This window comes from Larimichthys crocea, chromosome XXII (genome assembly GCF_000972845.2).
Source record: "Larimichthys crocea isolate SSNF chromosome XXII, L_crocea_2.0, whole genome shotgun sequence".
In the NCBI taxonomy this organism is placed as follows: domain Eukaryota; kingdom Metazoa; phylum Chordata; class Actinopteri; family Sciaenidae; genus Larimichthys; species Larimichthys crocea.
In genome coordinates, this window is record NC_040032.1 from 21,921,945 (window position 1) to 22,066,123 (window position 144,179).

A 144,179-nucleotide genomic window follows, 5' to 3' on the forward strand; every position below is an offset into this window, starting at 1 on the left:
TTAACGTACCTGGATGTATTTCAAGAAGTCGGGTTGGCCACATGACTCAAGCAGAATTCAATGTTTTATCTTATTTTTCACTCGAGCAGTTAATCAGCTTGAAACACGATGCCCTCCCTCCATGTCAGCCAGCAAGAATCACAGTTCTAGTGGAGGTTTTTTATTCTTTTATTCCTAATTGAAATAAACCAACGTCACGTGCGTCTCCATAAAGTGTGTAAACGTCCAACATGAATCTTAATGTGGATCCTAAAGTGGCATCACACCAAAACTTTATTATTGTTTTTCTTCTTGACTTCTTAAATTATAATTTTTCTTAATTGTTAACCTGTCAATTATCCAAGTCATCGATTTAATTGTTCGGTAAGATCAATACCGGTTGGCTTGTATTTTAAATTTCAGTAACATGAAGCCACGCGCCCGTCATTGGAAGTGACACATTTCTTATGGAGAATGCGGCACAAAGTTTATTTTCATTCTTAATGCACTGCTGAAACATCCAGGTTTGCTTTTCTTCTCAAAACTTTATTTTATTTTTTTCATTGTTACACATTTTGTAGTTTTTATCTGGATTTTGTGAAACTCTTCATCCTCCAGCACACATCATATTTAAGTTTGTCCACCACACTGAGTTTATCTACGTTTGACAGGGTTGTTTTTTTTTTGGTTTTTTTTTTTAGTGTCTTGCTCTATTTTCAGTTTTGCTTGTAGGTTCGTTAGTGTCATGTAGATATCACCCCACTTTATTAACATGTAGGCCAAGCCACATTAACCTATTGTTGTATTAGGAAAAAGAATATTTAAATACGGCTGCTTAATGCTCCTGATGATGATAATAATGATGATGACAATAATAATAATAAATGTATTGTACAGGCTGAAGCAACAGTCTCGTCTCTGTTTATTCACGTCGTTCAACATGTTTCAGCTGAATCATGTAACTCACGAAATCAAAGATGAAGAATCATTTTATTGTGAAAGAAAAACTTAGCCCCCTCATGCTCATCGCTATTGCAGTAACAAACATCAGCCACTAGGTGTCTCTGTAGCTCCTTGAGCGGCATTTTATAACACCTGGATTAATTTAAATCCTAAAAAATAACATCAGTGTCACACATTGCGTAGGAGAAAACATACATTTTTCAAGGAATATGTCTCTTATTATTTAAGTTATTTTAAGTTTAACAGACAAGCAGGACACTCAGCAGTGATGTCCTTTAACAAAGACTCACTTAAATTATCTTAAAGAATTCATTGATAGTATAAATGTTTCATGTGTAACTAATTGGCACAAGAGGATTAGATATGAAGTTATTGGAAATCATCATAAATTATTAGGTTTGATATGTATTAGGATAGAAGTTGTGTACAATTCCGTGACACCTGAGCCAGTTCTCTTAATAATCCGCTACCCAGGAGAGTTTGAACATTTGGAAAAATTACAGTCCTGACATCAATCTTCAGTTCAGTTATTTAATTCAATGTTAGAATTGTGGAAAGAAAGAAAGCAATCTAAATCAGATTAATAGTGAGGATGTAAAAAGATTGAACTCCTATTTAAATGAAACTATGTAGTTTTAACTGCACCCATGTCTATATATGTTTGTACTACGAGAGCAAAGTGTAACCGGAGTCAGATTCCTCGTGTGTGTTCACATGGCAGGTACTTGCCCCCACAAAGAGATCAAATAAATAAAAGTAAATAAAAAGAATCAAGATTGATTATGGGGGGAAATAATGTTTAATAAAGACATGAATTTCCTGTTTAAAGAGGGGACCAAAAAAAAAAACAAAAAAACACACACACATTCACTAAAGCTGAAGTGTCATAAAATAATTCATTTATTTACGGAACTATATATAACTTCACATTCACTGTACATTTCCATCCACATTATTTCGCAGCACAGTAATAAACCTTTTTTTGTTGTTTTTTTTGTGTGTTTTTTTTTTGTTTGTTTTGTTTGTTTTTAGTGTTTTTACATGTCGGAGTGAAAAGCTGTGCGTCAACTCAACATTCAGTCTTGTGACAGTGACGTTCATTTTGAGGTAGATTCAGTAAATTCAATAGTTTTCTACAAGAAACGTCAACAACAGCCGGTAGTGTAGTTTACAGTACAGTAATACTGAGATTATAATTTGGGAAATATTCGGACTGATGCCGAATTCAGCGGGATGAAAGAAAGAAGAGCTCCCCTTAAAAATGTGTTTTCTGTGTTTTTCAGTTTTTCTCTTATTTCTTTAATATGACTCGGCACTGCTCAAAAGTTAAAATCCAAATCCAGTGATCAGCCAATACATTAGTTTGTCCTTATTATCGTAGATTTTTTTTTTATTAACTGGATAATTTCTGCTTTAAAATCAAAATAGTGATTTAACATCATCACGTTATTTCAACGTTTTCCAGTTGAAAATAAACACATTTTCTTTTTTTAGAAACGATCAGATGAAATAAAAAAAAAAATATTTTCATATATTTGTGTCTTTATGATAATTTAATGTCCGAGCTCACAACACGATGCCAGCGCACAGCAACAAAACATAAAAAGTCAAACAAAATTATGCAAAAGATGTTTCTTAAAGTTTTAATTAAAGCTGTGATAAATTGGGCGTCATAACTGTTTTCTGATTGGACAAAAATCTACTAATAAACAACATATAACTCACACTGAAAATCAACAATTAAATATTCTGTAATTTGGGATAATTTACTAAAAAAAAAAAGATACAAATTCTGACTCACATGAGCTAAAACACAAATGAAAAAGTCCAAAATAATTTCTTTTTTTTTTGCACCTTTTCATTGAGTCCCTCTCAGATTAAACTAACTCCACTTTTGGAATTTGTTCTAATTAATTCATTTTCTGCTCCAGCGCCATCCAATTTAGGAAAAACAGCACCAACTCGACGCCAGATAAAACACATTTTTAAGGGAGGGGGGGCAGACAGATGTTTTTTGACACCGTGGCAACATCTGGTCTACAGTACTGCAGGGGTGGAAACAACAAGAAGAGGGGGAAAAAAGCAGAAGTACCACAAATAGGCCAATCAAACACCTACAGTCAGATTTAGAAAGCACACCAGGAGAAAAGAGGGTCAACACAGCGTCCATCGTGGTGTTTATCCTCCTTGTTGTCCTTTAATTCTCTCTTTTTTTGCGCATCATTGCACGTGCACAGCGGTGTGTTTAGGTTCAGCCAGTCAGTGGTTGTTTTAAAAAAAAAAAAAAAAATCTCATTTGAATCCAGAGTCTCTGAGGAGGGAGGAGGGTCACTGGTTGAGCTCCAGAGCCCAAACCTGCTGCGGCCAACCAGTCCGGCCCTTCACCTTCTTCTCCGCTCCTAATGACTCCTGCGGACCGTCAGTCTGTGACACCAAAAACACCAAATTATCATCATCAGCTCAAATACACAAACCTCAACCTCAGTTCAGTGAGAGTTTCTTGCCACATCTCACCGTAAAGTCCTACGAAAATATATGTTTTTGTTTTTTTCAGGGTTTGGTGACGCGTTCAGGGACACAACATCAAGTGAAAGTCAGTGAAACCTTTAGACTAAACATACCCCCAAATAAAAAAACAAAACATATATCACGTATAATATAATAGTGTGCATTTTAAAATAAGAAAACAACGCTAGTGTTATTATCATGCAGAATTATAGTTTCATGTGTTAGCTAAAACAGGACTGTTTATTATTTTACATTATTTAGGGAGCATTACAACATGATCAACCTGTATGTGAGCAGATGTTGTTTTAAAGTATTTATGGAGACAAAACTGATTGAAGTCATTATAGATGCACACAAATTAGATTCATTAATTACATTACTTTATTACAGTCGACATATGAGTGACTTCGATGTGTGTAAATATGTCAGCGTTTAAATCTACCAACAAGACAAGAACATGACCTTTTAACTAAAATGTATTACAGTATATACCAGAGCTGTAAGTTTCATGATAAAACACTCTGGTGTTGTCATAGTGGATCATAATCTACAAAAACATAAATGTGAGACTATAATTTGGATCTATTGGCTGAGAATGTAATGATATTTATTCTGGGAGATGGGAATAATGATCAGACTGAAAAAAAAAAGTCAAACTGAAAATTATATTTAGGATTTGTTTTACTTTATTTGAATACAGCTTTTAGTTATTTTAAAATGGACTCAAAACTTAAACTGAAGAGCGACTGATTATCTCGAAGTTGTTTTGATCAACATGAAACTTTCGTAACTTACCGGCTCTCGTTTCCTTTTCAGATCCCGGTTTTCAAATTTCTTAATTTCGGCCTTAAAGCCCTCCGTCTCCCCGGAGTCTTTGGCCAGGACGTCCATCAGGTAGGCGATGTAACTGGTCGCCAGACGTAAAGTTTTAATTTTAGACAGTTTCGTGTCCGCTGGGACGTTGGGGATACACTCCCTCAGCTCGGCGAAAGCTGTGTTGATGCTCTCCGTCCGCCGGCGCTCCTTCTTCGGCCCCGACGTTCTCCTCTTCCCCATCCCCGCTTGGAGCCCCTCTAGCCGGGCGTCGTGCGTCGTTCCAGGCGCTCCAAGCTCCGCGGCCGGATAAGGCGCCTGGATCTGAAAATCCGGAGGCACCTCGCCGTGGTTCACCACCCAGCTCTGGAAGTACGGAGCATCCTGGTGACACCTCTGAACGAACGGAAAGGGTTCGTGCATCAGGTGGTGATGATGCTGGTAGCCCCCGATGAGGTTCATTTTGAGCGGGGTAACAAACGTAGTGGTTGCCGTGTTTTCCGTAGCCCTCGGTCTCTCTCTGCTGCTGCTACCGCCCCAAAACGGTATCTTCTCGGGGATCTACAGCCAACAGAACTCATTCAAGACTCAAATATGTATTCCCCTGAACGCATCAACGGATCGAGCCAAACGTAACCACCAACCTTTACATGATCGTCATTCTGAAAGCGACTTCAGCCGAGGCGAAACAGGCCGTAAAAAAAGTTTTATAATTCCAAAGAGCAAATCTCGGCGGTGTTCTGGGCTTCACTTGTGTCTCTTTCCCGGAGAGGCTTCTCTGATTTGCCGAAGAAATTTGACCCCGATGAAGGTGTGAGGCCCTCAGGTTTATATGATTTGGATGTCAGCGTGGAAAGGAGGCAGCCAATAGAGAAAAGCGCCCAGGATGGGAGGAGTGTCTGGAGAGGTTTGCAATAACATGCGCCATGGTGCCATAATCTCACGGCAAAACACATGGAGCAAATATCTGTTTGTTGGAAGTTGGTAACTGGTTACAGAGACATGCACATATGATGGGAAAATTGGTTTAAATGTCACCAGTTTTGTAGAAACATATATATTTTTTGTTTTGGAGAGGTTTTACGCACAGAATTTACGCATGTATCTATGTTTTGGCTCAGGTTCTTTGTTGGGTGTGTAATTCAGTTTTTTGTGTGTGTGTGTGTGAAAATAATTGCTTGTGTTACTTCATTTGTCAACTCGTGCAGGAAATTAAACAAAGTGAACACGGCACGGATTTAAAATCAGGAATTCGGGTTGACTTTGAAGTTGCGCATGAAATTAAAGGACGAACAAAAACAGATAAAAGGATCTTCTGTTATATTTGACAACTCAAAGATATTTTAATCCACACACTTGATTAAAATAAAAGGCTCATATATTGAGAATGACTAAACTTTTACATAGATTATTTTGTCTGATTTGGCACAGCACGATCAAATCACGGAAATGTTTATATATCTGAAAAATGACAATTTATCTAATTAAATCTTCATCCTACTTGAATGCCATCAATATACTCTGAAAATATGACACCAGTTGTCTTTCCAGCTCCTTCAGCCGGGCGCTTGTTTAAAGATTTGCTACTTTTTTTTCATATTTTCTTAAATGCGTAATGCTCGTTCTTTTTTGCGCGCATATTATCGGACTCTCTCCTTTTCCAGCAATAACATAAGGTACGTGTCATGGCGCTCTGCGAAGTGTAAATGAACAGTTTGATGAATTATTTGCTACTTTTGGGACAGACACAGTCCCGCGGCCTCTTATCATACCTTAGCAGTATGAGGGTAAAAAAGGCCTGTAAGCGCCTTTATCTGCGCATTAATTCCCCACAGCTCCTCACACACTAAACATATCATCTTATCTCCATCGCCTAAAAAACATTATCCCATTACATTACATGACCTTGACGCTATTTAGAAACCATTTACGGTCTCGTCTTATCTAAATACAGCCATAAATCAGGAGGTGTCACCCTGCAGCGCGGTTACATGTATTCCATAAAAGCTCTCCTGGCCTGCTGACTGTTTACAGCACCGGCAGTTTGCAGCATATTTCACCGTCCACCCGTGTTATAATAAATAATCATCAGTCACGACTTTATGTCTTTTATTTTACACTCATGTACAGAGGTCTGCACGAAAAGAAATATGTACGTAATATTCTCAAATACGCATACAGCTCGTGGTACTTGATATTTATATATATTTATATAATATCTAGATTTTTTTTTTGTTTTTTGTTTTTTGCTTAATGATCTTATAGTTTGTTTTTGTTTGTTTTTTTAGTGTGCCATTTTTTCCAACCAATAAAATCCACACACTGCATATGATATGACAATATTATAAGTATAAAATACATATATATATATATATATATATATATACGGTATGTATAGTTTTGAGACAGTTTGCTCAACTTTACGGGTTTTTTTTCTTTTGCAGATTCAGATTCAGATTAAAAAACAAAAAAATGATTGACTCGTAGTTTTAATGACCCAAACAGGTTACACCACCTGGAGCAGCCCCAGCAGTGAAATGCTGCCTTCACTTTAATGCATCATTAATTTCACACTCTGAAGGGAGCCATTCCTAATAATAAGCACTTTTATTTTTAATACTGAGGTTCACTGCATGACTTTTGCTTCAGTAACATCTTGAAAAGCAGGACAGAGTACTTTTGTAATATATTATGATTGATATGTATGTATTATTTTTGCAAAGTAAAGTTGCTTCACAGAAGAAATGCAAAGAGAAACATTCAAGATGAGCAAATTAGTCCAGAGTTAAAAGAGAAATAAATTATTTTATAAAAGGAAGTTTTTAGTGGAGGCTTGTTGCAACTTTTCATTAAATTATTGAAAATTAAAATCGTAATAGATGATCTGGAAAACTCTGGGCTGCATAGAGGATTTTTACAATATCCATAAAGGGACAAACAGTGTGCCCTTTAATACATAAGTATTGAAATAAGTATACATTTGTGTGCTTTGGTGCCACTATAATATAATATAATGATGCTTGATACCTAAAACCTTAAGGCTTAATTAAAATGCATTTTTGGCATTTTTATATGCACAACTCAGATTAAAAAAAAATAAAATATCACACAAAACCTTCATCAAATGATATTTTGTGCAGGAAGTGAAGTCATATAAACAGTACTAGTGCCTATATACTGTAATTCATCCCCATGAATAGCTGCATAAAACAATAATATTACTGATATTATTCACATATTTTCAGTGCAAGCTGGTGGAGGCACATCCTCCTCTCCGTCCTGTTTGCCACTCACAGGTTACCTCCGCTGTCAGCATGAAAAATACCATGCAGCCTCCAGAAAGAAAACCTGACACTGTTGATTAAGACGTCCACTACACAGAGATGAAATACAATACTGGTCACATCCCCCTCTCACTCTTTCTCTCCTTCTCTTTCCCTGCGTGTCACCTTCTCCTTCACGTCTTCTTCAACTCCTCTCCTCTCCATTCTTTCCTCTCAATGCATCACTTTGCACCAAACCTTTAACCAGAACCTTTCCTCTTTTTGATCTAATTCTTTTTTTCTCTTTGCTTGCTATCGCTGGAGGTGCTGAAAGACCTGGGCAGTGGTAATAGTCTCTTCATATTTTGCTTTCAACCCCAATACACTCCAGTCATCTCTCCCACCCTCTCCTCCCCCCTCTTGCTGCTTTGCCAGGGGAAACATCCAAAATAGGTCATAGGGAGCCATCTTGGCCGTGTTATGAATTCTCCTCATAATTGTTTGTGTCATCATGTAGATTTTTCAATAGACACTGCTTCCCTCCTCTTCAGAGTGCTTACCCTCAACTCCACATTTCCAAACAAATATTCCCCCTGATTCAAAGCCTGAGCACGCTCAGCACGGAAAATGCTGCCGAGCACGCTCAGTTCCAAAGTGTTTATCATACAGGGGCTCTTACAGTATATATATCCATCTCTGGCGTGCATCGATGGTGACACGCAAAGCTAATTAAACCCATTGGGTACAATTAGACATGGCGGCTCCTCCTCATTCTGGGAAATGTGGCAAACTGGGTCATGCCATGGCGGTCCCAAGAGTCGCTCAGAGTCCAAGTGCCTGATGGGAGAACAAAACCTAGTTAGTGGCCTCTGTAGGTATACACAGGATGCATAAGTTGCCTTTTCTATTCAATTTTATACATAATTTTGCTCTATATAAGGTTGGACAGAGGTCAGAGGTCATCACAGGACATGTTTTTAGAGAGAACCGGAGCAGAAATTCTGAGAAAAAGCTTCAAATCTCAAACTTCAACCGGTTGTCAAGTTCAGTATGCCTTAGACGGATTAAAGACTTGGTTCAGTGTTATTTTCCTTTACTGGGAACCAATTATGCAAATTTAGTTTTTGGCTAGAAACCTTTTTAATCACGTTAAACATGAAATTACTTCTCCGCATTTAACCTATCCAGACTGGCATCTGCTGGAACACACACATGTACATGCACATAGTCACACTCAAATTGACAGATGCCAGATTTATTGGAGGGGTGGGCATCAACTCACGGCGACCGGGGAGCAGATGTTAGAGGGGGTACAGTGCCTTGCTCAATGGCACCTTGGCTGTGGCAATCTTTTTTTGAGCAGCGGGGATCAAACTGCCAAACTCGGGGTTGTTGGACGACCCACTCTACGACTGAGCCACAGTCGCCCAATCGGTTTTCCTCTTCCCCGATACAATGGAGGGGAATGGGATTTATCTTGTGGAGACTTTATTTGACCTCCCTCAAGGCACACTTGGCTGTCATTGAAAATGACTGACTCACTGACAGAACAAACAAATTACATTGTGCATTATTCACTTTAACAGCATAGATTTCTTAATAAGATACATTTTGTTTGCTTATTTATTTCACAATATCTTTGGAAATGAGTGTGACATTTGTTCTTTTGTGTGTAACTCCACTGAAACTTTGTACTTTGATTCCAGAGGACTCCTTTCTCACTGTTTATCAGCTGAATGTGAGCATTTGTTTTAAATGACACCTTTGTCCTTCATCTTTGTTTAGCTTGTATCATCTTTTTTTAGTTTTGACTGTATTTATTTCAAAATTTGTAATCGTCAGTTTCACGTGACACTACTGACCAATGATTTGAAATAGATGTTTCACATTCTAATTATCGGTTTAAATGACTGTATTGTGTTGTTGGCCCTATCGAACACACGTAATATGATGAGGCTGTGGGTTATCATGTTTAAAAAGCATCACTTCTTTTGGTCAATTTGTGTTTGAAATCATTTTGTTTAAGTTAAAGATGCAGCAATAGTTACATATATAGAATATATATAAATAAAAGACAACGTCCTGCAATGTTTCAGGCGCAGAATATCAGTTTTGATTTGCACAAATGTACAAATCAGGCTCAGAGTCTGAGCTACAAATCCTAGCCGTGAAGACAACAGACAGTTTATTGTTTTGGAGCTTTAACAGACCATTTACTTTTACTACAGCCACTTCACAACAGTTTTTCTTCTCAGTTATCTCTCACTTTCTAGTCTGTCTCATTATCTGGACACAGACAAGTCTCCAGCATGTCAGAAGCTGCTTTCTTCTTTTCTTATACATTTTATTGATAAGTGGTTGTCGTCTCCATGAACGTCTGCTCTCTGCTCATCTCCAGAAACTGTCCTCTATAACTGCTGTAATTTTGCCCGTCCTCAGCCAATAAAGATAAGAGCAGGACGGCAGGAATGTGGAGCGGAGAGGTGACAGTGATGGGATGAAGGGACGTAAACGGACATAAACTCCAACACTTCCTGTAACAACCAGTTAAACTTTTTTGTTTATCTGACAAGTTGTTTAACAGTTTATATAAATTAATGTCAGTTGTATCTCTCCAACACTACACGTTCACTGCTTTGTCACTTGCTCTTTTTATTTTTTTAACAGCAGCAGTTTGTTTGGAAAAAAAAAATCAGAAATCTAAATGTCATCAGCAGTAAGAGAAACATCATCACAGTGATTGAGTGACAGGTGTTTTCTTATTTGGAAGGATAGAGCACAGTGAAACAAAATTAAACATACAATCCATAAAATTAAGACAACACAATGTCTAGGAGCCAAAGGTAACATCTTCACATTGCTTGTTTTGTCCAAGAAGCAGTCAAAAACTCAGAGAGATATCGACTCTTCATTGATATAAAACAGAGAAAAAGATGCAAGTCCTCACATCTGAGACTGGATGTTTGACATTGCTGCCTGGAAAATTATGCAAATTATTAATTGGTTATAAAAATTGATGCCAATTATTTTTCTTACAATCTACTTGAGTTTGTTAAGATGAAGATCTCATTGATTCACAAAAAGCATTTTATGGAAACATTAACAGTGTAAAAACTCTGTGAAGCAGTTTGCCTGCTTTATTAGGCCAACCTCATCCATCAGTGCTTCAAATGGTGAAGCTGATCAAGACTTATTTTGACAGGAAGGTTCCAAACTGGATCAATGAATGGAAGTTAAAAAAATATGATATGTTGAGACAGAATAACCTAAATGTGTGTGATTTGGTTAAAAAGACCCTGTAGATACAGTCATTTTGGGGGAATTTTGGGGGACAGACCCTACATATATATATATATATATATATATATATAATAGATATATAGATATATATATTAGATATATAGATAAGATATATATAATATATCTAGATGTATATATTTATTTTATATATTGTATTCATCCATGCTTCATCTGAGAAGAAGCCCGTAGTCAATAATAATTTAAAATCCTTCCTTTTTTATTATTTTAAAAAAATAATAATAATATTCTTTGAGCTTGCGAACATGAAAAACTATCTTCTAAACCAGTTAATTGAAAACATAACTAATAAAATAGTCAATAATTAAATATTGTTGCAGGAGAAAATATAATTCAGCATCAAATATACAAGCTTCACTCAGCCATGCTGATACTCTCACTGGTCAAAAGCATAAAATCAAGCCTCCCCCTCCACAGAAACACACACACACACACACACACACACACACACACACACACAGTCAGGTCCTGGTCTCTGGACTCGTGGACCACCAGCAGGTTGGGCTCTAATGATTTCACAGCAGCAGTTTTAACAGAGGGTAGCTGCTCTGTGTCAGACGACCCCAGAGGATTTAAAAAAGCTGACAGTCAAAACATCGACATAAAGGTTTGACCCTGAGAAATCTAAAGGTGGAGACGGTTTAGGGACCGACTTTTCTAAAAGCATTTTAACACCAAAGAGGTTGAATATTTTAGAGTGGATAATAATAAGTTTTAGAACCTGGAAGGGAACAGCGTACTTTCATAAGTCTGCCCTATGACACAGCAGCTTTCATAAGCTCATATGAACATCTTTTCCTTCAAATTTCATTATCATACCTAATAGCATTCATGTATGTTTGTTAAATTTTACTTATTGAAGTTTCTCATCTTATTCAATGAACTGTTTTCCAAATAACGTCTAGTGTGTCAATATATAAATACGTTTTCATTAGTGTATAATCACCTGAAACTAAGAATCATTATGTTTCTGTTACCTTAAAATGATCCTTTTATATCTTTCAGCAGTCCACCATGTTTCTAACTGACAAACTAAACACTGGCTCCAGATACAGCCTTTTGTGTTTTTAGCCACCATTTCTCATTCAAGCTAAGAAGGAGAGGGTGAGGCAAGGGGGTTGCAATCAACAACTAACACGGGTCCTTTAACTTAATGTAACTTAACCTAATTCAAGGTAGTATTATTTATTTTTATACAGTTGCAGTTCAAGACATGTTTAGGAAGGTATTGTAAGGAATGTCTTGTGTTTTATTTATAAAATGAATCATATCTCAAAATCATATTTTTTTGCAAAACAACAATACTCTTGACAGGTTTAAATATTGTTTGAAATTACAAGTTATGGGTCACTGTGTTTTGTTCTCTTGCAAAAAGCTGTACTGTCAAATTGTTTCACATACACAGAATCCAGACTATATACAGTTACCATGTTTTCAACTGTAACGCTATAATGGCAGATCCACTTATACAAACTTTTGCTGTGCCACAAAACACTGTTGGAGAAAGCACTACTTTAAATTTGAGTGGAAAGCGTCCAAATATACCGCATGTTGTACCGTACCATACTGTTATGTTTGTGTGTGTGAAAAGTATTAATTAATTATAATTTCTTTCTTTAATGTTATTGTTTGTTTCTCTCATGTTCTACAGGTTTGAAATAAAGTGAATATAATATCAACATGTTAGCATCCTAGCATATATTCATTTAAGTGAATAGACATCTTACATTTTGGACAAATTATTTATCCTCTAATTATATAATATATTAAGAAATGCATTTGTGTGGAGGCTGTTGTGTATAGAAACACTGCAGTGGTGTTGAGGTCATTGTGCTTGGTAACATAATTGCCCCACAGGCTCTTAATGGCGGAGGCAGCTAGTTAAAAGTCCCTGCTTGTCCATTCATACTCAGCTCTCTCTCCACTTCATTCTCCTGCTCATTAAAACAGTGAATGGGCCACAGATGTGGAGTCGCCCATTAGTTTTACCTGGAAGGAGCTTTGGGAGAGGTGAAGTTAGGAAGCGAAGTTAAACACCAGGGTGAGGGGCTTCATTTCCCCACTGGGGCCACCCAGGCTAAAAAATGTTTTCACTCACAGTGCTGTGAGGAGACGTGTTTGTCCACCAACGGATGTTACCTGCTGCAGGTAGAGAAACAGCTCAGGATATCCTGAAAGACAAGCTTAAGGGTATTTTACAACACACAAATATGTCGGATATGTTTGTCCTGTTTCCAAGGTCCTGCATCAATCTTTGGCCGACAAACAGATCCTTTACACCTGGTTCTGCTTATAGGATCAATATGTAGAGCGTCATCTTGAGTCCTAATCTCCAGCAGAGGTTAGTCACGGTTTTAAAGGCCTAGTGTGTAAAATTTAGTGGGATGTATTCGTACAAGAGTGCAGAAATCGAATATAATATTCATAAGTGTACAATAAATAAATAGTAACAATAAAAAAATGTTGTATTTTGTGACCCTTTCGTTACCCTTTTGTATCCACAGAGGGAGCAAGTCCACTTCCATAGAGTCTGCCATGTTGAATTGCTATGAACAAACTGATGAACCAAACACTGTCTCTCGAGAGGGCCTTTTGCTTTTCTTTTTTTTTTTCTTCTTGTTTCGCAGTCACCATGGGTTCTCCAACAGGGAAGGGTGAGGAAAGGGGTATTCAGTTGGTTACAATCAGCAACCTCACCACTAGATGTCAGTAATTCCTGCACACTAGACCCTAAACCATTTGAAAAAGAACAACAACCCCTAAAGAGGGTACATTCACAAGGTTTCTACACTATAGAAGTAAATAGCCCTCCATCCTCCAGTGGCCTTGTTTGGTTTAAAATAAGTATGTTATGTAATATAACTTAAGTTGTGTGACATTTATAATGTTATGTGACTTAAATTCAAAGTTGACTTTTGGTTTCACACAGGACATGAACAGCAGCGAAAGTCCTCAATAATTAGAGGTCTTTTAACAAGAAACGTAACTATGGGTCACAATAAGCTGCCTTCTTAAATGACATTTTGTTTTGTTTTGTTTTCTGGTGGGGACAGGCTGAAAGAAACAGATGTAGAAAGAGGTGCTGAAATCATCCAGTGGAGTGTAATTGGATGTGGGTTTCCATCAATGTGAAGTTAATTATAGCAAAAATTATCTTTCTCAGTTTAAGTGCAGATAACATTTTTAACATGCAACGAAAAAGCATTTTCTAACACAATCTGGTCTTAAACCTAACAATCAAAAAGGGTTAAAGTCATGCATCCATTCTGAGTGTAGTAGCAGTTTGACTCAGCTGTGTTGAAACTCCCTCCTATCTGTAAAGACCCCAAAATAGCCTCGCGGCTCTGTGTCCCTTCCAGCAAATAGGCCTCATGATAGTGTCAGATCAGCTTCAGGAATGCAGCGACAAGCTCTCAGACTCAGATTGGATGCTTATCACAGCAACGTGAGCTCTGATTGGATGCTTATCATAACCATATCCTGTTGCTGGCTGATGGAATGACCTTTACACTATCAGCATGGGATGCCATCACAGGGCGAGGCGGCAGTGACTGGACTTTCCCTGATACTTTTTCACACCTATAGGATCCTTCTCTTGACCTGTGAGCCAAAACCAGTATTATTAGAGTTACAAGGCTTTGTAGCTGTATCATATTATGGCTGGGACTGTTACAATTATAGATTTGATGACTGACTGATGACATTCATGAACTGATGGTCGACTGTATATAAAGATAGACAATGAGTCTCCACTACCTCCCATTGTGCAAAAATGAAACCAAAATATCCGAAATATGGCTACTGCCATCTCAGACTGCTGGTTTGGAGCCAGAGTACAAGAAGAGATTGAGGTTGGAGCCACGTTATCAAGGTCGTGTCCATACATTCGTTGACTTAATTGCAATTAAGGCTTAGCTGTCAATCCTGACATGAAACTAAGTGTAAACCTGCCATGCCATTACCCATTGGTTTGAAGACAACTAATTTGAAGCCTCAGATTTGTCAGTATGGACGACCATCTTGTTTCTTTGAAACTAGGAATGACCATCTTTGGATTAGGGCATGGAACTGGCGGGTGACGTACTGCAAGATCAACTTGCTTGGTTCTGACTCAGTTTTCAAGCAGGAAAATGTCAGTCTGCCAAGTTATAAATGATCTCATATTACAGCTAAACAGTACACTAAAACATGACGATGAAAACATTTGAGGAGAGAAATAGGCAATGAATTAACAATTCTGATTCATATTTTATTAGTTTGACTGTTTAACCCGAGTTCTAAGTCTGGTCTGCTGGACGGACTCACTGAAAATGACTTCAGAATGACAATCACAGTCCTAAAATAACCTGCTTTATTGTCTATTTTACTCTAAATGGAACATCATGCTTTACTAAAGAAACCAGCAACTGATACCATAAACTCATATGGAAGATGTTAAGACAGTTGGACCTTATTGTTGCAGCCAACAGTGTTCTAGCACCAAAGTGAAACCAATTCATCAGCATGATAAGGACTACGCAAAATAACAGAAGCCACCAGGGGGGATCGACATGGTTTGGGTTCACTTTTAGGCAGCTGTCATATCTTCCATCTTATACAGTCAATGGTTTTACCCATCATTCGGTTTTCCGGTGGCCATTAGAGAAACTGCAGCACTAGCTCTAACATTCATGTAACATAAAATATGGAAATCTGCTTCTGCATGCACTAATCACCCATAAATGAATATGTGAATGTAGGTGTATGTAGCACCCTTTTCTATCACTGCTCCTGCCAACGACCTGTTTTTCATAAAATGCTATTGCTGCTGCCAGACATGTATAGGAGGATTTTTCCTACAACCTATCTAAAATGAATCTTTATAACTGATATCGATATCATTATCAATAATGATGACTAAGACTGAGATGACTAGAGAATTTCAGGATGAAATTCTGATGCCGGGGCATAAATCTGACCATGAGTGCTTTGTGGCTACCCAGGTCAGTCCTCCTGTGGGAAAAGGGAGATGAGAGGCTCGGGGTCAATCAAGGCTAAGCCCCGCTGGTGCCAGTGGACCCCCCCGGTCCCTCCGACAGACTCTGCGATGGTGCTGACATCAGACCAAGCTCAAATACACTCCAGGAGAAGGACTTAATGTTCGCTTCAGCCCACTGGGAGTAACACAAAGAGGTAATGACATCAGGTAAGCTGTCAAATCATGCAAACACTTGATTTGTCCGTGAGACAAACCAAACATGTGCAGAGCTCCACAGGGTGCTGAAGCGAAGAAATGTAAAGGCTGAGCATCTGTACCCCGGTGAAATTTTAACTGTGGACATCTTATATTACTCCTTGTTAAAATCTCAAGTTAAGACATCTCAAGTCTAAAACGTGAAATCTCTCTTCATCTTCATCACAGTCTTCACCAAGTTCTGCGTGGGGCTAAAAGAAAACAAATCCAACAAGGAAACAAACAAAAATGGCACAAAATAATTGGATTATTTATGCATTTATTCAGATTAGAGTTCTTGTCGATGTGTATTGACACAATCATGCTTAATTCACACACAAACAAGCATAACCTCCATCACCCAGATCAATATCAGACGTTTTATCATTTATTACAGTCTGATTGACTGAAAAGGAAACACAGTGACCTTTTTTTTATTATTAAAAAATAATAATAATGGTGACCATGGTGACATTGAGCATTATAGAGCTGTACCCAATAATAAATTAAAGGGTTTGGGTTATTTAAATAAAATTTAGTAGCCAAACTACCAAACATTCATCAGTGTCAGTGTCTGTGTTGTGAGAATTGCTTTCCATTTGTTTTATGTGATAGTAAACTGAATATTTTTCACTCTTTTCTAACACGGCTAATCAATAAGCTGAAAATTGTTGGGACAAATGATCCTTTGTAGCAGCTCTCTAACATTATGCACACCCACGGGAGCTGGAAATAGACCAGAATGCAATGCAGCCATGTGGTGACTCCAGCTTCATGCTAATTGGAAAATGTGTTTGTCTGGACTAATTTTACCGCTACTGTTGCAGCTACATGTTGGATTCCAGTGTGTGATTTCCTACATTTCCCAAAATGACTTTTAAATCCTGCTCCAGTAGACAAAGCAGCATGCGAGAAAAAAATGATAACTCACAATGTCTGTAGAGGTAGTTGAGTACACTTGATATCATCTGATCTAAATTCACTTTGTTTGAAATTATTTATGTGATTAGCTTCTTCCAGACCACAAACCACTTGACAGAGACTTAAGAGTTTGGGCCTTTCTCGTGAAATTTTGAAAAATCTGTTGCAAGACCAGATCTGACAGTCAACCTGAACACAACTAATAATAAATACAACCTAACCTAACAGAGCTGAGTTTAGTAAAACTGAGTGCAAGGTTTGGGAGCTCGGCTCAGGCGCGACGCAGTCGTTCTCTGCACCATTTTCCCATTCCCCGGCTTTTCCATGTCTACTTCGCTCTGCAGCCTCGTTCCTGAGAAAAAACAGATGCCTCCTCTGCTGCCGCCCTCCCCCTCCCCACTCCTTCTTCTCGGCTGCCCGCCCCCCCCCCCTCGCCTTGCCCCTTGGGCTTTTTTTTATGGCAGGGCTTCTAACACATGACCTCTGCCATGCATTAGCCTGCATGTACACATCCATACACAACAAATAAAACAAGAACAGTATGTGATAAAGCATGAGAATGTGTTTTTGAATGTGCACATTGTTCCTCAAATCTTTCTGTGAGGTAAGTTCAGCTCCCCAATTCCCTGTCCCTGCCAGTTTTCAGCAGCAATAACAGCATTTTGATTTATCCCCTTCAAAACACATTTGTACTGTAATCCAATCACACAGCAGCCTCGGAGAGTAAGAAATCATCTTTGCCTTGTGGAGATTTTCATTCGGCTTTTTTCTTATGTCCAATAAGAAGCCCTAACCCTAACCCGGTGCTGCCTTGTCTGGACAATCGCTTCTGTGAATCGTCCGGCTCGCCACTGCGTTATGCAGAATGACAAGCTGTAATTTGGTGTACACATTTACCTCATTTGCATGAGAAGCATTTGTGCTGCCTGCCACCAAGCCGAATGAATTACACCGGCGGTTATTCTCAATCTAAATAACGGAGGCTAAATTATGAGCGATGCTGGGAAGTGAGGGAGTTGCTCATTAGAACAGAGCAGCTTTTTGTTAAGTTATGGCCTCCAGTGTCTCTTTGTCCACATGAGTTGCAGGTGAGTGACGTCAGTGGTTTTTTTAAGCTGCCATTTTGAGTCCTAAACATCATCGTAACCACCGACCAAATGACAAGCAACTTTGAACGAGAGAAAGTTTCAGAGGAATGAGATTGAAGTCCTGACTGGAAGTGATGCTTCCCGTCCCGATTAATAAGTTTAAATAAATGCCAACACGTTTTATGTTGGTTCAAAGCTGAATTTGAAGTGCAGCAAACGTCTTTAATTGTGTTCAGTTACAAAATAAATGACACACAGTGCAAAGGACTTTTTTAAAGCTTTAAGATTACTGATGATGTGACGTCAGGCTAAAAGTGACTTGACTTGATACTTAATGAATAGGTTTACAGTCTGTGCAACATATGAGACTCTCAAACCTTGAATAGGACACAAAAGAGCTGCAGAACGCCTTAAGATAAACAGTGATGATAAAATTCAACTTAACTAAATGTACGAATGAAAGATTAGCAAAGGATCTACTAGATATGTTTCATGTGATTCCCAGTAGAGTGCAGATCTCCACTAGGCGTGTCTGGGGGCATGTGGGTCGGGAACAGGGAGTGCAGAGCCAATACATACATGCCACATACATTGTCCCATTTGGGAAAAAAGTTGTTGATCCACTGACTCGTAATCAGGTGAATGGTGTCATTTCCACTGTGTGCCCTGTACGCCTGTTCTTGCACCATGTAACTCTGTACTAGGGGTATGATCACCAGCACAAGGTCACACACCAACTGATTTTGGTGGATTGTATTTTATGGAGAAAATATTTTATAGTTTCCCTCTGTTGTCGCCCAGCTGCTCCGCATCAACACTGATTAAAATTTTTCTGATGCACAAAAACTGCAAAATGTAGCTGCTGTTAGCTAATGTTTGTTTGTTAGCCAGACTGCCCGGACTGTGAGCTCAGAGCACCGTGAGAGTGTTAGTGTTTGTACCACAGGTGTGAAAGAGGAAGAGGAGGTTTTCAGGGCCGGGTCACAGTGCAATGCTGACGGGGAAAGGGACCAGAGATGTTGTCATGCCAGTGTTGGAGCTGCGCAAGTGGGCAAGGTAGCCAGGTTCTGCAGCCTTTATGGACATATTGGCAGAGGTGAAGAGACTAAAGAGGCCGTTGATGGAGGAAGTTAAGAAAAGAAAAAGAGAGAGTCACTGAGCAAGAGGCTGTCAGACAAGAGTAAATCTGGGTTTGATATTTAGCATTCAGACAGGATCCGGCGCTGTGGTGAAAACAGGTTTTTCCATTCATTTGAGTGGTGATAGTTTGTTTTGGTTGCAGCAGTGTGGGCCATAGGCATGTCCATCAAGAGATTTATACAGTGAATGAGAGTGAGTGAGCAGGTGGTACCTTCATCACAAATCGCCACACCCCATAAACCGCATCGTAAAAATACCAACATCTATGAATGTGTTGCTTTAAATGAACATTCAGTCGATGACGGTTATAAAACGAATACATAGGAAATGCAGAAGATAAGCATGCTGTGTGTGTGTGTGTGTGTGAACAAGACCTTCCTGAAAAATTATGAAGAAATTTCCCCACAGACACACACACACACAAAAAAAGATCAAAAAACGGAAACAGCACTTCTGGTTGGCTTTAAGTTGCAAACAAACTCTGTGGGGCATAATTTTATTGTTTCGAATTAGAATAACGGCCCGCTGTATCTCCGGGCCATTTCTAACCAAATTTTGCACTTGAATTTCTCCAGACCTCCGTGAGCCTGACAAGACAGAGGACCGCACGCAAGATTATATCAAATCCTTCCTCCATCCTGACACAATGGTTACAGCCAACCACGCAACATGTAACAGGTAGTTTCTTTGGCACTCGTTTAGGAAAGTGTATTTTGAATGAAACAACAGCGGTGGGCACCTTCTGCCACTAATTGAACATTGAGTCAGCAGTTTATAGTGACAGGAAATGAATCATTTATCGTCGTAGCAACATAGTTTTTAATTGTAACGAGTGAAAACCAAGTTCCTCAGTGGGACCAAATGCACACCACACTTAAATAATTCAATACCAGTTCTATATTCTATTGTTTGGTTTTTAAAAATAAAAACATATAATGCACAGTTGATTTTGGGTAGATGCCCTTCATCAGTGTGTAAACCGTTGGACCTCCCATGTCAGTGTACATACTTGAGTATAGATCTTGGATAATATGGTATGCCAAGGGGCACACACGAACCGCAGCAATATGATAAATGTTCAAGCGTTGACATTTCTGGACCTCAAACATGCATGTGCCTGGTACACTTTAAAATCCAAACTCAACTTTGGCCCTGTCACTTTGTCTTAAAAATATAAATCACTCTATGGTTGAGTGAGTTTCACTTTATGAGTTTCAGTGACAAGAAGTGTATGTAAACAAAAAAAGAAAAGAAAGAAAGAAAGAAAGAAAGTCCATTAACTCACTTCCAGCTGTTAAAAAGAGACTACCATATAAATGCATAATTGCAAACCTAGATGTATTGATTGGTATAGTAATACAATAATAAAAAGAGAAAGACAAACTGTGCAGGCATACATGTGATGTCTACAGATTGAAGAAGCTTTTCATGTGTCAGGTGTTGCACTTTAGGTTTAGGAAAGGATCACGGTTCAGGTTTAAGTACTAGTGACGTCTCGTAACTTAAGTTGCATTACATCCGTGACACAAGTTAAATACGATAATGAAGCAAGATAAAATTACCAATCATCCACTGAGCCTCCTTCATAAGTGAACCTGACATTTTTTTCTCTATGACAATAGTGCATATCGTAACACGGCATCTCTGCAGAATATAAGTCAGTAGAAATGGCATGACACATGAAAAACCAAAAATATGTTGTGATAAGACGCAAAATAACATTGACAGTGACGTGCTATTCATATGCTTTTTGGTGAAACCAGGCTGTCCTGTCATGTAATATTTCTGGAAATTTAGGGAGCCAGGCTGTCCTGTCATGTAATATTTCTGGAAATTTAGGGAGTCAAAGCTAAATCTTAAAATAAATTAAAATTAGATTTGCTTTCCAGCAAAACAAAAACTAAATATATCTTTAGATATTACGAGAATTACAAACCAGGCAGTGTAGATAACTTTGAAACCATATTCAGACCATGAGCAGGGAGATAAACGTACAATCAAACATGCATCTTTATGTCTTGGTTAAAGTTAAATGGGGGCACATCTTACGGCAAATATTTGCTCATTTGAGTGAGAATAAATCTTTGTGTCATTGTTGTGGATCAGTTCAATTCTCCTGTGACCCTTTGACTTCTCCCACCTCTCAGTCTCCTACAAACAAATATTTCCACCATCCCAGTCATCTTTCATCTTTTTCAAAGACATGTTAGCAAAAGGCTTCTGTATCAGCACTGATGTTTAATCAGTTAACATGCTGGAGAAAATGATTAAAGTTTTTTTTACTCCTGAAATGTAGAGAAGTCCTGAAGAAGGAGCCCAGAGTTTGCATTGGGTTGTTTGGTTTAGGATTAAGGTTAAGTCACTGTTTCTTAAACATTTTTGTGTAGACATCACAACTCTGAGCCGTGTGCAACGTCTGCATGTGTATTTCTGCTTTCTCTGTCAGAACAATGTTCTATACCTTTTTTTTTTTTTACATCTCTACATTTTTTCTTCATATGATGCCAGTTTTATAATTTGCAGGCAGATTATTGGTGAAGTCCACTCCTATGCTGAGTTTGTCTCTTTCCTTCAGACCAATGATCAATCTATAAACTGTTCCACCTTTGGTTTCTCACGCTCTCATGTGCTTTTAAAACCAAAAGCAGTAAGCTACACTGCTACCTCACATCATGCTCTCGATATTTCTCCCATCTTTGACATATTTCACTCTGGATTATCGTCTGGTCTTTATAACAGGTAGTGTTTTTTTACCGGTTCAGATTAAGCATCTCATCTCTTGTCTCTTCTTTTGCACTTCGTGAGACATGTGCATGCGTGCATTTTCCCGCTTGCATGTGAAAGTGTCTCCTCCCTAAACCTCCTTGCGAGAGTCATATGTTATATATCGTTTATTTGTGGGGAGGATTACAGCATTTTGGAGCCTATAATCCATTCTCAGTTTTAAACACACTCCCCTCCTCTTTCCTCCTCAAATCTACGGCCTGTCGCCAGGGCTCGAACTCTGAACCTGATGGCTTCCCTTCGCTTGTGAGAACTAACCAACAACTCCCCACCACCACTACCTCCAAACCCCCGAAACGAGTCGACCGCCCCCACCCGGCTGCGGTGGAGATGGGGTGTGTTGTTTTACGGCGCGATCCGTCTTGTATGTCTCAGCCAAATCCTATTTTTACGGCTTGCTTATACATTCCTGCTGCAAATGGTTTACATACCGAGGCAAGGAGCCGTCCTAAATCAGCTGGCAGCTCCGTGCAGCTGGGACAAGGTGGAAACCTTGTCATCAGCCCGCTTCACCGGCGATTAATGAACCTCAAATTAAGATAATAACATCTCAGGCTGACCTGGACCAGCGGATTACATCACTTGCACGGAAATTCAATTTTAACTCTTGTCGCTCTCAGTCAAGCAGCTGGGTCCGGCACTATTTACCCACCTTGTTTTTTCCTCTCCGATTTATTTTGAGAGGGGGCCGGTGCCCATTCATGAAATCAGTGGCGTGTTTTCTCATTCTCGTAGGGTCCTTCAGTGCTGTTCAAACACTGCTGAGTGAAGCTGGAGAGGTTGTATAATGAGCAGAGGAGTTAGAGGGTGATGACTCTGCCATTCAGAGGCCGAGCACAATCTGCACTAGTGTTTCAGGCAAAGGGCCTCGAGTGCAGCCACACAAATCCTCTGTTACCCACTCTGTTTTAAAACCTTGTTTCATTCATGTTAGCAGCTCATAAATGGCCGCCCACCGCCTCAGCAAAAACAAGCTGAGGCCCTTCAGTTTCATAAGATGCGATCTGCTGCAGGGCCCTAATCACCCCTCTGAATTTTTTTTAATAGCGGAGGCCTTAGTTTGATAAGAGGTGATGCTGAGGGCAAAGATTTGTGGAGAAAACAGCTGGATGTTACTGTCACAGCAACACAGTTCAACAAAACTTTACTAGAGTGGCCACATGCCCGGAGGCCAGAGAGGGTCATGGTGCCCCACATCCAGTCTCTGTGTGAAGGCAGGGTACATTTCTGGTAAGAAAGTCCCCTCTAAAGAAATAAAAGGAGAGACAAAATTATTGATTTTGAACATGGCTCAAAGTGTTGCCTTCACAGCAAAACAATGTTTGCAACCACCATTGCTGAGAAATGAGGCCAAGAGTTGCAGTTCCTTTAACGGCCACTTGTGGCTGGCTGCTATTGTATCACCTCTCTGTATGCCTCCATGTTAAAATGCCCAGCTTCACAGCAGAAAAAAACATGTTTACAGCCTGTTTTTCTGGACCAGGCTCTTTTTTGTGCGTGCTCTGGAAAGCTAATTTCCTGTAGCGAGTTGATTTTTATATAAAGGCAGGTTCAAATTATATTAGAGCTCAAAAATGATGTAGGGTGCAGGGCTGCCAAGATGGTGACAACCAGAAACACCACACCGAACTTCACCAACGTATGAATGACGTCACAGAGATAAAACGTGTCTTATACAGATACATGCCATGTCATGTCCATGTTCCTTCTTGGATTACATTGAAGGCGCATTTTAGACTCTTATTTTATTTTTTTATTAAACAATAAGTCTAAAATCTTCAAATTTATATAGTTCTATCACTTTATTTCACAGGACACCAAAACATGATTTAAAATGCAACAGTCCTGCTACTCTCAAATTACTAGTGAGCTTGCTCCTTTGTCCTTTTTGCCTAAAATTTCTCAGATGGAACAAAGAAATTTGAATCTCATTATTCCTTTTGGAGGCATCAGAACATTGACATTTAGTAAGCAACACTGTTTTTTGACGTTAACAGCAAGGAGCAACACAAAAACACCTTTACTTGTATATTTCAGGAGACAAATTGTCTTTAGATAGATGCATAAGCTGGACCACAATGCAAGTCTTTAAGTTTGGTAAGTTAAAAAATGTAGACAAACAATGAATAGCTCATGAAGAGTTGTGAATTTAACATGTGCATCTATGGTCTCAAATTTAGCAATTTATAAATCTGTTTTTCTTTTGAATTTGCTTTTTGTCATGCCTTTAATTTAAACACACATTCTGCAAGTTGTCTAAAGGTGTGCAAGTGTAGTTTGTAATTTTCCCACAAACTGCAAAGATTAAAGCTGCAAATCATTCCATTCACATCTCAGAATATGACGTTGTAGATCATATTGCACTGTTTATGGTGCTGTTAAAGTATTACTGTTTTCTCATCCTCCCTCACACTCCCGAAACTCCCTTCTGCAGCAGCTGCCTCAATGACGTAAAAAGAAAAATAAGAATTTTATATTTTGCGTCTCAGCTTCTTTCCTCCTCCCCTTCTCTTTCCCTTCTGCATCCTCTCCGAGCTTTCAGAGGAATTGCTTTTTCTTGCATGTAGGAGGGAAAAAAAAGTTCTTAAAAGTCTTATGAGTGAAAAGGATGTTACCTCATTAAAGAAGCGGCCATAAATCTGTCTTCCTCTTCAGCAGCACCGCTCCACATCTGGACGTTCACTCCAGCCACTCATTGTTGCTCATTCTCGCTGAGCCCCGGATGGGATTTATGGTTCGTTCTGCTCGTGTCACATGTTGTTTAGTCCTGCTTCCCTATCAGCAATCTCATGCTGGTACCTTCCCGTCTGATGTTTGGGATTTTTGCCAAAGCGTAATGCTCTCTGCATCGAGATAGTCCAAGTCTGTCACTTGTGAAATGTGCTTACAGTGGCTCTGTAGTTGGAGGTGTTAACTGCTGCTGTCTTGGATGATTCTTCCCTAGAGATAACCAGGAAGCAATCTGGATGAATAACGCTCAAATGAAAAAATAAAATGTGACGTCTGGTGTTTTGTGCAGGGCTTGACTTTTATACACTTACTGTGAATAAGTTTTATTTCAGTCATAAGTGTGCATGAAGCAAAACTTAATTTATCAGGTGATAATACAACTCCATATTTAGATCGGTTATATATGCTGATATATCAACATGTATGGTATATTATTTCTGGTTTGTACACATGTACTGTATCTCCCACAAAAAGATGCCACTGTTTATCATAACAATACAAATACACACACATACACTGAAAGTGTGCGCTGTTATTTTACAACTCATTGTCTCAAGAATACGAAGACAAGAGATGCGAGACACAACAAGTTTTGTATAGAGATTAGGAGGGCATTTAGATTTAGCCAGTAGACGGGTATAAAGACTTTTGTCTTTAGAAGTTGTAGTGCCCCAAACTCCAAATTTCCTGGCAGTTCACTGCTAATGTTTTGCAGGTCCACACAAATTATATTTGAATTTCATAGCATGCATATTTTGGGTTATGTGGGCACCATCATTACATTTTCAAAATTATATCAGTCTTTACAAGAAACAGCACCAGTGTTATTTTAAGTGTTCCAAGATTACTTTGGTGACTTTAGGAATTAGGTCTCTTCATTCAACGCAATATCATGGGATGGCGTATATTGTCATGACAACGCCTTTCAAGCTTTTTGCATGTCATTTAACACTGTTATAGATGTCTGTTTATTATCTTGTTGGTTTTAGCTGTGTAGGAAAACACAGAGTCATGGTAACAACAATAAATGCGTGGTTAATTGTGAAATGGTTACAGTTTGGTTAGGTTTAAGCACCAAAACTACTTCATGTTGCATCCATTACGTGAGTTAAATACGTTCTGCAAGTCATGTACGTAATTTAAAAGTCACTGTTGACTTTTGGTTTCACACAGGACACAAACGGCTGTCTCCTGGGTAAGAGCTGAGTCCTTTGAATCATCCATCCACACCACTCTTTCTCCAGACGTGGACTTTCCCGCTGGACAATTTTTTCTTTGTGACATTTGGGCGTAGAATTGAATGTGCCAATCTCGCCGATGCACATGAAGAGTGAAAAAATGCATTGTGATAACATGTGAAACACATTGCCGTCTCGCCATGCTCCGTCAGGAGTGAAGTCCACAGAGGGAGACTGCCATTCATTTTCCATTTTCTTACCGATAGTCATTGTTGGTTTCTTTTAACTATGACCACCATTGTTCCTTAACCTCACTGAAGTAGTATTTTTAATCCAAACAGTGATATTTTCCTAACCGTAACCCAAGTTGTGTTTCCGCCTAAACCAAACCTAAACCATGGTTGGTTGTCACATCATGAAATTGGATTTATTTTCCAGTTCCAGCAATGATTTGTAATGGTTTTTTGGAAAGCACAGACAAATGATGTCATCCTGCCAGGATCAATTAGACATTGCTTCAGTTTAATGTATTTAGTTTTTTTAATTTGGATTTGCCGGGATGTACAATATTTTGCAAATATTATGATTTATTTTGATCTAAATAAGCTCAAATTTCCCTCTTTGCGATGCATCATCATCATGTAGTAAATTAGAACATTCAGATCAAACCTCTCGAGATTCTCCTTATAAACCGTTAAACATGTTCTGACTCACAAAAATAATAAAACTTATAAATGATATAAAAACCTAAGTGACACAAACCACAGTGAGTATTCCTCCTGGTTTTGTTGGCTCCTGAAACAGACCTTTTTTTTTTCTCTTCTCTCTCTGTTTTACTACTTCATAACCAAATGTGGATGATCCTTCTGGGCAGACAGGCATCCACTCCCTTCTCCCACGGTCTCTCACAGCCAATAGATCAGTGTAAAAGCAAACCTGTGACGTTGGGTCATGATATACTGTGACTTGACTTTAAGTGTGTGTACAGGTCGGAATCTCTCTGTACGTGTAGACAGAAGCACTGAGGTTGTACGCCGACACAAAATGCCAGACGCTTCCAATTACATCTCTGTATCTGTCAGGGGGCCTCCGAGCTTTAGCCTTTATGAAAACAACGAACGGCACAAGAGCACGCGAGGCCGCTGTGGTCTGGATCTGGACGACACAGATCCCCTCAGCCGCAGACCGGAGCAGCTTTCCTCGCTCATCTGAGGAGCTTCGTCGTCTGTCTTAAATTATGTACGGAGATATTATGAAGCAGTACAGGGAATCTTGAAATTTTTGATTTGTATTTGATTGTTTTCTCAGTGACAGGGTTGTCTGTTTAGTGTGAGTGCATTTGTGTGTTATCGAAAACCAGACTGACACGTAGCTTTGCTCAAATGATTAATTAATAAATCACACGTATTCTTCGTGCTATGTTGAAAAGATTTGTACTCAGGGCCACACCTGAGGACACAGAGGTCATGTCCTCGGTATTGTCTCTGGGAGGTGAATGACCTGACCTGAAATTCTCTCTGTTGACTGTTTTAGGTCAACATCTAAATTTAAAACAAAATTAAAATAAAGCGATTGTGTTTTTTGACTACATTCAATACAGAATATGTAGTTTAATAGTTAAATGTTTCTGGAACTCAAGGAAATTGTACATCTGTATTGTTGAAATCGAATCCTAGCTGGCCTGGTTGTACTTTCATTAGTATCATAAAAAGCAAAACATTTAGATAAATCATGGTGCATTGTAATGCTTTTGTAGTGCAGTGTGTATTGAGTATGCCCACTGGCTTTGGGGTATACCCACTTCTAAATCTGTGGTAGTAATCATTGTGTAGTGTTCTTAGTGTAGTGACTTTTCTTTTGTATAGAAAGACGTGAAATAGTTGTCCAATTTTCATGTGTGCGTGGAGTAAGAATGCATAATTCAGTAGGTGTCTTACCTGTACCTGGGTCAGTATTTATTGAAAAATCTGCACATCTTCTGTAGGTGATGTTGATTTCATAATTATCCTTACTCCCTGAAGTCAAGCAACAGATGTTAAATGTGTTAATAATACTCTTCCATTTTCAGGTGAGCTACTGTTTATAACACAGGGTGTTTATACTTGAAAGTCCACTCTAAAAAACAATTGCGGTTTAACCCTAAGAGTTATTATCTAACTTGTACTTTGGGTGTTTTAATCTATTTTTGCTGAGCAATTTCAGCTTTGGTATTTATGTCAAATATAACCCAATCCCTCAAAAATGAATTATTAAAAAACGACTGGCAACTGGTTTCGTTGGATGCATCAGGAACAAGTCAGTAAACATGCGGTGATGTGTTTGTTGTTTGAAATGATAGAAAACACTCCTGTCAAATGAAATCCAATTTTAAGAATCTTACAAAGTCTTCAGTCTTTGTCTGTATGAAGAGGAGAATGCTCGTGTTCTTGCACGTTTAATTACCATTTCACTACGATCCAATGTGTGTCAATTATCCTCCACAGTCAAACGCGGTGATCTAAATTTTTGATGACTCTTTACAGGCAGACATTGGTTTCCGTCATATGTAACACACAATATAAAACATTATGATCTGCTTTGGAAAATGTAATCCAATGTTTCTCTTTGTTTTTATTTTTTTGTTTTGTTCGATATGTTCAGAGCAGAGTAAAAATACATGGAAACATGAAATTAGACCTACATGTGTATATTACTACATTTGTTTCATAATTTCATTGTGGTGACAAAGTGCAGGACTGTAAACCTAGAATCCTGGGTTAACATCCAGACTCTGGTCTCTGGTTAGGTTTAGGCAACATAAGCACTTTAAGGTTTTCGGTTAAATGTTAATAAAAAACCTTACATCAAAAGTCATTTCTGACTATTTCACTATTAAAAAAGACCATCATGATTATGTTTATGCATCGACCGATGAATAAACATAATCATGATGAAGTTACTATGAGTGCAAAGTGTATGAAGAGATTGTCTGTTTTGGCAAAAAAAACAAATACATTGTCAGTGAGTATTTTTGCGACTTGCCAGATATACATTAATTACAATTATGTGTTATGCAAAACATAACTCGGTCACATTACATTTCCCTCAAAGCATAGTTACTGTTTGTAATTTCTAAGAAACCGGGCTATTAATTTATGATTCAGAGTGAAATATATTGATAAAGATTAGATACACTGATGTGAAATTTTGTACAGATCCAGTATTTATGGTCCTAAGAGGACATATTTTTTGTTGGGCTTGATGATTTTCCATTACCATGCCTTCATCAAGTGCCTGTTCAAAACTCGGCTGAACATTGTTATCATGCTAAATGACGGTTTCTGTGGAGTTTAAACAGTTCAAGTCTGTTTGGGCAGCATTCAATAAAGGCATGAAATTCACCCAGAATACAAATAAAACAGGTACATTTTACCACATGTTAAAATGTATTTCATTAGAGTGTAAAAAAGTACTACATGTTACATGGTAAATGGTGTCAACATATTATCATTAAAATGATAAAAGTTGAATCTACGATGTCCTAAAATAGTGACTTTTAAATCCAATTTTTTTTATTTTATTTTATTCCATATCCTAAAGTACTTGGTCCATCCAACATTGTCTGCTTTGGTTGCTAACGTGACTCTTGTTAGTAAATCAACATAACATGCATGAACTCTGGTTTGTCCGTTTGATCACCCGTAACAGAGCCTCCTGTACTTCACTATGTTAGATGTAGCTTTAATTACATCACACAGCGTGCAGCACCTCCAGTTCAAACAGCCCACACTCATCCTGTCAGCTGCGCCGCTCTGCGACATCAGCTGAGGCTCGACCACTGCAACGCGCCGTAGCTTCAAAGCTGCTGCTCGTCTGGCCCACGCCAAAACCAGTTACATTGGTGGAGAGCAGACCACCACCACACAAAGGAAGCTTTGCTTTAATGTTATCAGAGACTGATCCACGTCTGTACTGAGCTGTAATGATGCTGTATTTCCCTGCCTGTCTGACAATGGCCTTATGGCTTTTATAAGCGGGGCCTAATACAACTATACACCATTAGAGAGCCACTTTTATTACGTTTCCAGCCCTGCAGAAGCCCATTCATCTCCAACGAGATGGATTGCTCTTGTTTTTTGTGATCATCAAGATGAATGAGTTTATGTTTCCCTCTGGCGATGGAGTGGGGGTAGATGGTGCCTGGGATGAGAGTCAGGAGGGCATAAAACACAGAATATATTTATCGGTTTAAAAAAAATTATATAACTAAAAACCACTTTTACCCCATTTCAAAGAGAGTGCTTGATTTTTATCTGTTTTCCGAGGAGCTATATGAGTAAATATGGCCTCTGGTGCATGTTGCGTTACTTCAAGAGCTCTCATTATAAACCAATATAGATTTAACTTAGGACTTTCTTATTTGTACTTATTTTGGCATGTATGTTTATGCATATTGAGTAATATTATGTGCAAATTTGTCCGTCAATCTGTTATAATAAATAGATCATGTCAGTCGATACTGAGTCCCATTACCTTATTCCAGGTTCAAAGTTAGTTAAAAAAAAAAAAATTGTACAAAGTACAAACTATATAAATAGATCAAAATATCATTATTTACATATGCATTTTATATGCAGTATTACATCACATGGAAATGCATCATTCTGCATCGTTCTATAAAAGTTTGTAATTTCACTTTGACATATTTGGTATCCCTGGAAACTGAATTTGAGTATTGTGCTGCAGTATTTGTAACACGTTAGATCATTATTTTTAAAGTCGGCTTAAAATAGTAAAAATCTATAACTTTGATATCAGTGTTCAGTATTTTATTAAGCATCCACAAAAATCTGAGGGAAAATAAATGTTCATAACTATTAGACATCCTGATTCAAAAACAGCTCATTTTGCTGTTCAGATCATTTCAGATAATTAATAAGACTGTTAATTGACAGCATAGGAAGCTACTGCTGTGGACGAGGAGCAGCAAAATGTATTTGAGCTACCTGAAACAATCAATACCAGTTTAAGTGTACGGGAAACTGAAGCTCTCTCTTTAATGCACATAAGAATCTAAATTACAGATGTTGTGTTAAGATCATTCCTTACTTTCTGGGCAATGACTAATAAAGACAGCACATCCACATCTAAAGCCCGCTCTTCAAAAGTGAAAGTGTTTCCAGTCCTCGGACATCTGAGGACACCCTGACAGTTATGGCATTTAGCTCTTTATCCACAGCGGTAAGTTAACAGCTCCGTCTGCTCCATCCAACCATAAAGTCTTTATCAGGACCAGAGCAGCCGGTTTGGACATTCCTCTTCTCCATGTTGTTCGCTGTGTTTTGTTTATTTGAGACAGAGTTGTAAAAGATGTTCTAAACCTGGTCCTGGCACGGGGTCAGACTGCTGCCGAGGCTTTGATGAACAACTGTAACTGCAGAGCACCCCGCCACAACCACCACCCACCACCATCCCCATAACCATCCATACACCCCCTCAAAAACCACCCAAAACCCCAAATCTAAATGGGGGGCTTTGATGTGGCTGGATGGTGCCTGTTGTTATTGTTTGTATCAGTGCTTATCACTGGTGAACCCCCCTCTATTTTACCCCTGTCCTGCACCAAAACCCCCACGCACACCCCTCTCTGAACCATAAAGCTCTTTAAGGTTGTGGTTTGACATTTTTCTCTTCTGCCTGTTGTTTCATCTATTAAAAATAGACTTCTTTTCTTTTTCTTCTTCTGTTCTTTTTCTCTCTCTTTTTTTTCCCCTTCTTCTTCTTCTTCTCTCCTCAGTACAGCCAGGCTCTCCCTGATAAGGATGATGGATGGGGCAGAACTCTGGCTCCAGCCAAGCCCGGCAGCTTCCTGGGAGCTGAGAGATACAGAGGGGGAAGGTGGGGAGGTGTGTGTTGCGGAGGGGGCGGAGGAGCTGTATTGATGGAGGGGGTTGATTACTTACCCTGTGCTGCACACAGGACTGCCAAATAAAATTATACTATACAGGTTGAGCCCCTCGACTTGTTTCCGATCTTTGCTGTAGGTGAGGTGAAAGCGAGCAGTCATGATTTCAGTTTTTGAGTTTTATCCAAGAGGACTTATTATTTATAGTCCAGTGGGTGTATTCTTTTTAAGCCGCTACAAAAATCAGTGAAATGGGACAAAACATGTCTGCCAACACTTATTCATGCTGGTTAAAAAACAGAATATTCTAATTTTACAGTCAGTTTTAATAATCTATTAAAGATGTTGGGCAGTCACATATGAATCTAAAAACACAACTTGGAAAATCTTTGATTAAAAGCATGTGAATCAAAGTGAATCTGTAGATACTAGAGGAATGAAACTCTTTTTGTGTGTGATAGATTTAGTGTGACAAGACAAAAATGTGAAATTACAAGAATAAAGAGACATCGTAAAGTCCACTGATTCCACTTTTTTGGAATATAACTGAATATTATGACTTTATCTTTTGTAATAGAAAATATCTGCCTTACACTGACTTTAATACTTAATTTTTCCACACAAATCAACTTATTTTATCATTTTTCTCATTATCGTTGACATAAATGTTGTAAGATGAGTTTACTTCATAACCAAAGAAGCAAAATGGTGTGGGCTGACTGGTGTTGCTTCATGTCTTCATCTATCATAGAGCCTTCCAGACTGAAGGCACCTCCCTGGTGCAGACAGGATGCCCCCTCATCAAGTGTCTGTTTGAAAAAACTGATATCATTTATGTTGTTTTTCTTGTTAGAAGTTAAATCATAAACACACGAGGAATGAGCTTTAACATGAAGTTTCAAAAGGCCACTTTTATTCCCAAGACAAAAAGGCCAGAGGTGATGCTCCCCTCCCTTGTGTACATCACTGCACCTCATTAAAAACAACACTCTAATGCTTTACAAGCTGAATATTCATCTACATATTTCTTTAATCTCATCAAAACCTCCCCTGGGTCGGGCGCTGACATGCAAATAGATAAAAGATTCACAAATTGAACTTTCTCCTATGGTTTTTTCCGTGAATTTCTACGTAAAAAAAAAAACTGTATGATGCTCTGTTTACTGTGACCTACAGAAGCACCACCAGGTCACGTTTTGTTTGTGGAAACTTAGCCGACCAAAGAAAAAGGTCCGATCTCTGCAGCTCTATCTCCTGCTGTAACCTCCAGGCCACGCAGTGCCGTCCTGCTGGAAAACAGTGATTACATTAATGATTTGTTTGGGTTTCAGGAAGACAGAGAGGAGGGTTGGAAGCCCAGCAAATATACTGTGAAATAAAAAGCCTAATCCGTGTTTACATCCCAAGAAAGGACAGGCATTTGCTTTCATTATGAATCAGACGAGATAGTGTTTCCCACAGATGTAGAAAACTGCTTTTTAAAACCAATTTTCTGCAGCTTCATCTGTGTTTCTAGGATTAAGGGTGCAACGTCTGTGAGCTGAGAGACGCATCAACTGCTGTATCTCAGTGAAATCAGAGACATCGACAGGGACAGTGGCCGGGAGGCTGCCAACTGCAAAAATAACTGTGTGTCCTCATGTCCGGGACTTAAATTCCCTCCGTGCACACCTCAGCTCTGTCACACTTCTGATGCACCAGGAGATACAGTCAAGGGACAACTATTTTATTTCCCAGAATTCCTCCATTCCCCCATAAGGTGTGCGCTCACGGCTCACGATGATGATTTAGGGGTGTTTATCCCCGCTCGCTTAAACATTTACTTTTCAGCACAAGGTGAAGCTGGAAAGAAAAATGTCTCTCTGTGGGGTTCAACCTCTGGAGGATTTAACACCATCCCTCACCCTCCACACAGCTGACGTTTACAAGACACGCAACTCGTGATGGCACCCAAGGAATCATGGGATACATATTAGGGGTCGTCTGGCTGACTGTCCGATGGCGTGCGCGTGTATATTTTGTAAGGTCACCCGAGGAAGTACATCGCGTTTCGGTTTGATTTCTACATCGCGTCTGGGAGGCATCAACATTTTTCATAACAACACATTGTTTTGATCCAGTTCCTCTTTTTAATGACCCGTAATCCTTTACTGTAAAACGGCTGGAAGGAGATCCAAAGACCCCTGCTGAGTGACTTATTATCAGTTTATGCTTTAGGATGGAGAAAAAATAAATGAACATTTCTCTGCACGCCCTGAACCTTCACCTTTTTATGTTCTTCTCAGATTCTTTACTCCTTCTTGGACATTTTATTGCCTCTTTCGTCTCTCTTTTAAATTTTCTTGCTTCACTCCCCCTCACATGTCTTCACACCCCCAATCCCTCTTTTCTCTCTCTCTCTCTCTCTCTCTCTCTCTCTCTCTTTTTTGCCCCACTCCACCTCCTGTGTTAAGCCTTGATAATACGCAACACCTTGAGCTTTTTAAGAGGCTGCAATTTCAGATAAATTACTCCAGAGATGCTGCTGGATGTTAAGTGCAGAAGGGTACTTCTGGGTGAGGGGACAGCTAGGCTTTCTTCGACTCCATTTAGGATGAGGACACGGGGGTCATTGAAGGGGATGGGATCTTAAGTAGGGCCAAATCAGGGTCAAAATTGTAATTAAGTCTGAGCGATTGTTTTTAAGCACTTGGAATATCAGATAATTTGGTTTAATGGATGTAAAATGTAAGGTTTGATAGTGACAGAAGCCTAAAATAACTTTCAGGTTTTAATGTTTGTGTGTGTCTGGGGGGCGGGGGTCCTAGAAAAGGGGGCGTTTAACTGAGGCCCATTACGACATGTGGAAGAAAAAGGTCGACCATGATTAGTGACCGCCTTAATGGTATAATGCCGCCTCGCCTCTATGTCAGTTTCCTGGAGGGAAAGAGTGAGCATGCAATGCATCAACCACTAACTCTAACTAACTAAACTAATTTATTTGATGAAGTTAGTCTCTTTTTTGAGAGATGTTGGACAGTCACATATGACTTTTGTCATCCAAAGGTGAATAAAAGCAGTTGTAATGTTTCCATGCCTATAATGATCACGTTAACTTGCTGAGGTTTAGCAGGTAGGAGAATATTTAACACCATATCTAGTATTTATCATTTTAGCATATTTTGCTAATTAGTGCTATACCCAAAAATGCGTCTGGGCTGATGTCATTAGACCTCATGATAGTTTTAGAGGGAGCATTAGGGAGTCATCATTATCATGGTATAATAATTAATTATAATATAAAGTTATTATTATTAATCTGAGGGAAACAAGAGAAACAACTTTTATATTTTTGGATATTTACTACGATCGTGGATGGTGCCAGAGAAAAGCCCATGTTGACGGAACATTTATCATGTTTACATTTCGCTTGATACCATTCTAACATTTTGTATGTTAGGATGCAATAATACGAATAAAATAAGAATAACTTCATCAATCTGTCACCATGTGAGACACTCTCATGATTCAAGCTTAGTTTTTTAGACACACTACATTTATAAACAACTAACAGTAGGCAAATTATGTTTTTGAAGACATGTAAATGTTCACTGACATTGCATGGGTGTCTTTACTCTAAACATTTAAGTGAAATCATGAACCAGAGAGCTTTTGTTGCCTGAACCAGGCCACACATAGGATGTGGACCCTGCATCAATTTATTGATTATCCACCTAAAGCTCCCTACAAATTGTTGTACTACCTTGTTGCCATTGAACATTATGTTTTTCTGAACATGTTTTAGTTGAAGAAAATTATTAGTAGTCTATATAATTGTAATTTCTAGCAGATGAGGTTGCATGTAACTTTACTTTTATGTAAAAATATGTTGTTAAAGACAGAGCCCACATGTTGCTGACTCTACCTCCCAGTTGGACCAAATGGAGGAACAGTACGTTTACAGTTTGCGGCTAACATGTTTTAAAGTGTTTTGGACAATCAGTCCTTTCTAAAAGCATCTTGAGGGCATATTCAGCCATGTCGGTCAGATTTATCTGATTACACGGCAATCAAATGGACAATAATTGATGACCTGATATACTAGTCCAACCCTGTGTGTGTGTGTGTGTGTGTGCGTGTGTGTGTGTGTGTGAGAACAGTGACAGACGTGGCGTCCGCTGACAGCCCGGCTCGGTCTTATCTGCACTGCAGGAGTGACGTTAGAGAACCAGGAGGGGGGAGGGAGGGGCAGATAGAGAGGTAGAGGGGTGGATAGGTGGTTGTGTGTGTGTGTGTGTGTGTGTGAGTGTGTGTGTGTTTTTCTTTTCAACACACACTTGTCACAGTGTTCCTCACTTTTAATTCTCCTCTTCTGATACCCGGCCACTTTCTGACCTTGTGACCGCTGACACAAATCTTAATCATTGGTTCAATGTGACGCTGGTGGTCTCATGTTGCCATCTGCTTGCAAAACAACATCAACAATGTTAACTTCATACCTAAAATGGATATAAATAATTGTGGTAATATTTACCCTGCAAAATGAAGAAGACACAACAAGGAGCTCCACTGTACTGCTTTTTTTTTTTGTTTTGGTATTTCGTTGGTTGAGCTACGGTGAAGCAATTACACTTTTGCAATATGAACAGCCACCACAATTGACCACGCTGTGGTTAACTGATGAAGTGCAGATGTTCATTTGTGTAGTTGCCAATAAAGGGATCTCAAAAGTAAAGGATTGTTCCTGTGTGTTTGTGTCGCAATGAGGATGACGTCGCATCAGATTACGCTGAGCTAAAGAATCTGACTACATACTCATCCACCACCCCGAGCTCCAGACTTCTACATGTGTGCTGGCAATGGACATAGGTACTTGACCTAAATCGTATACATACGTACGTATTTATATAAAATATGAATATAATTTCCAGGCATACTGAGCTATATAAAAATGCTGAGACACCTTTTGCTCCCAGTTTTATTTATTTACATTTTTGTGGGGTTAGACTGAGGTTGAGTAGTTTTGGTTAAGGCCTTTTGTCAGAAAACATGAGGGGTTTTTTTAATATAAATTTTTTTAGTCTGATCCAGGTCGAACATGAAAAGCAGAGAAACCAATTCAACACACATGAAGGTGCGCATCTCCTGTTTCACTTGTTGCTTTCTCATCATTCATCGGTACCAAAATATTACTCATAAGAAAAAAGAAAGAAAGAAAGAAAGAAAGAAAGAAAGAAAGAAAGAAAGAATGTCTTCCTGGTTGTGGGAAAGATGAGGAGCCAGCAGAGATGGTGGAGAGGCTGAATAGGACAAGGGTTAGAGGAGGTGATTTGAGACGGAGAGATGACAAGGGCTAGAGAGAGGAGGAGGAGGAGGAGGAGGAGGGGGCACGGTGAGGAGAGAAGATGAGGTAAGAGAGTCGTGGGAAAGAGATGAGAGAGAAACTATACCAATCTGAACATCTGTGACCTCGGTGAGCCTCTACAGGTGACCAGGTGGAATTACAAGGTTTCGAGGGGTTAAGCAATGAAAAGACCTGAGGATAGCTCTCACCACATAGAGGGCACACTACTTCCTGTCTTGGCACTAAATTGTGGGACATAAATTCTGCATGAGGTGCAGGATGATAGCGTGGATTGCCCATGAGAGAGAGAGCAGTCCCTCCCTTGTCCACCATGTGTTGCAAAAGACTCGGATTGTCACCTCATAAATACGTGATAGACATTAAACTCACAGAAGCACCGAGTTCATTGTTCTTCACTGTGCCACTTGCTGCTTTGAATTTCCCCGCATTCTATCATTATCCTGGATTGGATTTATGATGACAGCATGTACTTGTTTGGAGGACGTGATTAGAAATAGAGGAGTGAGATGTCAGAAAATAAAGAGTTGTGAAATAAAAAGAAAAACAGCAAGTCAAGAAAAGAGATAAAGAACACTGCTGTCATGGCCATTTTCCAACAAAGCCATTGGTCAAATAGAAAATGAAAAGACACCAATGTTTTGTTTTTTTCTCTCTGTTCTTGGGATGCAGAAATGTGAATCACAACTTCTGATTTTACAGGACGTTAAAAATGTAGAGTGGGAAATAAACTCCAGATTATATCTCATCCATGAAACAGTAGCCAAATTAATCCGAGCTCATATTTTCATGCTAAGCCAAGCAGAGCTCATTAAAGCACGTAGAGGAAGTCTGTATTCACAGAAGGAGTTGAACCCGAGTGCAAACCGCAGAGAGCAGCAGCCGCCACTTGTTTCTGTTTATTTCACATTCATGCTGCTTGTCTGATGGGACGCACATCAAAGCAAAGACGGACGCATGAGACAGATTGTCTTTGGTTTTTCTAACATTTTTCTTGTTTTCTTTCATTTTGTTTCCCTTCGCTCTCTATCTCCGTAACTCAGGGGAACATGGAAGCCGTGTGACCCTGGATGATTTATCAAGACTTTTTTTTTTTCCTCTCTCTCTCTCTTCAGTTAAAGTAAATGAGTGGTATGTGGGGAGACTCTGGATAGTCCACAGCCCCCCTCACGGGCTATTAGGCCTCCCTCCGCCTCCCCCTGTGGAGAGAAGAAGATAAGGGAAAATTGAAAATGAAGAGGAAAGAGAGGGAGAGAGAGAGACATCACTACATCCACCGGCAGACCTCTTGTTCTCCTCCACTATCTCTCTTTTTCTCCCTCCTTTGAGCTTGATTAGCCGCCAAGCTTAAGAGGCTTGTTATCAACCTTGGAGACGATGGAAGTTCATCGGCCACAGGACTTGACTGATGGAGACGGGGATGGAGGCTTTTTCTTGAGCATGTATGTGTGTGTGGAGGAAGTGACTTATATCTTTTTGACTGATGTGGAGTCACGGTAGAATGCGGTCAGTTCATTCATATCCGGGGCCGTGGGGACTCCAAAATGTCTGCTGGCTGGTTCTCATTCGGTCACATCTAAGTGCTGCACACAGCCGGTTGTTTGGTGCAGGGTCAGCAAAGACTTCAACCGTCTAAAACCTCCTTTGTAATTCAGAAAAATAGAAAAAGAAAGTTCACATCAGACACAAAACCTTCGGGCTACAAGCACCCACTTACTGAATTCTCCCTTGGGGATCAATTAAGTGTTACTTTATCTTATCTCATCCATAGGAGGTCAGAAAACTCTTAAAGAAGAAGGCCAGACTTCAAGTCCATCTAAGTAATTTCTTCAATCCTTCCATTACAAAGACATGCTTTTTGATCCGCCAAGGTTAGGTAAAGTTTATACAACTAAAACGAATTGATTCAAGGGGGAACTCCAGGTTAGCTCTGTGCTCTACTGTGCAAAATCTAATAACAATTGACCGCTTGAGTCAGCGTCACTTGAGGCTGAAGATTACAAGGTAACATTCTGGTTTCATGGAGTTAGAAAGAATAGAGTTTACCGGACCTCTGTGGCCCCGAGTCCTCATCTCTGCTTGAGGTCAGCAGCTCTAGGCTCACTTAGCCGTTCTAGCATAACAAACCTGAATCGCCAACTGACCTTTCCACAGTTGAGTTGCATTGTGGGTAGCATAGGCACCATGTTCTACAGCATCAGTTTTGATCTTATTTCTTTTAAACTGGTCATCGTGAGTATCAACGTATTAAAGAACAAGATAACATTAGTAAATATTGGAACAGCCATGGCTTCTTTGCTGTGTAAATGAAGCCGTACACATGGTAGTAACCACACGTTTCTGATTAGTTAGCAGTGTTTAGTCCAAGCAACCACCTCTGGGGCTGGGAAATGAAGCCAACGCAGAAGTGCTAAAAACTGTTCCTTAAGCTCGGCTGCCTGAGGATGGCTGCAGAAGTGAGTCAGTCTCCAAAAGCCCCCATGTTAAAATGTCCAACTTCACAGCAGAAATAAACATGTTTACAGCCTGGTACAAAAAACAGTTTTGGTCTCTATAGCTAAGTTCCCCGTTCATGACAACTGTACTGAGGGTGATTTTTTTCGTAATTCACCCGTTTAAATTATATTAAGGCTTAAAGTTACGCATAATTAACAGCGAGGCCTCTTTGACTGACAGGTAAGTGCCGTTACAGATGGCCCCCAGGCGTCATTCGCCCCACCATAGGTCTGCTGTTGATTTTTAGATTAACCAGGAGGTGGAAGAAGTAGTACTGCCAACATAGCGTTGTCGAGCGCCTCAAATTATGGCGTTTCAGAAATCTGTGGGTGACGTCATTCCTGCTCTGTCCATTCTTTATACTGTCATTGGTTTAGTCCTGCAAACTCTGCCCTGGGTTGCATACCAAACCAGATGTTTAAGGACATTTTATAAACCAAATAACTAAATTACTAATTGAGATGATGACAATAGTCATTAGTTGCAGCCCTACTGTCATCCTCACCTCAAGCTGATCCAGGAACTAATTTTAGTGGATATTGGATTGGATCTGAGAAACCTTTTGAGGCAGTTGCTGTGCGAAAGAGGGGCAAAACCACTGACTTGGTGAGTGGGTCATTTATCCACTTCAGGTTGTTCTGTCGATCATGTATTGTAGGTGCAACCTCTTTACTGTCAGATTTTCTCAATCAAAATCATGCTGTATGGCCTAGATTTGCTTAATTCAAGAATAATACGGAAGAAAAATGCGATTCATTCTTAAAGCACTGGAGGAAGAATTCCTGTTTGTCAAGGAATTGGTCTTCTACTCTCCCATCAAATGTGTTTTTTTCTTTGCCAGTTGGCGTCAAGACAATTACGAGAACATCCTCGTAGTCTTATCAGAAGTGGTATCAGCTGCAGTTCATGACTCGATGAACATTGTCTCTTAGTGTTTCTCTCCTCTCTGTCTGAGTCCTCGCCAGCTCTGGATGAGGCCTCAGAGGACGACAGGACCATGTAAACATTCCCAGCCCTCAGAATCTGTCTGTCTGCCGGGGGTGATGCATCTGTCCGGCCCGTTTGTTTACTGGCCGAAGAATGTTAAGAATATAGGCTTCAGTCTGTGTGTGTGTGTGTGTGTGTGTGTGTGTGTGTGTGTGTGTGTGTGTGTGTGTGTGTGTGTGTGTGTGTGTGTGATTTCATGTCCATGTGACCGTGCACTTAAAAATAGAGAGTGTGGTGGGGGGGGGCACATGGGTGGGGCGGGGTCACAAGTTTTGTTTCCTTCTGTATCGTCCAAATGTTGTAATGATCCAATGGGATGTGGATCTGGTGAATATTGCAGTGTTTAGTCTACCAATCACCACGGTGACAAAGAGTCTAGGTTTGGTGGTGTGGAGGTGGAGGCAGAGGGTGGGGGTCAGAGTAGTTAGTGGTGTTGTGGGTCAGGGAGGACTGCACTGCAAAAATATATACATTATTTATACATATATATACGTTCTCCTGTAATTGTAAGATTGTAGGTTTATTATTACTCATGACTTCACTGCCCACATGAAGTGACACATTTCAAATTAGGAAGGAAACAACAATAAACCATTTTCTTTTAATAGTAGTGACAGGGAGCTGCCAAGTGTCATAGACATGAGAGTCCAGTGAGGAGTTTAAGGTATTATAAGATACTAAGGTCCAGATTTGTTTCAATCTGAGGATGCCTATGTGTGAAGTTGTGCTCTAAAGTCTTCGTCTTTGACTTTTTCTAGTAAAGAAAATGAGAAAATGCGTTCAAAATGATGCACAAGATGAGCTTTAAAAAAAACAAAAAACATTTTGTTAAATATTTTGCTCAGTCCAATCCTCAAAGATGTAATCCTCCTAGTGTTATGAAGCATATGGTCTCCATATGAAAAGTGTCATGGGATAACAGCTTTGGTTTCTGGAAGTGAAATCATTCATTCCACTGACTGAAAAATAAGAGAAAAAGATTGAGGTGAGGGCTCCCGTTTTGTTAGCGCTTGTGCACACAGGTGACACAATGCAGTCAGTGGTTTCACACTATTCCTCTGATCAACAGGCGGCAGTAACATGTCAAGAAACACACTAATGCACAGAGAAAGGAAGTGAAGAAGAAGAACTGAGTTCATGAGACCTTCAATAAACTTTTTACAAGGTTTGCAACCCAACTTTAGGTTTATAACACTGCCTTTTGACCTGATACATGTTATATATCATTATTAATAAATACAAGTAATACAAGTACAATACAGTTACAGTTACTCTGACTTGTTCCATCCCTGGCTACAACTGTTGTACTCTACTCTAAATTTTAGAGTAAAATCTGGGTTTCAGAATGTAAAACAAATTCTGCTGGTAGCTCGGTAAAGTACTGGAGCAGGAAAAGTTGAACATTTTCAGCCGTGGAGGGAAATTTAAAAAACTGGTTTGAAATAGAAATAAGTTCAAACCGTTAAGAACTCCATTATGTGTTCCCAAGTGTGCTGAATGTTGTTATGAAAGTGGATAACAGTGACTGTGGGACACACACACACACACACACACCCTCAGCTGCTCTGGACAGTTTAAACTCCTGCTGACTGTGAAAGGTAATTTGAGTAAGGCTGCACTCTTACCGTAACACACATCAATTCTCAGCTGCCTGCTGCAGACGTTGGAGCCGCTGCAGGATGTAACGTATTTAGTGAATCTCTCGGGATGTTTTAAAAGCTTGAATTTGGTTTGATCGGCTACTTTTGATTTGCTTTAGGCTCTTTTTGCATCAAATATTGAGGTCGCGCGCAGAGCAGGGACAAAGATGGCGTCTGACAGGCTGAGGAGGACAGTTGAGATGTCAACACTGCTGTAAGATCAAGTTCTTCTACAATCTTTTTAACAGCTTAAATCATATATGTATATATATATATATTCTATATATATATTATATATATATATATTTATATATATATATATATTATATAGCCATATAAAACTTGAATTACTAATTATATATGATATATAATATGGATGCATACTGACAACTTTTTAGCATTTTTACAGTTTTTAGGTTGTCTGGGGTATTAAGATTGAAATCCAAACATTTATCAGTCCACTAAAACCCTGGTTATTCTTTGTGACAAAAAATACAAAATACAGATATATATAACTCATGTACAAGGACTCACCACTGACAATATTAGATTAGATTTTGTGTGTTTATTGTTTCTTTAGGCCCAATAAAGTAACTAACTTTTCTTTTCCTAATCATAAACAAGTCCGTAAGGTCGCTGTCCAACACGACAGAGGGAAAACGACATCCACTCAAGAGTTATAGATCTTATTCACCCTTTCAATGAACCTTGAGTTGCACTTAGAGGCTGTTTCCAGCAGCCGTATATCAAGACTAACAACAGTGGAGATTCTCTTCAGAGGAGCCTGGCATGAGTGTAACTCCCAGTACTGCCCCCTAGTGGAAAACAGGTTAGATGGCCTTAGACACTGTTACTCCACAAAAACTGCTGTAAATCTATTACTGCTTTTGTTAATACTACTTCATCCACTGTTTCATAATTATGACAGTCACGTTTAGGCTGCAGCTAATAATATTTTCTATTGATTTATTTGATAATGTTTTAATTGTTCAATCTATAAAATGCCAGGAAATGGACAAAAGATGCACATTATAAGCTCCCAGAGTCTCTTTAACAGTCTTGTTTAGTCACGGCAACAAACTCATTTTCCGTTTACAATTATATAAAACAGAAAAAAGCACCAAATCCTCACTTTTGTGAATTTGAAACCATAAATGTTCCAGATTCGATAAATGGCTTAAACAATCGACTGTTTGCAGTTGATTCTCGATCGATTCATTACTTCATTTTATGTTGACATATAATCTCTGATGTGACTGTCAAACGATGTAACAGGCTTTATTTAGAATGAGGAGGGGAAACAAAACACTGACTATATTTATATGCACATTAATTTTCTGATTTTTCTGACCAGAATCAAATACAGATTTCATACTGATGACGTAAACAGAATATTTCATTACCGAATGCAGATGAAGACATGTTGGATATCACCTGATATTATTCAGGTTTTAGGAACATTTTTTGAACATTTATATAGGGCATTCAGAATATGCATCTCATTTAGGGTTTCAACTGAAGTTTGAGCTACACGGCATCGTTCCTGTCAGCTCTGTACATTGTACACAAACCAACTAGCCATGGCTGGTGTAGAGGTACACGCACAAAAGAAAAGCTCATATTTCTGGTCAGAAGGAGAAACATACCTACTTTCAAACATTAAGAAAGAGGTGGATAACAACAGGTTTTTGGACATATATATATATATATATATATATATATATCTATTATATATATATATACATATATTGTGCATGTAAGCGTAGTAAGTGAGACAACAAAGTTATTTAAAGTGACTGAATTCAACCGCTCAGCAGAACTTTCTGGAGGAGAGAGTCTTCAGTCTTGCTGCTGTCCGGTGTGTTCGCTGATGTTCAGGCCCTCCGCTATCTGAATGACAAGGTTCAGTAATCAAAGAATTTGTTGACCTTCCCTCCCGTCTCCTACTGCTACGCCTCCCATTCCTCTAATTTGTCTGTATGTCTTACAGGGCAAGTAACTAATGCAGTTAGAAGGAAACTTAAAGAAGCCTGCTTTATGTTTTCTGCGCCGTATCAAACAGTGGATTCATGTTGAATCGACTGTTTCTCTAAAATGTTCCCTGCTGCTGTTTTTGACTGATTGTATTCATCAGTGATTTGGTGACTCATGGTTTACTCAACCATCCTTCCATATTTCTGAAACAGAACACCACCATCACAGTTTTGTTTTCGGGCTGAAAACCTGGTTAGTTAAGAGGTCGAGGTGGATTGTTGGGTGTACAAAGTGACTTGAACAGCAGAGACTTTGCTGATTACATCCCATGTCCCACCAGTAGTCCAGTTTGGTTTCTTTTTCATTACGATGGTGATCTTTCTGTGACCTAAACCAGAGAAACATGGGGCTCCAGAGCGGCTCTTTATCCCATCTCCAGTGGTTCCATGTGGCATTGACAAAAAATTAAATGGAAAATAATTGTGATTTTTTTAACATTTTTATTTTTAAATTTGTAAAAATGTGTAGCCATTACAAAAATTACATTTAAAAAAAGTTTAACATTTGGTCCAATGTTACTTAATTTAATAGCATGTGTACCACCAATGCTGCTTGCTGACCAGTATGCTTGATACTGTATGTGTAGAGAAATTTGCATTTTAAGGCTCCAGATGTTATTTCTGGAAAGAGATGTCACAAAAAAATGTTTGCCAAATATCATTTTTCAAATACTTTTAATTTGTAATGTGGTAAAAAAAAATGTTAATTTTAATTGAACTAACCCTTCAAGCACTTCTCTGCTGTTCCAACACTTCAGTACAGATGACAAACTTTCAGAGCACAGTGTCACGATGCTAGTTTGTCTGCCAAATGGTGAAAAAGTAAAAGATGTGGCAGCTCATGTGGATGTTAGCTCCTTCCGGAGATTTTTTTTAGAGCATTCATGAATGCAGAAACTCGCCACTGAAACCAGAGCTAAAATAATTTTTGGGTTAACAGCTCTTTAAGACATAGTAATTCACCAAATGTAAAGAAAACTACCACTCAAGCGCATACACACTCCCCCCTCTGATTTGAATAGACAGTGAGACACTAAGATCACGGAGGGATCAGATAATTCTTGCCCCTTTGCCCCTGATCTCTGCCTCCCCTGCACACGCCATCACCAACCTCCACCTATCCGTCTCTCACTATCAGCTGCTCCCTGCTGCCGTTGTTTTCAGAGGTCAGAGCTGTTTGTTTGCTCGGAGGCCCGTCGTCTGATAGCCTGTGTCGGACTACGCCTGCCCCTCACACCCCATCTTAACCTGAGCCCCTATCAGCCGACTCCCCGGCAACTCCAACCTTGTCTTTTAAAAGGAACACTTCCCCCTGGAAATTATGGAGAGACTCTGGCAGATAGACGGCGTCTCTATCTGTCATGGAGGAAAGCTCAGGACAGACAGGATGACAGGCTCTGGCAGATACTACAGGTTCAAATGCATCTCATGACTTCCTTCCATCTTAGGGTTCACTCATTAAGTATAAGGCTAATCCCTTTCAGTTTTTTTAGTTTCCACTAAAAGAATTTTTTTTTTTTTAAAGGAGCAGATAAATGTTGCTGATTTTCAAGAATTTTTAATCCCCTCACATCCATTGAATGTTTCCAGCTGCAAGAGGACATTGTAGTTTACAGGAAACTATGTCAGGAACCTTTTGTGGTGAGGTAGACTTGAAAATCATTCCTTAGCAGAGAGCAAAGAGAAAGATTTGAGAGAAAACACAAATGAGCTGCTCACTATGTAACTCAATCCCTCTTCTTCCGTGAGTAAAACAAGATTAAGAGTCTACCGCCATGCTCGTGACTCTGTGAGCCTGCACAGTGGTGCTTTGAGCTAAATGCTAACATCAGCATACTAATGCGACATTGTTGACATGTTGATGACAGTCTTAAAGGTCCGGTGTGTAGGATTTCGTGTCTCTAGTGGTGAAGCTGTGGATTGCAACCGACTGAATGCACCTTGTGTTACCCTTCCAGTTTCCAAGTGTTTAGGAGAAACGGTGATTAAAAAAGAAAGGTTGTATCTAGAGCCAGCTACTGTAGAAACGTGGTGGTGCAACATGGTGTAAAAACAACAAAAATGATTATTTGTTGGCAATTATACACTAATAAAAACATAGCTCAAATATAGTTAGGATTCCAGGCATGAAATTGCCCAGTGTGGCCCAATGAGCAAGCACACAAGAGACTTACGCCGGTTGAGCCCTCTGCTAACTTAAATGGGTATAATTTAATTGTACAGCTCTTCTAGAATTTCCAAATGTTATGTGATAGTGAAAATAGTCATTTTGGGTTTTGATGCTCAAAATAATATATACAGTCGTCCCTCGCTATAACGTGGTTCACTTTTGGCTGTTTCGCGGATTACTTTAGTGTAATTTTGCTTTTTTTTACAGCGTACTGTACAGTATGAACGCGCATTGTGTTCTGCGTCCTAAATTGGCTAAGGGAGAACCGCACATGTGTTCTGTGTCCTGATTAACTAAGGGAGTACAGTACAAAATGCGTGTAAAAAGGTGTATAAAAGTGTGTGGTTAGGGGTTTTATGGCCTTAAAACATGTATAATAATTGTAAAACTTACTTCACAGATTTCATTTATTGCGGATTATTTTTAGAACGTATCCCCCACGATAAACGAGGGACCACTGTACACCATTTTACAGCTGCTTCTTTCACAATGTAAAGCTTCTTTTTGGGCCAGTGTGCATCACACGATGGATGCCTTTGCTGTTATTACGCTGTTTGGCCACTATGTCAAAGCCTGGCTTCAACTGACTGAAGTGACTTCAAAGCCTGGCTGGCACTCGTCCTGGTGCCTTGCTATAACCCACACCACTAACATGGCAGCTGGAAACGACACAAGGTTACACACTACAAACTGCAAAATGTTTCTTTCTGTGAGTGCAAGTGAGTCATAAAAACCTGTTGACAAAAGTTACCAGTGCAGTGGGAAAAACACAACCTGTTACTGCCATAAAATCAACAAATAATTTTACAGAAATGACTGTCAGCATTGTGAATAAAACTAATAAGAAATAAAATATGACCATACTATACAAAGAAACATAAGGATTTAAGAAAATATATTTGACAGTGAATACCAAAACAATAAAAATGACTTCCCTCAGTTGTGCTCATTTATTCAATATCTCGAAACAATAAAAAATGACACAAATCCCCATTTTGAGCTTCCAGAGACCTCCCTCACCTCAGCACAGAGTCATCTGGCTCGTTCTGGCTGGAAATGCAACAGTCCGTGTGACCACAGGAGAAAGAAAAAAACAAAAAAAAACCTGTGATAAAATTACTCTCCCAACACTGGATCAAACCCAGCAGGGAGGGGAGTGCCAACCACCTGATTAAGCAACATGGAGGAAATGAGAGCAGCAAAGGGGACCATTTTCTTCAGGAGTGGGAAGGAAAACCCCAGAAGAAAGAAAGGGAGTGGATGAACGAAAGGGAGGGCGAGGGGGTTGTAGGTGGGATAAGCTGTGTACATATGTGTGTTTGGGTGGGGAGGGGGTGTTGGAGGGTGTGCGGGGGGTTAAAGTCACAGATTTTAAATCAGTTCTTTGGCCTTTAACGGGCGCAACAGAAGCCCAGTATGAGAGAGCAGAACAAAGAGGGCAGCAGTGGCCTCGACCAATTAACATTCCTGCAGCCTTTATGAGCCGCCTGGACCCGCCCCTTCACTCACACCTCATAAAAGTCACAAACATCAATTCTTGCAAACCATAACTGTCATTATAATCCCATTAAAAACAACCCACTGAGCAATTTACAGTGAACACCGGGGCCAAGTGTGCCAGCAGAGGGGTGGGATATCGCCTTGGCTGGAACGCAAACCGGACTAAACAAATGGGAACGTTTATTGGGAGTAATTTGACAAAATATGACATGATAGTGACTCCATGAACAGAAATGAGGTTAAATCTATTCTCCTCCATCTTCTTTTAAATGTAATGGGTCTTGGAAAACATCTAAGCTGAGTGCATGGTACAGATGTTGTTATTTAAAGCTGTGTTACTGGATTTGTGGCCACTAGATGGCAAAAATTCACCAAGAAAGCAGACAAAATGACACCCACCGCTGCAGGTTCTCAGCTGCTAAATGCTACACGTTTTCCCACCAGCCACTTACTAACTTTGTCTGTCTGCCGCAGATAGTGTACGGCCAGTTTTCAGACAAGTTTTGCTGGAAGCTGAAGTTGGTAAACTGCCAAAAAAGTTATATAATAAAGATAATCTCTCTGATCTCCTCTCAACACAGGTCAATCACAGCTGTGCTACAACAGGTAACAGTAATAGGTGACAACAGATTGTGATTTGTTTGATCATTCAATCATTTATTTGGTGTTGCCAGCACAAATGGTTCTATGACTGGGACTGCATGGTTGCCAAGCAACATTTAAACATTTTAGTGCTACTTTGTGTAGGTCTACATGTTACCAAAGGCCAGCTGCTTTGTGTCATGTATGCATTCAGGGAAATAAGAGTCTGTTGACTGTCACTTTGGTGTATAAGTCCTTTTTCTGATAAATACAAACATGATTAATATTATCAGAAAGTAGGTGCGCTCTCTTCAGCACCAAACAGGAAGCAGGACTTACTTTGATAATGCAAAATACTCTCTCACACACAATAGAAGGCACTTCGTTTGGCATTTCTCTGATCCACCAACCACTTCCATTAAAGTGGTGCAGCTAATCAAAGGTTAAAGTCACATCCTGTTTTTTTCAGTCAGCGAAGTGCCAAAATGCAGTTCCTCCAACCGGCTACAACTAAAGGACAAGTCAGAAATAAACATGTTGACAGTCTGGAACAAAAAATGATTTTGGTCTCGACACTGAGCTTCACAATGGTTTTTCAGAAACCTATGGGTGACGTCACTGAGACTACATTCATGATTTACACAGTCTATGGTTGAGACGTCTCCCGTCCTGGGAGAGGGATCCCTCCTCTGTGGCTCTTCCTGAGGTTTCTTCCACCTTTTTTCCCTGTTAAAGGGTCTAAGGGTCTAAGAACAGAGGGTGTCACTCCCTGTACAGATTGTAAAGCCCTCTGAGGAAAATGTACTTTGTGACTTTGGGCTATACAAATAAAATCTGATTTGATTTGATTTGATTTGAACTCATTTGTTGAGGCTTCTTGTGATTAACTGGGGGTGAACAAAATTACAGAAACATGGCATCAAAAAGATATTAATCCGTCTCTATCATGTCTATCCCATGGTTTCCTCTGAGTAGGAAGGAAAACAACTAATTGTGTAATTATGTAATTTGGTTATACTATCAAAGAAAACAAGAATTTCACAGAGAGAAAAGCTCAGTTTGAATCAAACTAACTACTTATCCATCATCATGGATTTTTTTGTTCCCTATATGTGCTGATTGTATACTTGCCTGTGGACATATTTCAGACTTTTCTGCACTGACTACCAATAAATCATAATACGAGGGACGTTTTTGAGTGCCACTTAGCAGTATCAAAACAAATCTGAGTGTCCTCATATTCAGTAATGAGATTTCAAAGCAACATAAGACAACTTACAGAGACACTAAGCATCACTGGTCCGATGCACTGTGACCCCAACTGGCCTCAACTGTATTGGCTCATTGTCAAGTGTGTGGCTCCCTCTAGCTGAGGCTTTATATTACTATTTAAAGGTGGTTTGTTTTTTCTGCATTATGACCTTCTTTTTTTTGCTTTCTTTTAACAGCCTTTTGTATGATTATGCAAAGAAAAAACAGTATACTGTCTTCAATAACTATTTTTTTATTTACAATAATTATTGAAAGGTTGGCATATTCAGTGTGACATTAGTGAACATGAACTAAAATCAAATAAAAGTAAAATGTCAAAATATCAATAAAACTAGGATAGCAACTAGGCTTACTAGAATTTTTTTATATAAAATAAAACTTTTATTATTAGAATTATTATTTATTATTATAATTAATAAACTTTTATTGCATCACTCTATGTTTAATTTATTGCAAACCAATTTTAATTGTAGACCAGATATACTGGATATTAGCAAAAATAAAACAATACAAGCATATACAACATCTATAAAGTAGGATGACTGATGAAGTTATGTTGTGTGAGTAATTACAGAACCAAACAGGAAGAATATTCATTGGTTAATTGGTTAATAAATGCTAATTGGTTCTTATCCTCTCTCCTTAATATATTCGTTTTACAGTCACACATTCATGGCGAGAGTTTTTCACTCAGTGGCACGAGCACTTCAAGCTCTATATGGCACTAGTCAGTAGTTATAACATGATAGTAACAGCCAAAGCAGGTTGTTTATTGAAATACATGCAGCCCTGGTGCTGTCAACGAGCAGCGAGAGATGTGTTCATGTGTTCTTGGCGCTGACTAGAACCACTTGGATTTTTCTTCTTCTCATCTCTCTGGACATCTGACACCAGCTGCAGGACAAGCAGCAGGCAGCGTACAGACAGTCCTTACACATGGTGCCCTTCAGATGAAATACAGCAACGTCAGGTCAACAGACAGGTGAACAATGGGATCTTACACAGGTGTTTGTTTAGTGATTCTTTAGCCTCAAATGTTTCATTTGTAGCCATGAAATCAGACTCAGACTGTCCTCACAGGGACAATCAGTTATTCTAAGGTTAAACAAAGGTTTCCCAACTCCTTACAAAGAAAGGAAAAGACCAGCGGACCTTTAACTGTGCTCATAACTAATTATTTTGCTATAAATACATAAATCACACATTGCTACAGTCAAAGAAGTCTACAAATGATTTATTTTGAATGTTTGGTGGGTGATTTGTCCCCTTTCCTCTCTATAGAACTGCACCTGTAGTGTTAAAGGTCATAATATTACTGACTGGGAGATCTTTTTGTCTTACTTTGATGCCATAGCGCTGCCGCATGCTGACCCTCATGGACATGGTGGTGACAGGGATCATGCCGAACATGTCCAGCAGGGGGAGACAGAGACACTGACCATAGGCCTTAGTAGTTTTACAGGCGAAGCATGGACAGCACCAGAAAGCAAAGCAACCTGAACCAGGAAGATAGATACACAGAAAATCAGCACACGGAACAACACAGATAATGATACAAGATAGACCTACAAACACATAATCAAGTACACAACCACTACCATGATTGACAGTAATGAGTTACAGTTTCAGAGACACTTACACTCAGGCATGTCTTGACAGCAGTCACATATCCCCGATCCCCACTCATCTGAGTCCCGGGCCTCCATCACAGGCTGAGGCTGCTTGATGACCAATGTGGAAGACATGATGGAGTCTAAAGGGGGAAACTGGAGTTACACGTTTGATAATAACAAGCATACACAAAGTGCCAACAATGAATCCATGTAGCCCGGTGATACCCATGTTACAACACTGAAACAAAACAACGACAAAATATTTACTTAACTTTGCAGTTTTAGTGGAAAACATTCAAAATTTTAGCGGGGGATTTGATGATTATTTATTTTTGTGGTGTTTTGGTGAACGCTTGTTTGAAACTGTCAAAAAATACAATAAAAAAGGAATCAAATAGCAAACTGAGGCCATAGTATTGAGATTTTCTTTAGTTTTTGGAGCACCAATATTCCAGTTTGTGGATGCACCTTTCTTGCATTTGGTCAAATCATATCATTACTGTAAATCATGGGAGTGATTACTGCAAGACATGGTGATCTATGTACTTCCTCATAGCTTCCTCTGTATCTTAAAACATTGTGTACTTGATTATTTGTTTGTAGGCCTATCTTATCTGTGTTGTTCCGTGTGCTGATTTTCTGTGTATCTATTTTCCTGGTTCAGGTTGCTTTGCTTTCTCGTGCTGTCCATGCTTCGCCTGTAAAACTACCAAGGCCTACGGTCAGTGTCTCTGTCTCCCCCTGCTGGACATATTCGGCTGGCTCAGTCCACATGTAAGCACCTTGCATGGCAGTTTGTTGCCATGAATGAGAGGCAAATTTGACAAAAGCACTAAAGAAATAATGACATATGTTTACATTCAAGTATCAAAGCCACAAAGCTTGCCAACGTCAGAATGGATGAACCAAAGTAAACCCTCACCATTGTGTTGTCAGATCAGAAAACAACGTACAAAAACAACTGAAACTTACTAACTTACTTACTTACTGTAAAAAATACTCTCTTGGTTTCTTAGACATTTCTATCTGCTATTTTCTTGTTACATTTTTTTTTTTTTAGCATTCGTGAGTAACTCATGAGTTATGTTGATGTTAAAAAGGGATGCAATGATGAAAACATGAATAAATAAATATTCATTAAATAAATAATTATTAATTCCTCTCAGCTCCATTAAAATTAGTCAGTAAGTAATGTGCCTGTTTCGACAATGTAAGGAGTAGAAAGTGCAGATATTCGTGCCAGAATGTAGGGAGTAAAAGTGATGTCAGGAAAATAATGACCAAAGTACAGTAAGAAAGAATTTGTACTTTGTACTTCCCACCTCTACAGTTAGATAATGCAAAATGTCTGGTTTCAGAGAATTCCCTTGCTTTGCTGTGAAGAAACAAGCATTAACCTGACAGTGGAATGAAATGTTGACCATGGTTTGTACATGTAATTAGAAGCGAAGTGAAAGCCTAAACAGCGTTCCATTTCAAATGTCTGCCTCTGATGATTCACAGCTTGAAATCTGGAAGCAAGTCTGCGAGGAATGTCACCGTGAAATTAGCATGATGTGCTTGAGGCTCCCTCTCTGCCTTTTTGAACCTTTCTCGGAAACATTCATTTGTGAATTCTTAACATTTCAGAACAAATGTGTGCAACTTGTGAGTTAATATACATGGAATATGTACTTGCACTTGTATAATACTTTATCTATCTATGGCAAAATACCTTTTTTTTTTAACTATAGATATTTAAAGAACACAGAAACGCAGTTGGAATACTTTTTTTTTTTTTTTACTGTTTTAAAGCACTTTGTGTACAAAGCAAAGTTTAGGAGTTAAGAATGGAAAAAGGAAATATATAGACCAGCATTTATGTACACCGTTGCCCATGAAGTTGGAATAAAATATTTTTACCTCTTCTCATGAAATGATTGCGACAATGTGATTTATTCCTGATAGATAAAGTGTATGTTCTCAAAATTTGATCAATCTCTTCTTTAACATATCACAGTGAAAATGGATCAACAAAAATATTCCAACTTTATGGGCAACAGTATATTATAATTGAGATCTGATCATAAAATAAAAAAAATAAAAAATCACAGTTAGTGTCTTACCTTTGTATCTGTGTAATGAGAAAGCTCTAAGTTGGATGTCGTGTCACAGCTGATGACTGCACAGACAAACAAATGTCAAATCTCAGTCAGTTCAGAAATACCTTGGGGCAACAGAGCACCTTGGAGAACAAACCAGACAAACCGGTCCATCCTGCATCTTTCAACGTGACTGCTATTATTTATTGTAACCTGCGGAGGATCAAAACGAAGACGAAGGCGGGGCCGTGACATTATTACAACCAAACCCATGACATGGCCTAATGAGTAGTGAGAGTGCAAATTAAGTGACATTGTTTTCCCAAAACACAAAGTTCTGATTATGAACTTTGTGTTTAAATGAATGTGGTTCATTATGAATCTGTATGAGTAATATTTAAAATATTATCAATTATTGTTGTATTGTGGCTTTCATGATAAATCTTAAAATAATCTTGCATATGATTACAGTGTTTAGTCTTTACGGTAAAATGGTCAAAATAGAGACGAACAACGATGAAACTAAAGCACGCAGTGTGATTGGACGTTACTCTGGCTAATAAATTAGTTCAACTGTGCTGGCAGATGTCAGCAAACATGGTGCATCCAAGATCAAGGGAACAGGCATCAATCATTTCTAAATCACTTTTTGTTAAAGACATTTTTGCGGCATTAGGTGACCGCTGCCCACTGTGTGGATTTTATTTTTCTTTTCAACAATGTGACCACAGTGTATGGACTGCATTTACACTAGACTGACATACAATCATAAAGCAAGCAAGACCACCTCCAGATGTGGTCTGGCCGATCCGATCCGTTTTTGGGTCACGGTGTGCTCGCATTTAAACGTGACAACCAGATGGGATATCCAGATGTAGCTTACATGTTAATGCCAGGTGTAAATTTGGGTCAAAGTGCTCCTTGAACAATAATCATCCTCTCTTCCTGTATTTCATCATCAAAAATGTCAAACTATGGAGAAGATGTTGATCGCTGTTTCCCAAAGCTAACCAAATTTTCTCCTGTTTAACACAGAGAGTGATCGACCGTCACGTTTGGAAAAGTAACACTGGTAATCACTTTAACATGTAGGCCATCTATAGTAGACACTCCCATCCATTTGTATGTGAGGGTGTCTTATAGTCTTGTCTTTGATCTCCCATCGATGACCTTGTCTAATTGGCTTTGGACATCCCAATATTAGGATCTATCGCTACATACCCAAGCTATTGTGAAATGTCACAGCTGCTAAGTGTCCGAAGTTTCTTTAGAAACAATTGTGATGTGGTTGATGCGTTAGCCAACAGCAGCTTAATGTTACATGGAAAGCATGAAGCAACAAGGAAGGGAAAATCATGGTGAAAGACAAACTCCTCAAACTCAAAAAAATGAAGTGACGCAACAGACAGGGATGGGCAGGAAATATAAATAAATAAACCTCTCCCATCCTTTTTAACATGTACTGTTCAGAATGGGGCACGACAACAAGCCACAAACCAGAGAAAAGGCTGTGAATGAAGGAGAACAATGCACAGAAAACCTCCATTAATAGAAGATACTGGCTGTAGTCAACTGAACAAAGCAACATAAAGATGACAGAATTAAGAGCATAGAAGCTTGCATTATATAAAATGGATAACAGACAAATGCTGATGAATTTCTAGGTGGTAAGCTACTTTGCTCTTTCCTTACCAGCTATCATTTAGAGCCTGTAAGGATGTAAGGTTGTTCTAGTGATACTTACAGAAAAGGTTCAAGATTTGATTTGACCTTGCAGCTGCCCTACCCTGAAATCCTGTTCAGCCAACAAAGAAATGCCACAGTGATGACTTAAGCATTACATGGAATTACCTGAATACTGTGTAACTGAATGGAGTATTGTATTAGTTCAGGTAGAACACGCAAGCTTTCAAGTTTTCAGCAGCATCATTAATGAGGAAAAATTTGTGTTTTTTTCAATGAAGTTTGGTGACTTTGAAGAGAGCATAGATGAAACGCTTCACTATCCCTTTGGAAAGACCGTGCAGCAGTGAAGATATTCTAATGTATTTATTTTTTAGGTGGCTAATATATATATATATATATATATATATATATTATATATATAATATATATTTTTTAATTGATATATATTATAGCTTGGGCTACACCAACAATAATTGTTAGTTTCATCAATTTATTTTTCTTTTCAAGGGATTTGTTGACAACAAGTAAAATACAGAAGACAACTGTGACTCCTGTACTGTAAAGTCAGGACTTTCAGTGGTTTTTGGTGATGTTGTACTGTCTTCTAGCAGTGTTCCCATTACTTTTGACCCAGATTGATGGCTACCATGAGCCAGCACATTCAGAGCAAACGTGACCCTGCTGGGCTATGATACAGCTCTTGTTCTCCCTGTGAACTTTGCTCCAGAGAGATCTGTGAATGGAGGGAGAGCTGCCGGCCATGTGAAGACGTGTGACCAGCAGCTTTTGACATGATTTAGTGTAATCCTTAAATAGCTGGAATAGTTACAACCACAAAACGATGAAGGCATTAATATTTAATGACTAATGGAAATTCTAACCATGAGAAGATTTATGGATGTCACTTTTCAATATCAGATTTCTTCTTACAAGAGTTCTTCCAGGAGGTCCAATCTGTATATTGAACCACACATGCAGGCAATGACTTCCTGAACCCTGCTACTTCGTTGTAATGACTGATTGTTCAACAAGGACATAACCCCAGTGTCCACTGGTCCTCCTGCTTTGTCCACAGCAAATAAACCTGCTGATCTCAGGAGGTGAAGACCAGAGAGCAAATATCTGGTCAGAACAAACAGACAGCAGATCAGGAGCCCGGCAGCCCGGCGGTTAATGTCCATCCAGCATAATCTGGACCATTTTAGAAGTGGCCAAATTCAGCAACAAGCCATGCAAGTGCAGAGAAAATAGGAAGATTACAAGATTAATTTTAATGAAATGATGCATGTGGCAGCTACAGCTGCTTGCCAACCATTATTAACATTTTCAGTTTCTGTATGAGCAATGCAAAACACTGTAGGAAGGGGTCTTAGTTGATGAGGAACTAATTACAGCTATCATGTTGCAGAGGGAAGCGTTTGTTCGGTCAAAAAACAACAATGGTGCTTGCTAAGGAGAACGTATATGCTGCTGGCATCAGTTGTATCAGGAATGGAGAGCATTTCTTTATTAAAAGAAGAGCAAAGAACAACACTGAAAGCTTTTATTGTTGGAAAAAGATGTTTTCGCTTTTCTCCAGACTGACTTAGGACGTTATCTTGTTAATCTGATTGGTTGAAGTTCACCCATGATAGAAGATGATAGACAGATGATGGTTCATTCTATCACCGTGGTTCAATGGTTGAAAGCATAACAGCTATAACTCACATGTGAACAAATACAACTCCAGAAATACTGAACAAAACACCACCTGTCAATGAATACCACATTAAAAAGCTCTAGAAAAAGCAAGTAAATGGACCTTGACCTTTTTCTTTTCCATTGTTTCAGTGTTTCAATGTAAAAATTCAAAATGTAAAAGAGGTAAAGACAGATAAAGATTAAAGCAGGCAACATTACTTCATTCATTTTATTTTGTCCTCCATAAGTGTGTATTCAGATATAGTAAAACTCAACATAGGAACTTGCACACTATTACAAAAGCATAGTTGTGTGTTTACAAAATTTCTCTCTTTTCATCAAATGTTAGCTATATTTTCAATTGTACTTTGCACCAGCAGAGCTGATTTAAATGGGGGCTGACATCGAGAGAGTGAGGGTTAGTAAGAGGGGGTGAGAGAGAGAGAGAGAGAGAGAGAGAGAGAGAGAGAGAGAGAGGAGAGTGAGGTCAGACTGAGAGAGTGGCAGTAAAGCAGTCAGCCCTGAGAGGAGGAAGAAGAGAGAAGAAAGACATGAGGACCTCACACTGAACTCTGGTATTATCTGAATCTACAGCTGTGGAACAATGTATTTATATTTATTTTATATATATTGAATGTGAGCACATATAGTAGCTTGGTTGGACCAGTATTACCTAAGCAATTAATCAAGATATAATGGTGTAATCAACGGTAATGAATAAAATTAGGTGATAGCTATCCTGTTTTTGTTTCTCTTTAAGTAGCTTCGGGTTCGGAAAAATCGTCTACAAGTAGAAGGAAAATATTATATGTATGCTTTTTGTATCAGACTTTGTTTTTTATGGCTACACCTTTCCATCAAATGGGAATATTCTGATGTCTTGTGCATTTTATGCTGACACATTTCAGGCTGATATATTTGGTATCTCTAGCAATTTATTTTATTTACTTTATTTCACTAAAATGCAAAGTATGTTTTAAAGCATGTAAGCCATGCTTAAAAACTAGTTGCTGTGTTCATTTGTAAAGAATATCTGATACAGTAGAAATAGTTTTCCGCATCAAATCTTTGTCAGAAAAGGTATTATTGTGTGTGATTATTGTGGGAGTGCAGGCAGCCACACTACTTTTTCTTCTTCTTTTTCTTTTATAATTTCTCTTTTTCATGTTTTTCTGCAGCCAGGAGCCCCGAGTTTCCATCTTCTAGCTGCCACATCATGAACTTCCTCAGCCAGGACTCTGTGGCTGCTGTCAGGGTCTAAAAGGTTTTTGCTGTCACCCATATTTCAACAACACCAGCCTCAGCAGCCACAGGTTAGTTCAACTTATAATGCCTGTGATGGACTTTATAATGGCCTCTCATGGGGATCTCTATCTCCCTCTAGTGGAGATATGATCAAAACACAGTTAATTTCTCAGCAGTAGCCACCTTAAATCAGCAAGAAAACAATGAATTATCACCAGCACCCCATGTTGGGAAGTAATGTATCCAATCTTATCTAATGTCATGTGATCTAAAACTTTAAAAATGTGATTTACAGGTGCTTTAGTACCTCAAACCAGGTGCTGAAGCAGAGGTGGACACAGGGGGATGCAGGGCAGCATTAAAGCAGACCGTGTTCTTCCTGGCCTGGGTAGGATGTCGGCCATGACGGAGCCTCTCCACTCAGACCCCCTGGAGAAGCTAAATAGCCAGGCGGATTCTTTCCTCACGGCAGCCCGGCTTCACCGCAGAGGATGGACAGCGGAGGGGAAAAAGACAAGGTGGCAATTTTCTGATCTTGACTGCTCAGTGCGTCAACCCCCTCTGTCCAGGTCAGATGGAAATCAGGGTCCAGAATGTGCTGAGATCTGCCCAAAGGATCCCAGGAGCAGGCAGGTTCCTGTTGTGAACAACAGAGAGGACAGAAAGATGTGCTCTGAAAAACAGGGAGATGAAGCAAAACAGACAAGTGAAGGTGGATTCTCAGCTAGTGGACAAGCAGAAAGACAGACAACCATTATTTGTGTCTGGGCTTCTCGCTGTCGCACCTCATGCAGACAGTCCAAAAGGTTCAAGGCCCCAATACTACCAGTCATTGCTGAGATCTAGGCCAGCTAGCGTTTGCTCCAGAAAGGACAATGAATGAAAGGCAAGGTACATGTAAAACATTTTCGATACACTAAGAGCACTAGAATCTATCTAGACTTTAATCAAACCTTGAGATTTAAAGACTTTGATGGCATGAATGTTGTTTTAATGATGTGATTAAATGGACAGTGTATGTATGATAATGATGTGTTGATGCCAAGTTTGTTCATTAAATGCACATTTGTACAAATGTAACAATATGTAATTGTTCTGTTCTGTAAATGTAATAATGAATGTTTGCGTTACAGTCCTGGCTTCTTTATGAATGACTTGGGTTACTACAGCTGAGGATTGAGTAACCTAAACTAAGATATGCAATGATTAGTTGACAGAAAAATAATCAGCAACTATCTTAATAATGGATTAATATATCTTGGGGTCACGGTAACCATTGCCAGGTTGCTATGGGCAACTGGCAATCAATTGCCATCAGTGGCGATCACTTTTTAGGACATATAAATTAAGGACAGGAAAAAGCAAAACATTGTTATATACATTATAGGGCAATAAAGACATTATTTCTACTTCATCATCATTTAATGAGAGATGTACAGTGACTCACAGACATTTTAGTCATCATACATAGATGCAGTAGGTTTCCAACTGCAATAATGGACGACTTTATATCATTATAGTAATAATAAAAAAAGAATAGATCATTATGAATATTTAAACTCAAACGAATACACAGTGACATCTAGTGGCTTTAATCATACATGACAGTTGAGCGTCAATAATAGAGCAATCAGTTAACTTTAGCTGTCAGGCAGAGAACGCTAAATAAAACTACACTTGCACTCTCTCTCTGCAAACTTTTCATGTGGTAAAAGATAAACGTTAAATAAAATAACGCCCTATGACCATCTTACCTGTTCGGAGAGTTACACAGAGGAATAATATGTAATGAAATGTCAGGAACGAGCTGAATAAAACCCAGGCGATTATTATCAGATAAAATAAGTGAGAAGCCTGTGAGTTTTATTTAACACAGACATAAAATAACAATAAAGTGAAAAGTTTGATCCTCCCCGTCGGGGAATCGAACCCCGGTCTTCCGCGTGACAGGCGGAGATACTGTCCACTATACTAACGAGGATAGATACAGAGAGTACTAAATAGTCACATGATCACTTCCAATCCAATCAAGTAATGGGGAAAAAAGTTTAAAATTAAAAAAAATAATAATGGTGAACGTGAGGGTGCAGATCATTGAGAAATTAATCAGTGGACAAAGACACACAGCTCTTGGCATTTAATAACCAACAGTAATTATGCCACTTTTTCAGTCATAAACACATATATGCTAATAACCCAGTATATAAATAGGTTAATAAGATGAAATAATAGTTGAATAAAGTAAATATAAAAGTTATATAAGTTGTCTCTTGTCCAAGGGGTCCTGGGCTGAAAAAGGTTGAACACTCCGGATGTAATGTATTTCACTGTGTTCTTTGGTTGTATTGGGCATTTTAACCTTCCTTAGATTAATCGTACAGAATAATTTCCAGTCTTTTTGTTGTCACTTCTTTATTGACCGATAACCTCGGTTTCAAAGTTTTAAATACATGAATTTTCTTCATCCCAACATCCAGAGAGATGTTTTATTCTAGACTGTCACTAGCTCCTGCTCACACAGACAGAATGGCCGACGTGACACCTGAAACATAAAGTCATTAACCAAACGTTGTGTAAACAGTTCACAGCTTTTGTAACACAACGAAGAATCTTCAAAATACAACATTAATAATTCAATAAATAACAATTGATCGAACAGGAGCAGATGCAAGCAGACTTGAACATTTACAGCACTAGTTTTGGAATCTGATGCATGCAGGGTTAAAAATGTACTGTTATGAAATCAAAGCAGCGTGATGAGCCCTATAGTTTAGGGCCATGAATGTTAATGTGAAATGTAATATTCAGGCAGTGGAATGTTAAATCAGTGTGTCCAAAACTCTTTTGGATTGTAAACTATTAAAATAAACCTACTTGTGACTCTTCCTATGTCACTGGTGGAATTGGACAAAACATTAATCGGTGAAACCAAAGATATTTCCTTTTTAGTTGGAGTTTCACAGGCCTGGAGTACTGTACGTAGAAGTAAAAATATCCAGTATTTTACCAGGAAACAAGACTAAAGAGTCCATAAAATGACATGCATGATGCTACCATGCTCATGCTAACTGTGCTATCGTCCAAATGTGTCAAAACTTTAATCCAATTTCGAGTAATTTCATAAAAGAAAATGTCAAGGAAAGTTTGTTTCCATAAACCATCTTCATGTGAGTTTTAGGAGTTGATGCTAATTCTCCAGGCCGAAAACCAGAAGAAAAGGGCGCACTTTTCTAATATAATACTTCAGAATACGTTGACGGAAACATAGCTGAGTAATTTCAGAAAATGTGCTAAATGCACAAGACTTTGAATATATTTTCTTCCAAATGTGGATGAAATGTGTCATAACCTTACCCACATTTCAAGTAATTTCGTAAAAAAAAGTGTCAATAAATGTTTGTTTCAATCCACTATTGTTATGTTCATGAGATAAGATGCCAATTCTCTGGTCCAAGAACCTGAAGTAGAGGAAAAACCTGAAAAATTTGCCTTGATGATGGAGCCTAAATCAAACTCATCATTCGTCATCATTAGGGTTCCATCACATCAATGATGCTACCATGTTCACGTGAATCCTGTTTTTATCCAAATATGTCAAAACTTGAACCGAATTTCGAGTCATTTTGTAAAAGAAAACTTCAAGGAATGTTTGTTTCCATCCACAAAAGTGAGTATTAGGAGTCGGTTCACGAGAAAAGGCGCTAAAAACAACACAAGAAAACTGTGTATTTGGCATTTACACTTTAGCTCTTGATGTTTTATGAAAGTTAATTTGCTGGGAATTCATACCCTGAAAAACAGAATGAAATGAAATAGTTACAAAAGGCAGTTTCCAAGACAGGTGAAAGTTTGTTTTTCTTTGTCAAGAGTCCAGTAACAGGCAAAAAAAGAGAAAAGGCCAATACATAATAAATACAATCAAGCAGACGAAACTACAGTTGACAGCTGAACAACCCTCTTAGAAACCAAGAGGATGAAGGCAAAGCAGAGGAAAAAGTGCATCTGTAAGCTAAAACAAAACGTCAAATGGTTTCACACAAAGGTACACTGGGACAGGAGTGCAACTGCATAGGAAATGCAATGACATCAATTATTCAAGTGTTCTACTCCTGAATAAACAATAAAGTCCTGGTAAAAAAACATGAGTTTGAAATGATTAGAAAAACAATAGTGGAGCCATTTTGTTTCATAGCTTGAGCTCCGATTCATTCAGCTTCAGACTGAAGGTGAAACTCCACGTGTCGATACGTCTTTTGTCATACAACCAACATCAAACCAATGAGGTTTCTTGTCGATGAAAAATCTAGTCTTTTAGACACACAAAGAAGCATCACACTTAGACCATCTAATCCAGGCTCATTGTCTTCGTTTGCATGCAAATGACCCAGCTCACACGTGATGACGCCCATAACAATATGCACGTTTTACATCAATGATCACGTTGAGTGAAAAAATAAAGGGATAAAAGCTGAATTCATGCCATGCGGATAATTTCTTTGTTTATAAGAGATGTAGCGTGTTCTTGCTTCCCTCTGTTGCTACACTACTTTGGAGAAAAATGATACACATGCGTTGGTAATAATCCATATTAATAATAATAAAAGTTATAATACCCAGGAGGCTGAACTTTACAGTGATAATACTGAAAAATACAATAACAACTGAGATGTGTGAGCAGTTTTAGTTCATGAGCAGCAGGATGTCGGTGGTGATTTCTGTGGCGTTATTAAAACTACACACATTAGAAGAATGGCCAGCATAAACCTCTTTTTGAGGTAGAAATGATTAAAATGCATAATTGGTTCATGTCACATTAACCTTTCATGTTTACTCTCATGTCTGTACCTTAAATAAAGCCAGCAGGTGGATTAGCTTAGTTGAGCATGAAGAATAACCTAAGCTAAAACTTGTTATGTTTTCCTAGAGATATAACGAGTGAGTTTTAGGAGTGAGGTGTCTTCCTTTGGAGGTGTTTTGGAGGTGGCGTGTCCAAATGGGAGGAGACCTGAAGCAGACCCAGAACACACTGGAGGGACTACATAGGGACCATCTAGCATCACACTGCAGCCACAAGTATGTTGCAGTTAAATTGTTGCTCTGATTAAAAGAATCGGAGAGAAATAAAACTAGAAATCACACCAATGTTCGTCCTCCTGGGTATTACCATTATAATATATATGTATGTATATATATGTATATATATACATATATACACACTATATAAGAGTTATAAAAAAGATTATTGGGTCGTTACAGGGTTGACAATGTGTGTACAAAATATTTGTTAGTTCGATTAACTTTTTACTGGATTGTTGTTGGAGGAGTCAAGTCACCCGCAGGCAGTATTTTCTTCAGTAGATCCAGGTGTGTGTGCACGTATGTGTGTGTGACATTCATCAGCTCTCTGACCACTTTAATCTGTTCTTAAAGAAGCAGTCCGACATTTCAGTGAAGTCCTCTGTCTCTCTTTTGTTCTCCAGAGTCAGATGAAGACGTGGAGGTCAGCTTCATCCCCTGTGGATCCAGTACAGAGCGTGTCCACACAAAAAGGCGAACAACGAGGGGAGAATACACCTTCAGACAAAGCTCTTTGATTCACAAGAGCTAGCTAATTACTAATCCAACAGTTACTATCTCCTTCTTTATGTTGTAATAGTTTCAGTTTCTCGGTTGATTTGTGTTTGCTCTCAGACTACGTCCACAATAACTCGTCTAATCTTTAAGATGCTGCTTTTAAGTCGATAAACTACAGAACTCTGTTCGCTGGTTAAACGCCCATCCAGTCTGCTCATGCTCTCTGTGATCCTCTACACTGTGTATGCTACATGTTACCCAGGTGATTATTACTGACATGAGCTTCGGTGCTGCAGTAGTGACTAAAACTCCTTAAAAATGTCCTGTGTGTCAGATTCAGGGTGCTCTATTTACAGAATATAATATGCATAATTATGTTTTAATTAGTGTACAATCACCTGAAAGTATGAATTGTTATGTTTTTGTTAACTCAGAACGAGCCTTTTATTTGTAGAGGCTACAGGTCCTCTTCCATGTCCTCGTCTACAGAGGCGAGGAGGAATGCAATCAGCAACACATAAGACTTTTTAAGACTACAATATCTTTTGAGGAAACTAAATTATTTAAAGACTTTTCAAGTCACCCGATCACAGGAGGTAAACGTCTCGTCTCACACAGTCTGAGAACAAACACGATCACATTTGGAGGAGACTGCAGACTTCAAGTCAAGACATCCTGCTGCTTGACAAAGTGCTTTTCAGGCCCTGAAAATAGGGCCGTAAAAAAAAGAAAAAATCTAAATCACAGGAAACATGTCGGAAATCAAAGCAAAGCATCTGAACATTCTGTCTCTTTCACAGACAGACTGATTGTAGGTCTTTATGAACACTCATTTCAAACTGAGCTGAGTCAGATTGGTCCTCAGTGTGATCCAACGTTAGGGAAGCAGTATCGGCAGTGAAAAACTCTCACACCATCAAACAAAGAAAAAACAAACAAAAACAAACTGACTCCACAGCTCCGTTCAGTTCAGTCGAGAAACTCAAGCTCGCGGAGCTTGGTGTGAAACAGCTGCCATCCAAGGAGAGGAGTGTCCTGTTTCAAAGTAAAAGTCAAAGATGGAAGCGTAAGAGTGAGAGCAGCGCCTCACAGTGGAATGACTGATATGTTACAGTATATACATTTCAAAGTAAAGGCCCTTTCTGTACAGGTCTGTGAGGTGGATTGTGATTAATGAAGTCCATTTGGACAATATTCACTTGTTCAGTGGGTCAGTTTAAGAGTTTGGCCTGGTTAAACACTCAGATTAAAGGGCCATACCGTTGATTTTTTTTTTACATGTTTCAGCAAAACAAAAACACAAATTGTGTTCACTTCACATTACTGATGTTTCCAAGGCATACCATGTCTGAGGCAGCCTGAATGAAGCCTGGTTGCTCAAACAAGCTGCTCTGTAACTGCATCCACCTGTTAATTATTCATAACTTTAAGCCTTAATATAATTTAAACAGGTGAGTTATATAAAAAAAATCACCCTCAGCACAGTTGTCATGAATGGGCAAATTAGCTATAGAGACCAAAACTGTTTTTTATACCAGGCTGTAAACACGTTTATTTCTGCTGTTAAGTTGAACATTTTAAAATGGGGGCTTATGGAGACTGACTCACTTCTGGAGCCAGCCTCAAGTGGCCGTTTGAGGAACTGTAGTTTTTGACACTTGCCGCTCATCCTCAACAAATGCAACATTTGCTCCAGTTTGTTTGATTAAAAAGTACAGGGAGCAGCTGTTTTAGGAAATTATTTTTTTGTAAATTAAATTATATTTTGTATTGATTTCAGCCTAAATATATAGAATAACACTTAAAATGTAATGTAATCAAACTACTGAACTGAATGCAAGCTTTCGCCAAAAGGACCAAAATGAACTGAAAACCTTATTGTATAGCAAAATATTATTTTCTATGAATGCTTAATTGTTTAGTCTTTAGGATTACTCATTATTCCTTTATATATTTATAAATATGCAGGTTATTTGTTTTTTTTTTTTATATGAAAAGCTGGTTGAAGTTCAGCTATTCCATAAATTATCTACCGTGTGCAGGAGCTGGTCTGAAATCTGATGGTATGCTTTGGAAACTTTGCTAAAACCTTCAAAAAACAGTGGTATGACTCTTTAAGGGTTGACATTCAGGCTAGTTCAGGGAATGTCCTCATAAGGGTATGTATGTATGAACTGCAGGCACATCTATAAGAGTGTGTGTGTGTGTGAGTGTGTGCTCCAGTGTATACAATAGTAACATGTTATATTTATAGTGAGTGGTACAGCGTTACTTTTGGTTCGGCAGTGAGTGTGAAGTGTTCATGCGTCTGTCCTCATCGTTACGTGTCTTCATGCAGGGTTCAGCTTCGCATTGTGTGTGTGTGTGTGTGTGTGTTTCTGTGTATTTCCCAGTCAGTGGTTGGGTACACCTCCAGCTGCCTGGGAGCAGTTCATCTTACTGAACCCAGGCAGCGTGATGCGTCCGTGGGTATAGATGTCACGGTCGGAGCCCTGGTTCATCCGCTTGACCAGGTTCTTCTCGTACAGCAGAGGGTGGTAGGCACCGAGCGTGCAGGCGGCGTCGAAGAAACGCTGGTAGTAATGGCAGAGCTCCGTCTTCCTGCGCGACGGCAGGAACTCGTAGACGTGGACCACCTCGCACAGTGACATCATCAGGACGGTGCCTGGATGGGGATAAAAAAATGCAATTATATTTTTACTAAACTCTACTATAGTTCTTTACTGAGCTCTACTGTGTTTGTTTAATAAACTCTACTGTGTTTTTGCTTTCTTTTCTTTACCAACTCTGCAGTTTTTTTTTTAACTCACTAATTTAAAGTGAGTGGTTCTCAGAAGATGTGTTATAAATAGAAATTATAAATAGGAAGTGAAGACTGAAGTTTTGCATACCGAGCAGGCCGGAAGAGGGTGGGTTCTTCTGGATGGGCTCAGCCATGTTGTCTTGTATTCGTTGCCAGACCTGCCACTCAAAGCGAGGATGCAGGATGTAGAAAGGCTGCATAGGATGAAGCCTCCTGTACCTCTGGTACTGGGTGAAGATGGGGTAGTCTGTCCTGTTGTACCACTGTAGGAGGGGGCACATAGTACTATTAAGGCTTCTGTTAAAAACATTGAACAGTACTGTATTACTACACACAATGTCTTGGGCATAGAGCCAAAGACATTGTGTGTACTGTAAACCACAGACCACTTCCACAGGATGTTATTGTGTCTGGTATCAAAAATGAAACAAAACGCCCACAAATGCAGTGACAGTTGTACATTTAATGGGACACTACTAACAGCTAATTCAGCTTACTTTTCCTGGTGCCAACTTGCCAAAATATAAAAAAACAGGGCTCAAGATGCTTTTTTTTTTTCAAAAAAAGGGGCAGGGAGCAGGGTTTATCAGTGACGTTCAGCCATAGATATAAAAGGTGCGACCCTTTAGCTACAGTATGATGTAAACGTCACCTGACTGAGGTCAGCAGAGAAGGGGGCGGGGTCCCAGGCCACCAGAGCACCTGAGCTGTACAGAGAACTGGACAGGAAACGATGGTCATCAGACGCCATCACCTATGAGACAGATACACATTTATTTAATCTATACATCCAGATCTATATCACAAAAGCTATAAGAGCTACTTAAGCCAGGTAACTCTATTTGGTAAAGTATTGTATATATAGACCAGTGGACAACATTGTTTAGATTGGGTTTCGTAATATTGTTAAATTTGGTACTACAATATGCTAAGAAGTCAGCTGAGTCATGGAACGACAGTTTGTGGCCGTATAATCATGTGAAGGACACTATCAAGTCGGTAATGGATCTAGTTGAGAGATGTGGGAATAATTTTAAACACTTTAGGTTAGTATGCATTCCTTCAAGTTTACCGTCCACACTGCGTCGTGATTGCTTTTGGTTTTCAGTATTACGTTTATGGTCAAAATAAGATACACTCTGCAGACTATGTGGCCTCGGTTCTTGGAACTTGTGGTAAAATTATATAGTGATGCTAACTCATCTCATTACATAAATCCTTAATAAATTAATCTTTAATAAACTCCTGCTGAACTGTTTGTAAGTTTTAAAGCAGACTGTGCAGACAAAAATAAGACAACACGGCATCATCACCAAACGGTTACTATAGCAACTATCAGCATGCTTTCAGGCGTGTTGATGAAGTTCCTGAAGCTGAAACATTTATCTCGTTTGTCTCCCTCTTGGACTTCATGTGAATTAGTGTTGGGCTCTCGATGGAGCGCTGTGTTGTCAGCTGTTGGTGTCGGATTTGGTGAGTGGGTTCACCTGCGAGTTGATGAGGCGGATTGTGGTTTTAGAACCGACGTCCTTCTCGTAGCCGGTGGTGGGCGCTGCGTTGAAGCGCAGCACAGCATCATGGGTGTCTGTGAATTAGATATGAAGTGAAACTTCAACTGTGAAAGAGTTACTGATGCAAAACAGTCTCTGTTTCTATGTTTGTAGAACTTCTGTTGGTGAAAACAGGAAATGCTGTTCTTGTTTGCAGTCGCCACAAACACATGTGCTACAGACGAATTCAGAATTTTACTTGCAACAATGTTTTGCAGCATCGCCTTCACTTTTTGTTTAACCATTACTTAACAACGAATGGTCCCACTGAGGATAAAAACCTCTTTATCAAGCGAGTCCTCGCCAAGACAGGCAGCAGCACAAACTAAGAACAATTCAATTAAAACAGTTTATATGAATTACAAGACATAGCAATCTAGAGAAAAAGTAAAAGTGTGGTACAATCCATAAATTCAATAACATCAGTTAAAGCAAGGACACCCAAATGATTCAGTCTCCAGGTCTTTTAAAATGGATTTAAAAGCATTCAAAGAAATCTTTTAAAAACGTTTATCTCAAGGAGCAGGTGCTAAAGGCAAGTTAATCCTGTCCACACTGAGAAATATAAGAACATAACGATCGTCTTTTAAATGAACATAACATACAAACATACATAACATAGTATAACCAACCTACGGGTGGTTGAACTAGGCCAGTGGTCTATTGTATTATAAAGTAACATGAACTTTGTTTTGTCAGAGACAAGGTTCCCTGTATGACATTAAAAACATGCTGCAAGTGGTAAACAGCTTTAGCAAGAGTTGACACACTGCAATAAATAACGGCATCATCGGCATACAAAAATCAGCATTTTTCACGTGTTGACCAATGACAGTATAGAGAATGGACAGAGTCTGAGTTAAGTCACCCAGAAGCTTCTGAAGCGCCGGTTTGAAGCCGAAAATATGTGCAGATGTGCCTTGTTAGATGTACTTCTTCAATTGTTGACGGTATTTTAGTTCATTATCAGGAAATAAAAGGTTTATGTAAATTCAGAGAAATATTTTCTCACTTCCCTGTTTTATACATTGGCAGATGCATGTGGGTGTACAAAAACAAACACGTTATCGTAGTATTTCATCATTAAAGTCTATCTTATTCATCTTAGTTTGACTGTTGAATTAAACCGCTTATCAACAGTCAGGAAAGATGCAGCTGCAGCACATGAGATCATGGAAATCATTACTCAGACCAATCCAAACACACAGGCTGCGTTTCTTCTGAAATAAGGAAGGCCTGCCAGCCCAAAATGATCTTCCTTAAATGCTGAAAATAAAGTTCCACTGTTGTCATAGTCTCTTTGAATTACGAGTTCACGTGACTGTAGTGCCACTAAAGAAGAGAAAAAGTTGTAATGGGGATGGAAGACTGGTAAACGATAAAAAGTTATTGATGATCCGTCATCCTGCACTCGGGGGTGTATTCTGCTCCTATGAAACACTTCTATGAGTCTTTGAGTGATTCAGAGCACAACAATCAATATCTCTATTTCACTGATTTTTGGTGAAACTGGATGGAGAAATATTTGCTGGTTTTCCCTCTGATATCTTCCGTCTCTCTTTCTAGCTGATGGCTGGCTAATTAGCTGCTGCTAACTGAATCTGTTGTTGGCAAGGAACAAAACTGGGCTGAACAGCCGGACTGGTACAAGCACATCCTCTGAGACCAACAGGGAATAACGTTACACTACCGATGTAATTTATGAACTCTCCTGATCCGGCAGATCGGATGTGCCAGGGCAAGTTATTCCAGAGCCTAGGGGCTGCCGCCACAAAGGCTCGGTCACCTTTGGTTTTTAGTTTTATTTTAGGGGCGACCAGTAGCAGCTGACTAGAGGATCTCAGTGCTCGGTCAGCCATGTAGCTAAATGAAGTGACTCAGCCCCAGGATGCTAGCAGCCAAATCACCTCTGTAAGCTACTGTATCCCTGGATCACTGAAAAACGAACTGCCAACAATAACAACAACTGCAGCATTACACTCAACACCTCCAAAACAATTGTTCTACCCACGCTCAACATCCCAGACCTCAACATCAAAGCAATGACTGGTCAGACAAACCAAACCATGACTTTAAACTCAGCCTCTATCTCACCTATCTCTCTGCCCAGTCCAGAGTAGCGCAGCGACCCTGCGGACGACACTACAGCGCAGCTCTTGTAAGGCCCGAGGTCGGAGGTCAGCTGCTTCGGTGGCAGCTGGGCGGCCCAGGGCAGCAACGAAAAGGGCTGGAGGTCAGCGGTCAAAGTCGTCACCTCTACCGTGTCCTTTATTTGGCAGAGGAGCTTGGGACCACTCAGTTTGGGCCTGCTGGACACGCCGCCAGGGCCAGAGAACTCCACTCCGTACTTATTCATCGCCTGGCGAGAAGGCAAGATTAGCAAACAATTCGTTCTGAACACGATCTAGTAGTTATAATACTGTATTTTACCAAGGTTGAATCTTCTTACCTGATAATTCTGCACCACCTTCCTCAGTCTGTTTCCCAGCATGCTACTGGACATCTCGTCATCCCACACTTCACCCAAAAGGCCATGAGGCCCGAAGAACTCGGCATCACTGCCTCGGCCACTCAGCTCCCCCTTCCGGCGACCTCCAAACAGGGTCTCCAGGGCACGAGTGAAGGGGCGCGGCAGCATCCGAGACAAAAACCCAGAAGGCTCCCGCTCTCTTGGCTTCCGCTTTGGCGTCGAGTCCACAGCTTCATGGGTGTGGTTTGGAGAGGATAGGACAGGGATTGGACGGTGAGGGTCACCTGGGACGACACCCGGGAGCTTCTGAGGGTCGATGTACATGGGCTTGGCCCCGCCTCGCAGCACCTGTGGCAGTCAGAGGGATGACAATATCAAGTCCTGTCGGTTAAACATCCAGAAACTGTTTTCACCAAGAGTCTCAGAGAAGGAAATCACATCGAGATGCATCGTAAAATCTTCAGGTTACATCAGCTACTATCGGCTACCAACCTTGATGACGGAGTGTGCACGAGGCTGAGCCCGGGTTCGTGCCCGGACCCCGAAGATGGCGTCGGTGACGGGTACGCTGTTTTCAGCGCAGAGGGCGTAGAGCAGAGCCATGGAGATGCAGAAGAAGGCCATGCAGAGCACTCCACGGCGAGCCCGACGTCTCAGACGCCACAGTAGGCTGACTCTGTCCATCGCGGCTCCGGGAATCTGCGGAGGACACACACATTCAGTCTACCGTCCAGAAAGGTGTAAAATTTCACTACTTCACAAAAGTGAATATTATATATGCATGTTTTTGTTTTAGACTACTAAACTATTGAATATCTTTGAGTTTTTAAGTTTAATTATAATATATTTATACAAAACTATGGTGGGCATCACTATTCTCTAATACTCTATAGAACAAACAATTATTTAATAAATATCACATCACTTGACTCTGTAGTTCTCTCTTGTGCCCCAAACTGGCCAACAAAATCAGTCACAGCAGGTTTAAATATGCATTTATTAATTTTACTTGTAGTTACTGTGAGTGTACATTAATTCTCGACTGACGTAGTGTTTGTTAGGAGCTCTCATCTGCATGAACAAGTGGGTCAGCAGGATCTCCTTTCCTCTTATAAAAGACTACATGAGACAGAAGCACTGAATCTCCTTTTCTTAGCACACATTGGCTGACATTTACACATGTAAAGTAAAATAACAAGATTAAGGGCTATACACCAAATGATTTTGCAAGAACCAACCAAGTTAAACATGACAGTGGTGTGTCTTGGATGAGTTACAATAACAGCAAACTCTAAAATATGCAGTTTTATCTTGAGATAGGACATTCATTAGGCACTGAACTATGGATATTTCACCTAGGGCTACAGTCAGTATTTGGTTTGACCACCATTTGCCTCCTGCAAACACAGAATTGGTGAATAGGTTGGTGAACTGCAGCCTGTGGCTGTTGGTCCACTCTTCTTCAGTGGCTGAAGGCTAAAGAACAACTAAAAGTGGAGAGGTTTAACCTACAGAAAAAACAAGCTGACATTTTAAACAAATTCAGCAGATCTGATGGAAAGAGATATGTTAATGTTTAGAAACTGCAACTGAAAAAACAGAGTTGCCTCTGGGTTTAAACTGTACAGGAACAGCCAAGAGGTCTTGATCAGAGTCTTTAACAGCTCTGATATATATATGTATGATATATATACAAGAACATTAACTTGATTCAAAGAAGGGTTCTGTACTGACCACTCTCTCTTTGAATCAAGTTAAAAATGCCATCATTGCCCCGAACGTTGGGTGAAATCAGGGGGAAAGAGAAAAGAGAAGGAGGAGGAGGAGGAGGAGAAAGACATCATCAGTTAAAAATGCCATCATTGCCCCGAGCGATGGGTGAAATCCGGGAGAAAGAGAAAAGAGGAGGAGGAGGATGAGGGGGAGTAGAAAGATGACAGGCCAGATGGAAAAAAGAGGAGGGAAGGCATGAAGATAATGAGGAAAAAGAGAGTCCATTACAGGAGTCAGTGGTCGCCTTTTACCCCTCAATGCTTTAACAACTATCAGCCATATTTAATGGATGTAAACGAGGCTGGTTAACAGTGTGGTTTTAGCACATCTGAGGATATAATAATGACCAGTAACGTGAAGGAGGAGAAGAATAAGTAAATCAGTGGTGATGACTTTATTATGTAAAGTCTGTTTGAGAGTAAACCTCATGTGGACATTAAAATCAGGGCGTGTAAGGCGAGAGGTGGTACGAGTAGGTGCACCTGTGCTGGTTTTGAAAAAAACAACACAAAGCTATTATAGTTTGAGGCTGATTCGGCCGCTTATCAGCAGTCAGGAAAGATGCAGCTGCAGCACATGAAATCATAAAACTCATTACTCAGTCTAATCCGAATGCAGAGACAGTGTTTCCTGAAATAAGGAAGGCCTGCCAGACCAAAATTATGTTCCTTAAATGCCAAAAATAATGCCAAAAATCAGTTCTTGCATAAATCATTGTGTTTGTTGGTGCATGTGTGCGGTAAAACTCTTAGATGTGAGTTCCACTGCTGTCATAGTCTCTTTAAATTACTGCAGAGCACGAGTTCACGTGACCGTGGCGTCGGCACTTAATAAGAGAAATAGTTCTAACAACCTAATCTGAAAAGATTTTCCTCCAAAACTCTGAAGCCAAGGAAGGAAACGACATCAGCTTAAAGTCCCCATGAAGTGTTTTTATCACATATATCTATGCTTCATGTCACCTATACTCAAGTATCTGACCCAACCCAATTTTTTCTGAAGTATTTCATGTATTCATTTGTCATTTGAAATAAAACAATAAAATGTTTAAACTTTATTCACTGATTTTGGTGAAACTGGATCATATTTTATACACAATATATTTGCTGGTGAAAATCATCACATCCAATTAATCACATCCTCTGAGACCACTGTCATTTATCTCGGTCAGCCGTGCAACTAACCAAACTGACTCCAGGATACCAGGAGCCAAACCACCTCAGTATCCAGTATCCTTTCTAGACTGGCAACTGCTGGCAGGCTGAGGTTCTTTTTGTTGTCCATTTTAAGAGGAAACATGTAAAAATGAGGAAGCAAACTTTACACAGATGAGTTAAAAGGAAATTCACCCTCAGTACAGTTGTCATGGAAGGGGAGATTAGCTATCAAAAAGAGATCAAAACTGTTTTTTGTACCAGACTGTAAACATGTTTATTTCTGCTGTTTAGTTGGACATTTTAACATAGGTGCTTATGGAGACTGAGTCATGTTTGGAGCCAGCCTCAAATGGCCGTTTGAGGAACTTCAGTTTTTGGCTTCGTTTCACAGTCCTGGAAGTTGCTGCCATTGCTTAATATACACCCCTCACCGAGAAGCTGTGGCTGTTTGGATGGAGATGTTGGCCACATTTTCTGCAATAAAACTTCCTAAACCACAAAGAGTTTCAGTTAAAAACACAACAGGAAGTCCCATTCTACATGGTTAGGTTTGGGTAAAAACCATGTGTATTAACATCAGATGTTAATTTTGGGATATTGCCTACACAGCAAATCTCTTGATTTCTCACTTCGGAAGTTGTACAGGAACTTCCACCACAAACTGAACATGACCAGAGTACAAGGCTGATTCAAAATCAATATAGATCTGTTCTTAAATGTGTGTAAATATAGACACATCTTAACATCTGATTGGGGTACACAGTGCTCAGAAACTGCCTGCATGGAGAGAACTTGGCGGCCTGCATGAAGATTTCAATAAATGGGCCTCCTGTGCCAAATTTTCCATTACATGATGCCAAGGTGATTTTTTTCTCCAGGCCATGGAGGATAAAGTGGAGCAATGAATCAGGACTGTTTAAAAATAAGTTATGTGAAGTATTACAGATTATTTTTATGCAATCCTCTACTTGTGATCACTCTGCTTTAAGTCTTTGAACGCAGATATAAACTGCTGCAACATGTTAACATAAGCTCCTCATCTAAGGGTTTTTGTGGTGTACCATCAGGGCTGAAACCAATTCTAGGGCTGGCTTATTTTTAGTCTTAGTGCAACTTGCTTTCCCCACGAGATATAGATAAATATGTATAGACACATTCTCTTTACTAGGGCTGTGAAGCTCATTCACTGTCAATGTCTCTCGACTAGTGCTCGCGCCCTCTCTCTGACCATCAAACACAGAACCAAAGGAAACTTCTTTGTGTTACTGTTTTGCAGCGGAAGTTAAGCACTCACAGAAGCTTGTGCATGAAATAAACAAAGCCAGAACACAATAGGTAGTGTCAGAGTTTAGTGCATGAATCCACCTGGATAGCCTCAGTTTCAGAGACCATTCAGGCTGACTGTGGAGAGTTGACTGCTGTGATGGTATGGTTGGTGGCTACAGCGTGATGTTGGGCTGAGTCTTTCCAAAAGTTGGGTCCGACTTAACTTTGGTGGACACCTGCCTGCACCGCCACAGCCAAAACGGACAACCCCTACTCAAATGAATGTAAAAACCTGCATTTGGATGCGCTCTAAGCCATGACTAAAACCAGAGAACCCGAGTCAAGAACAAGACCAGACAGCATATCTAGCCAAACAAAAGAATTTTCATGAAACATGAATACATGTATTAACAAAGTATCTGCAACACTTTGCTGCTGCACCCTGCTGAACCCAGATGTGAAACTTGCTGAGATGTAACTTTGTTCTCTTTTTTAACAAACTGTTAAAAACTGACAATTTGGTGTTTCCGGCATGAATTAAGAATTAGCTGGTTGTTCATTGTGTTTCTGGCACGATGGACAGAATTGTCTATATGAAGTGATGTTTGTGCATACAGAGAGGCTGATGGATAAATGTTTCACTTTTTAAACACAATGAACTTTTGCAGCTGTTGACTCCTGATCTTGTGGTTAAACCACAAGTTTTTCTTTCTTTTTCTGTGCTGAGACGTTGAACGTCGACACAGGTGTTTGACCTATGGATGCAGACTGTATAACAATTTCCCAACATTTGTTTTATTCTCTCGAAATCGAAACTTAAGCCCCGCCCGAGATGTAAAAATGTGTTCCGTTCATTATTAAACTGTGGCCAGCCACAGTGGGGAAACACTGACCATTATGAGGTTATGATTCTCAGGGGAGACGCCTCCCATTGCAGGCATACTCAGCTGAAAGGGGACCCCATACCTGCTCTGTGCCTCTGAGGGATTATATACAAACACCTTGGGATGGGCCAGGAGGAGCTGGAGGAAGTAGCTGAGGAGAATGCCTTGATCTACTTTGCCCATAATGCCACCGTGACCTTGATCTGGATCAGCAACGCAAAATGGATGAAGAATCTGAAGCAGGGTTTATTCATCCTAAACAATATCCAACCCTGGATTGAGTATTATGTTGCACCACAATGTGGCCAAATGGAAATAGACCAGAGGAAAGCAGGAATCAATCAATCCTGCTTATATCAGATCCTATGGAAAACAAATGCACACATGACAACCCACTGTGCTACATACGAGCGCAGGACTATTGAAATCAATATGTTCCTGCTGTGTTATTTCTATACAGCAGCTGGTCTGCAGACAGCCAGAGGCTGAACATACTGCAGTCAGCTCCACTCTGAGCTGTCACATGAACAACAGCAGTTTCATTTACTTGTCTGAATCACTTGTTTTCCTATCAAGAGGCACAGTGATAACTACAGGCCGAGGCATACTAGTTTACTGAGTCAACACTTAAGGCAAGATTGAGTCAAACTTGGTATTTTTGTGATTTAGTGCCCCCAGTTTCAGAGTGTACTAATTTGTAGTTTCTAAAACAGGCTATGAATGGACCACTGAGAGTCACGATTAAGAGGCTGAAACCACTAAAGGTTTGTGTCCCAGGCAACTTTTAAGGAATCTGACACAGGAAACATAATTTCTAAAACAGGCTATGAATGGACCACTGAGAGTCACTCACAATGAGTCACTGAGAAGACCAAAAAGAGTTCAATGGCTCACCTCAACAAAAAAGATATGAGGCTTTTGGGGGAAACAGTTGTTTCCACTTTGTTTAAAGGAAATAGCCCTTTCCTTCCGCCTTTACTTTTTCTGTCTTTGATAAAAATCAGCATACATTCTTATCCGTATCTGACTCAGCAGGGATGTTGATAGAAATGTTTGGGTCCACTTTTAGCTGAATAAGTGATAATTTAGTTTGAATGAACATTATTCACCTTCACTCTTCCATCATCACCTTTGAAGTTGAACTTGTTAGCAAACACCTTTGTGTGACTCGGGACAGACGTGTTTTTCAGGTTTAACTAAAGGCATTAAGTTTTAAAGCCTCTGGAAATGTGGCTTTAAACAGTAAAAGCGCAGATATGATATCAAATAGGAGCATTTTCCTTAGCAAAAATACTAGAAAGCCTAAAAAACACACACAAAAAAACAGCTACATTTGCTGTTTAGACATTTCTCAAGATCATGTTTGATTGACATCTCACCCATGAGCACCAACAAGTAAGCTATGAAATGTATTTTAGCCACCTTTTGGCCATCATTATTGTATTTATTTTATTCCTGTAGCATTTGATTGTTTTACGATGAGTTTACAAGGCACTTAAACTAATCTTAGTTCGGTAAAAGAGAGAAACTTGAATTCAGAGTCCGTGAAGTGCACAGGTTGTGTCTTTCTGTTTAATAATGAAAACAGGTGCAAGAATATTCCCTTTCTTGACAGTCATGAGTTTATTTATGACACTAAATGAAATTGGTTTCTTTGGGCTGCAGCTGCTTTGAGGTTGAGAACAGAGAGGTTTTGTTTTCAACTTTCAACTTTCAAGATTCAATTATATAGCGCTTTTAAAAGCACACAGGTTTGTGTGTACCAAAGTGCTTCACAAACAGACAGAATAAAAAATAAAGACATAAAAAAATATAAAACACTGAAGGTGAACAAGTGACTGTGTGCAGCAAGTAGCGGTCAGTCAATGACCTGAAGTTGTACTAACTGCCTGAAAAATATTAATTTGTGCTAACATGAGCTAATGTAATGTTGCATAAATTTACAGTGCTTCTTTTTATATATGGAAATTGGATTTGTATTTGTTTTACATCAATTCACCCTGACTGATTTTCTTAAAGGTCTGTTTACAGAATTACTGAGCATAACCATGTACAACTCAAACACACTATCAGGAAAATTTACAAAAATTAAAATGACAATATTTAAAATGAGATGGATTTTCTGGATTAAAAATAATACCTAAAATGTTTTAGATGCTTGTTATTTTGTACATAAGAGCCTAAATTACATAGTTAGAAGGGTGTTGTGAATTTGGGTTTCCAGTGTCTTTAAGAATTACTCTACAGTATTGATGTTTGTTAGTCCAGAGTTCACTTCATCATCAAATATTACATTACATATTTACTTAAAAATTACGCTATCAGAGTGAACCGAGTGAAATGGTGGCCTGAGAGATAAACAATGAGCTGAAACTCTCTATACAGCTCTGTAAAGATGAAGGTGAGGTGCAGATCTTCAGATTGTTATAAAAATCATAACCGCTTCAAGTTTTACAGTTTTGATCAATATCAGCAGGTTTGGATTATCTGAAATTACTTTTAGAGAACCACAGCTGCTGCTCACACAGCTGAGTGCCTGTCAGCATGTGTGACGCCTGTCGGCTCCTCTGAATGAACAAATGAATGAATGAATGTATGAATAAATGAAGCGGCAGCGTTATTGCAGAGCTTCACACAGATGGTGGTGTCACCTTATATCTGCTTGAACATGTCGCCCTAAATCCCCAGCCGACGCACACACAGAGGCAGCCAGAGGTGTTAGTGCATCATGGACTTATGGAACCATAAACTACACAAGATTAAGAGGCAGGAGGAAGTGTGTGCGTGCTGCTGCAGAGTGTGTTTCTGCAGTGTGTGTGTGTGTGTGTGTGTGTGTGTGTGTGTTTTAATCTGGCCTGACAGAGTGAGAGGGAGTTCGATGGTTATGTATGTGTCAGCCGCAGTAAAGCTCTGAATCAAACAACAGAGATGCTGATTGGTCGGTTGCTGTTGGAGCAGCGTGACATTTATGCCCCAGCATCAGAGAAGAAAATGCAGCTGCACAGCTGAATATCCTTCATCGTGGAAAATTACAAGTGAAAAACATAAAAACAAAACAAAAAAAGCAAAACATAAAAGACAAACTAACCCTCAATATTGCAATCCACAAACACGTATTAAAACATCTGCATTTACTTGGTAAAACAACTGTGCATTTTAAAACTGACCCTGTATAAAGAACGACTAAAATGTGTGGTAGGTGTAAAATAGAATAATCTCATAATCTGTATAACACAAAAGCAGATAACAAAGTAAAGGCTGAGATTGTCTGTACACAGAAATTTGTGTTGTATAAGCGATGTATTGTCCATTGTTTATTCATTATTTTTACGTTACGTTATATTTCCTCCTCAGATTCAATTAGTAAAATGTAAATAATCCCATCAAAAACAGTTTTGGTCTCTATAGCTAATTTTCCTGTTGATGACACCTGTACTGAGGCTGAACTCACCGGTTCAAACTATATTAAAGTTGTGTACAATTAACAGCATGGCCACTTTGACTGACAGGAAGGTGGCTTGTTAGAGCAATCAGATTTTCAGCCCCCCTCAGCTCCACCCACACCATGTCTTTGCCAATTTGTAGATTAGATCAATGAAGGGGAGGTAGGGGTAAGACTGCCAAGAAGTCTGGCTGCGACCAGAGCACCACACTGAGCTTCACGATGACTCTCCACAAACCTGCGGACGGCGTAACGGAGACTACGTCCATGTATAATATATCCGTGAACGTGTGAACTCATTTAGCGTTACAGCCCTACTTATCTTACTGACTCACTGCGCTTTGGAGCATTTCTTTTAGCTACATCTGCATTATTCACCCAGCAGTAGGTGTATCAGTGTGACGAATGAATCATGACACCTCCAGTAACTGTTACTACAGTTGAAGCTGTGAGTCATCTGGAGATTTTTTTACTCACAAAACACACACATCCCTGAGACAAAGTCTTCAGATACTGACTGAAAAACTGAACATGTGTGGAGGTTTGGAAAGTGAACGCTGTGGCGTTTTGCTGAACGGTGAGTGGTGATGTTACCTTGTAGCCCATGGTGTGTGTTACTGCACGCTGTGTTGCTGATGTTGTTCCTTAGAAACGGGCTGCTGCCTTCAGGTTTCCCCTCATCTCCTCTGTAGACGCACTGTCAGCTGTCTGCATGGGATCAAACACACCCACAGATCAACACGGGGCACATGTTTGTGAAAATCTATACTTCTGCTTCTTCCGAATAAAAGCTGAAGTAACATGTATGATCATTCAAATCATTTTACTTATCAAGTGCAACTGATGTTACACAGCTTCAATAGTGGTGGAGTGAACAGTTGATTTCCTCATGTGCTATACTGAAGTACACATTTGAATTACTTCCAGCTTACTTTTTACTTCACTATGTATCTGACAGCTTTAGTTACTTTACAAATTAAGAGTTTATAAAATCTGATGTGTCGTTAGAAATTAAAATAGCCAACAGTTTATACTAAGTACAGCTGAAACCATTAATCCATTATCCAGTTAGTTTGTCAACATAACAACAAGACAAGACATAGATTAGATGGTGGGAGCAGCAGTCTGTTGCTGAAGGAGTTGTTTAAGTCCCCTATAGTCAAATATGGCTCAGTATCAACTTTTATTTTATTGATAATGATAATTATTGGTGCGTTTATTGATACAAGTCACCATAATTTGCAAAAAAATAAAGACCTGACATGAAAAGATATTAGAAGTTATTTTTTTAACAAGTTTAGTTTTTACTTTAGCTGCATTTTTAAATTTAAGATGTTTGTATGCTGCATAAATACTGATACTGAATCATTTGTCCAGGACCAGTCAGGAACTGATGCTACTTTAGTACCAGTTCTTTATTCAGTTTGAGATATAACCACCCAGGTACAATCACAGCGAAATGTAATTGCTGTGAGCTGCTATAATATATATTAATATATAACAATATAAAGACTTTTTACAAACCAAACAATCAAATGATTCTCAGCCAACTACAACAGTAAAATCCTGCTGTTACATTAATGCATGAGTCAGAATAATCTAATGAGATCAGTAGATCAGTAGAACAATCACAGGGGAGATTCTGCTGTGAAGTTGGACATTTTAACATGGGGACTTATGGAGACTGACTCACTTTTGGACCCAGCCTCAAGTGAACATTCGAGAAACTGTAGTTTTTGGCATTTCCACGTAGACTTCACGTCACAGGCACAGCCAAGGTTGTCTTCAACAAATGCTTGAGGTTCTAGGCATGTTGATATAATAATATTTTTAGATTACAAAAATGTTTGGCTCTTTAATGGTGACCAAGAGCCAGCTGAATGAAGGGGAGGCGGAGGCAGGACTGCCACGATGGCTACGACTAGAGCCACCACACTGAGCTGAAGTCTCCGTAGACCAACTCACGTTGGAAAACCGGTTGCCAATTTCTCGAAATGGTTGTCGGTTGCAAACTGGCTCTCTAAATAAAGACCTTCTTTAAAAATGCACATATGATTTGTCATCATCACCTGACATTGTCCTCTAAGTTCCCCAAAAAACGGTTAGTTAACACGCCTCATGGTACTTTTATTTTTAAAGTTATTTTTCCCTTATACTTTTTTAAAATTATTTTTAATCATTTTATTCAGTGTTGCATGAAAAGTATCAACACTTTTGTTGCATTTTTTTTTTGTTTGCTTATTTTATATTTTCTCATGTGGCAGAAGAAAGAAAATATCTGCACTGAACTGACCTGAAGAGAGGAAGAGGGGATGAAATTAAAAAAAATAGGAGAGGAAAGGAGGACGTTTAAAGAAGAATAATTCAATATTGCATGCCACAATATGGAGCTGCATTGAACTGTATATAATAATAATTAAATAAGATCAGTTAATGGATGTAGTTCATGAGGTCCTACAGATGTATAAGCAGGCCATCATCATAGAGCATGCAGGATCATTACAGGAACATGAACGCATTGCTGAGATTGATATATCGATACATAAACAGACACACTGATTGATTGGTAATTCTCTGTCTCATCTATCTTTAGCTCGTCTGAGGTGTTACGTGCACGTTCGTTGACCTGTGCAAAGTGATGCTCCTGCAGCCGCGTTGCTCCTCTCTGATTTATCGTCGCCACGGTACCGAGCCGGTTGTTGTTCCCGCCGCCATGTTCCCGCTGAGTCCCGTACGTCGCGGTGCCTCCGACGCCACCACCGCCGCTGTCCGTCCGTCCAGTCAGAGGCCGCCGTCGGTGTCGGTGTCCGGTGGCATTTGGAGTGAACCGGAGCGGAGAGTCCTCTTCTCTCTGCGACCGCAAAGGATGCAGTGCCAAGCGTCACCCGCAGACTTTGAGCCAATTGCGTTTCCGGCTACGTTTTCAAAATAAGGGCTGTTTTTTTTTCTTTCTTTACCTGTGTGATTGAGCTCATTATTAAAAAAATAGCAACAGTATTATTAGTAGTAATTTTTTTAATCAGTTTTTTAAGTTCACACAAGAGGTGAAGGACACCAAAGTAGTAAATATTACAGTCACAACAATACTTTTCGGTCATGCAGTGTCTACCTTAAACTTTATTTATTTATATGGCAACTTTCATGCAAACATGTATCCCAAAGTGCTTCACAGAGGAAAAATTATGTTATGTTATAGTTGTACCAGCAACTATCTGGAAAAAAGGGCCGCTAAGAGGCTGAGTGGGCTGTGATGTGTTACAGTCCAAAGAAAATCCAAAGTCACGTAAAGTAAGTTTTATGTTTATAAACCAAAAGAATAGCAACAAACTGAAACTGGCACAGCATTACGGACTAAACTAGACAAAAGGAGACTTGATAATAAGTACTAAGTGATCATAAGTAGTGAAATGTGATAATAAGCGACAGTCAACAGAAAATACCGGAACCTGTCATCCTCTTTGCCTAAAACTCCCACCACCACACAAGTGCACAGGTGAAAATAAGGTGTAACCAGCACCTCACCCTTGTTGTGGAAAAATTGCTGAAGTCAAATGTCAATGGTGAGGTCAGGAAGGAAGAAAGTGTTCAGGAGCCTCTGATGTCTTATGCTGTATTATTTATTGACGCTTGGCCAAAGAGAAATAGAGACACTCTCAAAGTTCATCAGAAGTGCCTGAGTCGGTCTCACATTCTGCCCAACTCATCCTGGTGGATCAACTTTAAACCCCAAGATGACACCACAAATACTATACGCCCAGAATTAGTCAAAGAGACCATTTTTACCCATGGAGGTGTTATTGTCAGCATATTCTTGTCTGGAGACACAGATGTCTGTTTACGCAGATTGGAACGTCAACAACAAGCTATCTGTCATGTAGCAATAGGTCTCTTCGACCCTGGCCACCACAGTGTTGAGACAGACTGGCACCTACTGTTCTCAACCAAAGCCAAACAACTAATACTGCTGAGGACCTCAAGGCCCACACATGACCTTGTGTTACCTGAGGATAGAAAATTCCATAACAACCCTCAGTGCCAATTTTAGAAGTGAGGGTGATCTACAAAACGTGTGTGATCTAAACCAATAAATAATACAAACTATATACATGCATTTTGGCTCCTACAATAATAATTAAAAGCCAGTAAGAAAAAAGAAACATGTTTAAGAACCAGACATAGAAACCAAGGACCATTTTGGCAATACCAATAACAGTATAAGCAGTGACGTCAGCATATCCATGATGACAGGTTTCCAAAGTGCTGTTTTGAAGCTCAAAATCTGTGGATCTGGCTAATTTGTTGTTTTTATGTAATGTTTAAGAATTTTAGGCTATATACTGTATAATGTGAGAATATGAAGATGCTCCATAAGCACTTTAGCTTTCTACTGTCATAGAGGACTAAAGAAACAGAAAATATTCACATCTGAGAAGATTCAGTTAAATAATCTGAACATTTCTTTGTTTAAAAAATGACTCAAAACGATTCATTGATTATGAAAAAAATTGCTGATTAATTTACTTATTGACAACTAATCAATTCAACGAGTAATCATTGCAGCTCTATTGTTGAAATCATCATTTTTTTGTTTTACATCACAGTAGACTGCAGTACTCATTAAAGAAAGTATTTTACATTTCATGTTTTATTTTGAAGGTAGAGTATAATCACCTGATATCCGGTCCTCACCTTATTAAATCTGTTAAATTTACCGGATCCCTCTGCAGCAACCAAGACACGCAATCCCTCTGCAGAGAAGACGAAGATGAAGACACACAGACCAGAGGGCATCTCTGTCCTCTGTCCTGCATTAATGATTGATTACTGAATTCCATCAGCAGCATTACCACAACTGTCATCATAATATTACCGTAACACTGCATTCCAATTATAATAATGAGCATGTCCTTTTTCGTGTCACATCTATTTTTAATGCAATACTGTACTGTATGTTCTACAGTGTATATTATATAAAATATTATAGTATCCAAGACTAAATTGCTACAGAAGTAGCAAATAGCTGATAATGTTAAAGATTTGCTCTTTGAGTAAATGTACTGTAAAATTTATAAAAACATGAATGTAGAAATTCATAAATAAATGTCAGTGTAAGTGTGTTTTAGTTGTTAATTAGGTTTTATTGCCTTTAATAGCTATATGAGATTAAACATCTAGTATTTGAACCAGCACAGAAAAAGACTAGTTCCCTGACCGGGAATCGAACCCGGGCCGCGGCGGTGAGAGCGCCGAATCCTAACCACTAGACCACCAGGGAAGGTTACATGGGGGTGGACATGACTCTTTTTGTTGGTTATATGATGAACCAATGACGAACATTTTGACCTGTTTAACGGGGACGACTTATCTCATCAGTAACGTACACTTGTGACGTGTCAGCTCGAGCTCTTGTTTCAGTGACGCTGGACTGAAGTTACTGACCTAACAAACTCACGTTCAACCCTGTAATTAGTTAGCAGGTCAGTATGATCATTCTTATTTGTGCTCTTTGTCACACACACAGATTTCATTCAAGCAGACCATATTAAAGACCAAAATATGCCGGACTTGAGCTATCTTCATTTACCCAGAGCTCGTTTCTAGGGATGCAGGACCTCGTGGCGCAACGGTAGCGCGTCTGACTCCAGATCAGAAGGTTGCGTGTTCAAATCACGTCGGGGTCAAAGCTTTTCATCTTTTCATGTTACAGCAGTCAGTGTACTCAAACAACGCTAACGATTGTAGATATTAATCGATATCCTCTTCAAAATGCTGTTTTGGACCGTGTTTCTTGTATACAGTAAAATGCAATTATATTTCATGGCATATTTTACTGTACAGTCTTTCAGTATAAAATGCAACATTTTCCTGCACCATGACTGCTTTCACTTTTGTTACATTAAGTAATTTTTGCTGTTAATTATATGTTTTAATTTAATTCAAGAAATTACCTACAGTATATCAGGATATGGACTTTTGGCCCTAGAAAGAAGTGATTTAATTTTTTGTAATGGAGTATTTTCCACAACTTGCTTTCTATGAGAGTCTGTTATCTATCCCGTTATCCTGTTACTCTATGTTTTCACATGTAGGCCTATAGCATGTGGTCTTTCACGTTAGTATTGCCTTACAGTTTTCATATGAACAGCTTAATTCACTCTAAATGTGTTAATTTGTCAGGTATTGTAAGGGCAGCCAATCACAGTAAGACCTGGAACTTCTGATGTTTAAATTAACGTTTTGTCCTCGACATCCTCAGCCTCATTTCTAAATGTGCTGCCGGTTGTTGACTTTGAGGCTTTTTAAAGACAGGCCTACATTTCTGTAACCTACTTTTGTCCTGTTTGTCCCACAAAACCTGGACACCTTCACCCACTTTGCTTTCACAGAGCAGCCAGTAAATCAGTAGAATAAATGTTGCAAATAGAAAAGGGCCAGTAATAAAATGCAAAATGTTAAATTGTTCCATTAGACCAGTAGCCGTAAAGTTAACATCCTGTGAGGGGGCATCATCTATGACTCAGAGATATCAGTCATCTTCTCCTGCCCATTCATGTCCTCAACCATGGCCCCACCCAACCAGCAACCTCTGTGAAACGAAGTCAATGCCAAAAACTGCAGTTTTTCAAATATCTTGGCATGCCTTATAGGTCCGCCGATGATCCACGTCCTTGCTGATAGATCATGGGACTACCAATATGGCAGATGGCTCTTCAGAAACCTACGATTTTTCAGAAAACAATCACAAACACTGCAGAAATAAAAGTTTTAAAAATTTTGACATATTTCTGACAGCTTACCACACCATATAATACATAAAATAAAACTTGACTAAAAATGTCAAAATATATTTTGTTTTTTTTAAGAAGTAATTTTAAACTTCTATATTTTCATCTAACTTCCACTTTTATTTTAACTGTTTGCAACAAATTACAGAAGGAAATAAAAAAAAAAGCTTTCAAAAGGCTAGTTCATTGTGATTTTTATGGCACACTGGCAGAGCTGGGGCGGGACTTGATGCTGACTTTCTTGCGGGTGTTGTCGCTACAGCGCTCTAAGATGAGCTCCGTACTGGGCCGAGGAGGGATAACCGGAGCCTCCTTCTTTAGCTCGCTCTCTGAACTGGAGCCAGACTGCTCGGCAATGTTGCCTGTAGGTTATAAATAACAAAATGCATGTCAGAGTGGTTTCATTGGTACAGTGTCTTGTGATAAACTCTGGAAAAACGGTTTCGTTACCCTGGTTCTTTCTCTCCCTCAGTGGTGACTGGGCAGCATTCTTGGAGTTCTTGTGTGGGTTTGAAATTTGGCCGCCCTTCTGCTGAAGGTATCGGCGGCTATTCTTGCGGTAGGCGTCCTGGCTCATCCGAAGACGAGACTTATTGTGGATGCTTTTGGCATTTCGGATTGTCGACCTGATAACGAAAAAAGACAGAAATACACAGAGTTGTACTGTGTTTTGAAATATTAACAATGAGATGAAAAAAATGTACTGCTTTGTGATTTGTGTTTAGGCCAGTAAGAGTTTTTATTATAAAAAAGAGAAGAACTACTGTGAAAACATCTAATTCTTAAATACAAAGACAGTTGGGGTGTATTTTTTAATAGGACAAGTCACAAGTAAACTTTAAACATGTTAACGTGCTAACAATAAAATGCTAACGTCCTGAATCTCACATGTTCAACTATGATAACTGAACTCATGTTACGATTATGCTACTATTAGCAAGATAACTGTACTTTTGTTGTTTTCTAAACAATTGTTTAGAAAGAGAGAGAGAAGTGCTCAAATTCACCACAAATCGTGTAGCAACCGAGTGAGAAAGTGTTATCACACTTCTCTTTTTGTCTGAAGTGACGCAACACAACACCAGCAGCCACAGGGGAGCTACGTGCAGACCTGCACATCGGTGGATGCAAGTTTCAATTTTAACACTTGGTGCATTATTTTATACTATTTAAACAGTTTAACAATATTGTTCATATGTATGATCTCTTTATCTTTAGTTATTTATAAATGCTAATCTAAATCGCAGCTGATGATTTGAACTTTTAAATTATTTTTAACATTTGTTTTGGGAATGTAATTGAACAGTTCATCATATGTCTGAAAACATATATTTAACATTTATTGTCTGAATGACTTTTATTTACGGTGAATCTCTGACTTACCTGCGAGGAGGTGGTTTCTGTCCCTGCACCTTAATCCTCTCTGCTTCATGTATCTCTCTCTTGCCGGCCTTGTGCAGGAACATGGAGGGGAAATGACCGGTCTCATCTCCTTTTCTTTAAAATAAAGGTTAACAGTATTCACAATTTAATATGAAGTATCCAGATTAAGTAGGATAAAATGTTTTAAAAGGCATCAATATGGGAATAACATCTAGTGAACTTTCATAGTGTGACTGTAGAGATGGCAGTGTGATGTCAGTGTCGGTTTGGTTCGGAGTGAAATATTTGACACATATTCATGATCCCCGGAGAATGAATCTTAAAGTCAGTCAATCCTTTGACTTTACCTCTAGCCAATAAAAAAAAATACAATACATAAAATAATGAAGCTGTAAGAGCATCACCATGTTTAAATACAATTAGTTGTTATGAAGTATGCCACACGTAAAGAAATTGTTAAACCTGCACCAACCAATTATTTTAAATTGTTATGTTCACCTTAATAAACTGTTGCAGAGTCATGTTCGTGTCATATTCCCTCTCTTTTAGCTCTGTTTTTGGACTGTCTCTTTAGCTGCCGATTGCTCTACTATGTTTACCAGCTAGGCTCTTACTGTGTCAGTAGGTGGTGTCAAGTGGCTTTTTACAGCTTGATCTCTGAAAACAACACTATGAGAGCGCTGAGAGTGAACCAAAACAGTAAAGTTGTAGCCAGACAGATAAATAGTGAGCTGGAACTCACTATAAAACTCTGAGAAGCTAAGGAAGCTGCATATTCAGCTGATAATTCTCTGTAGATGTATCACTAAAAATTAAAGACCACTTTTAATATTTTGTTGTTTTAAAACTATAGATTAAAGCTGCTTTACTGTGTTAAAAATGTGTGCATATCATACCTGACAACCCACCAGCCGTCCAGCAGTTTGTGAATGACCTCAATGGTTTCACCGAGCTCCAGAGAGATCTCGTCTTCCTGCTCCGCCTTGTAGGCTTTGATGCTTACGTGCAGCTCTCCTGTAGGGACACACAACACAGAGTTACAAAAACACTCAACGGAAAAAAATGCATTTCATTAAGACAACAACGTCAACAACTTGCCTTCGTAGTCTGGTTCAGGTTCCTCTGATTCCTCTGGTCCATCCAGAGGCTCCAAGTAGGTCGCAGGTACCCAGCCTCGTTTAGACTCACACTGGCAGAACCACCAACCTGAACACAACAAGACCACAGGAGCTCAAAACCTGGTCTTATTAATTAAAGATAAATAATATTGTGTGTGTCTTTCCAGAAATGTTTTGTGTTGGTATCACTTTTGGAGGGAATTTGGGGTTGTTGAAGAACACTTTTACATGTTGACAGGAGCCGAGATTACACCAACCACAGGATTATTAGACAGCCATCTACAAGCTACAGTCACAAAACTCAACCAAAGTCTTCAAACGTTGGCAGAACGTTGTGTCTTCATCTAGGATTCCATCACTCAGTAAAAAGGTGATTGACACCAGCTCCTCCGGTGAGGTTTAAATCTTTAAGTCTTCTCACCGTTCGGATTTTTCTCAATAATTTCCACCAAGTCTCCAGTGTGCAGATTGATCTCATGTTTGGACGTCTTGGCGAAGTCTGCGACCACTCTGTAGGAGTCCAGTACGATGGGACCAGAAATCTCTGTAAGGTAAAACAATCTTTAATAATTTGCACCAACATCATTTACAGAAAACTAATTTGGACAATTTCAAAATAAATCCAGTAGCCATTTCCAACAGTAGAGGCAGCATTGGGTAGCCAGCAGATGCCATGGACACCATGATGCATTGGTGGCCCCCCTCGCAAGTTGAATATGTTTAAAATGCTCCTATTTAATATTGTATATGAGGTGACATTGCTACATTGAATGATGTTTCAGGCAATGATTTGATGAAGCCATTATTCTTTTGAAAAGGTTAACAATGAAGCTGTAATTTTGAGAATGAATTTGGTATAGAAGTTTGAAATGACTTACCAGATACGACACCTCTGGCCAACTCCCTGTACTCCACAAACGTTTCGTTTCTTTTCACTCTGTAGAGGAAATTGTCAACGTGCAATTTTTAAAATGTTTTCTGTTCACTTGACTTTTTAATTTCGAAATAATACATCTTCCGAAACAGGATGCATGTTTTATACTGACGTGTTTGCGGCAGGAGGGTTTTCATCCTCTGGTCGAACTTTAAAAAGGCTGTTGAGTTGTTTGCAGCGGGAGATGTGGGGCGGCAGGTTGATGAGTGAGTGGAAGTACTCTGACAACGTACCCTGTCTGGTTTCTGTTGACTTCTCGCTGTCCAGCCACCGCGGTGCTGTGGACACAAACACAGTTAACATTAGCTGGATGGCGGTGCACTAGAGACCAATCACAGGTAAAATAGATGCCCAGTATCTTGTAGATAGGTACAATGAGATTTTGTGCAGATGGGAAAGAAAGTCTCATGCATTTTATTTTTTGCAGCCTGGAGTGGGTGTGCTGCCTCTGGTAAACCATCTTCTAGTTTTCTAATGTTAGCTTATCTTATACTTAACAGTTACCTAGTGTTTCTGTTGTGGTGCCAAAATGCTAAAAAAAAGAAAGAAAACTGCTCTATGAAAGCCCTAAGTGGCCATGAATTCATACATTTCCTCAGTTGTCTGGTGATAACAAATTAATTTAATATGTTTTCTTGAGAAAACAAAACTTTGTTTTCGCTACTGTGTCACAAAGTCAACTCTAGAGCTCCCATGTGCCATTTTCACTGTTCACGGAAAAGGAGCTTTAACCCAGAAGTCTTGTCATCCCAAGATCTGAAGTCCAGAGGAAACATTGCACTACTATTGTAAAATATAAAAAATGACGTTGACATGACCTTAAAAACACAAAATTTGTTAACCCACAACCTAGCTAATGTTGGATGCATTGCTCGCAGAGTCGTTGTTCTCTCTATATCATGGTATTTTTCCATAGAATCTTTGTGATAGCTTTCATACCCACAAGGACTTAAAAACACAATGTTTCTAACATTAGCTTTGTTGCCTCGCTCCAAAATAGTTAGGAATGCAAAGTGATAATCAGACAATGTTACGTGATTAAAAGCATCTACTAATTTGTAAACTATGATTTGCATTTTAGCTGTAGTAGGAGTTGCTTATTGCAGTTAAGTAGTTCCTCTACTTTATGCTTTGAGATTTTGGTCTTTTTAAAACCACTTTTCCATCTTGATTAAGCTCCACTTTTCCTGCACATTTGAGAGATGTAGGTTCCCAGACCTGTGAGGAAGGCAGTTGTTGCATCAGTATTGAGGTATGTCTTTGCTTCTCTTTCTTAGTAAGATATTTTTGTTTTGAAATTATGGTTTCACAAGGGGGAAAGTGTACAGTTCTTGTTTTCATGAAAACTGGCCTCCAGCAGATGAACAGGAACAGGAAACTACCTGGTAATGGCACAGACCTGCTCAATGTAAAATCACAAGTTCTCATGTCCTACAAAATTATGTTTTTTTTTGTCATTGAAGTTTGGTCACTCTGAAGAGAGCATAGGTCGATATAAATACTTCAGTTTCCGCATAGGGCCTCCTGTCTGCTTTGCCAAACTGGGGGCGCACTGTCCACTGACTATGGATCAGTACTTCATACAACCAGACTTCAAATAACCCGAACCATCCCTTTAACATGGATGAGTTGAACCTGAGGTGCTGTGTCTGAGAAATTATTGGGACAAACTTTTTTTAGCACTGATAAGGTTGTAAAAATGAACAAATAATCAGTATGTTTGTTCTGTTCAACACTTTACTTAATTACTTTCATTTTCATGTTTTTTCTTATATTTGCCCTAATCTGTTTCCTTGTTTTCTATTTTTAACTGCTGCTCACGGCTGCCAAAACTCTTTGCACCTTTTGACATTGTGATTACAGCTCAGTTGCTTCAACAAAAGTAAAAAAGGAGAAGTGGATTCACCCACATGTGTTTGATATAACCAGGTGCTTCCTGAAAGCACATTAAAGCATAGAGAGGGGTTTTACTGAACAGATGAGGGTTAGTTTTCCCTCATCTTTAAAATGCCTCATCTACTTCATATTCATCAGGCTTATCTTTTAATAGTAGTCAAAACAATTTGTCAAAACAACTAACAGAATGACAAAACCAAAATGCAGAAATGAGAGTTAGGAAGTCCTGATGGCACAATCTGTACTCTGTCACATACACCTTAAATTTTGTAAACATTCATATTGTTTTATACCTGGTAGCGACGGGATGATCCTGTCCCTCTTTTCTATTTGACCAGCTTCGATGGGAAACATCTCTTTCAGCGATTTCTGTCACCGAAATACAAAACATTTTTGAACCATTGGTTTATTGGTTTAATTATTAATCGGGTCAGACTGATGCACAGGTCGGCAGAGCTTTGATTTTATAATGCAGAGAAACTCACGTGGAAGGTGTGGATCTCAGGATACGTCCTGTAGATCAGTTTCTCAGAGAGGTCGCTCCATTTCACCATCAGCATATAAACCTGCACAAATAGACAGCATAAATGATTGAAGCAAAAAGCAACATCATTTATCTAAATCTATAGATTTGAGGTTTCCTTTGCATAATTTAGCTTTGTAGATTAAATGTTTTGAGCCTTACGAAGTGCCGACTGGGGAAGAGGCGTTTCTCGAAGCCCAACAGTTCCACATGCCTGACATAGTTCGCCTCCATGCTGAGATCCACCAAACTGAGTCCTACTGAGATGAAACGCAACAGACATGAGGCTTATATACTGTGTGTGTGTGCAGTAAGTAATCAACATACCACAGGAGTTAGTTCCTCTTTACATGTCTTTGTCATATAACGTCATCACAGGGAAAAAGAAACCAGGAAATACTGTGGCTTCCACTTGTATAATAAAAATATTAAATAATAATAATAATAAATCAATAAAAATAATATGTAAACTAAGAAGCAGTAGTTGTCAAAGTTGAGTATAAATTACAATATTTGCCTCCGAAATACGATGAAGTATAAAGCACGGCTGCAGCTAACAAATATTTGAATAACAGAAACAAATGTGTGACAGACAAGTCCAAGACAGAGTTTCCTGTTTCGGTACAAATTTCAATTGTCAGATAGAAACACTGTGTTTGCAAATGGAGAAGTCAATGCACTGTGCCATCACCTTGTTGACTTCATTAGTACCAGAATATCATACACTTGACTGAAATACTTAAATATCCCAACAACTATTAGAGGGATTGCCTTTTGTTCAGATATGCGTAGTCAAGAGAAAATATATCTTACTGACTTTGATGATCCCCTAATTTTTCCTGTAGCATCATCATCAGACCAATATATGTGTTCAATGCAATTACAGGGATTGTGTTATTTGGTTAGAAGAAGCAGTTCCAGTAGTAATAGAACTACTAGTCATTGATCTGTAACTGACTCAAAATTAGTAAATGGTGAAGAAATCTCGCAATGGACTTAAGAATTCCCCTTTCAAATATTTCTCAATACTCCAGAAGAGGAAGCTTTGTGTTTATTCCTTCCTGCATGTACACAGTGACTACATCCTTCCACATACAAACACACAGCTTTATTCATTTATGTAGCAACCATTCTTTCGTGTAACTTGTGTGGGCTTTCTGAGGGGCTTTCAGCTGCAGCTTGTGATTTCCACAAGTTTTGTGACACAAAAAGAGGAACAAAAATAGTGGAAAAGGAAACCAAACCACATGGGTAAACTTCCTCCATCATATTTCAACGAGTAGTTTAAACGCACACACACAAGGGTGATAGAAACTGAATACATTCAGCTGACTATAAACCCCAAAGACAATCAGTAATGAATACACAACCATTAATCAAACCAATAACTAACAGCTGTGAACATCAGATATTTAAAAGTTACCTAGTGTTTCTGTAGTGGTGACAAAACATTAAAAAACTGTTTAAACTAAAGCTACCTGTGTTGTCTGGGGAAAATATTACATCAAACTCTCTTTAAGGCATATGACATTTGAACAATTCATTTGAACAATGTCTGTAACTCTAGAAGTACAAGATAAAGGATGTCATATATCGACAGTTCTGTTCTTGTCAATATGATCCACAAACTTTAAACTACAAACTTTATATTTTGGATTTTGTCACCGCAACAACTGAAGAACTTGCTACCAGTGTTATTTCAGTAGGAAATGATGTTGTTTCAAAAATTAAACATTTCTCACTAAAGTAAGTGCTGTTTGGTTGATGAGACACACACCAAATTAAACACTGACTCAAAATAATTAATGCAAAAAATCAAGTTCTCCATGAAATATGCATTTAACATTTTATTTATATGCAGTTTAAAAAAACATGTACAAAAAAGCCAGCTGTACTGAATGAATGAATGACCCAAAAACTAGCTCGTAAACATGGCAAAAAAAGTACACACACATACAATTGAAAAGCAGTGTTGTTACAGTGTGTGTAGACCAAAATTATAATATAATTAATAAATGGAGCTTGTAGAACTGTCATAGAAAAGCAATATCACACTTGAGGTTGTGCTGTTACACTGGATAACAGCACGGCTGTGATTAACTATCATACAACTGAATCACAGCCATGCTGATATTCCGGATAACAGCACTCCCTCTCGTGTCATATTGCTTTAATATTAAATGAATATTCTGATATCTGATAAACAGAGAGTATTTGCTGTGTTTTACAGTGAAGGTGTTTATATTTGGAGAAATCAGCTGATTTCCTTCCCATGAGACATCCATGGTCACATTACTGTCACTGAGGGCGCTGATGATGACTCATTACTGACATATTACTTCATACTACTAAATATCAGACTGGTGTGTATTTTAAGCGCCCTGGACATGATTACGTAATGTAATTATATATAAATTAGACAGTGGTGGAAGATGCACTCTTTTTATAAAGTACTGTTTCATATTAAACATTGTATGTTGTTTACTCTTTTGACTGCTCCACTTTATTGCATGCATACATATATAGATATTAGACATATTAAAATACTAATTAAATATAGACCACTACTAATTATCTTTCAGTTACTACTTTTATTTTTGATAGTTGAATACACTACATTACATTTTCTATTTACTTTTACTTTAACCCATAATGGTGTATTTTTGTGTTATGGTACTTTTACTTTCAGATATACACATATCAGTCATAACATTATGAACACTGACAGGTTAAGTGAATAACATTAACACATTATCTCGTTGTCATGACACCTTTCAGTAGGTGAGCTATATGAGGCAGCAAGTAAACATTTTGTCCTCAATGTTGATGCGTTAGAAGCAAGAAATTTATCAAATGTAAGGATTTGAACATTGACAAGAACCAAATACTGATGGCTATACAACTTCTCCAAAACTCTTGTGGGGTGTTCCCACTGAAATTCAGCATTCACATGGTCGACAAGATGAGGATGCTCACAGTCATTTCATCTTTTTTGATACGACCTACCGTTTGGCGTTAGTGTTCACTAGTTCGAGAGGGTTCGTTTTGAGATTTTCTGTGTCTCTCTGCAGTCACACACACAGACAGAGCACAGCTGCAGTTAATTGCTCTGGCCTGCAACGTCAAGCCTGCAACTCACAAGCCTGCCTTTGACTAACTTTATCGAAGTCTCTGTCCTACTGCACAATAATAATGTATGGGCCAGAGTCAGGCACAATCAAAATTTCTTTAGAAATTTTCTAGTTTTATTTTAATTTTATACATGGTTTCCAATAGCGAAATGTATCGTAATTATATGTTTTATGTCATATATTTCAGAATAAAAGTCATCATGTGCCTGTATGTGAGTTTCCGTAGTGTAGTGGTTATCACGTTCGCCTCACACGCGAAAGGTCCCCGGTTCGAAACCGGGCGGAAACACTCTTTTTTTTTTAGTAAAGTTTGTAGTTACATTAGGTTACATGACATAAAAACAGCTAAATAAATAGGAATATAATTTATTTATTTGACCATGTCACCAGAGGGGCTCCGTAATTTACACGTAGCCTCCTGGTGTTTTTTTTTTTTCTGAGCTGATCGGATAACCGTTATCCTGTAAAACCTGAATTTCCGATGCGTCCATGAACGCAGCTTTGAGGGGAGTGTGTTGCATGTGTGTTGTTTCAGACATCGCTGCAGCTTCTCATTCATAACTTCAGGAGTTGCTGTCTCAAACATAACGACATCAAACTTCACTAACATCTCTCCAAGCAGCGGACTGGCCGGTTTGTGCTCCGGTCTTTGGTGCGTACTCATATTTAGCCCCTCTGTGCCGAAAGCTACTGTCCTCATCTAAAGTTAGCTTTAACGCGAGAGGCTAACCGAGGCATTACCGTCTCTTTGGTCTCTCTGGAGCTTCGTCAGCAGGTCAGGATGTTCGCTATTAGCAGACAGCAGTATCACTAGTTCCCTGTTAAGATGTTTCACGCACTGTCCCGCATGTTTGTCTTTAACGGGAGTATTTTAGACTTTTAGAAAAAGTTGTGTTTGTATGCGGCGGTCATTTTGGTGCGTTCAGCGCCACTCATTAAAAAAACGACACCTGAGCTTTATTTTTTGAAACTCAGAAATAAAATACTTATTAAGATAATATTGATGTTTTTATGGTTGATTCGTATGTATTTATATGTAAGCACCATTTTACTGTTGTTGCTTGGTGTTTTAACTAATATTATTTAACTATTTTATACATTAAAGTACTTGAATCCAGTGGTTTACAAGATAAATCTGAGTTGTAGTGAGATGATTAGATTTAGGGTACTTACTGTTACTGTTTGTTTGTTTGTTACAGTTTTGGGGGGGTTCTGGGTTTTTTTCTCCATCACTGATATTTAAAACGTGCCAGATATTCGTTATAAATATTTTTTTCATGTTTATGTTGTCATGTTTATCAGGTTTATCACATTTTAAAATCCTTAATTTGAAAAGTAACTAGTAACTGTATCTGTCAGATATATTATGTGGAGTAATATTTTTTTTTAAAATAATCTAAATATTCAAGGAAAGAAGTACCTTTTAAAACTGTACTTGAGTAATTGTACACTTCCACCACTAAAAATACAGAACTAGAGTTTCAGTAATTTTAATTAACAGTCTCAGTTCATCACTCCTTTAATTTTGCTACTCAGTTGATACCATTAACTTTATTTGACTGACATCTAGTGGTGAAGACTGTGTACAGAGTTACATTGCCTCACCTCTGCAGCTTTCAGGGTTTTTTTGTTTGTTTGTTTTTTTATGCAAAGTGAAATATTAAACCCTAATTTTCATATTTTCTTTCCCCTTTTTACGAGGTTTTAAAGCAACAAATTCACCACCTGTGGTAGTATTTTGCCTGTTTAGTGTTTCAGCTTGTTAATGGTGCTTTTATTTCACTACTTAAAACAGTGAAATATTCAGACCCAACATGGTGTGCTTTTTATGGCTGTGCAGTAAATATTCTCGATGGCTTTGTGTTGTTTATGTAATATTATCTAAGACATTTGGCCTTTTTTGGGAAATGTTTTTGAAAAGGACTACTTCACTCTGCTAAGAGGTAGAGACCGAAAATGTAAACTTAACTTAGCTTCTTACATTTATCTGCCATGCAGTGGGTCTGTTTGTATTCCTTTTAAGGGTCATTGTTACTGATCATAATGTTTGTGTAATATCAGGAAACTGTGATAGTTTCATGAGACCGTTAATCTCATACCATTGCAACCCCAGTTTATAGCAAACAAATAAAATATGCTCTCAAGATATTAGATAAGATACTAAGTTTCAGTCACACTCAATTTGGCCTGTAACAATCTATGTTTGTTATATTGTTTATTAAATGTTGCGATTTTGTCATTTAACATGATATTTTGGCTGTAATAATCGTTAGAGATCCCTAGACTGAAACATTGGAAATCTAGAAGGGTCATCCGGCATTTTGGGGTTTTGGAATATAAATCCTACTGCTCTGACAACTAACTCAAACTTTATGTTCTGTCTTTACTCACAGAATGAGAAGATGTCACAGCGAAGCAGATGATGTCGGGGTTTCCTTTGCAAAGAAGTCAACTAAGAGTCTTTTTGGATCCAGTTTCTGAGACATTCAGGACACAAAGTGTATTTTGACGACTCAAATGTCAACTTTCGCGGTTGGATGTCAACATGGACGACACTGATGACTACATCTGGCAGCGCCGCATCCGCCATGGGGTTAGAAATCAGAAAAGTGCAGTTCCATTCCCATTGTCTGTTGAAATTGGGTTGGAGTTCAATGCAGCATTGGAAAAGAAAGAAAAGTTAGATCTGTCTCTGCTGACCAACGGTGTGATGCTGGAGCTTTGTGACTTTGCCAAAATGGTGACAAAGTCCGAGTTGTATTTCTTGTTCGAAATGCTAGAGTTCAACTTTGACCTTGGCGTGGACTTGGACAATGAATGGCACTGCTATGAATATGCAAAACGAGTGCACGGTAAAATAAAGCAAGTGAGGGAACAACTCAAGTTCAAACCTCATAGATGGAAAGAAACATTTGGACTACCAGACCAAAACACTATAAAGAAGTTAATTGATGCAGAGCAGTTGGGAAGCTCTTACCCTAAAAGGAACAAACTTGTGGATATTTCAGTCCTCACTGATAGTAGCAAGAACGCACAGTCTTCAGGAAATCAGAAGGCAGAGAGTAACAGAGCTGAGAGCGGTGTCCCTATTACACAGAAAGTAGGACGAGGCATGTTAAAACTAACAGGTGATGTTTACCCTTTCTGTAGAAAACTTGGTGTGAATATGACTTTTCAACCAGATGATGAACCCAGACAGAAACTAGACCCAAATCTGGTCACCATTGGTGTGATGATGGAACTATTTAACTTTTCTATAGTGCTTTGTGGAACACACAATACCATAGTTTTTGACTTGGTCAAGCACAACTTTGGTCATGATTTGGATAGAACGCACTTCTGTATGCAGCTGACCAAGCTGGTGGAGCGAAGATATGCCTGCCAAACAGCCAAGGATAGAGAAGCTTTACGAAAGAAGCCTTTTCAAGTTTGCATCCAGAAACCTCATCAGAATCGTATAAAGAGAAAAACACCTGAAGTGGATGACCAAGAACTGGACACACTAACAATGACCAATAAGAGAAGGGAAACACTGAGGGACAAGAACAAAAACATTAAAGAAATTTTGTATGATAGTGACCTGTCGTACATGTGTCCAGTTGATTTTGAGACAGAAATGGAGTCAGGCACAGAGGCAGGACCTGAAGAAACTAAATCTGATAGTTTGTCAGGAACAGCTGCTTTAGAAATAAACTCAGCAGTGTCTCTGGATGTAAAGCAGGAAGAGGAGGAAGTTTTTGTATCCCCAGTGCTGCCTCAGACTAATGGCCACAACTCTAGTTTATACAACTCTCATCCGAAGAACAAAATTGAGTCAGTGGCAGGTCTGTTTTTTGAAGTTAAAAATGACCACATGAATGTGAAAACGCTAAAACAGAAGGTGTGGATGAGACGTGCTACTCGCTCAAGACAAATCCTGAAGTCCGTTAGAGTGAACGACATTTTCGCCCACTGTAGAGAGATAGCTTTAGACTTCAACGTTGGTTCGGGCAACAAACAGAAAGTGGATCTACAACTACTCACCAACTGTGTGTTGCTTGAAATATATAGATTTGCAACTGCGATGACGAGGAGTTTACGCAGTTCCTTGTTTGACATTCTAGACAACAACTTTAATGTTGTCCTTCAAGATGAGCTGCATCAGCGCAATTTTTTATTTTACATCATGGTCCAAGAGAAGAACCTTCAGAACCACCCCGATAAACAGAATATGGAGTTTCTCAGCAGCCCCTTTCGGTTCCCTGAAGTCTACAGCAATGATTTTCAAACCGGAAAAGATGCTGAGACAGAGCAGCAGGCAGACTGGGATTCACCCGCCTTGGCTACAAGCCAGCAGGTAGATACAGAGCTATACCCGTTCTGTAACAAGTTAGGCCTCAACCTTTGGTTGACAGGAGAACGTCCGGTGAACGAAAAGCTTGATTTGACCGCTCTGACCACGGGTGCCGTGCTTGAAATATTCAGCTTTATCCGGCAGCTGTGTGGAGAAGTCCGAGAGATAGTTAATGACATCCTCGAGCACAATTTTGATCTAGATCTTCAAAGTGGTGTCACCATGGCCGCGCAGGTGATCCAGAGTTGGTACACGACACAAAAAAGCGTGATGAAAAGGCACAACTCATCAATAAAGATAAACAGGTGGTTAAACAAGGTTGTCCCATTGAAGCGTGACTCAAAGCTGAGCAAGGACATGAGGGCTTTCAATGGCAACATGCAACAGGTGAAAAGCTATAATATTTGCAAAGAAATAGGATTGGACCTGAACATCCGCTCAAAATCAAAGGCCAAAACAAAACTTAATTTAAAATTGCTGACAAGAGGAGTCCTTTTCGAGTTGCACCAGTATGTCAGACAGAACTGCCAGCGATATGTTCCCACTCTGTACGAGATCCTGGAGTACAACTTCGATCTGAGCTCTCAGAACCATCGGAAGGTGGAGTTTGCCTGGTCCATTGCATCTCAGGTGTTAGCCATGACAGGAAAAAACAACAGAAAGGAAGATTATCTGAACAAAGTGTTTGAGTTGCCCTTCGAGGACTCTGAGCCCTCACAGGTCGTCTGCAAAGAGGAGCCGGAGGACAACTTTGGGGAGCTGGACCTTAATGATAACTCGGACATCATGTTTGTCCGAGAACTGAAGCCTGTTGACATAGAAGTCACTGTTGAATAGAGTTGTAGCTCCTGTTTTCATTGTTGACAACCATCAATCAACATTGTTGATTGAGGCTCATAATCATTATTTGATCAAATAATTAAAGTGTTTGGTCTGTAAAATACCTGAAAATATTTCCTAAAATCCAAGGTGACGTCTTCAACCAGCAGTCTAAAGCCTAAAGAAATCCAGTTTACTGTGTGACCATAGGATCTGGTTGTGTCTCATGAATACACCTGTTTTATCATCACCAGTCACGGCATAATCTTCTATACTTGAATAATGAATACCTCAAATGATGGCAAACTACTGATCAACTAAACAGCAGCTGTAACGAAAGGCATAAAACTTGTTTGGGGTGAGAAAAACTTGCGTTTGTTTAAGGCCAAAACGTTTGCATTTTTCACATTTATTTTACCAGCTTAATGTGGGTATAATCTGTCCAGGAAGTACAGATAGACAGCATGTGCTAGCACAGTAATTAAACACACAAAGTACATGAAGTACAGCCATATCTATTACAGCTAAACGAGTTGCAGTTATGCTCGTAAAACATGAAAAATGTCAGCAAAAAAGGTGAACTGTGTTGCTCTGGTCTTTTTAATTTCTTCCTCAGTGCCTCAAACCACTCGCCTTTCTATTATCATTCAACACAAAACATCTGCAGTCGTTAAAATGTTTTTAAAAAAAAAACTAATGAGGGCAGTGTGTTCGATTACATGTTGATCTACAGATATGGACCAAAAACAACTTTTTCAGAAACGTTCACTTTATGTGACGAGGTCAAAAGGTTGACGTGTCTTTGTTTTGTGAATGCATTATGTGAATAGATGAATGCTGCTAAACATCATTTTGTGACGAATACATGTTTTTTCTATTCAATCAATATGGATGGCTTGAATTTTTTTAATCATTCTGTTTTGTTGTTGTTTTCAATTTCTATTGCAAATTAAAGTGTCTTTAATCGTTGTCATACGTCTGTTCAAGATTTTCTTTTCATTATGGTAATATTTTCAATCCAAGATCAGAATCAGATGAATAAAACAATACTGTAATGCAGGAGAAATATTGTTTATACTGCACTATATTGATGCCACATAATTTCTCTAATTGTTTTGCTTCTAAAACATGATGCTCTTTCATTGTAAAATATCTCTATTAGGTCATTTTTGTCTGAAAGTCTTAAAGATTATAAAAATATATATATTTTATTTCAAAGTTGTCTTTGATTTAAAATGCCAGCATATTCTGAACATATCAACCTATTTTCAGTATTTTCAAATCAATGTGTTTAATACGTTTTATATAAACCTTTCAGAATTCTAATGCCTTATTCGTTTTGGACTGACAGTCATTTCTAGAACTTTCTGAAAATAAAAAACAGGTTGAAATATTTTCACTGTAAAATAATCTTTTGAGGACTCAGACATAAATATCTTTATATCTATATTTTAAATATTGTTTATTGATCAGATAGACCACATAATCACTTACTGATTTTTAGTGTGAATAAACCGTATTTCTGTGGTAATGGATGGATTTTAAGTTTGCAGTATTCACTGACAGTGGTCGAAGAAGTACTCACATCATTCATTGAAGTAAAAGTACAAATACAGAAACGTATAAACACTCCATTACAAGTAAAAGTTTGTGTTTAAAGGCTACTTAAGCAAAAGTATTAACAGCTTAAAATATCAGTAATAAAAGTGCATGTAGTGCAGTAAAACAGGGGTCAATGTGAGGGTCGGTCCCCTCCAAAGGGCTGTGATATGATTAATAGAACATAAATGAGATAAAAGGGCCGATAAAGACGAGCTGATCAGACCGAGTACAAATACTTATGTGCAGTACTTGAATAAATGTGCTTCATTTAGTTTAGTGTTGAGTTTTGATCTAGGAAATAAAGTTAAGCAGTTAAACTCTGCTAGGTGAACTGGTGCAGAAATGTTCATAATGTAATAAAACAACTTTAAATCTAACATTAAATTAAAGACTTGTTCTCTTTGTCTCCTGTTGTAATGAATTACATAACTAATAACTAATTCAAACTCTTAATGATGTCACTTTGTGTTTAAATGATTCAGTTCAAATAGAAAAAATAATTCAGTTATGTTCTAATTAATAATTACACTTCATTAGTCTGTCTCAGTTTATTACATAATTTAGCTTTTTACATTATTTAGTAATTTCCTTCCCATCATACTCTCTGTCTCGACTCATTTGTCTCCTGCTGCTGAGATGATTTAAGTCTCAGTTTGTATCAGATTAAACAGGTGTCACTAATTCGGTGAGAAATTGATGTCAGATTGGGAATGAGTGTTTCTAATGCTCTTTTTGAATAAACCACTAGATGGAGCCACAGTTTGGAGTTTTGATCAATTTATGAATGAAGTCTGGTACACACATGTACAGTAACATGCTGCTGTAACAGTGATGCATCAGTCAGGTATCAGATATCCAAGACATATTCTGAGGTTGTTGTATGTAACTAAAGTACATTTACCTTTAGTTAAATTAAGTTTTTATATACTTCTTCCACATCTCTCAGAAGTTTTGACAATCACATCTTCAGGAAGTTATTATGATTATTATTTTTGGCTTATTGCATTTCACCCTCCTCTCAGTGATGCTGCCAGTATAATACTGTTTGTTCCTCAGTGATGGATCTTTTGTTTCCTCACAGTTTATTACCATCCTTGAAGGAGTTTGTTGTGTTGGTGTCTCTGTTTTTCTTTCTTTGCTCACTCCCTCTGTCCAGGCTTTAATTAAATCGGTTTTATAGGCAGCATATTAAAGCCTCTAAACCCCATTTAAATACATTGTGATCAGGTGAATGGTGCCTCTGTCATTTGCACGCCCTAACCTAACTACGTAACACTTTACAACACTAAGTCACACACCACAATCTATTTCACTGATTTTTGGGAAACGGGATCATATTTTATTATATTTATTTGTTTGGTTTTCACTCTGAGGCGCTTTGGCTGCTCCACCTCAAGTTTTACACAGATTTACAGAGTTTCCTATGGACAGTAAAGGAAATTGCTGCTACTGTAGCTACTGTTAGCAATTTGTTAGCCAGGCTGTCTGGACTGTGAGCTCAGAGCACCGGAGAACGTTAACGTTTGTACCACCAGCATTTAGGACCAAAGGTTATCGGGCCCGGATCGCAGGAGAATGCTGATTGGGAACTGGAGTCGGTGTCGTGCCAGAACAGGAGCTGGGTAAGCGGACAATGTAACGGGGCTCAGCAGCCTCTATGGACACAATGACAGCGGTGAGGAGACGTAGAGGACAGACAAGAGTAAATCTGGGACCGACCTTTAGTCATTGGTGAGAGCTTGGTGAAATAAAAGGCTGAAGACAGGCTCTTGTAAGTAATGTATACGTGTACAGGTGTCCATATTTACGACAGGTGTATTACGCTCTGTGGTAACTGGTGGAGCTAAATCACATAAAAACTAATTTTTACATAATGTCCCTTCAACCTTAGAAGAGCAACCAAAGCCTCCGAACAAAGGGGGGATGTATTTAAAGAGAAGCCAAGTCACAGTAAATACATGCCTCTCTCTGTCTCTGTACTCACTATGAGTCAGCCCACTCAGGCTGGCAGAGTGCTGCCCTTGTTATCCCTCTTTGCACGCTTGTTTAACACACACACACACACACACACACAAAGTGACAAACCTCGGCAGGAAGAAATGGAGACGAACTGCAGAAACCAACAACAAGAAAGAGCAGTGAAATAGCCTGAATCAACGCCCATTTATTTTACACCCTTTATACTAAAACAACATTTTGAATTTGCACATTTAAAAACCTGATTTAAAACAAACCAGTTGAGTAAAGGGAAGATGTTGAAAATGTAATTTTAACATAATAATAATATCAAATTATGGCACCTGCTGCACGTCTTCTTCATGTTTTATTTCCTGCCGTCACTCTCCGTTACGTACCACCACTCCACCAGAAATGCCTAAATATAAAGAATAAAAATAGTGGCTGACAAGCGGAGATTCATGGGTATGACATCACTGTCATATTACTGCAGGAGGGAAGCAGCAATGAAATAGCTAGTTTCTGTCGCCAGAAGAGTTACTGGTGCTCTTTATTCAGACTGAAAATCTAAATTATTAGCCAGTGTCTGCCCCGCAATGATGAATACAAATATGTAATTATTTAGGTATTATCTGGGATTATTTATGGTATTTTTAGTGTTTAGTGTTTTCTGGTAAATGGCAAGAAGTTGTTGCTGCACGTAGTTGTTATGTTGAGATAACGCATTAAAGAAATAAATGCAAGCATGGCCTTTCTCTGTTCCCATACTTACCCACAAAATGTAACTGAAAGTCACATAATGTGGCTGTGACTGATGGCAGTAGCTCAATCCATAGGGATTTGGCTTCAGAACGGGAGGGTGGTTGGTTCAAGTCCAGTATGGACCAAAGTATGGAGGGTGGACTGGTAGCTGGAGAGGTGCCCTTGAGCAAGACACCGAACCCCCCAGCTGCTCTCAGGGTGCCGCTCTGTGTGGCTGCCCATCACTCCACCATCTCTCTCCACATTTGCATGTCTATGTACCCTTTTTGTGTGTGTGTGTAGCTGTATTTCGGGTAAAAATGCATGTAAAAAAAAGAAAAAAATAATTTCCCCTTAAGCGATCAATAAAGTATCTATTCTATGATGATTAGGAATAAACCTGCCTCCTACGTGACTGTTAAAACACTGTATTTGAATATCACGGCCATAATGGTGGTACTTGGAGAGCCCAATACTGATCTAAATACTTCTCCCATCACTGAGAGTCTTTACTATCACAAACAAATTTAATGACCTCACTTACCTGGATGACCACACATGATGTCTTCATTACCTGTGTTTGTGTGTGTGAGTGCATAGAAATATAATGTATCTGATGTACAGTACAAACTCACACAGAAAACACAGCTCCCCAGGCACCAACACACTCATTCCCCAGAGTGCCTCATCTGCACTGACATATGGACACACATACATATGTGCACACACACACACATTTACATACACACACAGCACCTCTCCAGCTGAGCTGCTCTCCCACACATCTCCCACTCATTTTCACCCTGATTCATAATCTGCTCAAAGACTCTCCAGACTCACCGCAGAGCTCTGACATAATCCGGTGGGACCAATGACTGTCACCGCAGCACATCCAAATTAAAAAAAAAAAAAAAAAAAAAAAAACATTATTCACACAGGGATCGAGGCTGTACAGCTCACTCTGCTTCACGGCTACCTGCATGTAGAGCTCATAGGATTTAGGGATTCACTTCACCATGTCTGTATTTCGCTCACATTTACAGACTCCAATCCAAAGAATTAGCTCCAGATCAGGGCATCCACGCCTGCTGCATTTGAGTTGTTACTGACTGTAAAAAAAAGTCTACTTAGTGTAAGTAAGTAAGTCTAATTAGTGAGTCTTTACCACACACTTACCAAACATAATAATAAATAACTTTTGTTTATATAGCACCTTTAAAAAACAGAGTTCACAAAGTGCTTTACAAAGCAGCGGACCCAAAAAGAAGACCACACAGGTAAGATCAACAAGTAAAAACGTAAAAAACATAACAGATTATTATGAAAAACAGGCTGTACATTAAATAAAATATGATAAAAAGGCAATAAATAACAATAAATGATAAAGAGATGAAGTTTTACTATGTGATTTAAAAGAGAGAAGAACAACCAGAAGCAAGCCACCCAAATCGGTTAGAAGCCGGTTAATAACTTGAGCAAGAACAAAGTGATGTGACCATGTTTTAAATCAATTAATTATTGTATTGTAATTATGTGAATCTTATTTTAAAATTATAATATTATTGACAGAGACCCAACAATTCCCACCATGAACAAGCACTTGGCGACAGTGGTGAGGAAAATCTCCTCGAGAACCGGGTTCCAGGTGGGCAGCCATCTGCCTTAACTGGTTGGGTTGTCAAAGAAAGAGAATATGCTGTGGCACAATGGTAGTTCTGCATATGAAGTGAATGGTAAAGGTGGTGGTAATAATAAAAATACTATTAATAAAAAAAAATACATGTGTAAGAAGAATCATAGCAAGCGAGGGCAAGTACCAATGTGTCCTGACTCCTGGCATCACAGACATCTCAAACCAGAGCTGATGTAGGAGGTGAAGCAGTACCAGACTTCAAACTACAACCTCAACAATAAACATATAGTTAAATGAATACGTGCCTGACAGTGTCAACAAGAACATTATTATCTCTGTAAAGGTTGAATTTATAGCGGAGTTGTTTTATTGGGTCAGAGTAGAATGTACAAGTGTATCTAATGAAATGGCCGCTAACTAGAGTCATTCTTAAGAAGGACCATCAAGGACACTTGAAGCCGTATGTGATAACTTTAAGTTAACTGTCTTATTTTCAAAGATGCTGAAACACGTCCATCTGCTGCCATGTTGATGGCTCGGGTAATGAAAACAAACCTCTGATCATCAAACTGAATCAGTGAGGACGGCTGCATCATTGATCATTTGAAAATCAAATTTCTTTGTCTCAAAATTAAGAAGAGGAATCAGTAATAAAATAAAGGTCTCCTTATAAAGTGTCAGTTGAGAATGAAGCACAAAAAATTGAATTCATTATTAATTAATCTCTTAAAGAAAAAAAGATATTGAAACAGAATTATTAACAAGCACATTTCTATTTATATATGCAGGACTATTAAAAACTCGATCTTAGAACCGACAATTTATCTTTTTATGAACTTTGCATCTACATTCATATGTAGATGTTGATGTGTCTTTATGTTTATGTGTCTTTGTCATTCTTGCATTTCAAGGGTTGCAGTGGAAGTCCTGGCCTGGATATCCAGACGTTGCCCCAAGAAGCTACATAGCTTCCAAGCTTTCAAGATTGAGCACACTCACACTTTCGGGTTTGTGTCCCATCTACAGTAATACTAAACGTTTAAAGTTAGGGATTTAGGATGGGATTTATTTTAACTTAAGTTACCATACAACATACTTATATTAACCCAAACCATGGTCTTTTCCTAAACCTAACCAAACTGTGCCCTTTCCATGATAACCATGTCAACGAACATCCAGTATACCTGTCGTTGGTACTCTTCAAAGATCATATAGGCAGCTTTGAGAATCATTGGACAGTAAGGCTAGCTGTTTCCTTAATTTTCTGTCGTTTCAGTTCTATTTAATATTATTATATTATTATATACAAGTCTTATCATTATGAATGTATTAACATATACATTCTTATTTTACCTCTTTTAAATATACTGTAGGTTTTAGTCTTCACGTGCATCATAATGTATAAAAAAACTTCCCTCTGAATTTAAGTTGATATTTAAATAAAATGTAAATATTTAAAGTACAAGTGTTTTAAAATTCTTCTTGAGTACAGTGAAGACTACAGTCATGACAGATTAAAGACATCACAGGAGATCGACTCACACTGGTCCGCTGAGAAAAGGACTTTATAACATCTCCACTGACATGAAAGGAGTGTAAGCGTAGAGACGGCTTCATTTCCTCCGTCGCCAACATGGCGAGCAGCTTGTAAAGAGGTCAGGAGTCAGAGTCTGTCACAGCATCGCAGCTATCAGAGGATCGCTGCGCAGAGAGGAACTTCAGAAAGAAAGAAGAAGACAGCTGAGTCGAATGTTTTTCATCTGAACTCATTAAATCTGTATGTTTATGTCCTCGGGCTGCTAGTTACTGTGGTTATGGCTAGCTGGCTGATGTTTTTTTCCCCGCTGTAATCTAAATTCATAAGCTCTGTCGTCGACATTGAAGCTGGACTTCAGGCAAAACTGAGAAAAAAAAAAACAAGAACATCTTTCATCTGAGGCTCGAAGTGTTAAAGGCACAGTCCAACGTTTTGTGATTGTTAGCCGTCCGCGAGCTACATGAGAAGATCAACTTCATCTCAGTGCGTGGCGGAAAGTTGTGGTTAGCCTAGCTTTGCACAATGACTGGAAGTAAAGGGAAACTGCTAGCCTAGCACCATCAAAAAAAAAATGAAAATAAACCCTCCAACAACTCCAAAGATGTCTGAACTACTTTTATTTTTTGTGTTGATTAAATATTGGTTTCTGGGTGTTTTTATCTGGTTGTAAAACAACCTGCATACAACCCCATTTCCCCAATTTGAGATATTCCAGTAACACATTTCAAAAAAAGTTGGCAACAAAAGACTGGAAAAGTTGTGAAATGCTAAAAAGATTAAAAGCAACACAAACGGGTTAAAATCACTGACAGTACAAAGAATGGACAGCGTATGTGTGACCAAAACTGTTTTTTGCACCAGGCAGTAAACATGTTTATTTCTGCTGTGAATGAAGTTGGACATTTTAACATGGGGGCTTATGCAGGCTGACTCACTTCTGTAGCCAGCCTCAAGTGGACGTTTGAGGAACTGCAGTTTTTGGCACTTCTGCGTTGGCTTCACTTCACAGTCACGGAGGTTGCTGCTTGTTTAAGGTGCATAAAACTAAAACATCAGCTAGCTGCAGTCATGTTGATGAAGCTTTACGTCTTTTCTTAATTTCTCCTTTTCTTCCCTTTCTGTCTCTTTTTGTCTCAACTGTCCTTTACTCTCCACGTTACCTCCTCCTCCTTCTCCTCCACCTTCGTATGTCCTCATCTCACTTTTCCTCTTCATACGTTTCATCCTTTACTTTAATTTCCTTTTGTCACCTCTCCTCCACCCTCTGGCTTTCTCTGTCCTAATCTCTCTCTCTCTCTTCTGCCTCCTCTAATCTCTAATTTCCTCTTCCCTTTTTTGGCTCCTCTCCTTACTCCTCTCATCTCCTCTCCTCTCCTCCTATTATATAAATCCTTCCATCTTGTGGAGGCGTCTTATATAAGCACAGAGGCTTAATCCCTCTCTCTTGAGATAGTGTTTGTAAACACACCTGTTCCCTACAGTCCTTCAGATTTTTATCGTTGCCTCCTCTCTCCTCCTCCTCATCTTCTCGTCCTATCTGTTTCCTTTGTCCTTATATCCTCACTGCTGTCCTCTCCTTTCTTTCCTTCTCTCCTCTTCCATGTCTTCTGTCGTCACCTTCTCTTTCTTTCTCTTAAACATACAGTACATTTAATTTGTCCTTCTCTTCCTTCATTTCCTTCATGCTCTTTGCTTACTTCTCCTTTTGTCTACTCCCAACTTCTGTGTTTCATTTCCTTTCCATCCTCATCTTCTCTTTCCTTTTATTTTCTTCTTGTTCCTAAAATTAATTTTCTTTTTTCTCTTTCTGGTATGAACAGATCGTCCAGGCTCAATTCAGTTGACCTTAAATGAATCTGACGTTTGTTTTACAGCTTCATTGAACCTCAGTTCAGGTGCGCTCAGAGTTCATGTGAATCCACCTTAAATTAATGACAAAATAATCATGGATTGGTTCTTTAAGTTATTCTCCATCTTCCTCCTTAATACCTGTGAGACGACAGCTCACAATGATGACTGCAGGTTCATAACAACAACTGTACTGCATGATTACCGTTGAGGTGTATTATCGCTTTGCCAAAGCTCCATTTTGTGGTGAGAAAAACATTGCCCTGGGGCACCGGATAGAGAAAAATATGTGATCATAAAGTTTTACTGGCTTAAAGTGGGAGATGGCTACTCTACATCCACCATTCAGGACAGCTAAAATATACTGTGGGGTAAAACAGTAATTAAAGCGAGCTCAGCCAGAAAGGATCAATTACCACCTTAATGAGCTGCAAACGTTTATGCCTGAGCAACTCACATGTGAAATGTTTCTTGTTTCTCCCACAACAGAGCCATGAAAACGGGTATAATGAAGCTGGGTCCTGTAGACGTTCACTGTTACATCTGCAAGTGTATGAACTTAACAAAACTGTCATAGTGTTAACCTGACAATATACACAAAGTCCTGATGAGTTTTTATTGACAACTAATGATGTTTTTTCTAACCTTAACTTTGATTAACGTTTTGATTCAAGATATAACTTGAGGGAACTTGTTGTGCAGCAGTTACAGGACAAAGAAGTGCAAATATAAAATAGTCACAATGCCAAAAATACAGACTTTTAAAGGTTTTAATAAGTTTAAAGGTTCAGAAACCTTCATCAGTAATGATACCATTGGCTATTAAGTAAACAGTTAGCTTCCTGTAGATGTGACCGAACATTATCCTGGGCATCGGCCAAAGGGACATAGACTGAACGCTGTAAAATAAATTATATTTTTACATAATAACGTTACTATCTGTCTGGTTGGCTAGTAGAGAGCAATCGTTAGTTACACCTTTTGCTTTGTACATCATTTATTGTTGGCTAAAATCAGCACTGTTTGTCTTAATACTTAACTTAGTATCATGACTCACGTTAGCTGGTGAAGTCATTTGACAAGCTCTCACAGTGTTGAGAGGCCAGCTGCAACCCAACGGCTGTCTTGCAACAACAGTTAATAAAGTAACCATTTATATCGAAAGCAGTCAGTTATAGGCAACCGAGAAAGTCATTCTTTAAGATACCTTACAACTTGTTCACACATTAGCAATAAAAAGTGATTAAGACATGAAATTAACACGTAAAATGTCTCCGAATTTTACATATGCAACCTTAACCAAAAAGGACTGTAGCATGCTCATTTCTCAAGTAGCTTGTTGTACTACTTGTACTTGTACTACTCTATTTTGTCAACAATATTCACGAGTTTACCTCAGAGTTTCAGAGTTTACCTTGAGTCGGTGTGTTTTGTCCTGGAATAAACTAGAAGCCTTTGAGTGACTACACGAGGCAGACTGGATCATCTTCATTTAATTATTCACATCTGAATGTTAAATATCAGCATGTGTGTATGTTTTTTAAAGAAAAAAGAGGAAAAGAGGAAGTACCAGGTTGTTCCCATATTCCTGTGTGTGTGTGTGTGTGTGTGTGTGTGTGTGTGTGTGTGTGTGTGTGTGTGTGTGTGTGTGTGTGTGTTAGATGGTTAGAGGGGTGTTGAATGATGCGGAAAGTAAATGTGCTCTGGGAACAAAAACACACCACAACACACACAGACACAGGAGAATAAAGTGTGTGTGTGAGGCGGGGGAATCCAGTGTGTTGGAAAGTTGAAAGATTTCCCTGTGGATGGGCACAAACACACACACACACACACACACACACACAAAGACACACACACACACACACAAAGACACAGAATAAAAGAAAATAACCTTTTTTTTCCATGTGAGCGAGTCTGAGGTTGTTCATGTTGCTCTGCCTCTACACTTTGGATGAATCCTGAGGCCTCGTGCAGAGTTCAAGACTTCAGTCACGACAAAAACCATCAACTATTTTAAGGTTGTGCCGACACGATAGGTTGTCGAACTGTTCCATGCCTTGTGTGACCTCTAACAGAAACTACTATCGTTGTCAAAAACAAGTTACGAGCAGAGCCTCCTGGCACATGGGTCCCTCTTGAACTTTTATTTTAGGGAGTAAAAGACGAGGATGGAGGGAAAGAAACAGGTGGAGGTTTAGAAGCTGCTGTTATCTGACAGGATGGACATCATGTGCGGTGTGTTTGTGTGTTTAGGTGTGTGTTTGTGTTGGCCAGTAAAGAGCTTAGTGAGCATGGAGCAGCTGGACAGACCTGATAACTGTCCCACTACCTGCCAAACACACACAGACTTAGACTCTATACGTTAAGACATAAACCCATATATGAACACACATCATACAGTTTTAATCATGAAGCAACAAATACAGTGAAGATGGACACACATGAAGAAAAAAATCAAGGAAATGATTGAAGGGAAAATGGGGAAAGAACAGGGGAAGGAAAGGATGGTTTGAAAGAAAAGAAAGGAGCAGAAAGGAAATAAAATGATAAAAAAAAATAAATGGAAAATAAAAATTAAGCAAAGTAAAAATCAATGGACAGGAAATAAAAAAGAAGAACGTGAGAAAGACAGGAGGGAAAGAAAATTAGGAAATTATTATAGGAAAGGAGAAGTCAAGGACAGGAAATGAAAGGTTTGGATAAAAAAAAACATTTATACACCATGAAAAGGAAAAACAAAGCATGAAAAGAAGGTCAAGGAAAGCAAAGAAAAGAGAAAAACGAAAAGGAAATTAATGGATTGGAAAAGGAATTATGCTTAAATGGTTAAAGGAAGGGAAGGAAAGAGGAAGTGAGAGGTAAAAGGAAAGAAAGGAATGAAAGTCTTACCTTGGCTGCAGGTTTCTCTCTTAAATGTATTGAATGTTCCTGAGAACAGAAATAAAGTTTGTGTCATTTGTATGTGTCAACAAACTTTGCCAATGTGTTTAATTCAAAAAGACTTCAAACTGTGTTTTACAGTCTAGATAGTCAGCCAGATTTAACTGCTGACTCCACCATGTCTCACACATTAACCTCACTGTCAAACACGACTGAAGAGATGATGATCAATAAAGGAGGAAATTAAGGACGAAGAAGCGACAGACGGATATAGAAAGACAATAACTATCTATCTACAGAAAAAAAAGACATGAGTGTTTTTCCTTTATCCCTGGAAGTTCTTCATGCAGATGCATTTTTCTGTCTTGTTTTCTTTCTCAGAGTTGGTATTTTGCCAAAAGCAACAGTGTGAATTAACCGGCGACCTTAATCCAGACAGACGTGAGCCAGTGGATCCTGTCGTCCACAGGTTAGTTGAAGGCTAATCAGTAAATTCAAAGTGAGTGATTGGGAAGAGAGAGAAAGATACAGTGCTTATCTGACTCCTGAAGGAGAGAGAAAGAAAGAGAGGGACTCACTTTAGCCACCATATTAACAGATAGATAGATAGATAGATAGATAGATAGATAGATAGATAGATAGATCACAACATGATATCATGTGATATGTGTGTGTGTATAAACTCCACGTCACTTTGATGTGACATTTCATGTGTCATTTAACACATTTTAAGCTTTTCACATCTCATTTAACGCTGTAACAGATGTCACATTTTGGACGTGCGGGAAAGGACGGAGTCACTTTAGCATCATCCCCACAATAAAAAAAAACACACACACACATTTGTGTGAAATGGAAACAAAACTACTTAGCTAGGTTTGGCCAACATAACTTCTTTGTTAGGACAAAATAAAACAACATCTTGTCATTACAACTCTGTAGACAGTGGTGTATGAAATGACATGAGACAAAATCATGAAACATGTGAAATGACTTAACACGTTGGCGTGTTATTCATACACTATATGCCACAAGGGGCATTTTTCTGACACTTCAGAGATGATTGATCAATTAATAACAGCAGATTAATCCAGAATAATTATAATCATGAGCTGCAGACCTACTCCAGGTGGTTTAATTTAACTCACAGGTAATATTAGTTCATAATTGCACAAAATTACAGATTCCAGCCAATTTTAATTTTGCTAATTTTCAGTGGGAGACTGACTCCTTTGATGAATCCAACATTTCTTCACTGAATATGTCATGACGGGTCAACATGGTTCATGGAATTTGGCACAGCCAGCATCTAATTTGGTTTTAATTAAACCAAAATCCATTCAGTGTAAATCACTTATTAAATGGTGCATTTGTCTACGCTGATACAATTTTCTTTTCCTAGAAATATGGTTGTTTTTTTGTGTTTTGGTGCCTTATAATGATCAGTGACTGGAGGTCAGAGGTCATCACGCTTCTTAATTCACAGCTGCATGGCTGCAGGCAGCGAGGAGGACGAGGAGGGTGAAGATGTGGAGGTTCATAAAACATAAAGTGATGGCTGGAATAACTACAGAACACATGTGACCTCGGGGGAAAGAGAAGAAGAGGAAGAAGGATAGATTAAATAAAAAAAGATGATCAGAGAAAGGGAGGATGAAGATTGGGAGGAGAGAGGAGAGCAGAAAAATAAGAGAGAGAAGAAGAGGCGAAGAAAGGAAAGTTGGAGTCCAGCTGTATTCGCTTCATTATGTAATCCAGATGATCTAAACTCACAACCTCAGGCCAGAAAGACATAGACCAGTATGTGTGTGTGTGTGTGTGTTTGTGTGTGTTTGTGTGCATGTGTATGTGTGTTGTTATTGTGATTTATTTTGTTCCAGGAATCATCTGTAATGTTTGTGTGCTCGTGCAAACTTGATTTTCCTCACATTGTATTTTCTTGGAGATGCTTCAGACAATTCGATAAAATCAAATTCTGGTATCTGTCCGAATAGGAAATCCTCTTCACTGAGAGGAAATGACTAATTCTTTGTTTATTTTATTTATTTAGTTATTGAAGGGAGGATTTTTTTATTGGCTTCAATCTTCAAATACTGAAATCAATATACAGTACATGACACATGACCTCAACCTCAACTGGTCTAACAATCTAAACAAAACTTTACTTCATAAATACAAATAATATCAGTATTTATAGTACCTTATTAATAGTTATTTTCTACAGACACACAGTCATGAGAAAAACCAAACAAAGCAAACATCTAATTAATTTAAAAAAAAAACACAGATAAGAGGGGGAGTCTCTTAAATACTCATTAGTCTATATTATTACATATTTTATTAATATAAAAGAAGGAAATGACCAATTTGCACTTAAAAGCAGATGAGTGGGTGTACTGGTGAGGATACTGGAACCAGCTTTATTGTCTGAAAGCTGCTGCTGAGTTGTTTGAACCTGGCAACCTTTCAGGCTGTCCTGGAAGCTAAATGGCGAAGGTACACGCTGTGTAAACCACAATATTTTCAACTCGATTCCAGCTGAGGATCTTTGTTGCAGCTACATTTTCTCTCTCTCTCACTCTCTCACTCCACATTTTCTTATAATACAGATAAAATAAAAAGTGTTTGAATGTGCTAAAATTGCTTTTTTTCTGAGGAGTTAATGTGCGTCAAAACTCCTGTGTCCAGGAAATGACTTCACATGAGGTGCTGGTCGAATAGTCAATTTTTCTTTGGAAGGTTCCCCGCTGAGTAAAATGACTCAGAAGTATTCACGTAAGCAGTAGTGATAAGAGCTGTTTGAATCTCTACATGTTAGGTAAAGGTGCTTCAATGCTTCCTTTCTTAGGATACACCGGACCATCATTTACGAAAGGAAAGGAAATATTGCCATCGCACAATGCATCGTTTAGTCATTCACAACCTATACTGTCATTGTTCACAACCAGACATTAAAAACATCAATTCAGCTCAATTTATTTAAACAGTGTGATGCAGACTGCAGCAGAGAGAGTGTGTGTGAATATGGACAGACGTGATGACGTGATATAAAAACTTGTTGAATGTGGAGCTGCGATCACACGCAGAGGTGTTCAAGTTTGCTGTCAGCTGTTGTGAAAAACTTTCTCAAATGTGGTGCAAATGTAATTAATAACTAGACAGGCTTTAGGTTATCCTGAGCATTCAAATTAAAATATAAAACATGAATATCACATCATTCAGTGTGATGGTCAGACTTCTTCTTCTAACTGTACATCCAATGTCCATACAGACCATTATGGAAGTTACCGTTGCTCAACAATCATCCATCTTGGACAGTGGACAGTAGGGTGAGTGAGAGCAACCATTCTCAGTGTGACACTCCATTTTACTTCTGTGACAGGTGGACTATATTCCTTTATTATTTTATTTCTCACTTTATAAATAAAGTTGGGTGACACAGTGGTGCAGTGGTTAGCACTGTCACCTCACAGCAAGAAGGTTCCTGGTTTGAACCTTGGCATATTTCCCTGTGTCTGGGTATCTGGCTTCCCCTCACAGTCCAAAGACACACACTTAACAGGTTAATTGGTGACTCTACATTGTCCGTAGATGTGAATGTGAGTGTGAATGGTTGTTTGTCTCTATGTGCACTGTGATAAGCTACATGTTTGTTTATAGAGGTTGTTTAGTGTAGTGTTGTTTAGCAGCTAAAGAGACAGATACTTTCTTCAGGAGTAAAAAAAAAACGAGATAAAAGGAAGTCAATATTAGATTTAGATTCATCAGGTGACATAAACATGTCTCTAGATTAATGCTCCCCAAGTGGCTGAAAAATGTAATTCGTTAAAATTTAAGAAGTCAAACAATGTTTTTAGGGCTTTTTCCTCTCAAGGGACAGTTGCATTACTGGTGGAGTTCATGTGTTGGGACACTGCTGGGGGTTATTACGATGGTGATGAGGTGTAGGATGGCAAATTCTGCTCAGGGCTCAGAAAAAGTTGGTTTTCATTAATCTTGTTTAATCAAATAGAAACTCAGGACATCCAACCATGTGGCCTAGTTAGAGAGTTTAGATTCAGTTTATCCAGTCTATTTCTTCACTATTTGTCTTGCCTCCCTCCAGCTATACTTAGCATTACTTGTCCATGTTTGTAAATTGCCATAAATTCAAACACTGATTTAGCAGTAGACAGTTTTTGGTGTGTCACTTCCTTCCTGTCCCCTGCAGATCTATTTTATTTTTTATTTTTTGGCCCAATTGTCAGAGGAGGATCCAGATACTCGTCAGGCCTAACAGCGCTGCCCAGTGGAGCATTGGAGCCAGACGGACAGATTGGACACAACAGGAGACAAATGAGCAGAGACTCGTGGGTAATTTGGCACGATGATGTGATTTGATGAAACGTCGGAGACCATTTCTTAAAAACTGATTCTCGGTCTCTATCTGTCCCCCCTTTAATCAGGGGGCAGTTATTGCAAGGATGGATGGATGGATGAATGGATTAATTCATGAAAAACTGACGGAGCAGGATGTATGTTGGATAGAGGGAAGAAATGGAGTGTATGGATGAACTGATATTTGATGGAGGAATGGATGGTAGTGTAGGTGAGACAGATAAATGAATAAATAAATGGAGGGATAAACAGATGGATGGAGTGATCGAATGGATGATAAGGTATATAAATGGATGAATTGATGAACAGATAAGGATGGATGAATTAATTAATGGATGTATAGATGAATATTTGATATATAAATGGATGAATAAAGACAAGTCGGATCGATGTAGGGATCGATGGATGGGAGGTTGGTTGGTTGGATGAGTGATGGATGGATGGATGGATGGATGGATGGATGGATGGATGGATGGATAAAAGACTAGTTGAATTTCTGGTATATGGATGGGTGAATAAAGATGGATAAAAGGCTAGATGGATTGATGAATAAATGGGTGGATGAAAGTCTTTGTGGACAACTAGATGATGGTTAGTGAAAGACTTAAGAAGTGTGCCTTAATTAATGCCTCCATTAAGGATTGATGAACAAAGAAATGGTGCAATGGATGAATAAATGGATTGTATTACTCACACCTTCTTTGCATTGAATAAAACACAAACCCTGAGACCTTCAAATAAAAACAAGGGAAAACATGAACAAATAAACAAAAAGTAAAGAGATATAACCAAAGTGGGCATGCCGTCACAAGCATGTGTGAGTTCAAAAAGAAAATTCAGAGAGTGAACGTGGTGTTATGATTATTCATTCTGCCTTCGGGGGTTTAAATTGGTCTTGGTATTTTTAAACAGAGGCCAAAAGAAATCAATTCTGTTGATTAGAGGTCTCACACTGCATTTATTCACACGTTTCCTCTGAATTCATTTGTGTCTGGTCATGGAGGCAGCATATTTGTGTTTATATTTAAATTGTACTTGATGTGTTGTTTGTTTCATGTTAAGTGGATAGAGATATTCACAGTACTCAGAGGTCAACATCTTCTGACTTCATACTCCCTTAGCAATACCAGAAAGTTGATATGTTCTTTATTTTAGCGAAATCTTAAAAACGATTCCATACGATTGCTACCAACATCCACAGATCCCTGAAGGATGATTCCTGTTGGTGATCCTGGCTATCCTTTAGTGCCAACAGCAGCATCTTCTAGATAGTCTGGAATATCAGTTGACATTAATGGTTTCAGGATCATGAGTCCTGCTGACTGGTGTATTTCTCCATTTGTGCCATCATGTGGATGATAATTTAGTTTCTTAATTAAAATTTCTTAATAACTATTGGAAGCACTGCCATTACATTTGGCACACACATTTACTGTCTCCAGAGGATGAATTGTAATAACGTTGGTGATACATCCTTTTTTTCCCAATACTTTGATTTTACCCTCAGCTGTACTTTGTGTTAAGTGCTAATTAGCATGCTAGAATACCCTGTTTTGTTTCTGTCTCTTTCTTTGCAACACTAATGATGTGGGAAAAAACATAATATGTAAGTCTCACATTCAGGACAGCTTTAGTGCTCCTTCCCCTGCCTTCACGAAGGTCTATGAAAAACAACTCATCACACCAAAATTACCTTTCCACTCAGTCTTGATGTTCCTCACATCTTGTCATGGAAGTGGTTTCTGAATAGCATCTCCACTAAAAAGAGCCATTAAAAACAGACTGCTTTTGTTGTACAGATTGAAGCAGGAAAATGTTGTTTCAGTTGTGGTTATTTTTCAGGCTCAAGCATTATAATGATTCATCGTTCTGTCTGTGAGGTTCTGCTGGCAAACACTATGTTCTCCTTTGCCAGTACAGCGTGAAGGGTTTTAATGTTCCAGGCCTTTACACATTAAGCCAACAAGCCAGCAGCATTACCATAACACTAAGCCTTTGACACTGACTCATAATTATTCTGGATATAAATGTGGTTCTGGGCAGTCTTGTGGTTAATACAGCTTCCTCCAGGTATACTTAATACTAGGTACTCCGTTTGACTTTATTGCATGTTTTTGTACATGTGGCAAAATAACAGTTTTAGATGCATGGAAAGGATTTGAACCAGCAACCAGATTTCATAGCGCTCACTCTATAGAAGAGACCACTTTTTGAAGGTCTCAGTCTTGTCTTGGAAGACTCTGAAAGAAGACTCTGGATTTTATGACAAGACTAGACAAGACCACAGCTGAACAGGTAATGTTTCCCATTAATCACCTAATTAATCAACCATCTATACCTTTTTTGTTAGCATCATTACTATAATTTCTAAAGCAGTATGACTCTATGGCTACAAATGTTGGGTGGTCGACCACTTCTGCTGTTAACTTTAAGGTAAGTAAGTACACATAGTCATAGTGCCATGAAGACGAATCTTTGGCAATCCCTGACTTTTCATAGCGCCACCAGCAGGCAGAAGTTTTCAGTTAACCTGTGAATATCATTACATGTACCATATTATTGCCACACAAAATTTACTACAGAAATTTGTGGCTCTTTGGAGATTCCCTTTTCCTCTAACCATGAGGTTGACATTAATGACTTTTTCTTGCGAAATGTCTGAACAACAGGATGGATTGTCTTGATGTGGGATTCATGTCACCTTCAGGTCAGAATGAGTTTGGTTTATGACAAATAACTTCAAGATTCATGACATTACCATCAGCCTTAACTACTACTAGTACTTTGTGTTTGGCACTAATTTGTACGTTAACATGCTATCATGCTTATACCTGCCTTAACATGTCATTATTGTAATTGTGATCATGAACATACTGATATTGGCATTTAACTCAAAGCACCGCTGCCTCACAGGGCCCAAGACTCATAAATCCCCCCCTTTCTTTCGGCTTCATTCTCCATAGGAATGAATGGAGCCTTACGCACAACACTCTATTCCGCTGTCCTTAATACATCCATGATAGGGCTGCTAGCATGGCTGTAGACTCCTAGTCCTGTTTAAACTTTGTTGCCTGGTACTAACCACCCTGTCGTGGTTACATGTGTTCCCTTTCTCTAGTTAGACTTAATAAAAATTAAACGTGTTTCTTATTTTGGCCAGTAGATGGTGCAAAGCCATGTCAGATTAGCATGCATTACAAAATATTTTCACAGCGTTGGTTTACTGATGTAATCTTTGGCAGATTCACTTCTTTGGAAGTTAATTCTTGCCACCATCGGGGGGTCGCTGGCATGCGAACATTTCTGATTCCAACGTAGCTTCTTTTTGATTTTGCTTGACTTACTTCAAAGGCAAAAGTCCTTTTACAAACGAGAAGGAGAACCACCTGCAGGGCTGTCTCACCCTGAAAACTGTGTGTTCATGAATGTGTCAGAAAGGAAGTACAGGAGTGTATGAATTTATATTAGTGAGAGTTAGTGTGTGTGTGTGTGTGTGTGTGTGTCTGTGTGTGTGTGTGTGTGTGTGTGTGTGTATGTCTTGTAGAAACTCTCGCGCCTCATCTCTGACATTTCCAGGTCACTCAGTTATAAAATGGCTTCTCTGCCTCCCGCCCCCTCTCTCTTCCACTTTTCCCTCTCTTTCCTTCCCCTCTGCTTTTCTGTTTTCACCTCTCCCCATCTCTCTGAGTCAGGAAGGTTGTGAGAACGAAGGATAGAAAACAAGATTAAGAGACAGAAGAAGGAAAAACAGAGGAAGTCTAATGTCTCATCTTACTTCACCTGTTGTTGGGTGGGTGTCTTTTGTGTCTCTGATGATTCAATTTTGATTCTTGGTGTCATCGATTCTCAATTCAGTAAATAAAACATATTTTCAGGCATTACATTACATTCACTGTTAGTCACTGTTTTTATCTTTACACTAAATTTCAATAAAAAAGAATATATACCATTACCTGTATCTATTCAACCAACGACAGTATCTGTATTGCTCTTAAACTGGACATTGATCAGAAGTTTCTAAACGTTTCTATCTTTCATTCCCTCTGCAATCCAAATTGCTAAATGCTCTATAGCTTGTTTGTTTCTTAAACCATTGTCACATTGGTGTATGTTTTTATCTGGTTTTAAAGAATTTTTATCTTGTCCTTTTGTAGTTTATTTATCAGTTATTTATTGGCTCTTCCACATTTAACTCCCTTGTATCATTTATCTGATTGTTTGTACATTTCTGTCTGTGTAAAGCAAGTTGTTTTGAATTTGAATTTAAACAAAACAAAACAAAAAATTACAGATCAGCATCAGAATTGAGCTTCAGATAAATGTTTTTGATCACAAGAGCCACAGAACTATTTACAAAATGTTTTTTTTTTTTTATTAATTTGAATGATTAGACTTCAGTAAATCAGTAAACCAGCCTCCCTCTGATGATTTACAGAATTTCCTGATGGACAGTGAAGTAAATTGCTGCAAAACGTAGCTGCTGTTAGCTAATGTTAGCTCAGTTTGTTAGCCGGGCTGTGAGCTCAGAACACTGGAGTAGTGTTAGTGTGTAGACTGTTCCCAAAGGCATTCTGGACCACCAAGAAGTCAACAAGAGGTTTTCAGGCGGTGGGGGATGTGTGAAATGACGTGTGAGTACCAGAACTAGAACTGGGCAGGTGTACAATGTAACCAGGTTCAGCAGCCTCTATGGACATAATGACAGAGGAGAAGAGGAAAGAGTGAGTGAGCAAGAGGCTGCTGGACACAGCACTACATTTGGTACTGAAACACAGATGCAGAGCTGGGCTTCTTGCTGTTGGACTAGTTAGTAATATTGACTGGCTGCTATGTCTTGACTTTTTGCACTTGTTTGATGTTTGACTGTTAGAAAAGTTGTTGACTTGTTACATTTTAATCATGGAATGGTGATATTTATGACATTAGAGCGTAAGTAAATTGCACTCCGGTGCGCCAAACAGCAGAAAATACCAAATCTTACTTCTTACACAATGTCGAATGACGAATGTCCAGAAAAACGTTCAGAGATTCAGGCTGAGAGTCACTGTTGTTGCATCAACAGAACATATTTATTCATACTGGCGATTTTTCCTTGTAATGTGCAGATCTTGTATAGTGTGCGTGGAAAAAACGTATAGAGATGAGATTATGCATTTTGTATACTGTACACACATACACATTTCTATAGAGGGAAAGTTAGAAAGAGTGTGTGTCAGGGAAACCAGTTGGAGGAGGGGGAATACACAATTTGTTGTGCTTACAGCTGAGATGCTGAAATCAGCGAAAACATTTTGCTTCAGAAGAGTTTTGCTCCCGTTTACGGCTGCTTTCACTGCACATTCCCCCTGTAACAGCTGACACGGATGCTGTAATTGGTTTGCTTCACCTGGTGAGACTTACACGCACACACACACACACAGGCATACACACACACACACACACAAACACACACAGTTGACAGGTAAACAAAACTGTCATGATGATGGGATGAGCCTGTTTAAGCAGTCATCTGACTCCTGAAGCATGCGTCAAACACTCAGAGCTGGATTAATATTCCAGAGAGGTGAAGGTGATGAAATATTAAGCCACGCTGCTTGTTAGATACACTCACAGCATTTTGGCTCAATTAAACATTGTGGTTTGTAATATCAGTCTGTGTTTCAAATCTCGTGAGTTTTATGAAAAACTGTTTATTTGTGATGGGATCTGGGGTCCATTCTGTTTCTGTGCATTTTATTATCCCAGTATTAAAAACACTTCCTTGCCTCTCGTACAAAGTAAAACATTCAAAAAAAAGAAAAGAAAGAAAAAGAAGAAAGAAATAGTTTTACAGGAAAACTGGCAGCTGTGGCTGTGCCATAATTTATCTGTACTAAATACAGTATAATTTTTTCTAATTAATTAATGTAAAAGGATAGTAGTACTGTTGATTACATATTTATTTTTAGTGTTTTATTACATATTTGACTGTATAAAAATGTTATTAATCATACAGGTAAAATCATGTGAAATGTATTTCCCTAAGCTCCTACAATTTGTTCAATTACAAATAAAAAAGGATACTAATGAGAGTATAAACATATAATAATCCACAGTGGTGCAATGGTTAGCACCGTCGCCTCACAGGAAGAAGGTTCCTGGTGTGTGGAGTTTGCAGTCCAAAAACATGCACTTAACAGGTTAATTGGTGACTCTAAATTGTCCGTATGTGTGAATGTGAGTATGAATGGTTGTTTGTCTCTATGTGCCCTGTGATAAACAGGTGATTTGTCCAGGGTCTACCCCTAAGTCAGCTGGGATAGGCTCCAGCTCTACCATGACCCCGATGAGTCTAAGTGGTTACAGATAATTGATGGATGGATAATAACAAAATGTAACGCAAAGTGCTTCACACAATAACCCCCAAACCCTAACTCCAGTATAAACAAAAGCGCAACACAAACTGAGGAAGTGACATCTCACCATCTTGCAGTGAGGAAATACCAGAGACAGGTTAAAAAAAAAAAAAAAGAATAAAATAATCAAATAATAACAAAAAGAAAAATAAATAAGAAATGAATAATAATTAAATAATTAAATGAAAACAGGCTTAGCTGTATAAATACAGACACATAAATAATAGAATAAATGATGTAACAGATTGAAATAAATAAATATATAAACATTGTTCAAGTCAAACCCAAATTAAAAAGATAAGTCTTGAGTTTGCTCTTACAAATATGAACCTCCTCTGCTGCCCTCAGGGAGGCTGTTCCACTGACGTGGACCACAGTTAAGTACAGGATGCCTCACCGCTGGTTTTTGTTCTGACTTTTGGTATTATGAAAAGGAAACTCACAGAAGAAGGACCTGAGGGTCCTCGACAGTTCATAGGTAGGTATTTGTTAAAAACAAATACCATGAAGAGCTATATAAACCAATAATTGATTTTGAAGCACACATGTAGCTATTGCTGAGATTTTTAAATTTGTGTAGTGTGTCCTTGTCAACAGATGAGGAGCTGAGTCTAAATTCTTCTAAGGGAGACCAGAAAGTCAATATATATTCACTTCTGCAGGTAATAAATGTGTGAATGTTTGCTTAAGAGAGAAACTGTCACAATTTGGCAATAATAATACTACTACTACTAATAATAATACTGGCTTCACAATGGCTACTTTTGAAGAAGCTCCATTAACACGTTCATGTTAGCACGTTAGCTTCTCAATTGGCGTTCTCTAAGTTTGCAAAGATTGGCTTGCTGGTGTAGTTCGCTAACTTACAGCAAGTAAGTAGTAGGTAGTTCTGTATGTTTTCAGGATTATGCACACTTTAAGGTTTTTATGACATCTTCAGTATTTCATCTTTGTCCTTTGGTTTTTCCAAACCAGCTGGAAAAACTCAACTTGGCTCATAACTTGGCTATAACATATTTATGTGGAACAGTGTGAAAAGTTATATCTGAATTAAAATTCTTCTTTATAGGAGATTTGAAGATAAAAAAGTTAGGAGGAGAGTGTTTCCAGTCTCAGACTGTAATAAAATCCATTTCTGAACTAAGCTCTACAATAGAAAGTCAGTGAAGTTCATTTAAATTCTTAATCAGTGTTGGATAAAGTGGATATTGATAGTGTTTTATGTTTTAAACTTATGGTTAGTCAGACACTGTGTTTTCTCTATGTTCATATGTATTTTCTTTTAACAGGGCACCTTCCTATTACTGTAATAAACCCAATGACAATAACAGCTCTGAACAAATTGAAAATAATGAGCGTCTCTGCAACATTTCTCACATGGATACAAACTTCAAAGACAGAAAAATAGCTGGAAACATGAAAACAAAGAACACAGCAAATGAAGGTTTCTGTATCTGAGTCTTGGAGATGTGAAGTTTCAGCCAAATGCTGCTGACATGTGAGCTGTTAACTAACAATCCTGATTGGTCTAAGGGTCACTGTGGGGTTTGAGTGTAGTCCGATGGTGAGTGCAAACGGCAAAATGCAAATAAATGTTTTAGCTTTTTTTTATAGCACCATTAAATGCAGCACCGCCCTGAGGCTAGATTGTGGAAACCATCTATCCTGACCCTTACTACTTCTCCACAGCACTGTGCCAACACTGCAGAAGGATTTGGCTGCACCTGTTTTCCAGCTCACAATCACAATCGTCTTGGGTGAGCGACAATGCACTCGCAAAACAGCATCGGGGGTTGTTGGCACCTACTACCTTGATTGCATTTCCACCATTAGGGATCAGGTTAGGGTTTCGAGCCACTTGCAATTTTTAGTGTATAGGTTGCTTGCTCGGAGGTCGTTGTTGTTATTTTATGTAACAATGGGAACATGCAGATAGTGGAAGGTAGCAACAATGGCAAAAATATATCAAGCCTACTGTACATCCAGTGGGTCAGACTAGAGAACCCATAGTTGTAGTTTGTGTTTTTACCCAAAGCGTGCACAAGGGACAACAACGACAACCACTCTCCAAAGCAAATGTTGCCAAGCAACACCAAGTTTAGATTCATGTTTTAGTTTAGTTAGCTAAACACTAGCTTAGTAGCTGGCCAAAGAGTTGTTGGATACTTCTAATGATGTTGGCTGCTTTGTTATCTAGTGCATAATTAAATCAGTATATCAATGAGACGTACATGTGCAGTAAGCAGTATGACCTAACACAGGGGTTGTATTAGAAACAAGATCCCCCTCCATCCCTGTGAAACAGGTTTTATTATTACTGCTGAATATTGGGCTCATAGGAGCAATAGGAGCAGACTGTTTTATTAGCACACAGATCAATGTCTGCAGGCTATTAAAAACCTTTTTAGATGTGTTGAGCTTCATTATGCACTTCCTGTGTCCATATGTGTCGTCTGATCTGCTTGTCCTGAGGGGAGCCGAGCTGACTTTAGTCTTAAGTTTTACATCTGCCACTTCACAGATAAAGAAAAGGTCGCACTTTACACTTTGACACCAAATCAACTTACTTTATAACCCTATCAATTGATTTCTATAGTGTTCATTATACCAGAATCTCAAAGTCAAAATCCTTTTTACAAAGATGTTCACCCAATTGCCTCCACAACCTCACACCTCACAACCAGGGGCATAAATAAAGACACGGGCTCATGAGGCCCATAGAGAGGACAAGCACTACAACAATGTGTTGGGTGAAGATCAGGCCCTTGCAAGTGCTTCAGGTTGCCACTTTAGAAATATGCCTGTGTTCAAAGAAGACTCGAGACCCGCTGCTCCTTCACGTCTAAAACCTGTTAAGGTGGTTCATCTGTTTAAGATACATCCATGGCACCTTCCTTTGGCGGTTTTGTGGACATGACCAACTGGTAGGAGACTCAAACATATGTGCAAACATGAAATTGGAACTATGAAGATCAGTGATTTGCCTTTTTTCTGTTATAAGGACTACTTCATGATACATCGGGTGATCCGTTTTAAAAATTCACTTGTTTACACACGAGAACAACTGTCAGCACTAGTCAGTGTTAGAATTCTCTCTGTGGAAAGACTGCAGATCCATGCTGAAGTGAGGAGAAAGACAGGGATGCGTAATTGATAAGATGATACAAACCATGTGTAACGTCTGATATCATGGGAACGTAAGATCACTCCCCAATAAGATGGAAGAGCTAACCAGGCTACAGAGGGAGGATGGAGAGTGTAGTATCACACAGACGTGGCTGAATGAACTCACTTTAGACTTACTGGTAACTCTGTGCGGCTTTTAACTTGTGAGAGCTGAAGACAGACAGAAAAGCAGGGAGCGAGAGGGGGGATGACACACAGTGAAGGAAACGTCCGTGGACCACAGGCCGGAGTCAGAACCAGGTCACTGCAGGAGGGACTTTCATACGTGGAGAGCTCACTTTACCGACTGAGCCACCAGGGCGCCCCTCTTTGCAGTATTTTTCTTATCCACCTTGTTTATTGTGAGCTGCTGTAACAAGTGAATTTCCCCGGTGTGGGATCAATAAAGTCTCGAGTACCTTGCCCAGTGTCCTGCCACAGCGATACACGGCAGAAAATCGATAGATGGATGATTAAGTTGAGGATTTACGCCATTTGTTAGACCTCAATTTTACATTTGACAAGAAACATTAAAAGACGTTTGACAGGCTGTGAGTGTCCCCAGCTAAACCCCAACCTGGACGTTATGGATACATCTCAGGCTGCCGGGTTAACAGGACGACACAAAAGTAGATTTAAACCTGTTTTATTACACAGACAGCGTTCATACATTTGTATTGTGTATTGCAGGTTAATATTTCATCATCACAGGAAGTCCCAGCGGCTCCGTGAATCTTTAAACACAACGTTCATAATTCATATGCCTGATCAATAAACCATAACACTTATATGGATCAAATCAGCTGTTTATTCACAGCAAAGTCGGGAAATCAGGAGTGACAGGAAGGTGGATGGCCACACACACACACACACACACACACACAGAGGCCGACTTGTACAGAATCACAATAGCCTGGATGTGTGTGTGTTTGAATAATTTATACTCTGGGAAAAAACTGGCACAAGGTTATTAACAGTTACAGGTTGAACACACATACAAACAAACACACACCTACAGATATAAATAAATACACACAAACGTACACATACATATGTATGAATGATTTATGTCCACATTAATCACGAGAAAGCAAATACACACATTAGAGAAACACTTATAAATAAATCTCACATACTGTTTCAGAGTACTGTGCTAACACACTAATAATGTACTCAGGTGAAAATATACAACTGTATGCTACACACACATACACTCCCAGCTCTGTTGTTTGTGTGTTTTCCTGCATTACTGACTGACACAGCGCTCGTATCATATCTGAATCCTGCTGATTTCCGCTGTTTCCTCCTGCATCACACTGCAGGCTGACTTGTAGTTTTACATAACGAGTGTGTTGTTGTATTTCTGACCCAACCCACCCCCACCACCCTCGAGTCCACGAAGAAACATGTTCACGACCGCAGAGTCACTTCTCAGGATTCATGGTTATGTGCTGTAAATCCCGACAAAGTGTGTTTGTAGGAGGTGATTTATCTTCATTCCTGTCCAAGAATCGTTCAAACACACGAAACTTTGTTTTAAAGTCCAGTATGCCATCTGTAATGGCACCCATTTTTACTGGCGGGTGTTGATGTAACATAGATTTTACATTTAATTTGACTGAAATGTCATCTTCCACTTACAACGAACCAAACCAAGATGGCCTAACACACTTCCTCACATGCTGATATCACGTTGACCTAACAAGAATTTTAACACCCTAATATCAAAGATTTCCCAGTTGGTAGTACTTCTACCCCACAGACATGAGCGTTGCAAGGCTGTATGGGGTTTCCGTACCTCTTCACAGGGGCAAATTTAAGGGGGAACGTACCTGGTCATGACCAAGAACTTCAACGTTTTCCTTGCTGGAAATAGTGATTGTCTTTTATGGTAAGTACTAGTGTTTCTTTGCTTGTTTTACAAGGTGGATAGTGTTAACACTGACACTCAGGTGTAAAGGTTTAGTTGATTTTAATGCTCAGGTAAAGGTTAAAGTTTTTTTAGTTCGTCGTTGTAAAATTAAAATGTGTGATTGACACACTTGGATATAGCAATCACAGGTGGTTTAGTTTGTGAAGTGCAAGTAGCTGATGCAGCCTGAGTACTTGTTTCTGCACAATGTCAAATGGTCTGTTTCATTTGAGACACAAGACACAATCTTTGTGATCTTTATCTCTACATATAAATCTTTTTTCAGTTGACAATGTTTTGTGTGTGATCATTTTTTGCATGTAAATAAAAATAGTGTAAAAAGAATTTCCCCGTTCGTGGGATTAATAAAAACTTGAAAAAAACATCATATTAAATGTGGAAATACATGTTATCAAAGCAAACATTTATTTGTTATTGTAAGAAGAATAATCTAATTTGGTCAACAACAAAAAATGAGTTGGCTGAACTCAACTTTAAACAAGAAAACCCTTGTTAAGCCAACAGCAGATGAGACAAGTTGAGTAAACTTAAAATTTTCTTGCATCATGTTGCCTAGAAAATTTGAGTTGAGATGGTCCCTTTTTTTTTTTTTTTACTGTGTAATAATCAAAGTGGTCAAGCTCTTAATTATGCATAACTTTAAGCCTTAATATCATTTGAAGATATTTGTTAGACACAAAGGTTGCTGTTTGGATTCAAGGTGAACTCAGGAGCTTCTGTTTGTTATTTTGACTGCTGTAAGAAGTGAAAGGGGGTTCCCTGGAGGAAGGCATCTCGCTTGTACTCAACCATGGTCTAGCAACCAAGCAGGAAGGGTTACTGTTACACTGTAAGTTAGCACACTGATTAGCATTTACCAGAGGTCCAGTGTGTCAGATTTAGGGGGGCTCTATTTACAGAATATCAATAACCATGTTTTCATTAGTCTATAACCTGAAAACAGGCTGAGATGTCCTAAAATGGCCACATTATCACAATGTGATCTTTCCTACATCACCAACTTTACATATTTTCGCCTCACTGGTTGTGAAGATCGAACAATAGTAAAGCTCTGTCTCTGCTAATTTAATTCTCTGATGCCTGATGATCATTTAGTGAGTCACTTTAGTGAGTCGTTAGATGTTTCTCTTGCTTATGGTTTATAAATGGAGTAATCGTGTTGTTTACTCCGATGGAGGGAGCTTCCTTTCGTACTTTAAAGGTGTAAAAATGTTTGCGACTGCCGGTGAAGTCGACGTCTGATTCACTGCTTCTGCTCCTGTTGTAGCAAAGTTTAAAGTAGGCCAGCTTAAAGGCAGAACAAAGCACACAGAACGCCTGGGTAACTTTTCCTTTAAAAATATATGAGGCGGCCCCCGCCACTCCTCCACCTATCAAACATTAAGAAGCACACACACTCACATGCTCACACACTCATAAGCACCTGAAAGAGAGAAACATACGCACAGACCTGAAAACACGTTTCATTCACATGCTTGTACACACAAATGTGTACAAAACTAAAGCTTTAAAGAAAAGTCTGACGTCTATAGAAGTCAGGTGCCTAATTATCTTTAAAGTGTCTTAACAAGCTCCATAAGGAGTGGATGTCATGTCACTGTATTCTGGCCATATCATTAACAAGCAGTGATGTAAATTATGACAGCAAGGATTTAGACTGATGGAGCCTGTTGCTTGCCGCGATGCTAACATGATCTCTGCTGTCTCTCTTCAAACAATCCCTCAGGCAACATGAGACTCAGAGCTCTGGAGAAATTCACCGTCATATGGTCTAAGTGGTGATCCTCAGGCGGAGAGGAGAGATTTCTAAAGGGCGACAGTGCCAACGTTGAGCCGACATTCAGGAAGTGGATTTCGATGTAAACCACATGATGTATTGGCGTGAGAAACGATTCCTTCGCAGTGGGTGCAGAGCAGTTTAGATGCTGTGGTTAACAGACTCAGAAAACCGCTTGCTTTAAGGTAATGCTTCATGTATTCACCCATGTGTCCTGTCATATCTGCCAGTCCTGGTAGGGAACATTCTTTCCTAATAAATTAATAACGAATTAATATTTTTTATAATACATGACCATAGTTCCCACAGCTGAAAATGGAGCAAAACCTTCAGAGGGCATCATTCATGCCCGTTTTATCTTTTCTAAATACTTCTCTTTGTGGGTGCCGATGAGTCCTGGACCTCCAGTTCAGCTATGAACTGTCAAGAAAGTGATCCCCTGATCTGTGGGTGCTGAAACAACATTTCAATACTGTGTTCCTGTTGTATCATAGCAGGGAAAATACATGCAAATGCAGCAGGAAACATTGTGCGTTATATGAACACAGAACCGAAGAAGCCTCTTGCATGAGACGTAAAACGTCTTCATGGATCTACAACCAAGTCCAGTTGCCCCAGATTGAACCCTTCTTGAAGAAAGATGGACCTGGATGACTGAGAACCATCACATTAACGTTCATCGTTTCATCCATTCATTGTGTCGTGTAGCTGCTCTGAAGCAGCCGGTGACATTTTTAGGTCGTCTAGTTATTTATTTTGATCGACAGCGTTTTCTTACCTGCTGAAAACAAACCTGAACAAACGCAGAAGAGAGTCAAAGCTAAACAGCAGGTTAGCGAACGCACCTCGCCGCGGTACACACAGGTTTTACTGCTGTATTTAGAGCGGTTGTCATGGTAGCCATGCAGGATGTTGCTGATGCAGTGTTTTTCTCGTGTTTTCTGCCGGCGTGTGATGAAGAGACAGAGAGAGAGAGACAGACACTGGTGCATCAGCCTTAGGACACTGCTGTCACTGTGTTTGTGTGTGTGTTGATGCTGCCGTCACTGTATATTAGGTGTCTGTGGTGCTGTCACAGTGTGTGATCATTAGATGCAAAGTGTGTGTGTGTGTTAACCGTCAGCAGTGATGTATTGACAGCTGTGAGGATTTGATTACACTGAAGAGCCAGAGGGAACAAAAAAAACAAAACAATAACACAATTAACTCAATTAACTCCTCGTTTCACTTTCTTTCTTTCTTTCTTGTGAAGAGGAGAAACAATAATACAGCCCTGTCTCCAGGAAATTATGTTTATATTCGACTAATTTGGAACAGCACATACGCTTTGAGGGAAACGTAAGGCGACCAAATTACTTTTTGTATGAACATAATGAGAAATGTTGTTAATTAACATCATTGGCAAAAATGTTGATACTGAACCAAACTATGTAGCTGTAATAAAAAGCCAAAAACATTCATTTGAGGCTGGCTTCCAGTATAAAGTTGCCATAGTCGGCACAAAGGCTTCATATCTTATGAAATTCTGTAACCAACCAACAACCTCCGTGACTGTGAAATGAAGCCTATGTGGGAGTCGAATAAAAATGCAGTTCCTTGAATGTCCACTTGAGACTGGCTACAGAAGTGAGTCAGTCTCCATAAGCCCCCATGTTAAAATGTGCAACTTCACAGCAGAAATAAACATGTTTATGACCCTCTGGCATAAACTAAATAATCATCAGTTTTCGGTCATTCTTTTAATTTTTTGCCTTTCAAGAGTCTGCGCATACAGTGTACTGTACAGCTAAAATTAAATCTGAACCCTGCTTATGTGACACATTGCATTGATGTCCCTCCGTGTATTTTAGTGGTTATACTAATGACAGTATAAAAATGGGCATGGGTGACGTTACCCATAGGTTTTTTTAAACCACTATTTTGAAGACGAAAATATGCTGCACTGTTAGTGCAGCAATACTGACGTAGAATCACATAACATGTAGTCAAACTTGCTGTTCAATGTGTGTAGTTCACAGTTTGTGACATACAAACGCCATTTCTAATAACTATATCTATAGACGTTGATGAATCTCATTTGTCAGTTTTTCTTCTAGCTGCGTCATTAAACACAGCAGAGCACAACAGCAGGTCATGCTTTTCATCGTCTTTAGCAGTTTATATTCTGACAGACGAGGTTAAATAAAACAGCTGATAAGCTGTGACAGCGTCCTCCATGTTGGACACTCAAACATCATCGGTGTCAGGACAGTTTGTTATCGACCTACAAACTGATTTCACCACAAAGATTCAGATTTCTGTCTGGTTTAAGAACAAACTGGCTGGCTGGAAGTTTTGTGCCAAGAAACTGACTGGAGGATGGAGTGTGTTTGTGTGTGTGTGTGTGTATAGATGTGTGTGTGTCTGTGTGGGTGTTTGTGCATGTGTGTGTTGCAGGCTGTGTATAATTGGCTGTAGTTGTGAATTGTCTGTAGTTATCCAGTCTACTGTCTCCAGCTGTCTGCAGAAGCTCTTCGTCTCTCACACACATACACATGCACACGCACACACATGCTCAGACACACACACACACACACACACATGCACACACACACTTCCTGTCTTCCTCCTCTTCCTCCTCTTCTTCTCCTTGTGTAATTATTGGTGAGTGTTCAGTGTTTTTTTTTGCTCCTGTATGGCAGCTGGCTGACAGGGACATGTGGACACCTGGCTGCACACACGCACGCACACACACACACAATGCACACATGCACACACACAACACATACACGTACAGGCTGATGTATGCTAATCGAAGGTCTAAAACCTCCACAATGTAGTTTTTCCTCTCCAGAAGGAAAAAGAAGCACGTCTGTGTTCATTACAGGATTACACCGCTGATTGATTGCTTGACTGACTGATCTTCAGATAACGTCATCGTCTCATCAGTTTATAGAAATCTAAAGTCTGACATCACTTCCTGCCAAACCTCTGTTTCAACAGCTGCTGCTATTTAGGTACAGTAGTTTAGTTACTTCCAACACACTTCAGTAACTTAATGAAATCTCTGATTCAGCTTTAATCTCTGCTGTCTAAAACCAAATACAATGTCAGCACTCTCTATCCTGCTGTTATTAAACACACCTGAACTAACCACAGACACTCGCCTCAACGTTTAAACCACACAGTAACTTCTGTGGCTGTGAAATGAAGCCAATGAAGAAGTGTTTGGGGTTCTCAAACGGCCACTCGAGGCTGGTTCCAGAAGTGAGTCAATCCCCATAGGTCACTATGTTAAAATGTCCAACTCCACAGCAGAAAAAAAACATGTTTAACGCCTGGTACAAAAAAACAGTTTTGGTCTCTGTAGCTAATTTCCCCTTTCATGACAACTGCATATCGTCTGCATTTTTATTTAACTCACCAAAGTTTATTTAATTTATGCATAACTAATTTGATTGATAGTAGGTGCTGTTACAGGTGGTTTCTCTGAGCACCCAGGACTCATTCAGCCCACCTCAGGTCTGCTGTTGATCCATGTCTTTGCCATTTAAAGGTTAACGCACCTTTAAGAAAATCTCTGTTTCACTGCTGCATTTTTAGTTGTTGTCATGTTCCAGACTCCAGTGCAAATAATCTGCATGCACCATGTTTTTCTATTGTAATTTTGTTTTGTCATATGACATTAACTTACCTACGTTTCATTAAATTTTTATTGTGGTGCATTGTATTATTATTTAATTCATTTATCTTTAACAGTTTAACCAGAGAACATGTGAATAATGTAACAATCTGAGCTGTTTGTACTTCACTTTGTTGTAAATATGAATCTCTGAACGCTCCGATGTCCTTTAGCTCTGCAGTTTAACTCTATACTGTATATCCGTGTGAATGCCTGCCCGACCACTCGTCATCTTTGATGCTTGTTGCCATGGTTACGGCTCTCGTTGGTGTAGAGATATCCCAAAATTTTTCTTGCAGCTCAACACTTTCTGTGACCTGCAGGGAGAGAGAGAGAGCGAGAGAGAGAGAGAGAGAGAGAGAGAGTATTATGATAACCTCTCTCTCGCTCTTGCTCTCTCTCTGTCCCTCTTTCTCTCTCATCCACTCAGAGCTGAACTGCTCTGTAGCCTGCAGGTCTGTGACGGAGTCACGCTGACCATCATCGCACGGAAAATAACAGACTCTGCATGTTCTCTCGGATTAGTGCGAATGTGGACAATAAAGAAAGAGGTTTAAAGTTTTCCGTTCCCCCTCCTATAGTCCACTGACATGCAGGTTTTGTTAAGTAGATTGACTGGAGACCCGTTCAGCACCTCTTGCCCAATGTCAGCTGGGAGATCCCCCTCAAGAAAAAACATCTTTAGGTATCATCACATATAACACTTTAACTATGAAATAACACATACAGTAGATAAAACGTTCCATTTAAGTAGAACAACTAGCTCATGTCTTTGTTACTTCTAGGCTGAAATCCTTGTTATCAGGCTGCTCCAATAAGTCCCTTGAGACTCTGCCATTGATTCAGAATGCTGCTGCCCATGTACTGTATTGACAGAAACCAGGATCAGAGATCATATTTCTCCAATTGTGGCTTCTCTGTACTACCTTACAATCCTTCTACTTACCTACAAAGCTCCTCAAAGTTCAAGGGAATCTTTATTATCCCCTAACTGTAGTTGTAGTTTTCATCATTATTATTGTTCATGTACCTCTTTATCTCTCCCTCTCTAAACTCAGTCCCAGCAACTGGCCACCCACCATGAGCCCTATAAACATTGACACCTTTGACACTAGGGGGTTTATACAGTGAGCGTATCGAGCCATCCGACTCTACATGACAGCAAATAGAACATAGCCTAATTAAAATCTAAATAAACATTGTTGTTACTACTACAGCCTGATGTTAGCTATTCTAACAGTTTGTGATGTGTCATAATTCCAAAATGTAATAAATTCAGATGTGTCTGGCTGTTCAACAACTATCGACCAGATTGCTATTTGTGAATATTTGTGCGCCCCAAGATGATGATCTTTTGTGATTTTGTTGACCCAATGGCACTAAAACATCCCACTTTAGCCTCTAGAGGATGCAGCTCAGATTCCTCCCCTCAAAAAGCTGCAGCCGTTATGCTGCATTCATGTGCCGGTGGGAAGGTCCGACACCCTGGACTTTAAATAGAAACCTGCCATTGGGAAACCAAGAAGGGCTGTGAGTCTGCTGCAACTCCACTCTTTCTCTCTGTGAATGTACTGTAGCTGAATAATTGATGGATGTCCATGTGTGGTCACCAGGCTGCTGAAAACGGAAATAATTATCACCAGAAAACGACTGCTGTAGAATGATTTATATTCACATTTAAAGCTGGAAGAAGCTTGATGCTCTTATACTGCAGAGAAAACTTTTCTGCATCTTGTTACAGTCGGTGTTGGTTTCTTTGAACCTCGAAAAATCTTTTCCTGAGTAGATTCAGTTTACTCGATAATGAGTGCTGCTGGTGTGTCTTTGTCCTGAGAAATATTTGGTGTTTTCACTCAGTTTTTTTGAAAATTGTACATAAAACAAGTGGATGGAAATGCACTTTGTGGCCTGTTGTGTTAACATGCAGCAATGGATGAACCAACACAAGTCCCATTTCAGGGTTGGATACTCTGAGGGACCCTTATCAGTACTTCAGCTAAAGACTGAACCTGTTCCTATTTCCCAAATGTGCTCCCAAAAAGGACCCGGTTTATTTATACATTTTTGGCATATCTGCACTTTATTTGAGTATGTATTATCACCTTTTACTGATTTAACTGTGATGGCTTTTGTCACTATTTTCATAAGTTTTACAAACCAAACAAATCAATGGATAGTTGGAGATAGTAATCTATCTATCTAAAACTCAACAACATCATGCTGTGACCACCAATCATCTGATAAGTCAAACCTCCACAGACAGCCTGTGGCTATGGTCTAAACTTCTGGCTTTGTTTATTTCTCGTACAAAGCTTCTAAATCTATCTCTGGCTTAAGCTGCAAAATAGTGACACAAAGAAATTGTCTTTAGTTTCTGTACAATGGTTTGAGAGAGAAAGCGAGAACTGGCGGAGTGACATAGACAGTGAATGAGAGTGAGCGAGCACCGACATCGGTAAAGCTGATTTATCAGCAAAATATCAACACATATGGACAAACCTCCAGGCCCTGCAGCGATTCAACACAGCGCCTGATACTGACTGAATGTACCCTTAAAATGAGCCTTTTATATTGACAGACTCAGTAGGTCTTCTTTCATGGAGTCCACCATGTTGAACCATCATGTTTTGACAATAGCTTAGAGCAGATAAACACTGGCCACTAGCCTTTTTGCAAGTTTCACAGTCTCTGCAGCTTCTCTCTACTCATGTTACGAAGAAGAGGGTGAGGTGAGGAATCTGCAACCTCACCACTAGATGTCACTAAATCCCACAGACTGGCCCTTTTTAAGTAAAGTACTTGAGTAAATGGACTTCCCACCGCAGAAAGCGAAACTAAAAACAAAACCATGACGACTGCCACTTTAATGAGCCACAGAAAGCTGCTGAGGAATGAAAATTAAAACTGAGCCACTGGAGACATTATGTGGGCCACATGGAGTATGTGCAGCCTAATCTAATTACACACAAAGAGGTGTGTAGGAGAGCAGTGTATTGCATGAGCTGCCTGAGGAAGAGGAGGAAGAGGGGGAGGGCGCGTCCTGTCAGTGAGTTTTAGAGGTTTACTGGATGACAAAATAGGTCCTCAGGATGTTATTCACTGCTGGACACTGCGACAACATACACAATAAGTTCATTACCATAGAATGGATATGACTGTATAGGATCTATGAATTACTGCAAATATCTTGTCAGCTAAATTGTGTCTGCGATGGAGGATAAGAGGATGGAAAACCATGTCATTTAATAGGCTATTGTTGTGTGTTCTGCTGGTGTTTGCAGAACGAAAGAGGCTGGAAAGCAGTGTGTGTGTGTGGGCCCATTACTATGTGACTTCGGGATTAAAATGCCTCCTTTTCTCTGTCCTTGTTTCCTCCTTCTCTTTTGCTCCTTACAGTATTTCATTCCTCAATTCCCATTTTCTTCTTCTTTGTCTTTTCTCATTTTAGTCAGTACATTTTGACTTTTTTCTTTCTTTTGTAATTCGTATTTTAAAATGTCTTTAAAATCTTGCAAAGACGGCACAGCAGCCCTACAATCTGAAGACTGTGGGTCTAAATCCCTGAAACAGATTAAAAGTATTGGTTTGCATTTAAGAGCCTGAAAATTCACTGTGAAGAAACTGTGAGTTACTTTATTTCTTGATATGATTTAATGATGAAATGATATATTTGATTTGTTATTGACTTAAGGTTTAGACCTCTCTGAAGAGCTGTGTCATGAGGTTTTTGAAGGTACAGAAGTCAGGTAAGGCCTGATTTTTCTTATGTTGTAAAGTGCAAAGTGTCACGACTGGGCAAATGAGGCAACATGATCCATGACGGTTAGTTGGTCATTGATCATGACTCCTAAATTTCTTGCTACAAGACATAGGGAGTCAATTTTGATGTTGATGTCGTGGTGGATAATGTGTTTGGCTGGGAGGACCAGCAGTTCAGTGTGTGAGCAAGGCACTATGTCACACAGTCGCTCCAGCTAAGAGCTCTGTAGTAGTTGAATGTCAGGCTTTTGCAATAAAGAAAAATGAAGTGCAGTGTTTACTGAGGTTTTTTAAAGCATAATATAATTTGGTGTGTTTTGCCAACAGCATTTGTATTATAAAACAGGAGTAGAATGAACAAAACAGTGTAGAGTCAGTGTTTGGCTCACCAAATTCCCATGGAACTGGAGGGAAGATGGAAATATTGACTTTTATTGTGAGTCCCTGTAACATTTATAAAAGCGTGCTGCTGTTTTGACCACAGAGTCATGCCCGATGCTCCTCTCTCCTCTCTAAACAGTTTATTGGCAATTTCCTCCCCCTCTCAGAGAAACCATACCCAGTATATCATGTCACAATGATGAAGCAAGCCTGGAAATAATAATGTTTTAACCTACTTATTAGACTTAATACAATTTGCAAGTTATGAAGAAAATAAATTAGAATATGAAAGCCTGAAGCACCATACGCAGTCCTTCAAAGGCCTCAGTAAGTGTTCAGATAATGTAACATTCAGTGAAATATAATGAGTTTTAAAGCAAACATTCATTTAAATTAAATACTTCAGGCCTTCAGTAACATGAGAATAACTAATGTCCAGTTTTCTTATTGTTTTTACATTGTGCAGATATATTTTCAGCTGTGAATGGTCTTTCATATTACACCAATAACAAGGTTGCTAGCAAAGCTGTTAAAGTATTTTGGAGCAAGCCCAGTCTCAAGTAATTTAAGACATTTCCAGTGGCGTTACACAGCATTCTGGACCCTTAGGCTGGGGAGGATTTAGATCAAATCAGGCATAGCGGCGAAATGCAGGATTTGAGTTAGAGTACTGTGATTTGGTGGCGGCAGTATGCCCACAGGGGGTGACTGTAAAAGATGCAACAACCTATGGCAGAGGAATTGAGCTTCATCTTTTGGAGAAACCCAACTTGACATCACATCACGTGGTGGCGGCCAATCATATGATCAGACTGGTCAGTCCCTTATTGTTGCATGGGTTAGTTTGCCTGTCTGTGAGGCTGTTTTCCTTATCTCCAGTTTATCTGCCTACCTGCCAGTCTTGCCAACCACCACACCTGTCAACCAATATTGTCTCCTGTGATTCTCTCTGCCAAGCCTCCACCCGGATTCCTTCTACCTCGCCCCACATCTCTCCATTCCTGCCAGTATTCTCAATAAAAGAAAAGACCCGTTTTCACCTCGCCTGTCTGTCCTTTGTTTGCATTTGAGTCTAGGAAGGTTCATAATCATCCAGGTCATGTTTCTTGGAGTGCAGTTGTGTTAACTCTTCTCAAAGGAAAATAAAGTCAAATTTGAGACCTCAGCTTCAAGTCTGCTTAGGAACTGTATGGTTCAAGTCAAGATCATTCATGAGAAGTCTTAAGTCGTTTTAGACAAGTCTTAACATTCATACCACTCTGTTGTTTTAAGGGTATTTTCAGGAGCTTATCTATCCACATCTTTTAATCCTTCAGTCCAATTTGAATTGATGGAGCCAATCAGGAGTCCAGGATTATGACTGACTGCCTTCAGGAAACAGTGTTATAAATGTATTCATTAAAAAAACATTTTTAACGCTCTATTTATTTTCAAAAACTCCATGAAGAGCAATTATCTTGTCCTCGGGTTTGTTTAAAAACTGAACTGAAAAATGCACATTCACATAATGTGACACTGAACCAGCCACTAAAACTACTACATATGCATGAAACTGCCCTATGGAGCAAATATTTACATTTGAGGCTATTTAAGGCAGCATTTGAAGGGTGAGTAAAGTCCAGGCAGTGATGAGAAGGTGGTTCCTCTGTTTGGGTGTGTTGGGTAAGTCCCTCAGGGTGAGCATACTGGATTTGTTCGCAATTAAGCCGACCCAATAGTCTTCAAATGTAAAAGTTGTCCTCAAAGCAGCTCCACTGTGAAGAAAAAGTCATAACTTTCAACCACTTTATCACTAACACAGAAGAGAGATCCCTTTAGTGTTGATGTGGCTGCCAAAGAAAGAAGGAAGAGGGCAAAGAGGAGGAGGAGAAGGAGGTGGAGGAGGAGGATGAAGGCTTTGCAATAATGAGGCCAAGTAAGCAAACATGACCCCAGCCAAAATATGTCTGCATCACCGCTGCCTTATTAAAGCTTGCTTCGGGGGGATTTAAGGTCTGCAAAATACAAACAAAGGGTAAAAAAGGCCACAAATGAAGAATACATTCAAGAAAACACGAGCGAGAGAGGAACAAGACAGAAAAGGAGAGAGGAGTGGGGAGGTAAGTGGACAGAAGAGCTACCAAATGCCCTCTGGCAGCTAAATTTCATCCTTGTCTCGTCTCATTTTAAAGGACAGGCGTAGAAAATTTTGTTGAAAATTCTGGGAAGGTGGGCTTTGATTGGAAACAGGTCAGAAACTGAACTCAAGTTAACTTTGTGTAAAAGTTTTGACAAATGGAAAGCCAGATGTTTGTTCTTCTGATACGTTAAAAATATCCTCATCTGATTTCACTAATGCATCAATGTGACGTTGTCATCATCCGCTTCCTGTGATCACAGGAGTTGTATACAGCCTGTTTCTCTAAATTTATACTGTACCTGAGATAGTCATCAGCTGCAAAGTCATGCAAGGTGGAAGCAGGGCTACACCCATCTTCAAGTTCTTACACTCAAAGTATAATTTCAGTATGTTTAAGTAACCCTAAAAATACACCCTCTTGTAGCAGAGGGGTACTAAGGCCAACGCAGGAGACATTAGACAATTAGGTGAGAGCCACTATCTATGTAGGCTGCCTCCACACTCACAGCTAAAATACAAACAGGGTGGTGGTAGACATGGTAGAGGGTGTCTATTATAATCAACTGAAGTAGCTACACTGACCATGGAAACCTTTGGGCTACGTGGTTTTCAAAAGGAAAAACTACATAGAACTATGTAAAGAAATCGATCAATCTATATAAACATGATCATTGTACCAGGTTAACTTTTTACTGAGGTCCGCTTCTGGTCTGGCTCCAGAAGGGAGCCCCAGTTTTCCTAACCCGGGAGAGGTGCTACAGCTCCTTTGGTCCGTTTCATAAGGGTTTTGTGAACCTTGTGACCACGTTAAGGTAGCAATTCTTTGGGAGGTGTCTTCGCCTTTTCTTTAAGAGTTGAAGCTGAATGTGGTCCAATGGTGGTTGAAATAACACGAGAAGCAGGAAGCTCAAGATTAATTGTGTTAATGATGTTAATAAACCAATAAGTGATTTGTTCTAATTCATATGTTTATCTCGTTTTACAGGAAACATCCGAATATATTTAGAAACCAGTAACTGAAACCAACAACCTCTCTGTTAATAAATCTGCTTCTTAACCAACTGAGCGTTCAATTGAGGGTTTAAATGAGAACATCAGCTGGATATGTATGTTGTTGAATGTACTGAAAATATTTAGGTTTTGATGCCTTGCCTTTGTATTAAATGACAGATTAATCGACACCACCAGTGTTTTTGAAGCATTCTAGACAACTGTCACATTCTACAAATATACGGCCTTAACCCTCCTCCGACCAGATTGATTATTAATGCCTAACAAGGTGATGGTATGCTGTCATCCTGTCAGCTGGCTTGTTTGCTGTCAGGACCGAATCCAAAGTAGCAAACTGTTGTTGCTACCCACGTATTTTTATCTTATGCGCTTAGTGAAGCATAATTTCTGTTATCAGTCAGTTGAGTAAAGACAGTTTGTCCAACTGATGTTCTTTCAGCTTCTCATAAACTGTGCTGCTGAGAGAACAGTGATGCCTCAATGTAGATTTAATGAGTGGATGCTTCAGTAGCGCTTATGCACCAACGCTTCACTTCTGGTGCGAATTGTTCTTTAAGTGTGGTTTACATTAATGATTGTGTAGACATGACATCAGAACATGGGCATTTTTCTTGGTTGGACTCTACTGTGGAAAATGTATTTTTGAACTAATTGAATATTTAATGGCTGAAACTATATTTTATCTTTTTTAACCAGCTGCAGCCATCAGGCCATTTTAAGCTGGAGCAGCTCTCACTCAGTAGTTCAGATAAGAATATAGACAGTCTTTCAACATGATTATCCCACATGATATATGTCATTTAAGTCTGCATGTGGACCCTTTCAACCTTATATTTTACCATTTATAGTATTGACATTTTTCCAGTGTGGGTATATTCAAATCTTGCTGAAACTCTGCAGGTCAAGTCAGTCTGAAATGAAGCATTTAAATACAAGTCAGAGCTCTGAATCCTACTTTCCTGGCAGATTCGCTGCATGTCCTGGGAATTTGTCATGCAAATAAAAAACCCTGTTAGAGAACCATTTAAAGGTTTGGGTAATTAGGTTTCTCCAGCAGTAATCTAGCATTGCTAACAAGGTTATTTTTAGCCGTTTAATCTGAAAAATGAAAGCTGATTTCCTGCTTGAACATTTCGGAAATCAGGTTAGTGCCAAAACTGGAGAGTAATCTGATTATCAAAGTGCAGCTTTGTCAGTGGTCCTCCACTGTCAGCCTTTATGGTTATGTGCTAAATACACTGGTTAGTTACTCATTATTGTAAATCCCTTCCTCTTGATTTTTCCTTACCTTTCCATTTCTTTTCTTTTTTTGTTTTCATTTCATTTCTTCCCCACCAATGTAGGTTAACAGTGAAGTTGACAGCCGTGTAGGGATTTCTAACGTTTTCCACTGCCATGTCCTCATAGATGACAGCTGTTATTACCCGGTGAACAATAATGCAATAGTCAGCGCTCCTGAACGGTGCTTAATATAGCTGCTGTTTCACTGTCACTTCTAGAGGAGGAAGAGGAGGAAGTAGAAGAGGAAAGGAGGAAGTGAAGTGACAGGAGGCAGCAGGAAGGAGATGAGTGATGAGGCGACTTTACACTCTGTTGTCGTAATTGGATCAAGATTAAACCATTAATGTTAACAGAAGGATAATACCCTGGATGTGTCAACATAGCTCTGCATGCTACTTCAATCAAACCTCATCTGGACAGAAATATACTAAAGTTTTGAAAGATGGTCCAATCAGTGTGATCGGTCTTTAAAATTTAAAATGACAGAAGAGTCTGATACGTTGAGAAATGTAATTGCGTGCTGTCTATGCTGATGCTAATCCTGTGTTAGCATGACGAGTACGTGTCAGTGCTACTTCAGTGTGTGTGATCTGTGTAAAAGCCCTCCTGACAGGTGTGTGTATATATTGTGTGTGTTTCTGCAGGTGAACTGCTTAAAGGGATGCTGACACTGCTGTTCGAGCTAAAAACCCCACTTGAGTCCACACACACACACATCACACACACACACACACACACACACACACACACACACACACACACACACACACACACACACACACACATTAATGTGCTGTCAACTGACCCCAAACTGTGAGAGAACACACACACTGACTAATGTGTCTTTGTGTATATTTTTCATGTGTGTGTGAATTGTAAACAGCAGAGAGAGTGTTGAATGTGAAATGGCCTCTGGACAGGTGTGACTGTGCAGTGGGGCATCATGGGAGCTTGAGGAACAGTGTGAGCAGAGAGAAGAAGGAAAAACAAGATAGTAAATAAGAAGAGAAAGAGAAAAACAAGAGAGATAAATGAGAGGAAGGCAGAGAAAGAGAAGCAAAGGTCGAAACACTACAGTGTAAAAATACTTTGTCACGAGCAAAGCAGCAGCATTTACTTAAAGTAACAAAACTATATAAGAATAATGTGTATTATATTATTGGAATATTTAGGCTTTTATGGGTTCCTCACTTTAATGTTGCAGCTGGTAAATTTGAGGGCCATTTTAATCATTTTATACACGACTGTGTAGTTAATCTTATCATAATATATCACTTATTATATAATGTATATTTATATTTTGTATGAATAAACCAGCTCTGCAAATAGTAAGTAACAATTCCACATAAACTACAATTCCCTTAAAATTGTTGTATTATAAAATGCATAAAATGGAAATACTCAAGTACTTTAAAATCATATATAGTACTTTATATTCCACCACTAGAAAAGAGGACAGTAATGTGGGGAGATCCAGGTTCAAGCTTGTTGCCTAGGCCATCGTTCTCTTCTTGAAGAAAGATGTCCTGGATGATCATCACAGATATATTATATACAGCTGACAGATGTTATGCTGTGATTTTTCTACAGTTAAACTGTGAAACTTGCATGGAAATAATGTTACAGCTCTGTAGTGGCTCTTAGGAAATGTCATGGCAACAACCAACCACATGACTGGCCGTGAAAAGCCACACACAAAGCATGAAAGCGTGTACCAATCTGCCTAACAGTAAAACAGCTTTGGCACTGTTCTTGGTGCTGAAGTTGTCCCCAACGTCATTTGAATAAAAGTCCAGACTATTTGAGCTCAATGTCTCTCAAACCCCCACTTCCCACACTAATGGGTAGAGATGTGAATTTGCTTCACCACCAGAACCAAAGGTTTTATTCACCCCTTTGCTCTCATACAATGAAAATGAACAGGAGGCGAAAGTTCGCCAGTGTTGATTTCGCACATCTGCAACCATAGCCCATAGCATGATAGTAAAGACAAATAAACCAAAGACATAAAATGCAGAGAGAGAAGAAAAAGAAGAAGAAGAAGGGGAAAGCAAGAAGAACAAAGGACAGAGTAAAGAAGCTGAATGGAAGAGGAGAAGAGAGAGAGAGAGAGAGAGAGAGAGAGAGAGAGAGAGATAGTAAATGGGCAGAAGAACAGAGAAAACATATGAA

The 144,179-nt window shown here is 39.1% G+C and overlaps 6 protein-coding genes, 1 long non-coding RNA gene and 4 other non-coding genes across 12 annotated transcripts in view; 5 read left to right on the top strand and 6 right to left on the bottom strand.

Moving 5' to 3' along the window:
- The window catches only part of sap30l (sap30-like), a 9,251-nt gene extending 8,369 nt beyond the window's left edge, over positions 1–882 (top strand). Inside the window, exon 5 of the mRNA XM_010734494.3 lies at positions 1–882. This exon is cut by the window's left edge and continues 1,200 nt beyond it. The gene's annotated coding sequence lies outside the window, so the exon portion shown is untranslated.
- Positions 883–1,819: 937 nt separating this feature from the next.
- LOC104921818 (heart- and neural crest derivatives-expressed protein 1) lies at positions 1,820–5,054 on the bottom strand. The gene is made up of 2 exons (XM_010734473.3): positions 4,246–5,054; positions 1,820–3,366 (listed from the first exon to the last, which is right to left on the bottom strand). Exons 1-2 carry the CDS (start codon positions 4,723–4,725, stop codon positions 3,271–3,273), a joined length of 576 nt encoding a protein of 191 aa, XP_010732775.2. The 5' UTR covers positions 4,726–5,054; the 3' UTR covers positions 1,820–3,270.
- Positions 5,055–40,744: 35,690 nt separating this feature from the next.
- Positions 40,745–81,945, bottom strand: st6gal1 (ST6 beta-galactosamide alpha-2,6-sialyltranferase 1). Of its 2 annotated transcripts, XM_027273481.1 has the most exons (10): positions 81,653–81,945; positions 79,621–79,734; positions 70,997–71,203; positions 70,484–70,852; positions 70,129–70,393; positions 67,972–68,069; positions 67,137–67,238; positions 66,573–66,747; positions 66,035–66,346; positions 40,745–40,796 (listed from the first exon to the last, which is right to left on the bottom strand). In XM_027273481.1, exons 2-9 carry the CDS (start codon positions 79,630–79,632, stop codon positions 66,075–66,077), a joined length of 1,500 nt encoding a protein of 499 aa, XP_027129282.1. In that variant the 5' UTR covers positions 79,633–79,734; positions 81,653–81,945; the 3' UTR covers positions 40,745–40,796; positions 66,035–66,074. The 2 variants fall into 2 exon arrangements, with proteins under 2 accessions (XP_027129282.1, XP_010732743.2); XM_010734441.3 differs by lacking the exon at positions 40,745–40,796 and having other exon boundaries at positions 65,670–66,346.
- Positions 50,019–53,625, bottom strand: ponzr2 (plac8 onzin related protein 2). Its single transcript, XM_010734461.3, has 4 exons — positions 53,521–53,625; positions 51,442–51,555; positions 51,144–51,298; positions 50,019–50,746 (listed from the first exon to the last, which is right to left on the bottom strand). Exons 2-4 carry the CDS (start codon positions 51,545–51,547, stop codon positions 50,624–50,626), a joined length of 384 nt encoding a protein of 127 aa, XP_010732763.1. The 5' UTR covers positions 51,548–51,555; positions 53,521–53,625; the 3' UTR covers positions 50,019–50,623.
- LOC104921803 (uncharacterized) lies at positions 57,330–59,239 on the top strand. Its single transcript, XR_797079.3, has 3 exons — positions 57,330–57,437; positions 58,041–58,175; positions 58,403–59,239. It is a non-coding gene; the product is annotated as an uncharacterized LOC104921803 (long non-coding RNA).
- trnad-guc (transfer RNA aspartic acid (anticodon GUC)) lies at positions 60,017–60,088 on the bottom strand. The gene has a single exon. It is a non-coding gene; the product is annotated as a tRNA-Asp (tRNA).
- A 2,284-nt stretch (positions 81,946–84,229) lies between the features above and the next one.
- On the bottom strand, positions 84,230–84,301 carry trnae-cuc (transfer RNA glutamic acid (anticodon CUC)). The gene has a single exon. It is a non-coding gene; the product is annotated as a tRNA-Glu (tRNA).
- Positions 84,302–84,635: 334 nt separating this feature from the next.
- trnaw-cca (transfer RNA tryptophan (anticodon CCA)) lies at positions 84,636–84,707 on the top strand. Its single transcript has one exon. It is a non-coding gene; the product is annotated as a tRNA-Trp (tRNA).
- Positions 84,708–85,908: 1,201 nt separating this feature from the next.
- Positions 85,909–94,690, bottom strand: ncf1 (neutrophil cytosolic factor 1). Its single transcript, XM_019277479.2, has 12 exons — positions 94,672–94,690; positions 91,828–91,922; positions 91,628–91,708; positions 91,436–91,511; positions 89,359–89,524; positions 89,191–89,249; positions 88,734–88,856; positions 88,293–88,400; positions 88,091–88,208; positions 87,195–87,308; positions 86,262–86,437; positions 85,909–86,173 (listed from the first exon to the last, which is right to left on the bottom strand). The coding sequence occupies exons 2-12, from the start codon at positions 91,897–91,899 to the stop codon at positions 86,007–86,009; spliced, it is 1,260 nt and encodes a 419-aa protein (XP_019133024.1). The 5' UTR covers positions 91,900–91,922; positions 94,672–94,690; the 3' UTR covers positions 85,909–86,006.
- A 322-nt stretch (positions 94,691–95,012) lies between these two features.
- On the top strand, positions 95,013–95,085 carry trnav-cac (transfer RNA valine (anticodon CAC)). The gene has a single exon. It is a non-coding gene; the product is annotated as a tRNA-Val (tRNA).
- Positions 95,086–95,254: 169 nt separating this feature from the next.
- Positions 95,255–100,917, top strand: LOC109142757 (uncharacterized). Its single transcript, XM_019277480.2, has 2 exons — positions 95,255–95,448; positions 97,190–100,917. Exon 2 carries the CDS (start codon positions 97,342–97,344, stop codon positions 99,964–99,966), a length of 2,625 nt encoding a protein of 874 aa, XP_019133025.2. The 5' UTR covers positions 95,255–95,448; positions 97,190–97,341; the 3' UTR covers positions 99,967–100,917.
- The last annotated feature ends 43,262 nt before the right edge of the window (positions 100,918–144,179 follow it).

Excerpts from the sequence above, each read along its gene's own strand:
- ncf1 (XM_019277479.2), bottom strand. The coding sequence starts at position 91,899 with ATGGAGGCGAACTATGTCAGGCATGTGGAACTGTTGGGCTTCGAGAAA. Across the intron at positions 91,512-91,627 it reads CTGAGATCCACACCTTCCAC|AAATCGCTGAAAGAGATGTT; the intron begins GTGAGTTTCTCT and ends TTTCGGTGACAG. Across the intron at positions 86,174-86,261 it reads GAGGGAGAGAAAGAACCAGG|GCAACATTGCCGAGCAGTCT; the intron begins GTAACGAAACCG and ends TATAACCTACAG.
- LOC109142757 (XM_019277480.2), top strand. The coding sequence starts at position 97,342 with ATGGACGACACTGATGACTACATCTGGCAGCGCCGCATCCGCCATGGG.
- st6gal1 (XM_027273481.1), bottom strand. Across the intron at positions 70,394-70,483 it reads AGGTGGTGCAGAATTATCAG|GCGATGAATAAGTACGGAGT; the intron begins GTAAGAAGATTC and ends CCTTCTCGCCAG. Across the intron at positions 68,070-70,128 it reads TGGACTGGGCAGAGAGATAG|ACACCCATGATGCTGTGCTG; the intron begins GTGAGATAGAGG and ends TCTAATTCACAG.
- LOC104921818 (XM_010734473.3), bottom strand. The coding sequence starts at position 4,725 with ATGAACCTCATCGGGGGCTACCAGCATCATCACCACCTGATGCACGAA. Across the intron at positions 3,367-4,245 it reads TGAAAAGGAAACGAGAGCCG|ACTGACGGTCCGCAGGAGTC; the intron begins GTAAGTTACGAA and ends TTGGTGTCACAG.
- ponzr2 (XM_010734461.3), bottom strand. The coding sequence starts at position 51,547 with ATGTCTTCCACATTGGTCATCAAGCAGCCTCAGCCTGTGATGGAGGCC. Across the intron at positions 51,299-51,441 it reads CTGTCAAGACATGCCTGAGT|GTTGCTTTGCTTTCTGGTGC; the intron begins GTAAGTGTCTCT and ends TTCCTGGTTCAG. Across the intron at positions 50,747-51,143 it reads GGCAGCGCTATGGCATCAAA|GGCACCATGTGTAAGGACTG; the intron begins GTAAGACAAAAA and ends TTTCATCTGAAG.